Source organism: Phyllobates terribilis, unplaced genomic scaffold (assembly GCF_046119375.1).
Source record: "Phyllobates terribilis strain yellow unplaced genomic scaffold, ASM4611937v1 Scaffold_482__1_contigs__length_1377538, whole genome shotgun sequence".
Taxonomy (NCBI): domain Eukaryota; kingdom Metazoa; phylum Chordata; class Amphibia; order Anura; family Dendrobatidae; genus Phyllobates; species Phyllobates terribilis.
This window is the reverse complement of record NW_027363242.1, coordinates 569173-713351: the sequence shown is the minus strand read 5'-3', so window position 1 is coordinate 713351 and position 144179 is coordinate 569173. Positions and strand designations below refer to the sequence as shown.

The window sequence follows — 144179 nt, the reverse complement described above, 5'->3', positions numbered from 1 at the left end:
CACACTGTATACACCGTACGCAACACACACACACTGTATACGCCGTACACCCCACACACACACTGTATACGCCGTACACCCCACACACACTGTATACGCTGTACGCACCACACACACACTGTATACACCGTACGCAACACACACACACTGTATACGCCGTACACCCCACACACACACTGTATACGCCGTACACACCACACACACACTGTATACACCGTACGCAACACACACACACTTTATACGCCGTACACACCACACACACACACTGTATACGCCGTACACCCCACACACACTGTATACGCTGTACGCACCACACACACACAGTATACGCCGTACACCCCACACACACTGTATACGCCGTACGCACCACACACACTGTATACGCCGTACACCCCACACACTGTATACGCCGTACGCAACACACACACACTGTATACGCCGTACACACCACACACACACTGTATACGCCTTACACACCACACACTGTATGCGCCGTACACACACACACACACACACACACTGTATACGCCGTACACACACACACACTGTATACGCCGTACACACACACACACAATGTATACGCCGTACGCACCACACACACACTGTATACACCGTACACACCACACACACACTGTATATGCCGTACACCCCACACACACACTGTATATGCCGTACGCACCACACACACACTGTATACACCGTACACACACACACTGTATACGCCGTACACCCCACACACACACTGTATACTCCGTACACACCACGCACACACACACTGTATACGCCGTACACACCACACACACACTGTATACGCTGTACGCACCACACACACTGTATACGCCGTACGCACCACACACACGCTGTATACGCCGTACGCACCACACACACACGCTGTATACGCCATACACCCCACACACACTGTATACGCTGTATGCACCACACACACACTGTATACACCGTACACACCACACACACACTGTATACGCCGTACACACACATACACTGTATACGCCGTACACACACACACACACTGTATACACCGTACACACCACACACACTGTATACTCCGTACACACCACACACACACTGTATACGCCGTACGCACCACACACACACTGTATACGCCGTACACACCACACACACACTGTATACGCCGTACACACACACACACACACTGTATACGCCGTACACACACACACACACACTGTATACTCCGTACACACCACACACACACTGTATACGCCGTACACACCACACACACACTGTATACGCCGTACACACACACACACACTGTATACGTGTTAAATGGTTAATTATGGAAATTCATTTGGAATGTTAATTAATAATCGATAATCATTTTTCTGAGTTCTATGCCTCAGCCATCGTGTCTACTTGACATGCGCTATTTGTATGTGTATTTTTGGTTCACTACCATATGTAGAACAGGTGTGCCATACGACTGGCTATAAAAGCCCATGGTACAGAAAGGGGGGCTCTCTCTTGTTCTGCCCATCCCACAAGACACAGAAGAAGAATCTTCATGCTGAGAAGCAGATGACATGTAGGCCTGGACACGTGCTGGACAAAGACATGATTTACCAGCCAGGATCCAAGGAAAGATGGGTGAATCTCAACAATTAAGCTAATTATGGACAAATGGACAATTACTTTATAACTAATTATTATATGTACCTGCTGCAATCTGATTCTTTTTAATGGACAATCCAAGAATAAATAGATACATTTTTTTATAAGAATATCGTGATATTGATACTTTGAGAAGTCCTCAGTAGAAAAAATAATACAGAGAAGAGTATTATTTTACAATGGTGAGCCAGCCAATCCTGTTTTTTCGTTTTTTTAAATTAAGTAAGTGAATTTCTTCCCGTGAACAAGGGGGGAAGTCCTGACGAGCTGAACAGCTGTTGTTCACGTGTCAGTAAATTCACTAATTTGTCACGAGAAGCAGAAAGAATCTACAGACTGAGGACTATCGGGAAGCAGAGGTACTAACAAGGAACAGAATCAGACGAACTGAAGACAGGACGTGCTGATAAAGAAAAGCTAAGGAATCTTAAGGTAAGCAAAATATGGATATAATTTCTTCTTTTGCTAAACAAAGTAATATTAATTTTCAAATTAATGTAGGAAATGACATAGACGTTTTGTGGCTCAGTTTATACAAAGAATGTGAATTGCAGAATTTACAGTTAACTTCTAAATTGTTAAATAGAGAGAAACACAAATTGCGGAATATTCTACATCTTGTACAAGTATTTCATAATTTTGTACTTGAAAGTTCTAAGCAGGAAAATTGTGTAGAAACAGTGACAGATAGTGACAATGATTCTGACTGTAATGTGGAAAATGAACAAAAAGTAAGACACGTGTCTGTAACTGAAGGTGACCTTGGGTCTGACCAAGAGACGGACATACAGAAACCTGACATGGGAGGAGACATGACTGACATAAGAGAAACTGACATATTAGGTGATGTGGGAGAAGACGTGAGTGACGTAGGAGGAACGGACGTACAAGAGCCACTAAAAATATCAGAGAATTCAGGAATTACCCAGGCTCAACTGCAAATTAAAATGAGGAAAAATTTGCTGAAATTATACAAAATCATGCCAAAATATGATGTCAAAATCCATGCCTGTAGAAATTCAGAGACATTTGAGAGCTTCTCTGATAAGTTTGATTTATCCAATGAGGAGAGGAATCAATTATTTAAAATATGGATTCCTGTGACATTGTCCAGACGTTTACATTTAATGCCCTGTGAAAATGACTCTCCTAATGGATGGGAAAATGATTCGGACAGATTAAGATATTTGATTTATTGTGTCACAAAGGATTTTCCCAACATAGAAGATCTGCAGAAACTAAGGATTGGTAGGAAGGAATGTACATATACATTCATGTCCATGTTTGAACGGTTGTATAAAGCTCTTATCAAAAATGGAAAAGTACAACATATGATAACAATTTTTGTACAAAAATTCAAATTCCTAGATCCAGTATCTAGAGTTATAGCGTCACAAAAAGAATCCCTATTCAAATGTGCTCAGTTGCTGGATTCTGTTAGAAAACATGAGAATCGTGAAAAGGAAATAAATCAAGTTAATTTTATAAAACCAGGAAAGGTAAAATCTTATCAAAAGCCAATATCAAACTCTCCTAGACTAAGTCATCCCCATAGTGAACTCTATCAAATACGCAGGAGATTTCATATCTGTTATAAGCCATATCAGCCAGTGCAAAGATCCATCTCTTCACAGAATGAGTTAATTCTCAGTCAGAACTGTGACTCTCTAAAAAGGAAAATGGCCGAAACTGATGAACAGAGACAAGTGAGACGACCAGCTCACAGTGACATCATGGAATGTGGACAGAAGAATAGGCAGTTCTCTGAGGTTTTGAAGGATAGAAAAATGTCTTTCCTAAATAGGGCGTTCCTGGAGATATTTGAGAGAGACAGAAGATTTGGTTTAGGGAGTGGCTAAGGAAAAACTGTAATTATAATGTAGCATAGAAGTGTTACAATGTCTCAATATTTATTTATAATCTTATACAGTAAAATTGTAGTTACATAGTTTCTGGTAGTTCATGTATGTATATATATATATATATATATATATATACACTTGTCTAAGTAGAGATTGTGTATAATTGTATTTATATATATGTTTATAAAATATATATATTAATTAATAAATTAGAACTTCATATATAAATTTAAGTAACAATATTTTGAATTGCATTAGAACCAACCAATATATGTATAAGATATTTAAATAATTCTGTTTCTGTATGAATTTGATATTTAATTTTATTTTCTTATATTTCCTTAGAGGTTTCATTCCAAAGCAGGATTTGATCAAAGAACTCTAAAATGGATTTATTTCTTTATTCACACAGGAAGTGGAAAAAATTGCATGATTTATATGTGTTACATTTTAAAAAAATTAACAATATAACTAGTTGGACTATAATACATGTAATACTTATTAATTCTTTTGTGTTGCTAACATTTTCTGTGCATGAAGTGTTCGTGCTGATTGGGGTAGCTTTCCAGCATGACGTGTGACAGCTGCGGCCTTTGAACTTTGAGCTAATAGTATAGGATCCCATTCATTCTATTTCCAGCTGATGTAACTTAAGACCGGGCAGCCAGTGAAAAAAGAATCTATAACAAGAGTTTTTTTTTCAAGTATCTGAAATTTCAAATACTTACTCTCATATTATATAATATGTATTTGGGGAATATTCAAAGAATATTAAGATATTTAATTGATATGGAAATGCGCATTAATAAATTGGGATACAACAATTTTGGGTTAAATATATATATATCTAAAACTTCATATGTGGAATGTTTGAGTTGAACAGATCTGTGAATGTCAGAGTGAAGGTGACAGATGAGTAAATCAGCAGCTGCTAAGTGTGATTGATGTGACAGAGGCCTCGTACGTTTGTATGTTTGGAAAAAAAAAATGTTTCTTTATGTGAAGGTACAAAAATATATTTAATTCTGAGAAAAATTATAATACATAATTAGGTATTATCTACATAATATATATATATTTCTATATTTATTTCATAATTATTATTTCTTGATTTAACTAATAGTGGATAAGAGCAACCACATATCAAAATGGTTTACAAAGCAAATTTACATTTAGAATAATTTTCCACATGATAATATTCTTGAATAACTATGATATTATTTTTAATGGTTACCTAAATAGGTACACACCTCTCTTTAGACAAATCTATGCAACTCATCAATATGAAAGTTATGCAAAATATTTATAGAAGAATAACTATTTTTAATTTGGTTCTGATATATACATAAATTTTATAAAATAATATTTTTTGGTATTAAGGGGGAAAATGTGTTTTTGATCCTGATTACATAATCACTTTTGATCAATACTTATTTTTTACACATTTTAATAAAGAAGAAACAATAATAAGGTACAATGATATAATTAAGAAGGGTATTACATGCAAAGTTGCATAGTTTAATAATTTTTTGGTGATACAAGGTTATGACAAATATGAAATCATCCAGATAATGGAGATATAAGGGTATTTTTATGGAGAATATAATTACTCTGCATTTGTCATTAAAATTTAAAGGCCTTATTTTTATTTTTATTCTTATTTTTACTCTTAATTTTATTTTTCATTTTTAAAATTTTATTCTTACTTATTTTCTTATTTTTCCATTTTTCATTTTTAATTCTCAATTTTTGATTTTAATTCAGTTCAATATTTTAATTGAGAAAACACATTGATATTTAATGGGGTAATGTCAAGTACAAGAATATTGCTTCATTAAATATAATGATGATATGAATTAATATAAGAAAAATGTTTCAATTTTCTGAGTAAACACAACAATTCATTCATTCATTCATTCATTCATACATTCATATATTTATTCATTTTAGTTCAGGAGTATACATTCTTTGATATTATTGGTTTAATAAAGATATAAACACTTGTTGTTTCAAAACACACTGACACCTATGGGTTGGAAAAGGTAATTACACCTATGACATAAAAATGTTCTATCATATGGAGAACTTGATTAATAATGAATTATTATCTATTATTGTTTATTATTCCAAACATAATTTATTTTAATGTTTTGATAATAATTAGATGGATATTATTGATTGCTATGGTACGCTGTGATATTATAGGTTAGGAAAAACTGCCAGATTTGGTATCAGATTAGGGAATGAAGACTTCAATCAAGACATCGCAATTATGAATTCTATCTTAATAAAGACTTTTCATATTTATAAATCAAAGAGATTCTCAAAAGTTACAAGAAGAAGCAACTGATATCCGGACGTCTCAGAAGGTAACAGGTGTGAATGCTGAGTGATAATAGACTGTGTCAGATACATACAATACAATTCACACCACTGATCACCAGGACGGCAGAGGACGATGATCCTATATGTACTGGGTTGTGTTCAAGTTTCATCACGTTCCAGTGGTTTCTTATCACCTGCAACGCTTCAATGAAAGCTGGTGAGCAGGTAATACCTGGCATATGTGTCCTGTACATAAAGGACTGAGTACTGGTTATGGTGCTATATAAAGCAGGGAAGTGTCAAGTTAACCCTTGCTTTACTGACCAAAGATGTCACATCTGTTCCAAAAGTGACATGAGACCAGTGCAGATGACGCAGTGGATTCCAGAACTATCCAAAGACAACGTAAGTCCAGGTGACATCACACAGATATTAAAGCTACATTTCATCCATGGACTTTGTTTTTTATCAATTGACGCACATGATCTTTCTAATAAAGAGTACATTTTATGGACTGAACAATAATGAACACAATTATGGACTGTACGATATCTACACGCTGTCATTTATTTCAAAGGAGTTTTCATCTAAAGACTGTGTTAGAAAAGAACCAAGAAGAAGACGAGACGACGAGCCGATGACATCAGACGATGACGATTGAACCCGCGATTGCTTCAATTTAGATATAGGGAAGTATAATTATACATATTAAATGAATATTAGTCACGGCTTACCATAACATGAATTCACATCATTATATCTGATACTATTATTGATATTATTATTATTATTATTATGGAAATTTAATGATATTGCCAAGGAAGAAGGAAAGGAAAAAATGATTGATGAATGTATCTTCTTTTGAGAATTTTCAGTTTAAATCCTTTTATTCTCAAAAAAGGGGGAAATGTTAAATGGTTAATTATGGAAATTCATTTGGAATGTTAATTAATAATCGATAATCATTTTTCTTAAATTTGAGTTCTATACAAGGATTGTATCAGCCATCGTGTCTAGTTGACATGCGCTATTTGTGTGTGTATTTTTGGTTCACTACCATATGTAGAACAGGTGTCCATACGACTGGCTATAAAAGCCCATGGTACAGAAAGGGGGGGGCTCTCTCTTGTTCTGCCCATCCCACAAGACACAGAAGAAGAATCTTCATGCTGAGAAGCAGATGACATGTAGGCCTGGACACGTGCTGGACAAAGACATGATTTACCAGCCAGGATCCAAGGAAAGATGGGTGAATCTCAACAATTAAGCTAATTATGGACAAATGGACAATTACTTTATAACTAATTATTATATGTACCTGCTGCAATCTGATTCTTTTTAATGGACAATCCAAGAATAAATAGATACATTTTTTTATAAGAATATCGTGATATTGATACTTTGAGAAGTCCTCAGTAGAAAAAATAATACAGAGAAGAGTATTAATTTACAATACGCCGTACACCCCACACACACACTGTATACTCCGTACACCCCACACACACACTGTATACTCCGTACACCCCACACACACACTGTATACTCCGTACACCCCACACACACACTGTATACTCCGTACACACCACACACACACTGTATACTCCGTACACACCACACACACACTGTATACTCCGTACACACCACACACACACTGTATACGCCGTACACCCCACACACACACTGTATACTCCGTACACACCACACACACACTGTATACTCCGTACACACCACACACACACTGTATACTCCGTACACACCACACACACACTGTATACTCCGTACACCCCACACACACACTGTATACGCCGTACACCCCACACACACACTGTATACTCCGTACACCCCACACACACACTGTATACTCCGTACACACCACACACACACTGTATACGCCGTACGCACCACACACACACTGTATACGCCGTACACACCACACACACACTGTATACGCCGTACACACCACACACACACTGTATACGCCATACACACCACACACACACTGTATACGCTGTACACACACACACACACTGTATACGCCGTACACACCACACACACACTGTATACGCCATACACACCACACACACACTGTATACGCTGTACGCACCACACACACTGTATACGCCGTACACACCACACACACACTGTATACGCCGTACACACACACACACACTGTATACGCCGTACACACCACACACACACTGTATACGCCATACACACCACACACACACTGTATACGCTGTACGCACCACACACACTGTATACACCGTACACCCCACACACACACTGTATACGCCGTACACCCCCCACACACACTGTATACACCGTACACACCACACACACACTGTATACGCCGTACGCACCACACACACACTGTATACGCCGTACACACCACACACACACTGTATACGCCGTACACACCACACACACACTGTATACACCGTACACACCACACACACACACACGCTGTATACGCCGTACGCACCACACACACACTGTATACGCCGTACACACCACACACACACTGTATACACCGTACACACCACACACACACACACGCTGTATACGCCGTACGCACCACACACACACTGTATACGCCGTACACCCCACACACACACTGTATACGCCGTACACCCCACACACACACTGTATACACCGTACACACCACACACACACTGTATACGCCGTACACCCCACACACACACTGTATACTCCGTACACACCACACACACACACTGTATACGCCGTACACACCACACACACACTGTATACGCCGTACGCACCACACACACACTGTATACACCGTACACACCACACACACACTGTATACGCCGTACGCACCACACACACACTCTGTATAAGCCGTACTCACCACACACACACTGTATACGCCGTACACACCACACACACACTGTATACACCGTACACACCACACACACACTGTGTACGCCGTACGCAACACACACACACTGTATACGCCGTACACACCACACACACACTGTATACGCCGTACACACCACACACACACTGTATACGCTGTACGCACCACACACACACACTGTATACGCCGTACGCACCACACACACACTCTGTATAAGCCGTACTCACCACACACACACTGTATACGCCGTACACACCACACACACACTGTATACACCGTACACACCACACACACACTGTATACGCCGTACGCAACACACACACACTGTATACGCCGTACGCACCACACACACACTGTATACACCGTACACACCACACACACACTGTATACGCCGTACACACCACACACACACTGTATACGCCGTACACCCCACACACACACACTGTATACGCCGTACGCAACACACACACACTGTATACGCCGTACACCCCACACACACACTGTATACGCCGTACACCCCACACACACACTGTATACGCCGTACTCACCACACACACACTGTATACGCCGTACACACCACACACACACTGTATACGCCGTACACACCACACACACACACTGTATACGCCGTACGCACCACACACACACTGTATACGCCGTACACACCTCACACACACTGTATACGCCGTACACCCCACACACACACTGTATACTCCGTACACCCCACACACACACTGTATACGCCGTACACCCCACACACACACTGTATACTCCGTACACCCCACACACACACTGTATACGCCGTTCACACACACACACACACACTGTATACGCCGTACACACCACACACACTGTATACGCCGTACGCACCACACACACTGTATACGCCGTACACACCACACACACACTGTATACGCCGTTCACACACACACACACTGTATACACCGTACACACCACACACACACTGTATACGCCGTACACACCACACACACACTGTATACGCCGTTCACACACACACACACACTGTATACGCCGTACACACCACACACACACTGTATACGCCGTTCACACACACACACACACTGTATACGCCGTACACACCACACACACTGTATACGCCGTACGCACCACACACACTGTATACGCCGTACACACCACACACACACTGTATACGCCGTTCACACACACACACACTGTATACACCGTACACACCACACACACACTGTATACAGCGTACACACCACACACACACTGTATACGCCGTACACACCACACACACACTGTATACGCCGTACGCACCACACACACACTGTATACGCCGTACACACCACACACACACTGTATACGCCGTTCACACACACACTGTATACGCCGTACACACCACACACACACTGTATGCGCCGTACACACCACACACACACTGTATACGCCGTACACACCACACACACGCTGTATACACTGTACACACCACACACACACTGTATACGCCGTTCACACACACACACACACACTGTATACGCCGTACGCGCCACACACACTGTATACGCCGCACACACCACACACACACTGTATACGCCGTACACCCCCCCACACACACTGTATACGCCGTACACACATACACTGTATACACCGTACACACCACACACACACTGTATACACCGTACACCCCACACACACACTGTATACGCCGCACACACCACACACACACTGTATACGCCGTACACCCCACACACACACTGTATACGCCGTACACACCACACACACACTGTATACACCGTACACCCCACACACACACTGTATACGCCGCACACACCACACACACACTGTATACGCCGTACACACCACACACACACTGTATACACCGTACACCCCACACACACACTGTATACGCCGCACACACCACACACACACTGTATACACCGTACACACCACACATACACTGTATACACCGTACACCCCACACACACACTGTATACGCCGTACACACCACACACACACTGTATACACCGTACACCCCACACACACACTGTATACGCCGCACACACCACACACACACTGTATACACCGTACACACCACACACACACTGTATACACCGTACACCCCACACACACACTGTATACGCCGCACACACCACACACACACTGTATACGCCGTACACACCACACACACACTGTATACGCCGTACACCCCCCACACACACTGTATACGCCGTACACCCCACACACACACTGTATACGCCGCACACACCACACACACACTGTATACGCCGTACACCCCACACACACACTGTATACGCCGCACACACCACACACACACTGTATACACCGTACACCCCACACACACACTGTATACGCCGCACACACCACACACACACTGTATACGCCGTACACACCACACACACACACTGTATACGCCGTACACACCACACACACACTGTATACGCCGTACACACCACACACACACTGTATACGCCGTACACACCACACACACACTGTATACACCGTACACCCCACACACACACTGTATACGCCGCACACACCACACACACACTGTATACGCCGTACACCCCACACACACACTGTATACGCCGCACACACCACACACACACTGTATACGCCGTACACCCCACACACACACTGTATACTCCGTACACACCACACACACACACACTGTATACTCCGTACACACCACACACACACACGCTGTATACGCCGTACGCACCACACTCACACACAGACTGTATACGCCGTACACCCCACACACACACTGTATACGCCGTACACCCCCCACACACACTGTATACTCCGTACACACCACACACACACACACTGTATACTCCGTACGCATCACACACACACTTTATACTCCATACGCACCACACACACTGTATACGCCGTACACCCCACACACACACTGTATACTCCGTACGCAACCCACACACACTGTATATGCCGTACACACCACACACACACTGTATACGCCGTACGCAACACACACACACTGTATACGCCATACACACTACACACTCACTGTATACGCCGTACACCCCACACACACACTGTATACGCCGTACGCAACACACACACACTGTATACGCCATACACACTACACACACACTGTATACGCCGTACACCCCACACACACACTGTATACGCCGTACGCAACACACACACACTGTATACGCCATACACACTACACACACACTGTATACGCCGTACACCCCACACACACACTGTATACGCCGTACGCAACACACACACACTGTATACGCCGTACACCCCACACACACACTGTATACGCCGTACACACCACACACACACTGTATACGCCATACACACCACACACACACTGTATACGCCGTACACACACACACACTGTATACGCCGTACACACACACACACACTGTATACGCCGTACACACCACACACACACACTGTATACGCCGTACACACCACACACACACACTGTATACGCCGTACGCACCACACACACACTGTATACGCCGCACACACCACACACACACTGTATACGCCGTACACCCCCACACACACTGTATACACCGTACACACACACACTGTATACGCCGTACACCCCACACACACACTGTATACACCGTACACCCCACACACACACTGTATACGCCGTACACACCACACACACACTGTATACGCCGTACGCACCACACACTCTGTATACGCCGTACGCACCACACACACACTGTATACGCCGTACGCACCACACACGCTGTATACGCCGTACGCACCACACTCACACACACACTGTATACGCCGTACGCAACACACACACACTGTATACGCCGTACACACCACACACACACTGTATACGCCGTACACACACACACACTGTATACGCCGTACACACACACACACACACACTGTATACGCCGTACGCACCACACACACACTGTATACGCCGCACACACCACACACACACTGTATACGCCGTACACCCCCACACACACTGTATACGCCGTACACACCACACACACACTGTATACGCCGTACACCCCCCACACACACTGTATACGCTGTTCACACACACACACTGTATACACCGTACACACACACATTGTATACGCCGTACGCACCACACACACACTGTATACGCCGTACACACCACACACACACTGTACACGCCGTACACACAAACACACACTGTATACGCCGTACGCACCACACACACACTGAATACGCCGTACGCACCACACACGCACTGTATACGCCGCACACCCCACACACACACACACACTGTATACGCCGTACGCACCACACACGCACTGTATACGCCGTACACCCCACCCACTCACACTGTATACGCCGCACACCCCACACACACTGTATACGCCGCACACCCCACACACTGTATACGCCGTACACCCCCCCACACACACTGTATACGCCGTACACCCCACACACACTGTATACGCCGTACACACCACACACACACTGTATACGCCGTACACACACACTGTATACGCCGTACACACCACACACACACTGTATACGCCGTACGCACCACACACACTGTATACGCCGTACACCCCACACACACTGTATACGCCGTACACACCCCACACACACTGTATACGCTGTACACACCACACACAGACTGTATACGCCGTACACACCACACACACACTGTATACGCCGTACACCGCACACACACACTGTATACGCCATACACACCACACACACACTGTATACGCCGTACGCAACACACACACACTGTATACGCCGTTCACACACACACTGTATACGCCGTACACACCACACACACACTGTATACGCCGTACGCACCACACACACACTGTATACGCCGTACGCAACACACACACACTGTATACGCCGTACGCAACACACACACACTGTATACGCCGTACACACCACACACACACTGTATACGCCGTACGCAACACACACACACTGTATACGCCGTACGCAACACACACACACTGTATACGCCGTACACCCCACACACACACTGTATACGCCGTACGCAACACACACACACTGTATACGCCGTACACCCCACACACACACTGTATACGCCGTACGCAACACACACACACTGTATACGCCGTACACCCCACACACACACTGTATACGCCGTACGCAACACACACACACTGTATACGCCGTACACCCCACACACACACTGTATACGCCGTACGCAACACACACACACTGTATACGCCGTACACCCCACACACACACTGTATACGCCGTACGCAACACACACACACTGTATACGCCGTACACCCCACACACACACTGTATATGCCGTACACACCACACACACACTGTATACTCCGTACACACCACACACACACTGTATACACCGTACACACCACACACACACTGTATACACCGTACACCCCACACACACACTGTATTCGCCGTACACACCACACACACACTGTATACACCGTACACCCCACACACACACTGTATACGCCGTACACACCACACACACACTGTATACACCGTACACCCCCCACACACACTGTATTCGCCGTACTCACCACACACACTGTATACGCCGTACACACCACACACACACTGTATACACCGTACACACACACACACACTGTATACGCCGTACACCCCCCACACACACTCTATACACCGTACTCACCACACACACACTGTATACGCCGTACGCACCACACACACACACTGTATACGCCGTACGCACCACACACACACACTGTATACACCGTACACACCACACACACACTGTATACACCGTACACACCACACGCACACTGTATACTCCGTACACACCACACACACACACTGTATACACTGTACACACCACACACACACTGTATACGCCGTACTCAACACACACACACTGTATACGCCGTACGCACCACACACACACTGTATACGCCGTACGCACCACACACACACTGTATACGCCGTACACACCACACACACTGTATACACCGTACACACACACACACACTGTATACGCCGTACACCCCACACACACTGTATACGCCGTACACACCCCACACACACTGTATACGCTGTACACACCACACACAGACTGTATACGCCGTACACACCACACACAGACTGTATACGCCGTACACACCACACACACACTGTATACGCCGTACACACCACACACACACTGTATACGCCGTACGCAACACACACACACTGTATACGCCGTACGCAACACACACACACTGTATACGCCGTACACCCCACACACACACTGTATACGCCGTACGCAACACACACACACTGTATACGCCGTACACCCCACACACACACTGTATACGCCGTACACCCCACACACACACTGTATACGCCGTACGCAACACACACACACTGTATACGCCGTACACCCCACACACACACTGTATACGCCGTACACACCACACACACACTGTATACGCCGTACGCAACACACACACACTGTATACGCCGTACGCAACACACACACACTGTATACGCCGTACACCCCACACACACACTGTATACGCCGTACGCAACACACACACACTGTATACGCCGTACACCCCACACACACACTGTATACGCCGTACACCCCACACACACACTGTATACGCCGTACGCAACACACACACACTGTATACGCCGTACACCCCACACACACACTGTATACGCCGTACACCCCCCACACACACTGTATACGCCGTACACACCACACACTGTATACACCGTACACACCACACACACACTGTATACACCGTACACACCACACACACACTGTATTCACCGTACACCCCACACACACACTGTATACGCCGTACGCACCACACACACACACTGTATACACCGTACACACCACACACACACTGTATACACCGTACACACCACACGCACACTGTATACGCCGTACACACCACACACACACACTGTATACACTGTACACACCACACACACACTGTATACGCCGTACTCAACACACACACACTGTATACGCCGTACGCACCACACACACTGTATACACCGTACACACCACACAGTTTGACTGCGCACAGGGGAGAGAGAGAGACAGATCACACAGGGGGGAGGGAGAGAGACAGATCTCACGGGGGAGAGAGAGAAAGAGCACACAGGGGGAAGAGAGAGAGACAGCACACGGGGGGAGAGAGAGAGACAGATCTCACGGGGGAGAGAGAGAGACAGCGCACGGGGGGGAGAGAGAGAGAGAGCACACGGGGAGAGAAAGACAGAGCACACGGGGGAGAGAGAGAGACAGCACACGGGGGAGAGAGAGAGACAGATCACACGGGGGAGAGAGAGAGACAGCGCACGGGGGGGAGGGAGAGAGAGAGCACAGGGGGAAGAGAGACAGAGCACATGGGAAGAGAGACAGAGCACAGGGGGGAGAGAGACAGAGCACATGGGAAGAGAGAAAGCACAGGGGGGAGAGCGACAGCACAGGGGGGAGAGAGACAGCACAGGGGAGAGAGACAGAGCACAGGGGGGAGACAAACAGAGCACAGGGGGGAGAGAGACAGAGCACAGGGGGGAGAGAAAGACAGCACAGGGGGAAGAGAGACAGAGCACAGGGGGGAGAGAGACAGCACAGTGGGGAGAGAGACAGAGCATAGGGGGAGAGAGACAGCACATGGGGGAAAGAGACAACACGGGAGAGAGAGACAGAGCACAGGGGGAAGAGAGACAGCACAGGGGGGATAGAGACAGAGCACAGGGGGGAGAGAGAGAGACAGAGCTCAGAGGGGAGGGAGAGAGACAGAGCTCAGGGGAGAGAGAGAGACAGAGCACAGGGGGGAGAGAGACAGAGCACAGGGGGGAGAGAGAGAGACAGATCTCGGGGGAGAGAGACAGAGCACAGGGGGGAGAGAGAGACAGAGCACAGGGGGAAGAGGGACGGCACAGGGGGAAAAGAGAGAGACAGATCACACAGGGGGGAGGGAGAGAGACAGAGCACACGGGGGAGAGAGAGAGAGAGCACACGGGGGAGAGAGAGAAAGAGCACACAGGGGGAAGAGAGAGAGACAGCACACGGGGGAGAGAGACAGATCACACAGGGGGGAGAGAGAGAGAGCGCACGGGGGGAGAGAGAGAGCACACGGGGGAGAGAGACAGAGCACACAGGGGGGAGAGAGAGAGACAGCTCACGGGGGAGAGAGAGAGACAGATCACACAGGGGGGAGAGAGAGAGACAGCGCACAGGGGGGAGAGAGAGAGCACAGGGGGGAGAGAGCACAGGGGAGAGAGACAGAGCACAGGGGGGAGAGAGACAGAGCACAGGGGAAGAGAGACAGCACAGGGGAAGAGAGACAGCACAGGGGGGAGAGAGACAGCACAGGGGGGGAAGAGACAGCACTGGGGGGAGAGACAGCACAGGGGGGAGAAAAACAGAGCACAGGGGGAGAGAGACAGAGCACAGGGGGGAGAGAGACAGAGCACAGGGGGGAGAGAGACAGAGCACGGGGGGAGAGAGACAGAGCACAGGGGGGAGAGAGAGACAGAGCACAGGGGGGGAGAGATACAGCACTGGGGGGACAGAGACAGAGCACAGGGGGGAGAGAGACAGAGCACAGGGGGGAGAGAGACAGAGCACGGGGGAGGAGAGACAGAGCACAGGGGGGAGAGAGACAGAGCACAGGGGGGAGAGAGACAGAGCACAGGGGGGAGAGACAGCACAGGGGGAGAGAGACAGAGCACAGGGGGGAGAGAGACAGAGCACAGGGGGAGAGAGACAGCACAGGGGGGAGAGAGAGACATTGCGCAGGGGGAAGAGAGACAGAGCACAGGGGGTTGAGAGACAGCTCAGGGGGGAGAGAGAGACAGAGCACAGGGGGAAGAGAGACAGACCACAGGGGGAATAGAGACAGCACAGGGGGGAGAGAGAGACAGAGCACAAGCGGGAGAGAGAGAGCATAGGGGGGAGAGAGAGAGACAGAGGGGAGGGAGAGAGACAGAGCACAGGGGAGAGAGAGAGACAGATCACACAGGGGGGAGGGAGAGAGACAGCGCACGGGGGGAGAGAGAGAGCACACGGGGAGAGAGAGAAAGAGCACACAGGGGGAAGAGAGAGAGACAGCACACGGGGGGAGAGAGAGAGACAGATCACACAGGGGGGAGAGAGAGAGACAGCGCACAGGGGGGAGAGAGAGAGAGAGCACAGGGGGGAGAGAGAGACAGAGCACACAGGGGGGAGAGAGAAAGACAGCACACGGGGGAAGAGAGACAGCACAGGGGGGATAGAGACAGCACAGGGGGAAGAGAGACAGCACAGGGGGGAGAGAGAGACAGAGCACAGGGGGGAGAGAGAGACAGAGCACAGGTGGAAGAGAGACAGAGCACAGGGGGGAGAGAGAGACAGAGCACAGGGGGGAGAGAGAGACAGAGCACGGGGGGAGAGAGAGACAGAGCACAGGGGGGAGAGAGACAGAACATAGGGGGAGAGAGACAGCACATGGGGGAGAGAGACAACACAGGAGAGAGAGACAGAGCACAGGGGGAAGAGAGACAGCACAGGGGGGAGAGAGACACAGCACAGGGGGGAGAGAGAGGGACAGAGCTCAGAGGGGAGGGAGAGAGACAGAGCTCAGGGGAGAGAGAGAGACAGAGCACAGGGGAGGGAGAGAGACAGCACACGGGGAAGAGAGAGAGACAGATCACACAGGGGGGAGGGAGAGAGACAACACAGGGGGAAGAGAGAGAGACAGATCACACAGGGGGGAGAGAGAGAGACAGAGCACACGGGGGAGAGAGAGACAGAACACACAGGGGGGAGAGAGAGAGAGCGCACGGGGGGAGAGAGAGAGAGAGCACACGGGGGAGAGAGACAGAGCACACAGGGGGGAGAGAGAGAGACAGCACACGGGGGAGAGAGAGAGACAGATCACACAGGGGGGAGAGAGAGAGACAGCGCATGGGGGGGAGAGAGACAGACAGAGCACAGGGGGGAGAGAGAGAGCACAGGGGAGAGAGACAGAGCACAGGGGGAGAGAGACAGAGCACAGGGGGGAGAGAGAGACAGAGCACAGGGGGGATAGAGAGACAGAGCACAGGGGGGACAAAGACAGCACATGGGGGGGAGAGATACAGCACTGGGGGGACAGAGACAGAGCACAGGGGGGAGAGAGACAGAGCACGGGGGGAGAGAGACAGCACAGGGGGGAGAGAGACAGAGCACAGGGGGGAGAGACAGCACAGGCGGAGAGAGACAGAGCACGGGGGGGAGAGAGAGACATTGCACAGGGGGAAGAGAGACAGAGCACAGGGGGGAGAGAGACAGCAAAGGGGGGAGAGAGAGACATAGCACAAGGGAGAGAGAGACAGAGCACAGCGGGGAGAGAGAGAGACAGGGGAGGGAGAGAGACAGAGCACAGGGGAGAGAGAGAGACAGATCACACAGGGGGGAGGGAGAGAGACAGCGCACGGGGGGGAGAGAGAGAGCACACGGGGGGGAGAGAGAAAGAGCACACAGGGGGGAGAGAGAGAGACAGAGCACAGGGGGGGAGAGAGAGAGACAGATCACACAGGGGGGAGAGAGAGAGACAGCGCACGGGGGGAGAGAGAGAGAGAGCACACGGGGGAGAGACAGCACACGGGGGAGAGAGAGAGACTGATCACACGGGGGAGAGAGAGAGACAGCGCACAGGGGGCAGAGAGAGAGACAGAGCACAGGGGGGGAGAGAGAGAGCACAGGGGAAGAGAGACAGAGCACAGGGGGCAGAGAGACAGAGCAAATGGGAAGAGAGACAGAGCACAGGGGGGAGAGAGACAGAGCACATGGGAAGAGAGACAGCACAGGGGGAGAGAGACAGAGCACAGGGGGGAGACAAACATAGCACAGGGGGGGAGAGACAGAGCACAGGGGGGAGAGAGAGACAGAGCACTGGGGGGAGAGAGAGAGCACAGGGGGAGACAAACAGAGCACAGGGGGAGAGAGACAGAGCACAGGGGGGAGAGAGAGACAGAGCACAGGGAGGAGAGAGACAGAACACAGGGGAGAGAGAGACAGCAAAGGGGGGAGAGAGACAGCACAGGGGGGAGAGAGACAGCACAGGGGGGAGAGAGACAGAGCACAGGGGAGAGAGAGAGACAGAGCACAGGGGGGAGAGAGAGACAGAGCACAGGGGGGGGAGAGAGACAGAGCACAGAGGGGAGAGAGAGACAGAGCACAGGGGGGAGAGAGACAGCACAGGGGAGAGAGAGACAGCAAAGGGGGGAGAGAGACAGAGCACAGGGGGGAGAGAGACAGAGCACAGGGGAGAGAGAGAGACAGAGCACAGGGGGAGAGAGAGACAGAGCACAGGGGGGAGAGAGAGACAGAGCACAGGGGGAGAGAGACAGAGCACAGGGGGGAGAGAGACAGCACAGGGGAGAGAGAGACAGCAAAGGGGGGAGAGAGACAGAGCACAGGGGGGAGAGAGAGAGAGCATAAGGGGGAGAGAGAGAGCACGGAGGGAGAGAGACAGCACACAGGGGGGAGAGAGAGACAGCACAGGGGGGAGAGAGAGACAGCATGGAGGGAGAGAGACAGCGCACAGAGGGGAGCGAGAGACAGCACAGGGGGAAAGAGAGCACAGGGGGGAGACAGAGACAGAGTACAGGGGGAGAGAGAGACAGCACAGGGGAGAGAGACAGAGCATAGGGGGGACAGAGAGACAGCACAGGGGTAAGAGAGACAGAGTACAGGGGGGAGAGAGAGACAGAGCACAGGGGGGAGAGAGACAGAGCACAGGGGGAGAGAGAGACAGAGTACAGGGGGGAGAGAGAGACAGAGCAGAGGGGGAGAGAGACAGAGCACAGGGGGGAGAGAGAGAGACAGAGCACAGGGGGGAGAGAGACGGCACAGGGGGGAGAGAGACAGCACAGGGGAGAGAGAGACAGCATAGGGGGGAGAGAGAGAAACAGAGCACAGGGGGGAGAGAGACAGAGCACAGGGGGGAGAGAGAGAGACAGAGCACAGGGGGAAGAGAGACAGAGCACAGGGGGAAGAGAGACAGAGCACAGGGGGGAGAGAGAGACAGAGCACAGTGGGGGGAGAGACAGCACTGTGGGGAGAGAGACAGAGCATAGGGGGAGAGAGACAGCACATGGGGGAGAGAGACAACACAGGAGAGAGAGACAGAGCACAGGGGGGGGAGAGACAGAGCACAGGGGGAAGAGAGACAGAGCACAGGGGGGAGAGAGAGACAGAGCACAGGGGGGAGAGAGAGAGCACAGGGGTGGAGAGAGAGACAGAGCATGGGGGAGAGAGACTGAGCACAGGGGGGAGAGAGAGACAGAGCATGGGGGAGAGAGACTGAGCACAGGGGGAAGAGAGACAGAGCACAGGGGGGAGAGAGACAGAGCACGGGGGGGAGAGAGAGACAGAGCATGGGGGAGAGAGACTGAGCACAGGGGGAAGAGAGACAGAGCACAGGGGGAAGAGGGACGGCACAGGGGGGAGAGAGACAGAGCACAGGGGGGAGAGAGACAGCGCACAGGGGGGAGACAGCTCAAACAGGACAGCACATGAGGGGAGAACACAGCACAGGAAGGAGAGAGACAGCAGACAAGGGGGAGAACACATGGGGTAGACAGGTCAAAGAAGAGATCACATGATAGGAGAAGACAGCAGATAGGGGAAAGAGACAGAGCAAAAGGGAGAGAGTCAGAGCACAGGGGGGAGAGAGAAACAGAGCACACGGGGGAGAGAGACAGTACAGGGGGGAGAGAGACAGCACAGGGGGGAGAGAGAGACAGAGCGCAGGGGGGAGAGAGACAGAGCGCAAGGGGGAGAGAGACAGTACAGGGGGGAGAGAGAGCACAGGGGAGAGAGAGACAGAGCACAGGGGGAAGAGAGAGACAGAGCACAGGGGAGAGAGAGACAGAGCACAGGGGGGAGAGAGAGACAGAGCACAGGGGGGAGAGAGAGAGCACAGGGGGGAGAGACAGAGCACAGGGGGGAGAGAGACAGAGCACAGGGGAGAGAGAGACAGAGCACAGGGGGAGAGAGACAGTACAGGGGGGAGAGACAGCACAGGGGTGAGAGAGACAGAGCATAGGGGGGGGAGAGACAGCACAGGGGGGAGAGAGAGACAGCACAAGGGGGAGAGAGAGACAGAGCACAGGGGGAAGAGAGACAGAGCACAGGGGGAGAGAGACAGAGCACAGGGGGAGAGAGAGACAGCACAGGGGGGAGAGAGAGACAGCACGGAGGGAGTGAGACAGCGCACAGAGGGGAGGGAGAGACAGCACAGGGGGAAAGAGAGCACAGGGGGAAGAGAGAGACAGAGCACAGGGGGGAGAGAGAGACAGAGCACAGGGGGGAGAGAGAGACAGCACAGGGGGAGAGAGACAGAGCATAGGGGGGACAGGGAGAAAGCACAGGGGAAAGAGAGACAGAGTACAGTGGGGAGAGAGACAGAACACAGGGGTGAGAGAGAGAGACAGAGCACAGGGGGAGAAAGACAGTACAGGGGAGAGAGAGAGACAGAGCACAGGGGAGAGAGAGAGAGACAGAGCACAGGGGAGAGAGAGAGAGACAGAGCACAGGGGGGAGAGAGACAGAGCACAGGGGGGAGAGAGACGGCACGGGGGAGAGAGACAGCACAGGGGGGAGAGAGACAGCATAGGGGGGAGAGAGAGACAGAGCACAGGGGGGAGAGAGACAGAGCACAGGGGGGAGAGAGAGACAGAGCACAGGGGGAAGAGACAGCACAGGGGGAAGAGAGACAGAGCACAGGGGGGAGAGAGAGACAGCACAGTGGGGAGAGAGACAGCACAGTGGGGAGAGAGACAGAGCATAGGGGGAGAGAGACAGCACATGGGGGAGAGAGACAGAGCACAGGGCGAAGAGAGACAGAGCACAGGGGGGGGAGACAGAGCACAGGGGGAAGAGAGACAGAGCACAGGGGGAGAGAGAGACAGAGCACAGGGGGGAGAGACAGAGCACAGGGGGGAGAGAGACAGAGCACGGGGGAGAGAGACAGAGCACAGGGGGGAGAGAGACAGAGCACAGGGGGAAGAGAGACGGCACAGGGGGGAGAGAGACAGAGCACAGGGGGGAGAGAGACAGCGCACAGGGGGGAGAGAGACAGAGCACAGGGGGGGAAAGCGACAGCACAGGGGGGGAGAGAGACAGCACAGGGGGGAGAGAGACAGAGCACAGGGGGGAGAGAGAGACAGAGCACAGGGGGGAGAGAGAGACAGAGCACAGGGGGGAGAGAGACAGAGCACAGGGGGGAGAGACAGAGCACAGGTGGGAGAGAGACAGAGCACATGGGAAGAGAGACAGCACAGGGGGGGAGAGCGACAGCACAGGGGGGGAGAGAGACAGCACGGGGGGGAGAGAGACAGCACAGGGGGGAGAGACAGGGGGGGAGAGAGACAGAGCACAGGGGGGAGAAAAACAGAGCACAGGGGGAGAGAGACAGCACAGGGGGGAGAGAGACAGAGCACAGGGGGGAGAGAGAGACAGAGCACAGGGGGGAGAGAGACTGAGCACAGGGGGAAGAGAGACAGAGCACAGGGGGAAGAGGGACGGCACAGGGGAGAGAGAGACAGCACAGGGGGGAGAGAGCCAGAGCACAGGGGAGAGAGAGACAGCGCATAGCGGGGAGACAGCTCAAACAGGACAGCACATGAGGGGAGAACACAGCACAGGAAGGCGAGAGACAGCAGACAAGGGGGAGAACACATGGGGTAGACAGGTCAAAGAAGAGATCACATGATAGGAGAAGACAGCAGATAGGGGAAAGAGACAGAGCACAAGGGAGAGAGACAGAGCACAGGGGGGAGAGAGAGACAGAGCACACGGAGGAGAGAGAGACAGAGCACAGGGGGAAAGAGACAGAGCACAAGGGAGAGAGACAGAGCACAGGGGGGAGAGAGAGACAGAGCACACGGGGGAGAGAGACAGTACAGGGGGGAGAGAGACAGCACAGGGGGGGGAGAGAGACAGAGCGCAGGGGGGAGAGAGACAGAGCGCAGGGGGGAGAGAGACAGTACAGGGGAGAGAGAGACAGAGCACAGGGGGGAGAGAGAGACAGAGCACAGGGGGGAGAGAGACAGAGCGCAGGGGGGAGAGAGACAGTACAGGGGGGAGAGAGAGCACAGGGGAGAGAGAGACAGAGCACAGGGGGGAGAGAGAGACAGAGCACAGGGGGGAGAGAGAGACAGAGCACAGGGGGGAGAGAGACAGAGCAAAGGGGGGAGAGAGACAGCACAGTGGGGAGAGAGACAGCACAGGGGGAGAGAGACAGAGCACAGGGGAGAGAGAGACAGAGCACAGGGGGAGAGAGACAGTACAGGGGGGAGAGACAGCACAGGGGTGAGAGAGACAGAGCATAGGGGGGGGAGACACAGCACAGGGGGGAGAGAGAGACAGCACAAGGGGGAGAGAGAGACAGAGCACAGGGGGAAGAGAGACAGAGCACAGGGGGAGAGAGACAGAGCACAGGGGGGAGACAGAGACAGCACGGAGGGAGTGAGATTGCGCACAGAGGGGAGGGAGAGACAGCACAGGGGGAAAGAGAGCACATGGGGAAGAGAGAGACCGAGCACAGGGGGGAGAGAGAGACAGAGCACAGGGGGGAGAGAGAGACAGCACAGGGGGAGAGAGACAGAGCATAGGGGGGACAGAGAGAAAGCACAGGGGGAAGAGAGACAGAGTACAGGGGGGAGAGAAACAGAGCACAGGGGTGAGAGAGAGAGACAGAGCACAGGGGGGAGAAAGAGAGCACAGGGGGGAGAGAGACAGAGCACAGGGGGGAGAGAGACAGCACAGGGGGGAGACAGACAGCACAGGGGGGAGAGAGACAGCATAGGGGGGAGAGAGAGACAGAGCACAGGGGGGAGAGAGACAGAGCACAGGGGGGAGAGAGAGACAGAGCACAGGGGGAAGAGACAGAGCACAGGGGGAAGAGAGACAGACCACAGGGGGGAGAGAGAGACAGAGCACAGTGGGGGGAGAGACAGCACAGTGGGGAGAGAGACAGAGCATAGGAGGAGAGAGACAGCACATGGGGGAGAGAGACAACACGGGAGAGAGAGACAGAGCACAGGGCGAAGAGAGACAGAGCACAGGGGGGGAGACAGAGCACAGGGGGAAGAGAGACAGAGCACAGGGGGGAGAGACAGAGCACAGGGGGGGGAGAGACAGAGCACGGGGGAGAGAGACAGAGCACAGGGGGGAGAGAGACAGAGCACAGGGCGAAGAGAGACGGCACAGGGGGGAGAGAGACAGAGCACAGTGGGGAGAGAGACAGCGCACAGGGGGGAGAGAGACAGAGCACAGGGGGGGAAAGCGACAGCACAGGGGGGAGAGAGACAGCACAGGGGGGATAGACAGGGGGGAGAGAGACAGAGCACAGGGGGGAGAGAGAGACAGAGCACAGGGGGGAGAGAGACAGAGCACAGGGGGGAGAGAGAGACAGAGCACAGGGGGGAGAGAGACAGAGCACAGGGGGGAGAGACAGAGCACAGGGGGGAGAGAGACAGAGCACATGGGAAGAGAGACAGCACAGGGGGGGAGAGAGACAGCACAGGGGGGAGAGACGGGGGGAGAGAGACAGAGCACAGGGGGGAGAAAAACAGAGCACAGGGGGAGAGAGACAGAGCACAGGGGGGAGAGAGACAGAGCACAGGGGGGAGAGAGAGGCAGAGCACAGGGGGGAGAGAGACAGAGCACAGGGGGGACAGAGACAGCACAGGGGGGGAGAGATACAGCACTGGGGGGACAGAGACAGAGCACAGGGGGGAGAGAGACAGAGCACAGGGGGAGAGAGACAGCACAGGGGGGAGAGAGACAGAGCACAGGGGGGAGAGACAGCACAGGGGGAGAGAGACAGAGCACGGGGGGGAGAGAGAGACATTGCACAGGGGAAGAGAGACAGAGCACAGGGGGGAGAGAGACAGCAAAGGGAGGAGAGAGAGACAGAGCACAAGGGAGAGAGAGACAGAGCACAGCGGGGAGAGAGAGAGACAGGGGAGGGAGAGAGACAGAGCACAGGGGAGAGAGAGAGAAAGATCACACAGGGGGAGGGAGAGAGACAGCGCACGGGGGGGAGAGAGAGACAGAGCACAGGGGAGAGAGAGACAGCACAGGGGGGAGAGAGAGACAGCACGGAGGGAGTGAGACAGCGCACAGAGGGGAGGGAGAGATAGCACAGGGGGAAAGAGAGCACAGGGGGAAGAGAGAGACCGAGCACAGGGGGGAGAGAGAGACAGCACAGGGGGGAGAGAGAGACAGCACAGGGGGAGAGAGACAGAGCATAGGGGGGACAGGGAGAAAGCACAGGGGGAAGAGAGACAGAGTACAGTGGGGAGAGAGACAGAACACAGGGGTGAGAGAAAGAGACAGAGCACAGGAAGGAGAAAGACAGTACAGGGGAGAGAGAGAGACAGAGCACAGGGGAGAGAGAGAGAGACAGAGCACAGGGGAGAGAGAGAGAGACAGAGCACAGGGGGGAGAGAGACAGAGCACAGGGGGGAGAGAGACGGCACGGGGGAGAGAGACAGCACAGGGGGGAGAGAGACAGCATAGGGGGGAGAGAGAGACAGAGCACAGGGGGGAGAGAGACAGAGCACAGGGGGGAGAGAGAGACAGAGCACAGGGGGAAGAGACAGAGCACAGGGGGAAGAGAGACAGAGCACAGGGGGGAGAGAGAGACAGCACAGTGGGGAGAGAGACAGCACAGTGGGGAGAGAGACAGAGCATAGGGGGAGAGAGACAGCACATGGGGGAGAGAGACAACACGGGAGAGAGAGACAGAGCACAGGGCGAAGAGAGACAGAGCACAGGGGGGGGAGACAGAGCACAGGGGGAAGAGAGACAGAGCACAGGGGGAGAGAGAGACAGAGCACAGGGGGGAGAGACAGAGCACAGGGGGGAGAGAGACAGAGCACGGGGGAGAGAGACAGAGCACAGGGGGGAGAGAGACAGAGCACAGGGGGAAGAGAGACGGCACAGGGGGGAGAGAGACAGAGCACAGGGGGGAGAGAGACAGCGCACAGGGGGGAGAGAGACAGAGCACAGGGGGGGAAAGCGACAGCACAGGGGGGGAGAGAGACAGCACAGGGGGGAGAGAGACAGAGCACAGGGGGGAGAGAGAGACAGAGCACAGGGGGGAGAGAGAGACAGAGCACAGGGGGGAGAGAGACAGAGCACAGGGGGGAGAGACAGAGCACAGGTGGGAGAGAGACAGAGCACATGGGAAGAGAGACAGCACAGGGGGGGAGAGCGACAGCACAGGGGGGGAGAGAGACAGCACAGGGGGGAGAGAGAGACAGCACGGAGGGAGTGAGACAGCGCACAGAGGGGAGGGAGAGACAGCACAGGGGGAAAGAGAGCACAGGGGGAAGAGAGAGACCGAGCACAGGGGGGAGAGAGAGACAGAGCACAGGGGGGAGAGAGAGACAGCACAGGGGGAGAGAGACAGAGCATAGGGGGGACAGGGAGAAAGCACAGGGGGAAGAGAGACAGAGTACAGTGGGGAGAGAGACAGAACACAGGGGTGAGAGAGAGAGACAGAGCACAGGGGGGAGAAAGACAGTACAGGGGAGAGAGAGAGACAGAGCACAGGGGAGAGAGAGAGAGACAGAGCACAGGGGAGAGAGAGAGAGACAGAGCACAGGGGGGAGAGAGACAGAGCACAGGTGGGAGAGAGACGGCACGGGGGAGAGAGACAGCACAGGGGGGAGAGAGACAGCATAGGGGGGAGAGAGAGACAGAGCACAGGGGGGAGAGAGACAGAGCACAGGGGGGAGAGAGAGACAGAGCACAGGGGGAAGAGACAGAGCACAGGGGGAAGAGAGACAGAGCACAGGGGGGAGAGAGAGACAGCACAGTGGGGAGAGAGACAGCACAGTGGGGAGAGAGACAGAGCATAGGGGGAGAGAGACAGCACATGGGGGAGAGAGACAACACGGGAGAGAGAGACAGAGCACAGGGCGAAGAGAGACAGAGCACAGGGGGGGGAGACAGAGCACAGGGGGAAGAGAGACAGAGCACAGGGGGAGAGAGAGACAGAGCACAGGGGGGAGAGACAGAGCACAGGGGGGAGAGAGACAGAGCACGGGGGAGAGAGACAGAGCACAGGGGGGAGAGAGACAGAGCACAGGGGGAAGAGAGACGGCACAGGGGGGAGAGAGACAGAGCACAGGGGGGAGAGAGACAGCGCACAGGGGGGAGAGAGACAGAGCACAGGGGGGGAAAGCGACAGCACAGGGGGGGAGAGAGACAGCACAGGGGGGAGAGAGACAGAGCACAGGGGGGAGAGAGAGACAGAGCACAGGGGGGAGAGAGAGACAGAGCACAGGGGGGAGAGAGACAGAGCACAGGGGGGAGAGACAGAGCACAGGTGGGAGAGAGACAGAGCACATGGGAAGAGAGACAGCACAGGGGGGGAGAGCGACAGCACAGGGGGGGAGAGAGACAGCACAGGGGGGGAGAGAGACAGCACAGGGGGGAGAGACAGGGGGGGAGAGAGACAGAGCACAGGGGGGAGAAAAACAGAGCACAGGGGGAGAGAGACAGCACAGGGGGGAGAGAGACAGAGCACAGGGGGGAGAGAGAGACAGAGCACAGGGGGGATACAGAGACAGAGCACAGGGGGGATAGAGAGACAGCACAGGGGGGATAGAGAGACAGAGCACAGGGGGACAGAGACAGCACAGGGGGGGAGAGATACAGCACTGGGGGGACAGAGACAGAGCAAGGGGGGAGAGAGACAGCACAGGGGGGAGAGAGACAGAGCACAGGGGGAGAGAGACAGAGCATGGGGGGGAGAGAGAGACATTGCACAGGGGGAAGAGAGACAGAGCACAGGGGGGAGAGAGACAGCAAAGGGGGGAGAGAGAGACAGAGCACAAGGGAGATAGAGACAGAGCACAGCGGGGAGAGAGAGAGACAGGGGAGGGAGAGAGACAGAGCACAGGGGAGAGAGAGAGACAGATCACACAGGGGGGAGGGAGAGAGACAGCGCACGGGGGGGGGAGAGAGAGCACACGGGGGAGAGAGAGAAAGAGCACACAGGGGGAAGAGAGAGAGGCAGCACACGGGGGGAGAGAGAGAGACAGATCACACAGGGGGGAGAGAGAGAGACAGCGCACGGGTGGGAGAGAGAGAGAGAGCACACGGGGGAGAGAGAGAGACAGCACACGGGGAGAGAGAGAGACAGAGCACAGGGGGGAGAGAGACAGAGCACAGGGGGGAGAGAGACAGAGCACAGGGGGGAGAGAGACAGCACAGGGGAGAGAGAGACAGCAATGGGGGGAGAGAGACAGAGCACAGGGGGGAGAGAGAGACAGCACAGGGGGGAGAGAGAGACAGCACGGAGGGAGAGAGACAGCGCACAGAGGGGAGCGAGAGACAGCACAGGGGGAAAGAGAGCACAGGGGGGAGAGAGAGACAGAGTACAGGGGGGAGAGAGAGACAGCACAGGGGGAGAGACAGAGCATAGGGGGGACAGAGAGACAGCACAGGGGTAAGAGAGACAGAGTACAGGGGGGAGAGAGAGACAGAGCACAGGGGGGAGAGAGACAGAGCACAGGGGGAGAGAGAGACAGAGTACAGGGGGGAGAGAGAGACAGAGCACAGGGGGAGAGAGACAGAGCACAGGGGAGAGAGAGACAGAGCACAGGGGGGAGAGAGAGAGAGAGCACAGGGGGGAGAGGGACGGCACAGGGGGGAGAGAGACAGCACAGGGGAGAGAGAGACAGCATAGGGGGGAGAGAGAGAAACAGAGCACAGGGGGGAGAGAGACAGAGCACAGGGGAGAGAGAGAGAGAGACAGAGCACAGGGGGAAGAGAGACAGAGCACAGGGGGGAGAGAGAGACAGAGCACAGTGGGGGGAGAGACAGCACTGTGGGGAGAGAGACAGAGCATAGGGGGAGAGAGACAGCACATGGGGGAGAGAGACAACACGGGAGAGAGAGACAGAGCACAGGGGGGGGAGAGACAGAGCACAGGGGGAAGAGAGACAGAGCACAGGGGGGAGAGAGAGACAGAGCACAGGGGGGAGAGAGAGAGCACAGGGGTGGAGAGAGAGACAGAGCACAGGGGGGAGAGACAAAGCACAGGGGGGAGAGAGAGACAGAGCACGGGGGAGAGAGACTGAGCACAGGGGGAAGAGAGACAGAGCACAGGGGGAAGAGGGACGGCACAGGGGAGAGAGAGACAGCACAGGGGGGAGAGAGCCAGAGCACAGGGGAGAGAGAGACAGCGCATAGCGGGGAGACAGCTCAAACAGGACAGCACATGAGGGGAGAACACAGCACAGGAAGGCGAGAGACAGCAGACAAGGGGGAGAACACATGGGGTAGACAGGTCAAAGAAGAGATCACATGATAGGAGAAGACAGCAGATAGGGGAAAGAGACAGAGCACAAGGGAGAGAGACAGAGCACAGGGGGGAGAGAGAGACAGAGCACACGGGGGAGAGAGAGACAGAGCACAGGGGGAAAGAGACAGAGCACAAGGGAGAGAGACAGAGCACAGGGGGGAGAGAGAGACAGAGCACACGGGGGAGAGAGACAGTACAGGGGGGAGAGAGACAGCACAGGGGGGGGAGAGAGACAGAGCGCAGGGGGGAGAGAGACAGTACAGGGGAGAGAGAGACAGAGCACAGGGGGGAGAGAGAGACAGAGCACAGGGGGGAGAGAGAGACAGAGCGCAGGGGGGAGAGAGACAGTACAGGGGGGAGAGAGAGCACAGGGGAGAGAGAGACAGAGCACAGGGGGGAGAGAGAGACAGAGCACAGGGGGGAGAAAGAGACAGAGCACAGGGGGGAGAGAGACAGAGCAAAGGGGGGAGAGAGACAGCACAGTGGGGAGAGAGACAGCACAGGGGGGAGAGAGACAGAGCACAGGGGAGAGAGAGACAGAGCACAGGGGGAGAGAGACAGTACAGGGGGGAGAGACAGCACAGGGGTGAGAGAGACAGAGCATAGGGGGGGAGACACAGCACAGGGGGGAGAGAGAGACAGCACAAGGGGGAGAGAGAGACAGAGCACAGGGGGAAGAGAGACAGAGCACAGGGGGAGAGAGACAGAGCACAGGGGGGAGACAGAGACAGCACAGGGGGGAGAGAGAGATAGCACAGGGGGGAGAGAGAGACAGCACGGAGGGAGTGAGACAGCGCACAGAGGGGAGGGAGAGACAGCACAGGGGGAAAGAGAGCACATGGGGAAGAGAGAGACCGAGCACAGGGGGGAGAGAGAGACAGAGCACAGGGGGGAGAGAGAGACAGCACAGGGGGAGAGAGACAGAGCATAGGGGGGACAGAGAGAAAGCACAGGGGGAAGAGAGACAGAGTACAGGGGGGAGAGAGACAGAGCACAGGGGTGAGAGAGAGAGACAGAGCACAGGGGGGAGAAAGACAGAGCACAGGGGGGAGAGAGACAGAGCACAGGGGGGAGAGAGACAGCACAGGGGGGAGACAGACAGCACAGGGGGGAGAGAGACAGCATAGGGGGGAGAGAGAGACAGAGCACAGGGGGGAGAGAGACAGAGCACAGGGGGGAGAGAGAGACAGAGCACAGGGGGAAGAGACAGAGCACAGGGGGAAGAGAGACAGACCACAGGGGGGAGAGAGAGACAGAGCACAGTGGGGGGGAGAGACAGCACAGTGGGGAGAGAGACAGAGCATAGGAGGAGAGAGACAGCACATGGGGGAGAGAGACAACACGGGAGAGAGAGACAGAGCACAGGGCGAAGAGAGACAGAGCACAGGGGGGGGAGACAGAGCACAGGGGGAAGAGAGACAGAGCACAGGGGGGAGAGACAGAGCACAGGGGGGAGAGAGACAGAGCACGGGGGAGAGAGACAGAGCACAGGGGGGAGAGAGACAGAGCACAGGGCGAAGAGAGACGGCACAGGGGGGAGAGAGACAGAGCACAGTGGGGAGAGAGACAGCGCACAGGGGGGGAAAGCGACAGCACAGGGGGGGAGAGAGACAGCACAGGGGGGATAGACAGGGGGGAGAGAGACAGAGCACAGGGGGGAGAGAGAGACAGAGCACAGGGGGGAGAGAGACAGAGCACAGGGGGGAGAGAGAGACAGAGCACAGGGGGGAGAGAGACAGAGCACAGGGGGGAGAGACAGAGCACAGGGGGGAGAGAGACAGAGCACATGGGAAGAGAGACAGCACAGGGGGGGAGAGAGACAGCACAGGGGGGAGAGACGGGGGGAGAGAGACAGAGCACAGGGGGGAGAAAAACAGAGCACAGGGGGGAGAGAGACAGAGCACAGGGGGGAGAGAGAGGCAGAGCACAGGGGGGAGAGAGACAGAGCACAGGGGGGACAGAGACAGCACGGGGGGGAGAGATACAGCACTGGGGGGACAGAGACAGAGCACAGGGGGGAGAGAGACAGAGCACAGGGGGAGAGAGACAGCACAGGGGGGAGAGAGACAGAGCACAGGGGGGAGAGACAGCACAGGGGGAGAGAGACAGAGCACGGGGGGGAGAGAGAGACATTGCACAGGGGGAAGAGAGACAGAGCACAGGGGGGAGAGAGACAGCAAAGGGAGGAGAGAGAGACAGAGCACAAGGGAGAGAGAGACAGAGCACAGCGGGGAGAGAGAGAGACAGGGGAGGGAGAGAGACAGAGCACAGGGGAGAGAGAGAGAAAGATCACACAGGGGGAGGGAGAGAGACAGCGCACGGGGGGGAGAGAGAGAGCACACAGGGGAGAGAGAGAAAGAGCACACAGGGGGAAGAGAAAGAGACAGCACACGGGGGGAGAGAGAGAGACAGATCACACAGGGGGGAGAGAGAGAGACAGCGCACGGGGGGAGAGAGAGAGAGAGCACACGGGGGAGAGAGAGAGAGCACACAGGGGGGAGAGAGAGAGACAGCACACGGGGGAGAGAGAGAGACTGATCACACAGGGGAGAGAGAGACAGCGCACAGGGGGTAGAGAGAGAGACAGAGCACAGGGGGGAGAGAGAGAGCACAGGGGAAGAGAGACAGAGCACAGGGGGCAGAGAGACAGAGCACATGGGAAGAGAGACAGAGCACAGGGGGGAGAGAGACAGAGCACATGGGAAGAGAGACAGCACAGGGGGGGAGAGTGACAGCACAGGGGGGGAGAGACAGCACAGGGGGGATAGACAGGGGGGAGAGAGACAGAGCACAGGGGGGAGAGAGAGACAGAGCACAGGGGGGAGAGAGACAGAGCACAGGGGGGAGAGAGAGACAGAGCACAGGGGGGAGAGAGACAGAGCACAGGGGGGAGAGACAGAGCACAGGGGGGAGAGAGACAGAGCACATGGGAAGAGAGACAGCACAGGGGGGGAGAGAGACAGCACAGGGGGGAGAGACAGGGGGGGAGAGAGACAGAGCACAGGGGGGAGAAAAACAGAGCACAGGGGGAGAGAGACAGAGCACAGGGGGGAGAGAGACAGAGCACAGGGGGGAGAGAGAGGCAGAGCACAGGGGGGAGAGAGACAGAGCACAGGGGGGACAGAGACAGCACAGGGGGGGAGAGATACAGCACTGGGGGGACAGAGACAGAGCACAGGGGGGAGAGAGACAGAGCACAGGGGGAGAGAGACAGCACAGGGGGGAGAGAGACAGAGCACAGGGGGGAGAGACAGCACAGGGGGAGAGAGACAGAGCACGGGGGGGAGAGAGAGACATTGCACAGGAAGAAGAGAGACAGAGCACAGGGGGGAGAGAGACAGCAAAGGGGGGAGAGAGAGACAGAGCACAAGGGAGAGAGAGACAGAGCACAGCGGGGAGAGAGACAGAGCACAGGGGAGAGAGAGAGAAAGATCACACAGGGGGAGGGAGAGAGACAGCGCACGGGGGGGAGAGAGAGAGCACACAGGGGAGAGAGAGAAAGAGCACACAGGGGGAAGAGAAAGAGACAGCACACGGGGGGAGAGAGAGAGACAGATCACACAGGGGGGAGAGAGAGAGACAGCGCACGGGGGGGAGAGAGAGAGAGAGCACACGGGGGAGAGAGAGAGAGCACACAGGGGGGAGAGAGAGAGACAGCACACGGGGGAGAGAGAGAGACTGATCACACAGGGGAGAGAGAGACAGCGCACAGGGGGTAGAGAGAGAGACAGAGCACAGGGGGGAGAGAGAGAGCACAGGGGAAGAGAGACAGAGCACAGGGGGCAGAGAGACAGAGCACATGGGAAGAGAGACAGAGCACAGGGGGGAGAGAGACAGAGCACATGGGAAGAGAGACAGCACAGGGGGGGAGAGCGACAGCACAGGGGGGAGAGACAGGGGGGAGAGAGACAGAGCACAGGGGGGAGACAAACATAGCACAGGGGGAGAGAGACAGAGCACAGGGGGGAGACAAACAGAGCACAGGGGGGAGAGAGACAGAGCACAGGGGAGAGAGAGAGACAGAGCACAGGGGGGAGAGAGAGACAGAGCACAGGGGGGAGAGAGACAGAGCACAGGGGGGAGAGAGACAGCACAGGGGAGAGAGAGACAGCAAAGGGGGGAGAGAGACAGAGCACAGGGGGGAGAGAGAGAGAGCACGGAGGGAGAGAGACAGCGCACAGGGGGGAGAGAGAGACAGCACAGGGGGGAGAGAGAGACAGCACAGGGGGGGAGAGAGACAGCACAGGGGGGAGAGACAGGGGGGGAGAGAGACAGAGCACAGGGCGGAGAAAAACAGCACAGGGGGAGAGAGACAGAGCACAGGGGGGAGAGAGACAGAGCACAGGGGGGACAGAGACAGCACAGGGGGGGAGAGATACAGCACTGGGGGGACAGAGACAGAGCACAGGGGGGAGAGAGACAGAGCACAGGGGGAGAGAGACAGCACAGGGGGGAGAGAGACAGAGCACAGGGGGGAGAGACAGCACAGGGGGAGAGAGACAGAGCACGGGGGGGAGAGAGAGACATTGCACAGGGGGAAGAGAGACAGAGCACATGGGGGAGAGAGACAGCAAAGGGGGGAGAGAGAGACAGAGCACAAGGGAGAGAGAGACAGAGCACAGCGGGGAGAGAGATAGACAGGGGAGGGAGAGAGACAGAGCACAGGGGAGAGAGAGAGAGAAAGATCACACAGGGGGGAGGGAGAGAGACAGCGCACGGGGGGGAGAGAGAGAGCACACGGGGGAGAGAGAGAAAGAGCACACAGGGGGAAGAGAAAGAGACAGCACACGGGGGGAGAGAGAGAGACAGATCACACAGGGGGGAGAGAGAGAGACAGCGCACGGGGGGGAGAGAGAGAGAGAGAGCACACGGGGGAGAGAGAGAGAGCACACAGGGGGAGAGAGAGAGACAGCACACGGGGGAGAGAGAGAGACTGATCACACAGGGGAGAGAGAGACAGCGCACAGGGGGTAGAGAGAGAGACAGAGCACAGGGGGGAGAGAGAGCACAGGGGAAGAGAGACAGAGCACAGGGGGCAGAGAGACAGAGCACATGGGAAGAGAGACAGAGCACAGGGGGGAGAGAGACAGAGCATATGGGAAGAGAGACAGCACAGGGGGGGAGAGCGACAGCACAGGGGGGAGAGACAGGGGGGAGAGAGACAGAGCACAGGGGGGAGACAAACATAGCACAGGGGGAGAGAGACAGAGCACAGGGGGGAGACAAACAGAGCACAGGGGGGAGAGAGACAGAGCACAGGGGAGAGAGAGAGACAGAGCACAGGGGGGAGAGAGAGACAGAGCACAGGGGGGAGAGAGACAGAGCACAGGGGGGAGAGAGACAGCACAGGGGAGAGAGAGACAGCAAAGGGGGGAGAGAGACAGAGCACAGGGGGGAGAGAGAGAGCACGGAGGGAGAGAGACAGCGCACAGGGGGGAGAGAGAGACAGCACAGGGGGGAGAGAGAGACAGCACGGAGGGAGAGAGACAGCGCACAGAGGGGAGCGAGAGACAGCACAGGGGGAAAGAGAGCACAGGGGGGAGAGAGAGACAGAGTACAGGGGGGAGAGAGAGACAGCACAGGGGGAGAGAGACAGAGCATAGGGGGGACAGAGAGACAGCACACGGGTAAGAGAGACAGTACAGGGGGGAGAGAGAGACAGAGCACAGGGGGGAGAGAGACAGAGCACAGGGGGGAGAGAGAGACAGAGCACAGGGGGAGAGAGACAGAGCACAGGGGAGAGAGAGACAGAGCACAGGGGGGAGAGAGAGACAGAGCACAGGGGGAGAGAGACAGAGCACAGGGGAGAGAGAGACAGAGCACAGGGGGGAGAGAGAGAGACAGAGCACAGGGGGAGAGGGACGGCACAGGGGGGAGAGAGACAGCACAGGGGAGAGAGAGACAGCATAGGGGGGAGAGAGAGAAACAGAGCACAGGGGGGAGAGAGACAGAGCACAGGGGGGAGAGAGAGAGACAGAGCACAGGGGGAAGAGAGACAGAGCACAGGGGGGAGAGAGAGACAGAGCACAGTGGGGGGAGAGACAGCACTGTGGGGAGAGAGACAGAGCATAGGGGGAGAGAGACAGCACATGGGGGAGAGAGACAACACGGGAGAGAGAGACAGAGCACAGGGGGGGGAGAGACAGAGCACAGGGGGAAGAGAGACAGAGCACAGGGGGGAGAGTCAGAGCACAGGGGGGAGAGACAAAGCACAGGGGGGAGAGAGAGACAGAGCATGGGGGAGAGAGACTGAGCACAGGGGGAAGAGAGACAGAGCACAGGGGGAAGAGGGACGGCACAGGGGGGAGAGAGACAGAGCACAAGGGGGAGAGAGCCAGAGCACAGGGGAGAGAGAGACAGCGCACAGGGGGGAGACAGCTGAAACAGGACAGCACATGAGGGGAGAACACAGCACAGGAAGGAGAGAGACAGCAGACAAGGGGGAGAACACATGGGGTAGACAGGTCAAAGAAGAGATCACATGATAGGAGAAGACAGCAGATAGGGGAAAGAGACAGAGCACAGGGGGGAGAGAGAGACAGAGCACACGGGGGAGAGAGACAGTACAGGGGGGAGAGAGACAGCACAGGGGGGAGAGAGAGACAGAGTGCAGGGGGGAGAGAGACAGTACAGGGGGGAGAGAGAGCACAGGGGAGAGAGAGACAGAGCACAGGGGGGAGAGAGAGACAGAGCACAGGGGGGAGAGAGACAGAGCACAGGGGGGAGAGAGACAGCACAGGGGGGAGAGAGACAGAGCACAGGGGAGAGAGAGACAGAGCACAGGGGGAGAGAGACAGTACAGGGGGGAGAGACAGCACAGGGGTGAGAGAGACAGAGCATAGGGGGGGAGAGACACAGCACAGGGGGGAGAGAGAGACAGCACAAGGGGGAGAGAGAGACAGAGCACAGGGGGAAGAGAGACAGAGCACAGGGGGAGAGAGACAGAGCACAGGGGGGAGAGAGAGACAGCACAGGGGGGAGAGAGAGACAGCACAGGGGGGAGAGAGAGACAGCACGGAGGGAGTGAGACAGCGCACAGAGGGGAGGGAGAGACAGCACAGGGGGAAAGAGAGCACAGGGGGAAGAGAGAGACCGAGCACAGGGGGGAGAGAGAGACAGAGAACAGGGGTGAGAGAGAGACAGCACAGGGGGAGAGACAGAGCACAGGGGGAGAGAGACAGAGCACAGGGATGAGAGAGAGAGACAGAGCACAGGGGGGAGAAAGACAGTACAGGGGGGAGAGAGAGAGACAGAGCACAGGGGGGAGAGAGACAGAGCACAGGGGGGAGAGAGACGGCACAGGGGGGAGAGAGACAGCACAGGGGGGAGAGAGACAGCATAGGGGGGAGAGAGAAAGCACGGGGGGAGAGAGACAGAGCACAGGGGGGAGAGAGAGACAGAGCACAGGGGGAAGAGACAGAGCACAGGGGGAAGAGAGACAGAGCACAGGGGGGAGAGAGAGACAGAGCACAGTGGGGAGAGAGATAGCACAGTGGGGAGAGAGACAGAGCATAGGGGGAGAGAGACAGCACATGGGGGAGAGAGACAACACGGGAGAGAGAGACAGAGCACAGGGCGAAGAGAGACAGAGCACAGGGGGGGGAGACAGAGCACAGGGGGAAGAGAGACAGAGCACAGGGGGGAGAGAGAGACAGAGCACAGGGGGGAGAGAGAGAGAGCACAGGGGAGAGAGACAGCGCACAGGGGGGAGACAGCTCAAACAGGACAGCACATGAGTGGAGAACACAGCACAGGAGAGAGAGAGAGAGCACAGGGGGGAGAGACAGAGCACAGGGGGGAGAGAGACAGAGCACAGGGGGAAGAGAGACGGCACAGGGGGGAGAGAGACAGAGCACAGGGGGGAGAGAGACAGCGCACAGCGGGGAGACAGCTCAAACAGGACAGCACATGAGGGGAGAACACAGCATAGGAAGGAGATAGACAGCAGACAAGGGGGAGAGCACATGGGGTAGACAGGTCAAAGAAGAGATCACATGATAGGAGAAGACAGCAGATAGGGGAAAGAGACAGAGCACAAGGGAGAGAGACAGAGCACAGGGGGGAGAGAGAGACAGAGCACAGGGGGGAGAGAGAGAGAGAGCACACGGGGGAGAGAGACAGTACAGGGGGGAGAGAGACAGCACAGGGGGAGAGAGAGACAGAGCGCAGGGGGGAGAGAGAGAGCACAGGGGAGAGAGAGACAGAGCACAGGGGGGAGAGAGACATAGCACCACATGCACCATACGCATCACACACACACACACTGTATACGCCGTACGCACCACACACACACTGTATACGCCGTACTCACCACACACACACTGTATACGCCGTACTCAACACACACACTGTATACGCCGTACGCACCACACACACACTGTATACTCCTTACGCACCACACACACTGTATACTCCATATTCACCACACACACACTGTATACGCTGTACGCACCACACACACACGCTGTATACGCCGTACGCACCACATCCACACACTGTATACGCCGTACTCACCACACACACACTGTATAAGCCGTACGCACCACACACACTGTATACGCCGTACGCACCACACACACTGTATACGCCGTACGCACCACACACACACTGTATACACTGTACGCACCACACACACACACTGTATACGCCGTACACACCACACACACACTGTATACACCGTACACACCACACACACACTGTATGCGCCGTACACACCACACACACACTGTATACGCCGTACACCCCACACACACACTGTATACGCCGTACACACCACACACACACTGTATACGCCGTACGCACCACACACACACTGTATACGCCGTACGCAGCACACACACTGTATACGCCGTACGCACCACACACACACTGTATACGCCGTACACACCACACACACACTGTATACGCTGTACGCACCACACACACACTGTATACGCCGTACACCCCACACACACACTGTATACACCGTACGCACCACACACACACACTGTATACACCGTACACACCACACACACACTGTATACGCCGTATGCTCCACACACACTGTATACGCCGTACGCACCACACACACACTGTATACTCCATATGCACCACACACACACTGTATACGCCGTATGCTCCACACACACTGTATACGCCGTACGCACCACACACACACTGTATACTCCATACGCACCACACAAACTGTATACTCCATACGCACCACACACACTGTATACTCCATATTCACCACACACACACTGTATACTCCATACGCACCACACACACTGTATACTCCATACGCACCACACACACACTGTATACGCCGTACGCATTTTTTTTGCGCAGTACCACCAGCGGAACACCGTCGCAAACACGCTGCCGCCGGGATCAGCCGAATGATTCACTGACAGCCGCCATCTTTGTACAGGAGGAGCGCATGTGCAGTTTTAATGTGACCGCCGCTATCTGCCTGCACAAAGATGGCGGCGGTCTGATTTACTGCGCGGGGAGACAGCTCAAACGAGAGAACACATGAGGGAAGAAGATAGCACCGGGGGGGAGAGAGACATCACAGGAGTGGAAGAGAGAGACAGAGCACAGGGGAGAGAGAGAGACAGAGCACAGAGGGGAGGGAGAGAGACAGAGCACAGGGGGGAGAGACAGAGCACAGGGGGGAGAGAGACAGCACACGGGGAAGAGAGAGAGACAGATCACACGGGGGAGGGAGAGAGACAGCGCACAGGGGGGAGAGAGAGCACACGGGGGAGAGAGAGAAAGAGCACAGGGGAAGAGAGAGAGACAGACCACAGGGAGGAGAGAGAGCACAGGGGAAGAGAGACAGAGCACACAGGGGGGAGACAGAGAGAGCGCACGGGGGGAGAGAGAGAGCACACGGGGGAGAGAGACAGAGCACACAGGGGGGAGAGAGAGAGACAGCACACGGGGGAGAGAGAGAGACAGATCACACAGGGGGGAGAGAGAGAGACAGAGCACGGGGGGAGAGAGACAGACAGAGCACAGGGATGAGAGAGAGAGCACAGGGGAGAGAGACAGAGCACATGGGAAGAGAGACAGAGCACAGGGGGGAGAGAGACAGAGCACATGGGAAGAGAGACAGCACAGGGGGGGGAGAGCGACTGCACAGGGGGGAGAGAGACAGCACAGGGGGGAGAGAGACAGAGCACATGGGAACAGAGACAGCACAGGGGGGGAGAGCGACAGCACAGGGGGGGGGGAAACAGCACAGGGGGGAGAGACGGGGGAGAGAGACAGAGCACAGGGGGGACAAACAGCACAGGGGGAGAGAGACAGAGCACAGGGGGGAGAGAGACAGAGCACAGGGGGGAGAGAGACAGCACAGGGGGGAGAGACGGAGCACAGGGGGGAGAGAGAGACAGAGCACAGGGGGGAGAGAGACAGAGCACAGGGGGGAGAGAGAGACAGAGCACAGGGGGGAGAGAGACAGAGCACAGGGGGGAGAGAGACAGCGCACAGGGGGGAGACAGCTCAAACAGGACAGCACATGAGTGGAGAACACAGCACAGGAAGGGGAGACAGCAGAGAAGGGCGAGAGCACATGGGGTAGACAGGTCAAAGAAGAGATCACATGAGAGGAGAAGGCAGCAGATAGGGGAGAGAGACAGCACAGGGAGGAGAGAGAGATAGAGCACATGGGGGAGAGAGACAGTACAGGGGGGAGAGACAGCACAGGGGGGAGAGAGAGACAGAGCGCAGGGGGGAGAGAGACAGAGCACAGGGGGGAGAGAGAGACAGAGCACAGGGGGGAGAGAGACAGAGCACAGTGAGGAGAGAGACAGAGCACAGGGGGGAGAGACAGAGCACAGGGGGGAGACAACTCAAACGGGACAGCACATGAGGGGAGAACACAGCACAGGAAGGAGACAGCAGAGAAGGGGGATTGCACATGGGGTAGACAGGTCAAAGAGAGCACAGATGGGAAAAGTCAGCACATGGGGGAGAGAGAGAGTGGATAGGTGGGTGAGCACATGGGGGGAGAGGTTCTCAACGCTGCAAAGCCTGCCCCCATCGTGACATCACAGCCCCCCCAATGCGATAGCATTTGGCCTCAATCTAGTACTGTATATAGTGATCTACATGCAGCCTCATAGAGTATATAGGGAGTTGCGTGCGTCCTCACACTGTATCTAGGGATCTACATGCGGCCTCATACTGCATATAGGGAGCAATGTGCGGCCTCACACTGTATATAGGGAGCTATGTGCGGCCTCATACTGTATATAGATAGCTATGCGCGGCCTCACACTGTATATAGGGAGCTGTGTGCGGTCTCATACTGTATATAGGGAGCTGCGTGCAGCCTCATACTGTATATAGGGAGCTGTGTGCGGCCTCATACTGTACCTAGGGATCTACATGCGGCCTCATACTGCATCTAGGGATCTACGTGCGGCCTCATACTGCATCTAGGGATCTACGTGCTGCCTCATACTGTATCTAGGGTTCTACGTGCAGCCTCAAACTGTATCTAGGGATCTACATGCTTCCTCATACAGTATATAGGGAGTTGCATGCGTCCTCACACTGTATCTAGGGAGCTACGTGCGGCCTCATACTGCATCTAGGGATCTACGTGTAGCCTCATACTGTATATAGGGATCTATGTGTAGCCTCATACTGTATATAGGGAGCTACATGCGGCCTCATACAGTATATAGGGATCTGCATGCGGCCTCATATAGTATATAGGGAGTTGCGTGCGTCCTCACACTGTATCTAGGGAGCTACGTGCGGCCTCATCCTGTATCTAGGGATCTACATACAGCCTCATACTGTATATAGGGATCTATGTGTAGCCTCATATTGTGTATAGGGAGCTACGTGCGGCCTCATACAGTATATAGGGATCTACATGCGGCCTCATACAGTATATAGGGAGTTGCATGCGTCCTCACACTGTATCTAGGGAGCTACGTGCGGCCTCATACTGTTGTAAGGGGGAAGACTGGGGTATAAGTACTTTCAGAACAAGGGATCCGGAACTGCCGGGGCCATGCCTCTGGTTGCAGGGGGAAGACAGACTGAGAGCACAGGTGACTGGGGAGCTGGGGGCGTGTCCAGAGCTCAGGGGTCAGGTGACTGGGGAGCTGGGGGCGTGTCCAGGGGTCAGGTGACCGGGGAGCTGGGAGCATATCTAGGAGGAGGAAAAAAAAGGAGGTTTGTGCGGTAAAGCCGAGAGTTGACAGTTGGGGTCAAGCCCCACTAGAGGGAGAAGAGACGCTGGGTCCGTGGAGCCGAGCAAGTGAGGTGCAGTGTTGTGGACTAGGGGCTCAGTGGGTCAAACCAGAGACCGCCCGCCAGAAGACGGAGCATTGTTTAGGCAGGGAAGTCAGAAAAAAACAACACCGTCATCATCCGGTCAGCTTAGAGTCAGCTAAGTGTAAAACTGCCGATTACAACCGTATCAACTCGGCTACATCTAGCCAAACTGTGGATTGTTAGTTCTAGCATATTACCTGCTACTTCCCTTGTTGTCCCCATATTTCCCGTTACTCCTTGGGTGGAGATTGACCCTGTTACAATAAATCTCCCCTGTTTATTAACCCTGTACTTGCTGCTCTGTGTTTCTGTGTCGCTGCATCTAAAGTACCTGTGTTACATTTGGCGTAGTCGGCAGGATGCAGTCTTTAGACACAGACACTGCAGAGCAGTCCATCCTGGGAGCGCCTGGATCTAACTTGCCGCTGGGGGCCATGCTCAGCAATCTCCCAAAGTTCACCGGGGACAATATGATGCGTGGGACTGGATTGAGAGAGTTAGGAGTATGTTACGTATGCATCCGATGACCCCAGCTATGCAAGCTGAAATAGCCTTACTGGCCCTGGACGGCGAGGCCCGACAGTCCGTGATGTACCGCCCTCTCCATGACCGGGATACTGTAGAAAAAGTGGTGCGGATACTGGAGGAGATGCATGGGGATCCCACCAATGTAGTAGAGCTGAGGATACGGCTGTATCACCAAGTGCAGCAGGAGGTGGAGACTGTGACGCAATATGTTAATGCATTACAGAGGGTGGATGCCTATATCACTAGAAAAGACGACATGGGGAATTTGTGAATGGGCCCCCTGACGTGATCTTAAGGGACCAATTTGTGGCAGGCCTCAGGGATGTGCAGCTGAAGCAGGCTTTGCGGGAGTGCCTGCGCGCTAACCCACGTATGACTTTTCTAGAAGTGGGGGCAGAGGCACGTGTGAGAGAGCAGGAGATGGGAGTGACGGTCCTGGCAGGGATGGTCCGGAGTAACGAGGTACCCACCCCGCCGGCAGCTGAACCGGAATGGGCTCGAGAGATGCGAAAGCAGATGCAGGAGATGCGGGGTGAATGGTCCAGTCTCAAGAACCCCCCCGCACCGATACCCGGATCGATTGCCCCAGTTAGGGAAAGAATTGAATTCAGGCCCCCCCCCTGCAGGAGAGTTCCGTAGAGGAGTGAGGCAGCCCTACACAGACAGAGACATAACCTGCTGGAAGTGCGGAGGCGCAGGACATTACACCAGGGGCTGTGCAAGCCGAGGGCGGCCCCTGTCGCGGCAGCCGTTAAACGAACAGGCTCCATGTTTGGGGGACACAGCCCGGAGCCTACGGAAGGGGAAAGAAAAAGAGGAAGTCCCAAGGACCTAGTTTCCACCAGTCCGACTGTCTGGGTCGAAATAAGCGGTCGGGCTGTTCACTGCCTGATTGATACGGGATCCCAGGTGACTACGATGACAGAAGCCTACATTCAACAGCGATTTCCAGAGATAGCGCGGCCTGAATGGGGACCAGTAATTAGACTCAGGAGTCACGGCAGCTAATCAATTACCCATCCCGGTCGCATTGGTGGTATGAATGAAGATACGAGTGTGTGGAAAAGATGTGGGAAAAAAAGGGGTCGTCTTGGTCGCAGGGGGAACCGGAAGTGGACCCCCAGTGACTCTCGGAATGAATGTGCTGAAAGAGATTGGGCAAATCCTGATTAGTGAGCCAAAGGAGATTCCTCTAGACCGATGGGACCCACGAACCTCCCAAAGGAGGGTTTTTCAACAATGAATCCGAGCCACCCAGGCTCAGGAAACGTCGAGTGAAGGGAAGGTACTGGGGAAAATAATAGTACCAGCAGCTACGGCGCTCACCTTACCGCCAGGACAAACTGTACTCACATTACCCGCACAGGTTTGCACACCTCTTGAGGGGGTCGAAGTTCAGATAGAACCAACATCAATGGACAAAGTACCCCCCGGACTCCTGGTGGCTCGGACACTGGCCACTGTCCAGGGTGGCAATGTTATAGTGCAGTGCGTTAATCTGGACAAAGGTGATCTCTGGCCAGATTCTGGGAATGCCAGAGAAGTTGGTGCGACCTGATATGGTACAGCTGTCCGCTGTATGAGGAGATCCCTGGACTCTGGCGGTCACCGTGCCACCGGAATCCCACCGTGCTAGTGCGAAGGGGGGACAAAGAATCCTAGAACAAATGCGGGCTGAATTGACGGGACTTTCACCTCAACAGGTGCAATAGGTTGAGGAGGTACTGGAGCGGTACCAGGAAGTCTTTGCTCGCCATGAGGATGATTTTGGTTGCACCGAATCCATTACCCACGAGATTCCCACGGGGAGCGCTGCCCCAGTGCGGGAGAGATACCGGCAGATACCTCCTCAGATGTATAAAGAGGTTAAGGAGATGCTATCCCATATGTTACAGAATGGTGTGATACGGGAGATTGTCCTGGTCAGGAAGAAAGATGGGACCCTGCAGTTCTGTGTGGACTATAGACAACTGAATGCCTGTACAGTATGAGACTCTTACCCACTACCCCGAATCGAAGAGTCCCTGTCGGCCTTAGGGAAGGCAAGATACTTCTCCTCCTTGGATCTGGCCAGGGGGTATTGGCAAGTGCCCGTGGCCGAACATGACCATGCGAAGATGGCATTCATATTACCCATGGGACTGTTCGAGTTCAATCGGATGCCCTTCGGCCTGACTAACGCCCCCGGGACGTTCCAGCGTCTGATGGAGAGGTGCCTGGGCGATTTGAACTTCGAGGCGACACTGATTTATCTTGACGACATAATTGTCTATGCTGCCACCTTCGAGGAGCACCTCCAGCGACTGGAGCAAGTACTGAGTCGCATACAGAGTCATGGCCTAAAGGTGAAGCCCCAGAAGTGCCACCTGTTCCACAAACAGATCAAATATCTTGGTCATACTGTGTCCGGTGAAGGAGTCAAGCCCACCAGGGAAAAGGTGGTCGCCGTACAGGAGTGGCCTACCCCGAAGACAGTGAAGGACTTTCGGGCCTTCCTGGGACTTGCCAGGTACTACCGAAGATTCATGAAGAACTTCACCCGCATAGCCAACCCATTGCTCGAGCTACTTAAGGGAGTGTCGGTGGGCTCCAAGAATCAGGCGATTCGGTGGGGAAGCAGCCAGGAAGAGGCCTTCAGTGCCCTAAAAATGACTCTGACCAAGGCCACAATACTAGCCTATGCGGATTTCTCCAAACCATTCATACTCCACACTGATGGGAGCCTACATGGTCTGGGAGCCATGTTATCCCAATTACAGGAGGAGAAGAGCGCGTGATTGCGTACGCCAGTCGCTCCCTTCACGACTCTGAGAGGAACTCAGATAATTATAGCTCTATCAAATTAGAGTTGCTGCCTCTGGTTTGGGCAATGACCGAAAAGTTTGCAGAGTATTTGTCCAGGTCCAAAGTACTGGTGAGAACAGATAACAACCCGCTGGCTCACTTAAAGAATGCGAAATTGGGGGCCCTGGAGCAGCGTTGGGTGGCCCGCATGGCCAGGTACCGGTATAAGATCGCCTACCGGTCTAAGGCAGAGAATACTCATGCCGACGCCCTCTCCAGAGTGACATTTGAGCGGCCTGATCATGACCGCGATGAAGATTTGGAGGCGGATGAGGTCCCTAGCTTCCGAAGTTTCATGGGACCACTGGTCACGGCGCAGGGACAGATCGGAGAGACGTCGGAAGAACAAGTGCTAGGGCAGCCAAGAGATGACTGGGTCCAACTTCAACAGACTGACAAAGAAGTGGCCCAATTACGTCAATAGGTGGCTTTGAGACAGGTCCCCAGTCGAAAGGAGAGGAGTACCCTGTCCCCGGGGGCCCTGAAAATGCTGTGACAATGGGAGAGACTTTGTTTGCGAGACGGGCTGCTGTACCGACGGGTACAGCTACTGCGAGAGTTCGGGATCACTTGGCAAATGGTGATCCCAGAGAAGTTGGTCAGAGTAGTGGCTAAGGAGGCTCATTAACGAGGGGCTCACTTTGGACCAGAGAAAACATTTCAGTGGTTGCAGAGGCTGGTGTATCACCCCCGACTGCGAGCAATAATAGAAGACACTTTTCGAAGATGTCGAAGCTGTGAGCTGGTTAAGCCCCAGAGCAGCGGGTCCCTATACAAACCATTGTGACTTCTGCCCCCTTGGAGGTGCTGATGATCGCCTATTTGACTGTTGGACCGGCGCATCTCGGGTATGAACATTGCCTGGTGATGACAGACCACTTCACAAAGTTTGCGGTGGTGACCCCGACCAGTGACCAGACCGTTGAATCAGCTGCACAGGCCATCTGCCGAGACTTCATTCAGGTGTATGACTGCCCAAAGAGGATCCATTCCCATCCAGACGCCTGCTTCCAGGGCCGGGTGATGGAAGAGCTGCACCGGTTGTACAGGATTGAGAAGTCACGGACTACTCCTTACCACCCTCAAGGAAATGGGGCCTGTGAACGCTTTAATCGGCCACTGATCCAAATGCTCCGCACGTTGGAGGAAGATCGGAAGGTACGATGGCCTGAGTTTGTGGCTGAGTTGGTGTGGGTCTACAACAACCAAGTGAATAGTACGACGGGGTTCACTCCTTATACCTTACTGTTCGGGCGAAAGGGGCGAGAGATTACCGAGTTAGAGCTGGACCCCGAGGAGGACTACCCACGGACGGGGATGGGAACACCGGCATCGACTGCAGACCCTCCGACGTTTGGTACAACAAAAGTTTAGGGAGCTCAAACATCAGTATGCTGCAGCCCTGTCTGTCTAAAGATGACGAAGATGAAGGATCACCTGCTTCTACACTGTGTTCCAAATTATTATGCAAATAATATTTTCTCAGATTTTCCCAAATTACCTATATGAATTGCAGTCATTGTAATTTTCCAGTCAAATAACTATTAGAGTACAATTGAAAGGTTTTTGTACAAACTGCCTATAACAGTATATTTTTAAAAAAATAAAAAACTCAAACTGCACTCAAAATGCATGTTCCAAATTATTATGCACAGCAGAGTTTTTAACCTTTTCATTTTAATAAAGAACAAAAAAATGGTCATTTTTGAAATTATAAGCATTAGCAGGTTATTACAAACTGAAATCAAACAGTTTTCAACTCAAAACTTTATTCTAGGTGATGTTACATTTGCACATAGGACCCCTTGTTGGAAAGGAGCTTCTGAACCCTCTCGTCCATTGAATTTGTCAGGTTTTGGATGGTTTCTGCTTTAATTGTTTTGCATGAGGACAGAATACCCTCCCAGAGCAGTTGCTTAGAGGTGAACTGCCTCCCGCCATCATAGACACTCCTTTTGATGATGCTCCAGAGGTTCTCAATTGGGTTGAGGTCAGGGGAGCATAGCTGCCACACCATAAGTTTGTCCCCTTTTATGCCCATAGCAGCCAGAGATGCAGATGTGTTATGTGCAGCATAAGACGGGGCATTATCATGCATGAAATGATCTCAATGGTCCAGATGGATGGAGTGGAGGATGGGTGGTTGATGGACACCCCATGCAAACACGGCTACGGCGCTAACAAGGAGGAGGTGGAGTAATGTTTTGGGCTGGAATCAAGGGGAGAGAGATTGTCGGCCCTTTTAGGATCCCTGAAGGGGTAAAGATGAACTCCATAATGTATGTTGAGTTTCTCAAACAGCACTTCCTTCCATGGTTCAAGAACAAGAACCGTGCATTCCGCAGCGAGATCATTTTCATGCATGATAATGCCCCGTCTCATGCCGCACATAACACATCTGCATCTCTGGCTGCTATGGGCATAAAAGGGGACAAACTTATGGTGTGGCAGCCATGCTCCCCTGACCTCAACCCCATTGATAACCTCTGGAGCATCATCAAAAGGAGTGTCTATGATGGCGGGAGGCAGTTCACATCTAAGCAACAGCTCTGGGAGAGTATTCTGTCCTCATGCAAAACAATTAAAGCAGAAACCATCCAAAACCTGACAAATTCAATGGACGAGAGAGTTCAGAAGCTCCTTTCGAACAAGGGGTCCTATGTGCAAATGTAACATCACCTAGAATAAAGTTTTGAGTTGAAAACTGTTTGATTTCAGTTTGTAATAACCTGCTAATGCTTATAATTTCAAAAATGACCATTGTTTTGTTCTTTATTAAAATGAAAAGGTTGAAAATTCTGCTGTGCATAATAATTTGGAACATGCATTTTGAGTGCAGTTTGAGTTTTTTATTTTTTAAAAAATATACTGTTATCATAGGCAGTTTGTACAAAAACCTTTCAATTGTACTCTAATAGTTATTTGACTGGAAAATTACAATGACTGCAATTCATATAGGTAATTTGGGAAAATCTGAGAAAATATTATTTGCATAATAATTTGGAACACAGTGTAAAGAGGGTCCTGTCACAGTTGCCTCAAGCCACGATGTGGATGAAGAAGAATTGCTGATTCTACCTCCGAGCCCCAGCACTCGATTACCTGCAGTCCCCAGTGCAGGCGGCGAGGGAACACCATAGGTTGAAGCCACCGGGCAGGTGGAGATTGGGAATCCAAGTGTCCCTGCACCCCCGATCTGTCAAACTGAGTTACGCCGTGTAACATCCCTGGCGGCGTGCTTGCATAGTTCACCACCTCCCACTATGCAAGACCGCAATTTTACCTGTCTGTCCAGTATGCTATTCCTGCTCCAGTTCATGCTGTGTGCAAGTCCCTTGACTGACTGCTTAGGGCGGCGGCCCGGTTACTTCCTGATTCTTATAGCTGCTGTGGGCGCACCCCTAATGCGTCTCCAGCCTATTGCTGTGATTCACTGGATATTTAAACCCCCTCCACCCAGTAGGAGGTGCCTGAGCAACACCTTCACTCAGTTTGTCTTTGCAACTGTATTGCCAGGTCCTGTCCTGTTACCTGTGACTTCTAGTCTGTTTCCGCCTCTCTGGGGGCTGCATTCCCAGACCTGTTACCTGTGACTTCTAGTCTGTTCCCGCCTCTCTGGGGGCTGCATTCCCAGACCTGTTACCTGTGACTTCTAGTCTGTTTCCGCCTCTGGGGGCTGTATACCCAGGCCTGTTCTTGTATCTCCTTGCAGTAGCAGTTCCTGTCTGAACTGTATCCTAGCCTGTTACCTCTTTGTCTCTATGTCCGTACCTTCCCTTTTCCTGCAGTATCTGAACCTGCACCTAACTCCAACTTGTTGTCTCTGTACTTCTGTTTGTGAGTTTTGTGTCCACTCGCTACTTCATAGTAAGTACCTTGTGTGTATCTGGTTCTGTTTGTCCCTTTTCCCTTACTCCGTATCTTCCTGTATTTTCCAGTCTGTTCCATGTGAACAGAGCCGTGTCCTCTCTGCCTTGTCCACCGCACTTGCGGTTTCGCTCCGCTCTGTCTTGCCCACCTCTCCGGCGGTTTCTCTCTGCTCTGACTTGCCCACCGCTCCGGCGGTTTCTCTCTGCTCTGACTTGCCCACCGCTCCGGCGGCTTCTCTCTGCTCTGACTTACCCACCGCTCCGGTGGCTTCTCCCTGCTCTGACTTACCCACAGCTCCGGCGGCTTCTCTCTGCTCTGACTTGGCCTCCGCTCCGGCGGTTCCCCTCTGCTCTGCCTAGCCCACCGCTCCGGCGGTTCCTCTCTGCTCTGCCTTGTTCACCGCACCTGCGGTTTAGTTCTGCTCTGCTTGCTTACCGCTCCGGCGGTTCCCCTCTGCTCTGCCTAGCCCACCGCTCCGGCGGTTCCTCTCTGCTCTGCCTTGTTCACCGCACCTGCGGTTTAGTTCTGCTCTGCCGGCTCACCGCTCCGGCGGTTCCCCTCTGCTCTGCCTAGCCCACCGCTCCGGCGGTTCCTCTCTGCTCTGCCTAGCCTACATCTCCGGCGGTTCCTCTCTGCTCAGCCCTGTTCTCCGCACCTGCGGTTCCGCTCTGCTCTGCCTTGTCCTCCGCTCCAGCGGGTTCGCTTTACTCTGCTTGTCTACCGCATCTGCGGCTCTGTACCTGTCTCCCAGTCTGTACTGGACCCTATCCAGCCTGCGCTCCAACCTGCTAGTACCTCCCGGTCTGCACTCCAGCCGTGCTTGCCAGTTTCTCCCTGTCTGCATACCAGCCGTGCTTGCCAGTGCCCACATGTCTGCATACCAGCCATACTTGCCAATACCCACCTGCCTGTATGCCAGTCTACCTGCCTGTTCCTGCATTCCCCGGTGTGGGTCAACAACTGTGACCGGGGTCTGACCTGCAGTCGCACCTGGTCCCTCTGCTCGGTTCCTCCTTGGTTCACGGAGTCGTTAGCCGCCGTTCGACCTTGGTCGGATTGGGTAGATACTTAGTTACGCCCCTCCAGGCACTCCTTGGTTCATGGTACAGTGGGATCACTAATCACGCTCACGCCAGTCAGTCCAGGCGCGATCGTAACAGTTTGCTCAGGCCATGGTTCCCGTTGAGCCCCACAGCCTTTCGCTCTCAGAGACATTTTGAATCCTTGTCTGGCGAATACGTGCACCAAGAAAAAAAAAATTCTCAAGCTATGGCCCAGGCGATTTATGCACCAGCCCAAATGGATTTATCAGTACTCATTCCTGCGGATCCTCCACGGTACTATGGGGATCCCAAAAGAAGCCGTGCATTTGTGGAGCAATGCATGCTGCATTTCAAGTTCTATGCTCACTATTTTCCTAACGATCGGGTTAAAGTGGCATTTATGATGTCCTACCTAGCGGGTGATGCCTTGAAATGGATCACCCCCCTATGGGAAGCATGGGATCCTATCATCTTTGACCTGCAGGCCTTCCTGGTGGCCTTTCTAATGGTCTTCGATGACCCTAAACCTGAAACCTCTGCTAAAGCTTCCCTTCCCAATATCCCGGAGCAGCCCCGATGGGTAATGTGTGTAGGTAGCCTACCAGTCCTCCAGCCCGAAGAGACTGCTGCCCACCCAGAATCCACACAGGATGACTATGCTCCACAGAATACTTCTCTTCCCAACCTCAAGAGACAGTCCAGACGTGCAAGGCGTAGAGGTAAACCGTCACGCCAGGTTCTGTCCGCCCAAAGACCCCTGTTCCCCAACCTGTAGAGGCAGCTTTCCGCACTGAATCTATGAAGGATGACTATGTTTGTCAGGCAAAGCAGAAGCCAGAACTCAGTCACAAAATCGGTTTGCAGCCCCGCTGCAGTGGTCTGGGACCCCCTGACGGTCTTTGTCCAGCGAAGGTTGGAGTATCCCAAGACATTAGGCCTGTAGGAGAGGCTGCCCTTGGCGTTAGTGTTTCCTCTCCACAGATGACCATGACTGTCTCCGTGGCAAGTGAAGGCCTCGGATTAACTGGAAGTTTCGGGCTTAAAGCCTTGAAGAGTCGGTGTCTGATTCCCGTCCGACAACTCCAGAAGCCGGTTTGGGCATTGTCAGCAGAAGGACGAGCCCTACTCAGAAACAGTCAAAATATGTCTGTACAAATTAAGCTCCAGATTGAAGCATTACACATGAAGAAATTCACATTCCAGGTGCTGACTGGCTTACCCACAGGTTGTCCAGAGCCGAGAGATCAAGTGCCCGCTCAGGTCTGGAGATCCTGCATGTGGTATCCTGGGGGACTGCTAAGGTACAAGGGGTGTCCAGTCCCCATATCTTCAGGACAGTCAGCAGTTTCTTCTTCATCTTCACCAGATCTGCTAGTCTCTGTCTCGCTGTGTGCTAAAGTCTCCGAAGGAAGAGAAGCGGAGGCAAATTCCCCACACAGTCTCGACGATTGTACCAATGATCTGGCTTCAGGTACCGTCCCGCCTTACAGACATGTCATCTCTGAAACCAGTTTGAAGATGGTCCTAAAGCAAGGACTCTCCGTCTCTAATAAATCTGGTCTTACGTCCATCAAGGCGGTGTTTACCCCTGAGTCTCTGCACCCCTCCAACCAGGCGGAGGACCTCCAGTTGTCTCCTGAATCCTCCGTGGTTCTACCTGATAACAAAGGGAGAGAGACTTTCCTACACCCTGTACCTGGTACTTTGCCCTCCTCATCCTGTAAGCCTGGCAAAGCGTACTTCGAAGCAGTGATTACCCCCGGGTCTCTGAACCCCTCCAACCAGGTGGAGGACCTCCAGTTGTCTCCTGAATCCACCAGGGTGCTACCTGATAACAAACGGAGAGAGACTTTCCTGTATGCTGTTCCTGGTACTTCTCCCACTTCATCTGTTGCTGAGGATGGCTTGATAGGAGGAAGCATCCTAGTCACAAAGATGATGAGATCAGTTTAGTTTCCTCTAATGTACAGAAGAGGTAATCCTCTTGAAGAGAAGGATTGGCCTCCAAATTCTCTGGAGAAGACCCTTGCAGGCTTGAAGAAGAGGGGGCGTAAGGGGGGGGGGTACTGTAACATCCCTGGCGGTGTGCTTGCATAGTGCACCACCTCCCACAATGCAAGACCGCAATCTTACCTGGCTGTCCAGTCTGCAATTACTGCTCCGGTTCATGCTGTGTGCATGTCCCTTGACTGACTGCTTAGGGCGGCGGCCCGGTTACTTCCTGATTCTTATAGCTGCTGTGGGCGCACCCCTAATGCATCTCCAGCCTATTGCTGTGAGTCACTGAATATTTAAACCCCCTCCACCCAGTAGGAGGTGCCTGAGCAATACCTTCACTCAGTTTGTCTTTGCAACTGTATTGCCAGGTCCTGTCCTCTTACCTCTGACTTCTAGTCTGTTTCCGCCTCTCTGGGGGCTGCATTCCCAGACCTGTTACCTGTGACTTCTAGTCTGTTCCCGCCTCTCTGGGGGCTGCATTCCCAGACCTGTTACCTGTGACTTCTAGTCTGTTTCCGACTCTGGGGGTTGTATAACCAGGCCTGCTCTTGTATCTCCTTGCAGTAGCAGTTCCTGTCTGAACTGCATCCTAGCCTGTTATCTGTTTGTCTCTATGTCCGTACCTTCCCTTTTCCTGCAGTATCTGAACCTGCACCTAACTCCAACTTGTTGTCTCTGTACTTCTGTTTGTGAGTTTTGTGTCCACTCGCTACTGCATAGTAAGTACCTTGTGTGTATCTGGTTCTGCTTGTCCCTTTTCCCTTCCTCCGTATCTTCCTGTATTTTCTAGTCTGTTCCATGTAAACAGAGCCCTGTCCTCTCTGCCTTGTCCACCGCACTTGCGGTTTCGCTCCACTCTGTCTTGCCCACCGCTCCGGCGGGTTCTCTCTGCTCTGACTTGCCCACCGCTCCGGCGGGTTCTCTCTGCTCTGACTTGCCCACCACTCCGGCGGGTTCTCTCTGCTCTGACTTGCCCACCGCTCCGGCGGCTTCTCTCTGCGCTGACTTACCCACCGCTCCGGCGGCTTCTCTCTGCTCTGACTTACCCACTGCTCCGGCGGCTTCTCTCTGTTCTGACTTGGCCACCGCTCCAGCGGTTCCTCTCTGCTCTGCCTTGTTCACTGCACCTGCGGTTTAGTTCTGCTCTGCTGGCTCACCGCTCCGGCGGTTCCCCTCTGCTCTGCCTAGCCCACCGCTCCGGCGGTTCCTCTCTGCTCTGCCTAGCCTACCGCTCTGGCGGTTCCTCTCTGCTCAGCCCTGTTCTCCGCACCTGCGGTTCCGCTCTGCTCTGCCTTGTCCTCCGCTCCAGCGGGTTCGCTTTACTCTGCTTGTCTACCGCATCTGCGGCTCTGTACCTGTCTCCCAGTCTGTACTGGACCCTATTCAGCCTGCGCTCCAACCTGCTAGTACCTCCCGGTCTGCACTCCAGCCGTGCTTGCCAGTATCTCCCTGTCTGCATACCAGCCATGCTTGCCAGTGCCCACATGTCTGCATACCAGCCGTACTTCCCAGTACCCACCTGTCTGCATACCAGCCGTACTTGCCAATACCCACCTGCCTGTATGCCAGTCTACCTGCCTGTTCCTGCATTCCCCGGTGTGGGTCAACAACTGTGACCGGGGTCTGACTTGGAGTCGCACCTGGTCCCTCTGCTTGGTTCCTCCTTGGTTCACGGAGTCGTTAGCCGCCGAGCGACCTTGGTCGGATCGGGTAGATACTTAGTTACGCCCCTCCAGGCACTCCTCGGTTCATGGTACAGTGGGATCACTAATCACGCTCACGCCAGTAAGTCCGGGCGCGAGCGTAACACGCCGATCAGAACGGACAACAGCAGGAGTGCCTCCTCACCGTTACGAACAAGATCAGTTTATATGGCAAGGTATGGTGCAGGAAGTCCAAGAATGTGAACGTTTGGTGAAGGAACCCTTGCCCGTGGAATGGCGAGTTAAAGGAGAGAGGGAGTGTAAGGGGGAAGACCGGGATGTAAGTACTTTCAGAACAAGTGATCTGGAACTGCCGGGGCCGTGCCTCTGGTTGCAGGGGGAAGACAGACTGCGAGCACAGGAGTCAGGTGACCGGGAAGCTGGGGGCATGTCCAGAGCTCAGGGGTCAGGTGACCGGGGAGCTGGGGTCGCATCTAGGAAGAGAGAAAAAAATGGAGGTTTGCGCTGGAAAGCAGAGAGTTGATAGTTGGAGTCAAGCCCCACTAGAGGGAGAAGAGACGCAGGGTCCGTGGAGCCGAGCAAGTGAGATGCAGTGTTATGGACTAGGGGCTCAACAGGTCAAACCAGAGACCGTTCGCTGCCGCCAGAAGACGGAGCATTGTTTAGGCGGGGAAACCAGAAGAAAACAACACCGGCATCAGCCGGCAACTGCCTTGTGGGGAACAAGAGTCAGCTAAATGTAAAACTGCCGATTACAACCGTGTCGACTCTGCTACATTTAGCCAAACTGTGGATTGTCGGTTATAGTCTGCTACCTGCTACTCCCCTTGTTGTCCCCATATTTCCCCTGTTACAATAAATCCCCCCTGTTTATTAACCCTGTACTGGCTGCTCTGTGTTTCTGTGTCACTGCATCTAAAGTACCTGTGTTACACTGTATCTAGGGATCTACGTGCGGCTGCGTACTGTATATAGGGAGCTGCATGCGGCATCATACTGTATATAGGGATCTGTGTGCGGCCTCATACTGTATATAGGGAGCTGCGTGCGGCCTCATACTGCATATAGGGAGCTGCGTGCGGCCTCATACTGTATATAGGGAGCTGCGTGCAGTCTCATACTGTATATAGGGAGCTGCGTGCGGTCTCATACTGTATATAAGGAACTGCGTGCGGTCTCATACTGTATATAGGGAACTAAGTGCGGCCTCATACTGTATATAGGGAGCTGCGTGCGGCCTCATACTGTATGTAGGGAGTTGCGTGCGGCCTCATACTGTATGTAGGGAGCTGCGTGTGGCCTCATACTGTATGTAGGGAGCTGCGTGTGGCCTCATACTGTATGTAGGGAGCTGTGTGCGGCCTCATACTGTATGTAGGGAGCTGCGTGCGGCCTTATACTGTATGTAGGGAGCTGCGTGCGGCCTCACACTGTATATAGGGAGCTGCGTGCGGTCTCAAATTGTATACAGGGAGCTACGTGCGGCCTCATACTGTATATAGGGATCTACGTGCAGCCTCACACTGTAATTAGGGAGCTACGTGCGGCCTCACACTGTATATAGGGAGCTGCGTGCAGTCTCATACTGTATACAGGGCTCTGCGTGCGGCCTCACACTGTATATAGGGATCTATGTGCAGCCTCACACTGTATATAGGGAGCTGCGTGCAGTCTCATACTGTATACAGGGAGCTACGTGCGGCCTCACACTGTATATATGGATCTACGTGCAGCCTCACACTGTAATTAGGGAGCTGCGTGCGGCCTCACACTGTATATAGGGAGCTGCGTGCAGTCTCATACTGTATACAGGGCTCTGCGTGCGGCCTCACACTGTATATAGGGATCTATGTGCAGCCTCACACTGTATATAGGGAGCTGCGTGCGGTCTCACACTGTATATAGGGATCTACTTGCGGCCTCATACTGTATATAGGGATCTACTTGCGGCCTCATACTGTATATAGGGATCTACGTGCGGCCTCATACAGTATATAGGGATCTACTTGCGGCCTCATACTGTATATAGGGATCTACGTGCGGCCTCACACTGTATATAGGGATCTACGTGCGGCCTCATACAGTATATAGGGATCTACTTGCGGCCTCATACTGTATATAGGGATCTACGTGCGGCCTCACACTGTATATAGGGATCTTCGTGCGGCCTCATACAGTATATAGGGATCTACGTGCGGCCTCATACTGTATATAGGGATCTACGTGCGGCCTCACACTGTATATAGGGATCTACGTGCAGCCTCACACTGTATATAGGGAGCTGCGTGCGGTCTCACACTGTATATAGGGAGCTGCGTGCGGCCTCATACTGTATAAATTTACCAGTAGCTGCTGCATTTCCCACCCTCGGCTTATACTCGAGTCAATACGTTTTCCCAGTTTTTTGTGGTAACATTAGGCGCCTCGGCTTATATTCGGGTCTTCTTACTCTATATACGGTATATTTGTAAATGTGTAAAGTTCACTTCTGAATGTTTTCTCCAGTGGATCCCGGAGTGGATCATGCATTGTGGTTGTACATATACCCCTTCCCTTTCTCTTTCCCGTCCCTCGGTTAAATTTGAAGCACATTTGTCTTTTTTTCAACCTTATAAACAGTGTAACTATTCGTAAAGAGCGCGTTTCACACCCTTTTTCCTAGAAAGTGAATAAAATTTGAAAAGATAAAAATACATCAGCATCTCACTAAATTAGAATATCATCAAAAAATTAATTTATTTCAGTTCTTCAATACAAAAAGTGAATCTCATATATTATATAGAGTCATTACACGCAGAGGGATCTATTATATAGAGTCATTACACACAGAGGGATCTATTATATAGAGTCATTACACACAGAGGGATCTATTATATAGAGTCATTACAGACAGAGGGATCTATTATATAGAGTCATTACACACAGAGTGATCTATTATATAGAGTCATTACACACAGAGGGATCTATTATATAGAGTCATTACACGCAGAGGGATCTATTATATAGAGTCATTACACACAGAGGGATCTATTATATAGAGTCATTACACACAGAGGGATCTATTATATAGAGTCATTACACACAGAGGGATCTATTATATAGAGTCATTACACACACAGTGATCTATTATATAAAGTCATTACACACAGAGGGATCTATTATATAGAGTCATTACACACAGAGTGATCTATTTCAAGTGTTTATTTCTGTTAATGTTGATGATTATGGCTTACAGCCAATGAAAACACAGAAGTCATTATCTCAGTAAATTAGAATAACTAACAAAAAAACACCTGCAAAGGCTTCCTAAGTGTTTAGAAGGTCCCTTGGTCTGTTTCAGTAGGCTCCACAATCATGGGGAAGACTGCTGACTTGACAGATGTCCAGAAGGCAGTCATTGACACACTCCACAAGGTCCCAGAGTCTGGAGGAAGAGTGGAGAGGCCACAATCCAAGCTGCTGGAGGTCTAGTGTGAAGTTTCCACAATCAGTGATGGTTTGGGGGGCCATGTCATCGGCTGGTGTAGGTCCACTGTGTGTTATCAAGACCAAAGTCAGCGCTGCCGTCTACCAGGACATTTTACAGCTCTTCATGCTTTCCTCTGCCGACAAGCTTTATGGAGATGGAAATGTCATTCTCCAGCAGGACTTGGCCCCTGTCCACACTGCCAAAAGTACCAATACCTGGTTTACACACAACAGTATCACTGTGCTTGATTGGCAGCAAACTCGCCTGACCTTAACCCCATAGAGAATCTATTATAAAGAATCTATGGGGTATTGTCAAGAGGAAGATGAGAGACCCCAGACCCCACAATACAGATGAGCTGAAGGCGGCTATCAAAGCCACCTGGGCTTCCATAACCCCTCAGCAGCCACAGGCTGATCCCTCCATGCCACGCCGCATTGATGCAGTAATTGATGCACAAGGAGCCGCGACCAAGTATTGAGGCATTTACTGAACAGACATTTCAGTAGGACAACATTTCAGATTTTAAAAACATTTTTCAAGCTGTTGTTATAAAGTATTCTAATTTACTGAGATAATGACTTCTGTGTTTTCATTGGCTGTAAGCCATAATCATCAACATTAACAGAAATAAACACGTGAAATAGATCCCTCTGTGTGTAATGACTCAATATAATAGATCCCTCTGTGTGTAATGACTCTAAATAATAGATCCCTCTGTGTGTAGTGACTCTATATAATAGATCCCTCTGTGTGTAATGACTCTATATAATAGATCCCTCTGTGTGTAATGACTCTAAATAATAGATCCCTCTGTGTGTAATGACTCTATAATAGATCCCTCTGCGTGTAATGACTCTATATAATAGATCCCTCTGTGTGTAATGACTCTATATAATAGATCCCTCTGTGTGTAATGACTCTATATAATAGATCCGTCTGTGTGTAATGACTCTATATAATAGATCACTCTGTGTGTAATTACTCTATATAATAGATCCCTCTGTGTGTAATGACTCTATATAATAGATCCCTCTGTGTGTAATGACTGTATATAATAGATCCGTCTGTGTGTAATGACTCTATATAATAGATCCCTCTGCGTGTAATGACTCTATATAATAGATCACTCTGTGTGTAATGACTATATATAATAGATCCCTCTGTGTGTAATGACTCTATATAATAGATCCCTCTGTGTGTAATGACTCTATATAATAGATCACGCTGTGTGTGATGACTCTATATAATAGATCCCTCTGTGTGTAATGACTCTATATAATAGATCCCTCTGTGTGTAATGACTCTATATAATAGATCCCTCTGTGTGTAATGACTCTATATAATAGATCACTCTGTGTGTAATGACTCTATATAATAGATCCCTCTGTGTGTAATGACTCTATATAATAGATAGCTCTGTGTGTAATGACTCTATATAATAGATCACTCTGTGTGTGATGACTCTATATAATAGATCCCTCTGTGTGTAATGACTATATATAATAGATCCCTCTGTGTGTAATGACTCTATAATAGATCCCTGTGTGTAATGACTCTATATAATAGATCACTCTGTGTGTAATGACTGTATATAATAGATCCCTCTGTGTGTAATGACTCTATATAATAGATCACTCTGTGTGTAATGACTCTATATAATAGATCCCTCTGTGTGTAATGACTCTATATAATAGATCACTCTGTGTGTAATGACTCTATATAATAGATCCTTCTGTGTGTAATGACTCTATATAATAGATCCCTCTGTGTGTAATGACTCTATATAATAGATCCCTCTGTGTGTAATGACTCTATATAATAGATCCCTCTGTGTGTAATGACTCTATATAATAGATCACTCTGTGTGTAATGACTCTATATAATAGATCACTCTGTATGTAATGACTCTATATAATAGATCCCTCTGTGTGTAATGACTCTATATAATAGATCCCTCTGTGTGTAATGACTCTATATAATAGATCCCTCTGTGTGTAATGACTCTATATAATAGATCCCTCTGTGTGCAATGACTCTATATCATAGATCCCTCTATGTGTAATGACTCTATATAATAGATCGCTCTGTGTGTAATGACTCTATATAATAGATCCCTCTGTGTGTAATGACTCTATATAATAGATCCCTCTGTGTGTAATGACTCTATATAATAGATCGCTCTGTGTGTAATGACTCTATATAATAGATCACTCTGTGTGTAATGACTCTATATAATAGATCACTCTGTGTGTAATGACTCTATATAATAGATCGCTCTGTGTGTAATGACTATATAGAATAGATCCCTCTGCGTGTAATGACTCTATATAATAGATCCCTCTGCGTGTAATGACTCTATATAATAGATCCCTCTGCGTGTAATGACTCTATATAATAGATCCCTCTGTGTGTAATGACTCTATATAATAGATCCCTCTGTGTGTAATGACTATATAATAGATCACTCTGTGTGTAATGACTCTATATAATAGATCCCTCTGTGTGTAATGACTCTATATAATAGATCCCTCTGTGTGTAATGACTCTATATAATAGATCCCTCTGTGTGTAATGACTCTATATAATAGATCCCTCTGTGTGTAATGACTCTATATAATAGATCACTCTGTGTGTAATGACTCTATATAATATATGAGTGTCACTTTTTGCATTGATGAACTGAAGTAAATTTACTTTTTGATGATATTCTAATTTAGTGAGATTCACCTGTATATGGAAATGTAATGGGGAAAAATTAAGTGTTTTTTTTTTTTTTGTCCCTTTGCCTTCTCCCCAAAAAATGCAGAGATCAGAAAATGGTGTGGACCTGAGAAAGGTGATGATACATGGTAACTATGTAACCTCATCTCACACCAGAATACAACACTATCAGCCAAAAATATAAAGTGACGGCTCTTGGAAGGCGATGAGGGAAATCAGGAGCCGGGAGGAGTCGGCTGTATACTGTCTGCACAGCGCGGCGCAGGTGACATCTCATATACTCGGTGTTTGCAGACATCTCAGATTTCAGAAAAAAGATGGCGGCGTTAGCGGCTCATCTGCGGGACGGAGCTCAGCGGCGTTGCAGCCGGGAGATGAGCGCCGCGAGGCGCTCATCTCCCGGCTGGTAACAGCAGAAGGAACCCGACCGCCGGACCCATCTGCGGGACGGAGATGCAGCCGGGAGATGAGCGGCGTGAGGCGCTCATCTCCCGGCCAGTAACAGCGGAAGGACTGCCGGCTCGCTGACCTCCATGCGGAAGGGAGGACCGGGGAGCGGTGTTGCGGGTCGGGATACTTCTGCTGGAGCGCCCGCTCATGTCCCGGGTTCTCGTAGCAGAAGTAGCCGCACAGGCAGCGCCGCTCCCAGGTCCTCACCAAGACGATTCGATGATTGGTAGCGGTCTTCGGACCCGACCAATCACTGATCTTAGCGCAAAAGTTAAATACTGCTGTGCTGATTGGTCGCGGACGCTGCCCGCGACCAATCACCGATTTGGGCGCCAAATTTATATATCGGCCGCGACCAATCAGCACAGCGGTGTTTAAATCTGGAGCCAAGATCGGTGATTGGTTGCGGACGATATTTAAATTTGGCGCCCAAATCGGTGATTGGTCGCGGGCAGCATCCGCGACCAATCAGCACAGTAGTGGTTAACTTTAGCCGCAAGATCAGTGATTGGTCGCGGGCCAAGACCGCGACAAATCACCGATTTGTTCGGCACATTTAAATAGCGGCCGCGACCAATTGGATGTCAGCGCCGCTCCCCGGTCCTCCCTTCACACCCTTCCCGCATGGATGTCAGCGGCGCTGCCTGTGCGGATACTTCCGCTGCGAGAACCCGGGACATGAGCGGACGCTCGCAGCAGAAGTATCCCGACCCGCAGCGCCGCTCCCCGGTCCTCCCTTCACACCCTAGCCGCTGATGTCCCCACAGTATCCGCATGGTGTTACAAAGATCCGGACATTTGTGTTAAAAATCGCTGATTGGTCGCAGGTGGTGCCCGCGACCAATCACTGATTTGGGCTCCAAATTTAAATATCGGCCGCAACCAATCACCGATCTTGGCTCCACATTTAAACACCGCTGTACTGATTGGTCGCGGCCGCTATTTAAATGTGGCGCCCAAATCGGTGATTGGTCGCGGGTAGCGGCCGCGACCAATCAGCAGAGCGGTGTTTAACTTTAGCGCCAAGATCACTGATTGGTCGCGTGCGGAGAGCGCGACCAATCAGCTAATCGTATTGGTGAGGAGCGGGGAGCGGAATCGTATTAGTGAGGACCGGGGAGCGCCGCTGCCTGTGCGGCTACTTCCGCTGCGAGAACCCGGGACATGAGCGACTGCTCGCAGCAGAAGTATCCCGACCCGCAGCGCCGCTCCCCGGTCCTCCCTTCACACCCTAGCCGCTGATGTCCCCACAGTATCCGCATGGTGTTACAAAGATCCGGACATTTGTGTTAAAAATCGCTGATTGGTCGCGGGCACTGCCCGCGACCAATCACCGATTTGGGTGCCAAATTTAAATATCGGCCGCGACCAATCAGCACAGCGGTGTTTAAATCTGGATCCAAGATCGGTGATTGGTCGTGGCTGATATTTAAATTTGGCGCCCAAATTGGTGATTGGTCGCGGGCAGCGCCAGCGACCAATCAGCGATTTTTAACACAAATGTCCGGACCTTTGTAACACCATGCGGATACTGTGGGGACATCAGCGGCTAGGGTGTGAAGGGAGGACCGGGGAGCAGCGCTGCCTGTGCGGATACTTCTGCTGCGAGAACCAGGGACATGAGCGGGCGCTCGCAGCAGAGGTATCCCGACCTGCAGCGCCGCTAACCGGTCCTCCCTTCACACCCTAGCCGCTGATGTCCCCACAGTATCCGCATGGTGTTACAAAGGTCCGGACATTTGTGTTAAAAATCGCTGATTGGTCGCTGGCGCTACCCGCGACCAATCACCGATTTGGGCGCCAAATTTAAATATCGGCCGCGACCAATCACCGATCTTGGCTCCACATTTAAACACCGCTGTACTGATTGGTCGCGGACGCTATTTAAATGTGGCGCCAAAATCGGTGATTGGTCGCGCCCAGGGTCGGCGACCAATCAGCACAGCGGTGTTTAAATGTGGAGGCAAGATCGGTGATTGGTCGCGGCCGATATTTAAATTTGGCGCCCAAATCGGTGATTGGTCGCGGGCAGCGCCAGCGACCAATCAGCGATTTTTAACACAAATGTCCGGACCTTTGTAACACCATGCGGATACTGTGAGGAGATCAGCGGCCAGGGTGTGAAGGGAAGACCGGGGAGCGGCGCTGCAGGTCGGGATACTTCTGCTGCGAGCAGTCGCTCATGTCCCGGGTTCTCGCAGCGGAAGTAGCCACACAGGCAGCGCCGCTCCCCGGTCCTCACTAATACGATTCCGCTCCCCGCTCCTCACCAATACGATTCGCTGATTGGTCGCGCTCTCCGCACGCGACCAATCAGTGATCTTGGCGCTAAAGTTAAACACCGCTCTGCTGATTGGTCGCGGCCGCTGCCCGCGACCAATCACCGATTTGGGCGCCACATTTAAATAGCGGCCGCGACCAATCACCGATCTTGCCGCCACATTTAAACACTGCCGTGCTAATTGGTCGCGGATGCCAGCCGCGACCAATCAGCGAGCTTGGCGCCAAATTTAAACAATGCTCTGCTGATTGGTCGCGGAGGCCAGACGCGTCCAATCAGCAGTATTGGCGCCAAATTTCAACAACGCTCTGCTGATTGGTCGCGGCCGGCGACCAATCAGCGATTTTGGCGCCAAATTTAAACCCCGCTTTGCATCGCTCTGCTGATTGGTCGCGGTCGCCGGCCGTGACCAATCAGCAGTAATGTCGCCACATTTAAACACCTCTTTGCTGATTGGTCGCGGTCGCGACTAATCAGCGATTTTGGTGCCAAATTTAAACACGCTCTCCATTCCTCACTAACACGGTTTGCTGATTGGTCGCGGCCGCCGCCCGCGACCAATCAGCGATTTTGGCGCCAAATTTAAACACCGCTCTGCTGATTGGTCGAGGCCGGCAACCGCGACCAATCAGCAGAGCGATGCACAGCGGGGTTTAAATTTGGCCCGAAAGTCGCTGATTAGTCGCATCTGACGGCCGCGACCAATCAGCAGAGCGTTGTTTAAATTTTGCGCCAAAATCGCTGATTGGTCGCGGCCGGCGGCCCCTACCAATCAGCGATTTTGGTGCCAAATTTAAACCTCGCTCTGTATCGCTCTGCTGATTGGTCGCGGTCGGCGGCCGCGACCAATCAGCAGTATTGGCGCCAAATTTAAACACCGCTTTGCTGATTGGTCGCGACTAATCAGCGATTTTGGTGCCAAATTTAAACACGTTCTCCACTCCTCACTAACACGGTTCGCAGATTGGTCGCGGCCGCCGCCCGCGACCAATCGCCGATATTGCCGCCAAATTTAAACACCGCTTTGCTGATTGGTCGCGGTTGCCGAACGCGACCAATCAGCGATTTGGGCGCCAAATTTAAACGCCGCTCTGCTAATTGCGCCCCGTCGGCTGCATACCCGATGCGTTCGAATCGGGCCACCATCTAGTCTATATATATAATCGTCTTATCCCGTCTGTCTGTCCAGGAAATCCCGCGTCGCTCATTGGTCCGGTGGCGGCCAATCAGCGACGCGGGATTTCAGAAAAAAGATGGCGGCCGTTAGCGACTCATCTGCCGGACGGAGGTCAGCAGCGATGCAGCGGGGAGATGAGCGGCGCTAGCAGCAGAACTACCCCGACCGGCGCCGCAGACCTCCATGCGGCTAACATCGGAAGATCAGCCGCGACCAATCAGCGAGATTGGCGCCAAATTTAAACAACGTTCTGCTCATTGCGCCCGGTCGGCCACATACATATTCTAGAATACCCGATGCGTTCGAATCGGACCACCATCTAGTTTATTATAATGTTTTTTTTTTACACTTTATGCAGATCTGATCCTGCCGCTGACTACATGCAGATTGTCCTCCGGCACTGCTGTATACACACAGACTCACGCCCGTATATACCCTGCTCTCAGGTCACATGACCCCGCACAATGCACAGCAGCGGACCATGTGGCTGCACCTTTCAGCTGAATGACTGCCCTGACCAATCACAGCCGGCTGCTCATCACTCCTGCCTTTTCATTGGAGGATTAGGAGGCGTGTGGATAAATCTGCATTCAGGAGTGTTAACCCCTTCAGTGCAGCAGGTTAGTGACACAGACACATGACACCAGGAGGTGAGGAATCTGCAGGAAGGGAATATACAGGACATTTAGCCTGAGTGTTACATCTCCAGGTTATAGGGGGCATTTGTCTGCTGGGTCCCCTCCTATCACTGCGGATCCGTCCTTCCTCCTCCAGGAGCCGGGGGGATTCTACCAGCTGATCTTGGAGAAGCGGCGTCCTGTCCTGGAGAAGCGGGTAGGTGGGAAGTGAGCGGCGCAGCCATACAGGCGTGTGTTCACACTGACGTAGCGGATCTCATCAATCATCACATTATACATAATAATAATAATAATAATAATTATACATCCCGTAACCTGAGAAAGATCAGATCAAGCGGAAAATGGGACAAGTGGAATTGTTATAAAGAACTATTTGGTTTTGTGGATCCCGTCACTTATTAATGCCAGCGTGTTACATAGGACTGCAGGTGACATCTACTACATTATCTGTACTCAGAGAGTTATCACTGTGTTATCTGTGGTGTTACATAGGACTGCAGGTGACATCTACTACATTATCTGTACTCAGAGAGTTATCACTGTGTTATCTGTGGTGTTACATAGGACTGCAAGTGACATCTACTCCATTATCTGTACTCAGAGAGTTATCACTGTGCTATCTGTGGTGTTACATAGGACTGCTGGTGACCTCTACTGCCTTCTTTGTACTCCGTTATCTATGTTGTTACATGGGACTGCAGGCGGTTGTCCTGTGTGTCCTCTCTGCATATTCACAGTCGGGGTGACCGGCAGTGGTTGGCGGCCATTGCTTTATGTTATCAGCCGGCGTCTCGCACTTGACGCCTCGTTGGACTGGAGATGATAACAAGTTGTTGGAAATCATAAACTTCTGCTGCCAAAAAAGATTCTATCGCTCGGTGTAAACGGATGATGTGAGTGATGGAGAATGAAGGGACTGGTGTCCAGGGAATGGGGCGGTGGGCCCTGCGGTCTGGGGGGCAACAATCCCCTCTGGTCTTGTGTCAGGGTATTTAGACAGAGAGAACAATGTTAATTATTTAAAGGGGTATTCACAAGTTTGAAAGTTATCCCCTATTCATGGTATAGGACGGTGTCCCCCCATCTCCGGTCCTCCGGAGCCACCGACGGGTCATGTTTTTTGAGGATTTCCTTAGTATTGATAATTCCGTCACTTGTTCAATTCTAAAGAAATCCTGACGGACATGTTACTGGCTCTTGAAGAAAGGAGTTGCAGAAGATCTTAACGATCCCTGGGGCTCTTATTTTGGTGACCCCCTAATCAATGCCCAGAACGGGGGCTCTGGAGATCCCTGTGTGAATGGATTTGGTGGTAGATCTTGCGCTCCACCGCTCTCTTCACTATTGATGGGGGCTCCGGAGAGACGCAGGTTTTAGTGAAGGGTTTTTAGATAAAGCCGGGAGTTGAACCTGCGGGAGTCAGCGGCGTATACGTCCTTTCTTCAGATTGCACGTTGCTGTTGAATATACTTTTAGCTTTCGCTTGGCAAAATTCTATACATTCTAGTGGTCAAATTTCTGTTGCGGACACTAGCGACTCCGCAAGAGAATTTCACTTGCTGCGATCCTGAAAGACGTGCGGCATGTCAGTGTCCATGGGTGATTCGCTGCCTCTGATGCACGCATAGTGGACATGGGATTTCTAGAGATCACATCCACTATGCGGGTTTGACGCTGTATAAACATGCAGCGTCAAACCTGCAGCGTCTACTGACTGTGGCCACGTACCCAAACTCACCCACAGCATGTCGATTTCGGTAGCGGACACGCTAGTCTCCGCTGCAGATTTCGACTGATTGTAGTGTCATTATATGCGGTGGATTCACATGTACCGACAACAAAAGTGCGGCATTAGAACACTGCGTTTTGGACGCAGCAAAAATAAGCTGCATTCAAAGCGCTCATTGTTGCTGTTCGTGGGAACGTAGCGGCTAACGAAACAGCTGTGAGCTGCTATTAATGGCTGGCGTACATGTTTGCCTAATGGCACCTTCCTAGCTCACAGCTGCCCCAGAAATTACATGAATGGAAATGCTAATGAGATTGGGTGAATGGGATAAGATGACAACTAGCTCTTTTGTTTGGTGATGACAAGGTGTCAATCAGACCCTTTCATCACCAAACCTAATTAAAGTAAAGTAAAGCGTTAAATAAACACACAGACACAGAGTAAACACTTTATTTGAAATACAACACACACATTATTTAATCATTTAAATTAACTAATATACTCACCCCAGTTTTGAGGGTAATCCAAAAAGCAATGTCCCACCAAATAACTTTATTTAGCTCCAAAGAACATTCATTGATCTACAAAAAAGCGTCAAAATCGCCCGGTTTTTCAGCAGCGTTTTTCCTGCCAAGGAGATGCAGAAACGCTGTGAAAATTTCTGCTTCAAATCCTGAACGTGCGCACATAGTTTAAGAGGTGCACACCTCTTCATGAATCTGGTGCATTTGACAAGTGACGTGCGCACAAATCTTCCTACATACTCTTGCAGCGTAAGGAACGCCGCTTGTCATGAATTTGATGAGCGAAAGTCGCCATACCGCTGGTCTGGCCCAGCAAAAATGGTATGAAAATGACGAAAAAGTTGCAAAATTTTAACACAACTTGATGTTGCTCTAAAATTTTGCGACTTTTCAAAGCTTTTTACACCAAAATTATGGCGTAAAAGCTTTAATGAATCAGGGCCCATGTGTTTTTGTTGAGTTTTTGGAGCAGAAACAGGAAGAGCTTTTGGAAAACGCCTAGTGTAAAAAAAACATAAAATGCATATCATGTTACTTCTTTGATGCAGATTCTGAAGATTCTCCAAACTAAGTGGTGTGAAATCAAAAGGCTGCAAAAAAATAAATAAAAAAACTCTTCAAGACCACTTTAAAACTCTCCTAAAAATATAAAAAATAAGATTATTTAATGCAGCAGTTTCTGTTTGGGAAAAACTAATGGCGAATGATTCATGAAGACTGGCCTTGTGCACGTCACTTAATAAATTTGGCAAAGTTTACAACTTTCAAAAGCAGTTTTTTTTGCATCAGTTTTCTGGCATAAAAGCTTTTGATGACATAGGGTTGATCGACACCGGTCCAGACAGTCGGACCCCACTAATCTGATATTGCTAATATTGTGATCTTGGAAAACCTCTAAATAATCACACGTTTCGGTGTCCTCTCCAGGGATGATCTTCTCAGGGCTGTAGATGTTCCCAGACAGTTTTTTTTTCATTTGGACTTTAAAAGTCATTGTCTTCATTGAACCATGAAACTTTTTTTTTTCTTTTCAAATCCCAAGAACTGAAATAAGTGGATTAATGATTATCTCTGAGGAATGGGCCAAAGATTTCTGCTGTCAGCTGTTTCAAGCTCCGGTTCAGACTTTGCCTTGTCGCATCGCCTTTCCCTCGTCCCCAATCTACTGATGGACCTTTCCATTCTGTTGTCTCAGTGAACATGTCCAATCTACAGACATCATTTTATAGAGCAGAGGGATATATCGTTTTAGGGGAAAAGATTAATCCATTTCTTTCAGAGGTTAGGAGTCCAGTGGACGGTCCTATCATTGAGTGACTCCACTCATTGGACTCATATGGCAACTTTTGATTTGATCATGCTTAGTTTTGGATCAGATTCTGTAATAATTCACTGAACGGGAATCCTTTTTTTTTCTCTTTCCACATGGTGTTTTTTTTTTTTTTTTAAAACCTCTTCAGGAAAAAGAAAACACTTAAAAAAAAACTTCCTCTTATGAACCTCAAAGTGGATTCCCATAGAAATTAATAGGAAAAGTTTGCAAAGAGTTTTTGAAGCCCATATTCTTTAACACATGTGCATTGTAGTGTATAGCAAAACTCACAATATCGTGTGAAGAGCAGCCACAGCCCAATATATTATCTATCTTCTAAGGACATGTGGCCAATAGCCATGGACATATTAGATGGACATTCCATCATGGAGTCAAAAGAACAGAAGAGGGACACCATAACAAGTATGTTATAGCAACGCCCAAAGAAAAGGAACCGCACTGGAAATTATCCACTTTCCGCACTGGAAATTTTATTGACATCATCAGAATTTCATGACATGGCAATGTTTCAACAGAGTCCTTCTTCAGGCGCTACTGGAATCAGAATATGGACAGCAAGAAGCAGGCTTGCAATATCTAGGCTTGCAACAACATTTCTAAGTTATATTAATTGAGAAAACTATTATTGTTTTTTATCTAGGGTTGTGAGCTGCCCAATATATAATGGCCGAACGTCAGAAGTTCCAGTTTGCCATAGACCGTGGTGGCACCTTCACTGACGTCTTTGCACGATGCCCTGGAGGAAAGGTTCGTGTCATGAAATTATTATCTGAGGATCCAGCAAATTACAAGGATGCTCCCACCGAAGGAATCAGGCGGATCCTAGAAGATGTAAGAGTCCAAGACAATGGTTTTCACGGAGATGGAGCATTGATCTATATTGCATAATTTAATTTCTGGTTTTGTTTTTTCTTCATCTCCAGGAGACTAGGTGTATGTACCCCCGGGACCAACCTCTGGACACACAGCAGATAGAATGGATACGGATGGGGACAACAGTGGCGACCAATGCTCTTCTGGAAAGGAAAGGAGAGAGGATCGCGCTGCTGATTACAAAAGGCTTCAGAGATTTGCTACATATTGGAAACCAAGCCCGGCCTAAAATCTTTGACCTGGTGAGTCTCCATATTCACCATGCACCATATTCAGGCCTATAGCCGTAGGGGTTGCAGAGGTAACAATCGAATCTTGGCCCTGGTACCAATAAAAGTCCTTCTGTCCTGCATTATGTGACACTTGTATTATAGTTGGCATATGGTAGATGTGGCTCCTGTTATAATTTTGCATTTTTAAACCATGTTTTTCTTCTAAGGAAATCCGGATGCCTGAGGTTCTGTATGAAGAAGTAATTGAGGTGGAGGAAAGAGTCGTTTTGCGTCAGGGAGGCTGCCAGCTTCCTAAACACCTTTCTCTGAAGACCTTCATAGGTTAGATCAGATGATGTCAGACGTCTGGCAGATATCACACATAACAACTGTTGGGTGTTTGGTGGTCGCTTCAACAATCATTGAACCATTGTGATAGATGTTGGTATTTTCCTGTATTCAGGGTCCACTGGTGACACTCTAGAAGTCTGGGAGCCAATTAACTTGGAGAAGCTGAGGATCCTGCTACAAGGTGTCTTGTCCAGGGGGATTCGCAGTCTGGCGGTGGTCCTGATGCATTCTTACGCGTGAGTGGGGGAGTCACTTTTTGGGATATTGTCCTTAGCAATTTTTATTCTTTGTCCTTATATATCATGAATTGCACCTGAAGGGAACCAATGGAAACAGGATACCCAGGCAAAGTAAATGATGTTCTTGTTTGTCTTCACTCTCTCCTCTATAGTACTTCACTTTCTACTAACACCTAGTAAGGAACTCTTCATTTCTCCCTCCATCCTCCCCACTCGTCTCACCTCCTCCTCAGAACTATTCCTCAATATTCACTCCTCTGTTTCCAAACACAGACAGCCACTTCATGCCCTCTCCTGATCCCACCTGCTAACACTTTCCCTGCTCCTTCTGAATGCCTGCGATATCTCTCCAAATCCTGGTCCTCTTCACCACATCCCCATAGTCCTTTCCACCTCCAATCCACGATCTGTCACAAACTCTCGCAACCCTTTTAACCTTATTCCCATCCGCCCAGCCCCCGCCTCCCCAGCCCCACTAAAGACAGCTCTATGGAACGCTCGCTCCGTGTGCAACAAACTTTCCTACATCCATGTTCTTTTCATTACTAACAAACTCTCCTTCCTTGGCATCACCGAAACCTGGCTCACCCCCTCTGACAGGGCCTCCCCAGCTGCACTTTCGTATGGTGGATTCCACCTTTTTCACACCCCTCGCTCCAATGGCAAGCATGGTGGAGGAGTAGGTCTTCTCCTGTCAGGCAACTGCTCCTTCACCCATATCCCACTGCCACCCTCCAATACTCTCCCCTCTTTTGAAGTGCATTGTGTGCCCATCTACTCTCCCTCCAACCTCCAACTGGCCGTCGTTTACCGCCACCCCCCCTCCCCCCCGGACTAACCACCACCTTCTTTGACCACTTCACCACCTGGCTGCTTCATTTCCTTTCCGCTGACATTCCCACTATCATCATGGGTGACTTCAACATCCCCATTCACACTTCCCACTCATCTGTCTCCAAGCTTCTATCCCTCACTTCTTCCTTCTGCCTTGCTCAATGGACTTCTGCCGCCACTCACAAAGATGGCCACACACTGGACCTCATCTTCACCCGCCTCTGTTCCCTATCTAACCTCTCTAGCTCACCTCTCCCTCTTTCTGACCACAACCTACTCACATTCTCTACCCTCTCCTCTCCAGGTGCTCAAGCCCTACTCCACAAACTTGCACATCCTCGCAGAAATCTGAAACACCTTGACCTACACTCACTCTCTGAATCTCTTCTCCCTCTCACAGGCATAAGTTCATTACACGATGCAAATGCTGCTACCACTATATAAAACACCACAACAGCTGCAGCTCTCAATTTGGTCGCCCCCTCACGCATACCACATTTCGCCCACTCAACCGGCAACCCTCACACACCAACCTGACTAAAGAAAAGCAATGGGCCGCCAGGGTTGCTGAGCGGACATGGAAAAGGTTCCACTCCAACGAGCATTTAATTGCATTCAAACAGTCCCTCACTACCTTCAAGTCCACCCTCACTGCAGCAAAACAAACATACTTCTCATATCATCCCTGTCTCACAACCCTAAACAGCTATTTAAAACTTTCATTTCTCTCCTCCATCCCCCAGCGCCTCCTCCCTCTCCTCTCAGCTGAAGACTTTGCCACATTCTTCAAGCAGAAGATTGATAACATCAGACAAAGCTTTTGCCTAAAGTCCCCACAGCCCCTCCTCACACCTACTCAATCCTCCTCCAAAACCAGCTCCTCCACCATTAAGGAAGATCAACTCTCCTCTTTACTCTCCAAATCACACCTCACCACCTGCAAACTTGACCCAACCCCGTCCCACCTCATCCCTAACCTTACCACTATCCTCATCCTAACCCATACCCTAACCCACCTTTTCAACTTGTCATTAACAACTGGTGTCTTCCCCTCATGCTTCACGGTGGCTCAGTGGATAGCAGTGCAGCCTTGCGGCGCTGTGGTCCTGGGTTCATATCCCACCAAGGACAACATCTCCAAGGAGTTTGTATGTTCTCCCCATGTTCTCGTGGGTTTCCTCCGGGTTCTCCGGTTTCCTCCCACATTCCAAAGATAGGGAATTTAGATTGTGAGCCCAGATGGGGACAGTGCCCATAATGTCTGTAAAGCGTTGTGGAATTAATGGCACTATATAAGTGAGTAAATAAATAAATAAATAAATGCTTCAAACATGCCTCGATGACACCCATCCTCAAAAAGCCATCCCTTGACCATGTCTAGCTATCGCCATATATCATTCTCCCCTATATCTCAAAACTACTGGAATAACATGTCCATTCTGAACTGTCCTCCCACCTCTCCTCCTGCTCTCTCTTTGACCGCCTCAAATCTGGCTTCCGACCGCACCACTCCACTGAAACTGCCCCAACGACCTCCTAACCGTTAAATCCAAGCAACCCTACTCTGTCCTCCTCCTAGACCTGTCATCTGCCTTTGACACAGTCGACCATTCCCTCTTACTACAGACTCTCTCATCTCTTGGCATCAAAGACTTAGCCCTATCTTGGATCTCTTCGGCCTGGGACAGCTCATAGAGTCTCATGGCTTTCAGTATCACCTCTATGCTGATGACACACAGATCTACCTCTCTGGACCCGATATCTCCTCCCTACTAACCAAAATCCCACAATGTCTGTCCGCTATTTCATTCTTCTTCTCTGACAGATTTCTAAAACTTAACATGGATAAAACTGAATTCATCATCTTTCCACCGTCTCACTCAAGCCCCCCAACTGACATATCCATCAAAGTCAATGGCTGCCCACTCTCCCCAGTCTCGGAAGCCCACTGCCTCGGGGTAACCCTGGACTCTAACCTCTCCTTTAAACAAAATATCCAAGCCCTTTCCACTTCCTGCTGACTCCTGCTCAAAAATATCTCCCGGATCCGCACATTCCTCAACCACGAATCTGCAAAAACAATAGTGCACGCCCTCATCATCTCCCGCCTCGACTACTGCAACCTCTTGCTTTGTGGCCTCCCTACTATCACTCTAGCACCTCTCCAATCCATCCTAAACTCTGCTGCCCGACTAATCAACCTGTCCCCCCGCTATTCCCCGGCCTCTCCTCTCTCTTAATCCCTTCTCTGGCTCCCCATTGCTTAGAGACTCCAGTTCAAAACCCTAACCATGACATACAAAGCCATCCACAACCTGTCTCCTCCATATATCTGTGACTTAGTCTCCCGGTACATACCCGCACACAACCTCCGATCCTCACAAGATCTCCTGCTCTACTCCCCTCTTATCTCCTCTTCCCACAATCGCATACAAGATTTCTCCTGTGCTTCCCCCCAACTCTGCAACTCTCTACCCCAACACATCACACTCTCGTTGACGGTGGAAACCTTCAAAAGGAACCTGAAGACCCACCTCTTCCGACAAGCCTACAACCTGCAGTAACCACCGCTCTACCATACCGCTGCACCACCAGCTCTACCCTCACCTACTGTATCCTCACCCATCCCCTGTAGATTGTGAGCCCTCGCGGGCAGGGTCCTCGCTCCTCCTGTACCAGTCGTCGACTTGTATTGTTCATATGAATTGTAATTGTTTGTTCTATGTACATCCCTTTCACATGTAAAGCTCCATGGAATAAATGGCGCTATAATAATAAATAATAATTCTGGAGTTGTCACTTTGTTGCCCACAGGTGGTCTTCTCATGAGCATCAGATCGGGGAGCTGGCTTGTTCATTGGGTTTCACCCATGTGTCTCTTTCCTCGGAGGTAATGCCGATGATTCGAATGGTGCCCAGGGGCTTCACAGCTTGTGCTGACGCCTATTTGACCCCGTGCATACAGAGGTATCTGGACGGGTTTCGCAGCGGCTTTCAGAACCATCTCAAGGTGAGACTTACAATATCTGTTATTCGCAGCCTCTTTGGCAATGATGCTGAATTCACATGATCTGTTACTTTTTTTGCAGGATCTCCAAGTTCTCTTCATGCGCTCAGATGGAGGACTGACTCCAATGCACAGCTTCAATGGGTCACGTGCCATCCTTTCTGGACCAGCAGGGGGAGTAGTAGGTTACGCTATCACCACCTATCAGCCCGAAAATCCTCAGCCAGTTATTGGCTTTGATATGGGAGGTGAGATAGAAGATCACTGGGGAATTAAAACCGTCCGTTCACCTCCGAGCACGATTATCCACATTCCACATAATCTGCAGAAGATGTCAATGTTAGCAGCTGTCTGTATACAAGCTTGCTGGCTGTTCCAATAATAACCAGCAGAATAGTGAGTGCAGCTCTGGGGTATAATACAGAATGTAACTCAGGATCAGTAATGTAATGTATGTACTCAGTGATTGCACCAGTAGAATAGTGAGTGCAGCTCTGGAGTGTAATATGGGATTTAAGTCAGGATCAGTAATGTAATGTATGTACACAGTGACTGCACCAGCAGAATAGTGAGTGCAGCTCCGGGGTATAATACAGGATGTAACTCAGGATCAGTAATGTAATGTATGTACACAGTGACTGCACCAGCAGAATAGTGAGTGCAGCTCTGGAGTATAATAAAGGATGTAACTCAGGATCAGTAATGTAATGTATGTACACAGTGACTGCACCAGCAGAATAGTGAGTGCAGCTCTGGAGTATAATACAGGATGTAACTCAGGATCAGACAGGATCAGTAATGTAATGTATGTACACAGTGACTGCACCAGCAGAATAGTGAGTGCAGCTCTGGAGTATAATACAGGGTGTTACTCAGGATCAGTAATGCAATGTATGTACACAGTGACTGCAACAGCAGAATAGTGAGTGCAGCTCTGGAGTACAATACAGGAGGTAACTCAGGATCGGTAATGTAATGTATGTACACAGTGACTCCACCAGCAGAATAGTGAGTGCAGCTCTGGAGTACAATACAGGAGGTAACTCAGGATCGGTAATGTAATGTATGTACACAGTGACTCCACCAGCAGAATAGTGAGTGCAGCTGTGGAGTATAATACAGGATGTAACTCAGGATCAATAATGTAATGTATGTAAACAGTGACTGCACCAGCAGAATAGTGAGTGCAGCTCTGGAGTATAATACAGGATGTAACTCAGGATCAGTAATGTAATGTATGTACACAGTGACGGCACCAGCAGAATAGTGAGTGCAGCTCTGGGGTATTATACAGGATGTAACTCAGGATCAGTAATGTAATGTATGTACACAGTGACGGCACCAGCAGAATAGTGAGTGCAGCTCTGGAGTATAATACAAGATGCAGCTCAAGATCAGTAATGTAATGTATGTACACAGTGACTGCACCAGCAGAATAGTGAGTGCAGCTCTGGAGTATAATACAGAATGTAACTCAGGATCAGTACAGGATCAGTAATGTAATGTATGTACACAGTGACGGCACCAGCAGAATAGTGAGTGCAGCTCTGGGGTATTATACAGGATGTAACTCAGGATCAGTAATGTAATGTATGTACACAGTGACGGCACCAGCAGAATAGTGAGTGCAGCTCTGGAGTATAATACAAGATGCAGCTCAAGATCAGTAATGTAATGTATGTACACAGTGACTGCACCAGCAGAATAGTGAGTGCAGCTCTGGAGTATAATACAGGATGTAACTCAGGATCAGTACAGGATCAGTAATGTAATGTATGTACACAGTGACTGCACCAGCAGAATAGTGAGTGCAGCTCTGGAGTATAATACAGGATGTAACTCAGGATCAGTAATGTAATGTATGTGCATAGTGACTGCACCAGCAGAATAGTGAGTGCAGCTCTGGAGTATAATACAGGATGTAACTCAGTATCAGTAATGTAATGTATATATACAGTGACTGCACCAGCAGAATAGTGAGTGCAGCTCTGGAGTATAATACAGGAGGTAAGTCAGGATCAGTACAGGATCAGTAATGTAATGTATGTACACAGTGACTGCACCAGCAGAATAGTGAGTGCAGCTCTGGAGTATAATACAGGATGTAACTCAGGATCAGTAATGTAATGTATGTAGACAGTGACTGCACCAGCAGAATAGTGAGTGCAGCTCTGGAGTATAATACAGGATGTAACTCAGGATCAGTAATGTAATGTATGTAGACAGTGACTGCACCAGCAGAATAGTGAATGCAGCTCTTCCAAGCAATTTCCAATATCTCTACTTTACATCAGCACAATTTTTGAAACATAATTTTTTTGTTAGGAAGTTAGAAGGGTTTAATGTTGACCAGCGATTTCTCATTTTTACAACACAATTTACAAAACCATTTTTTTAGGGACCACATAACATTTAAAGTGAGTTTGAGGGGTTTCTATGACTATTCTAAAAACTGCACCCCTCAAGATGCTCAAAACCACATTCAAGAAGTTTATTAACCCTTCAGGTGCTTCACAGGAACTGAAGCAATGTGGAAGGAAAAAATGAATATTTAACTTTTTTTTTCACAAAAATTTAACTTTAGACCCAAATATTTTATTTTCACAAGGGTAAGAGGAGAAAATAGACCCCAAAATTTGTTGGATTATTTTTCTTTGGCATGCTGACACCCCATATGTGGGAGAAAACTACTGTTTTGACGCACGGCAGGGCTCGGAAGGGAAGGAATACAATTTGACTTAAGGAATGCAAAATTGGCTGAAATCATTAGCAGATGCCATGTCGCGTTTGGAGAGCCCCTGATGTGCCTAAGCAGTGGAAACTCCCCACAAGTGACACCATTTTGGAAACTAGACCCCCTCAAGGAATTTATCTAGATGTGTGATGAGCACTTTTAACCCACAGGTGCTTCACAGAATTTTACGTTGATCTGTGAAAATGAAAAAAAATATATATTTTTCCCACAAAAATGTTGTTTTATCCCCAATTTGTTTCATTTTCACAAGGATAGCAGGAGAAAATGGACCCCAAAATTCGTTGTGCAATTTTTCCTGTGTATGCCGATACCCCATATGTGGTCAAAAACTACTTTTGAGGCACAGTGCAAAGCTCAGAAGGGAATAAGTGCCATATTGGAGTTCATATTTTGCTGGACTGGTTTGACGGTGCCATGTCACATTGACAGAGCCCATAAGGTGCTATAACAGCAGAACCCCCCCATAAGTGACCCCATTTTGCAAACTACACCTCTCAATGAATTTATCTAGGGGTGCAGTGATCATATTGACAACCCAGGTGGGTCACAGACCATTGGCCAGTGAAGAAAGAATAATTATATTTTTACTGCCAAAATTTTGTTCTAGCCCCAGATTTTACATTTTCACACTGGGAAATGGGTAAAAATGTCACCAAAAATTTGTCCCACAATTTCTGCAGAATGTAGAAATACCCCATATGTGACAGTAGAGTACTGCTTAGCCACACGGCGAAACTCGGGAGGGACGGGTCGCTATTTGACTCCTGGAGAGCGGATTTTCCTAGAATAGTTTGCAAACTCCATATACAGAGACCCTAAATGCTAGAAGAGCAGAATCCCCCCTCAAGTGAACCCCATTTTGGAAACTATTCTCCTCTTGGAACTTATCTACAGGTGTAGTGATGATTTGACTCCATAGGTGTTTTCCATAATCGAGCAGTAGTGGATGTTGCTGAGTGAAAATTGCAAACTGTCGTTGTAGTGACCAGTACGTTGTGCCCAGCTTGTGCTTCTGGAGACACTCACCCGTAAATTAGGTGGGCTGTCATCGCTACAGAAATGCCAAACATTTTACTTTAAATGTGGTTTAGACACGCTGGGGCTCAGAAGGGGGGGGGGCATTTGGTTTTTTGAGTGGAGAATTTGCTGAATGTCTTTTGGAGGGCGAGGAGCCATAGTGCTTTTCCAGAGCCTTTATGCTAACAGTAACATGGAATCCCCATATACTTCCGATAACAGATGACGGACCTGAGTTGGGACTTTTTTTGTGAATGGAGTTGAAGCTTTTATTGGGAACATTTTACATAACATTTTGGATCACATTTATCCTGTGCTCTACCCTGAGCTCTTATATCGGGGTTTCCATTTAAATCTCTGAATGACGTGATTCAGATGAAACCCCCGAGGGATCCATTCACTATAATGAGGCAGTACAGTTACTCTGGACTCCATCTGGCCTCTGTTTAGTGGTGTTCTTCTTTTTAGAAGTGCATAAAACTCTGGCGGACCGCGCTTTTATGCACGTCTAAGAAGACGGACACCTCCGGATCACAGGTCGGACCCCGTCCACAGTGCCTTCATCTGCCACATTATAGGAAGTCTTCTGCCGGGAGTTCCGTCTGAATAACGTATTTCAGAGATTTACATGGAAACCCCGGTGTAAGCGCTCAGCGTAGAGCACAGGATAAATGTGAGCCGAGCCTTACTGCGATATTGGGGAGGCAGAAAGAAAAAAGCAACAGCAGGTAAAGAATTGGATTTATTTTTTACGCCATTCCTAATGCTGTATATTTTTTTACGCCATTCCTTCCTCTGCCTGCCTTATAAATGCTGCAATTCATATCAGTTGCAGCAGTTAAGGGGTTAAACTGCAGGTGTCAGCTGTCATATCAGTTGAATACCCAGCTGTGATGGCCCACCACAGCTCCTGTGTGCGGCTGATCACCATGACGTATATATCTCGTTGATCAGGAAGTATTTCCCAACCATGACGTATATATGATAGCAGCCCAGGCTATAAGTGCGGAGATTTCTGCACGTGCTCCTTATACTCAAGACTCAATAAATCGAGAGATTGTTAAAGCTTAGTTTCCACTCTTCCTTATCTTCCTGATCCGTGACGTCTCCATCCTGTGAGATCCATCTTTCCACCACTTTCCTTCTTGGAGTTGCAATGTTGAGGGTTGTATTAAATGCTGAGATACCAATGAATGCTGATCAGCACCGCTCCTTTCTCTATACCAGGGACCTCCACAGACGTCAGCCGCTATGCCGGAGAGTATGAACATGTGTTTGAGGCCACCACAGCTGGAATCAGCATTCAGGCCCCGCAGCTGGATGTGAACACCGTGGCTGCTGGCGGGGGCTCCATGCTTTTCTTTAGGTGGGTGTATAAAGTCATTACAAGACCGCAGTGACTTTCGTCCTTACCTGAAGGGCTTTGTTCACACTGGGCGTTCATCTAATCACAGAAGGACATTTGCCAAGTGTTAAGATAATGCTAATAATGAACTGCGATCTGTTTTTTTCAGATCGGGATTATTTGTTGTTGGGCCGGAGTCTGCGGGAGCCCACCCTGGACCCACGTGCTACAGGAAGGGTAATGGGCTGTAAGATGGGGGATTCCAGTCATATATGTAAGGAAAGCTTAACGGGACTTTCTATGAATAGAAAACCAAGGCTGCTTTCTTTGAGAAACAGCGCCACATCTATTCACAGGTTGTGCCTGATATTGCAACTTTCTAGTCGACTTTCTATTTCTACCTTTTTTTTTTCTAAGTCTCTGCTTGCTGTTAGTGACTGGAATCCTTCCCAGTATATATTCCAAGGCTGAATGTCCTGATTATGTCTTTTACGGGACATTTTTCTAATCCATTAGTTAACGAACCCATCCTTCTGTAGGGGGACCCCTGACGGTAACAGACGCCAACCTCTGTCTAGGCCGTCTCCTACCTGATTACTTTCCCCGGATCTTCGGTCCATCTGAGGACCAGCCTCTCTCAAAGGAAGACACAACACAAAAGTTTAAGGAACTCACCTTGGAAATCAACCAATTCCAACATGGCCGACCAGGGGGCGGAGCTTCACTTAGCATTGAGGAAGTGGCCATGGGTTTCATCCGAGTCGCCAACGAAGCCATGTGTCGCCCAATCCGATCACTCACTCAGGTGCGGACCGATGGGGAACATTCGCGAGAGTGAACCTCTAATCTCAGCGATCACTGACTTTTAACCCCTTAGATGCTGCATCAGTTGCAACCATGGTTAGACAAAGAAATTGTGGTACCTCTGTCAGCCCATTGCCCATCCACCCCTCTTCATAGGACATTTATAGGGTATTGGTAAATTTACAGCACACTGTGATACACAGGCATTGCAGCGTATTGTACAAGCCCCCTAAAGGGAGTCTAGAAAAATGTGAATAGTTAAAAAAACTGAAAGAATATATTAAACAAATTTATTGAATACATAAAAGCATAAGGCTATGTTCACATCACACTTTAAACTCCGTCTAGGATTCTGTCTTTAGTCCCTGAAAAAGCAGAATCAGGCGAAACTGCAGACAAAGTCTCTTTGTGCTCTGCCTGACGTCATTCTCCATAGTGTCTGCACTTTTGTTCCCATCTCAAAAAGGCGGTCATCCACACTTCAAAAAAAGGTGGAAATTGCAGAGAGAGGTCAGTGGGGGCGCAGAGTGACCCCGTCTGCTTCATTAAAGTCAATGTCTGCGTCACCATTTTTATTCACATCCAGCTTTTCAGGCATCAGACACAAGCCCCAGAGGAGGCTCTGACCGGGGTTAAAAACGTGATGTGAACATGGCCTAGAAGTTCAAACCCACCCCATCACTATTCTGTGGAAAAAAATAGAAATGGTTTTGGTTTCGCCATGTGAATAAAAGCTGGAAAAACCCCATAAAAAAAACAAACAATCACTAGAATTGTCTTTTTTGGTCTCTTCTAAAAATGTAAAAAACAATCAAAAAGTCATTTGTAACAATGAAGCTGATGACTCCTGCCACAAAAAACAAGAAAAAACAAAACAAAAAAATATATATACCGGTAGATATAATAATATTTTAAAGAGTAATGTATGAAGACGTATGTACATTTTATTGGTGTTGTGATCCTACCGACCTGCAGAATAAAAGTTACCAGATTACTTTTACCGCGCAGCGAATGCCGTAAAAATGCAACAATGGCGGAATTGCGTTTTGTTTTTTCACCATTCCAATCCATAAAGGATTTTTTTTATTATTATTATTTGACATAACAAATGACATGGTTGCATATAATACTACTGCTCATCCCTCAAAAAAACCCACAAGCCCTCATGTGAGATTAGCAGAAAGATAAAAAAAAAAAAAAATGAGAAGAAGTTACTGGGAAATTGGTGAATAATATTTAGCGTTACTTTTGGAATCCTCTGTGTCTACAGGCCAAGGGTCACGACACGTCTCGTCACGTGCTGGCGTGTTTTGGAGGGGCCGGGGGGCAGCACGCTTGTGCCATCGCTCGATCTCTCGGCATGAAGACCGTGTTTATCCATAAGTGAGCGGCTCGTATTGCTCAGTTCTTGCTCGAGGAGCCATAAGTTGGTTTATTTACCCCGGACTTTTTGTATCGGTTGTTTCCAGATACGGTGGCGTCCTGTCGGCGTTCGGCATGGCGCTGGCCGATGTGGTGCATGAGGCTCAGGAGCCGTGTTCTGTGCTGTACAGTAAAGAATCCTTTCCGCTTCTGGAGGAGAGAATCGCAGCCTTGGAGGCGCAGTGCATAGAAGCCCTTCAGCAGCAAGGATTTCACCGGTAATCGATTGACGCCGTAGATATTAGTCCGCGGTACAGAAGTATTATTTGTACAATTTACCATATTTCTCAGTTTTTACGATGCACCCAAGTTAACCCCCAAATATAAAGTTTTCAGACCTTGCTGCATTTCTAGTGCAGTCAGCATGTTGCAGGGGCTCATCTTCTGATATCTCCTGCGTTAGCGGACCCTCTAGTATTGGTGGTGGGATACTACACACCATTCCCCCCTGTTACATTCCATGTCCCCTAATTCATGTTTTTTTTGCCATTCATTGGAGTAGCTAATATCCCCATGTTGGTGGTGTAGTTCACTTTAGTTGTTAGTGCCCACTTTCAGAGGAGGTAATGTCACCATCCATGGTGGTCTCGGTTAATTTAAAGGTTATCTGCATCCCTGGTGGTCTAGAACAGAAGAGGCGTTAATGTCACCATCCCTCAGGTCTCCGCTAGTAAGGAGGTCAGTGCTTACATCCCTGGTGGTCTAGAACAGCAGACAAATTTAATCTCTTCATCCCTCGTGATCTAGAGAAGGTGAAAATATTTCCCCTGTGATCTAGGCCATCCTTGTGGTCTGAGTTATTGGAGATGTTAGTACCTGTTTCTCTGGTAGTCTAGAACAGTTTTAGAATCAAAACTTACCCTTAGGCCATAGGCTAGGAAATAACTTACTGATAATCATGGGATGGACCCCTGGAATCCTCAGTGATCCTGAGATCGGGGCTCTGGAACCTCCTGGGCTCTGCGTCAGGAAGGGATTGGTCCATCCATTCTCTATGGGACTGCTCGTGCATGTGCACCTCCAATCCCTTCCTGACAGAGCTGCAGATCCATATTCTCAGGGTTACAGAGCTTCCATCTCAGGATCACCGAGGGGTCCCAGCAGTCGGACCCCCAAGAATCAGCAATTAATCCACCATTTATGGTGGAAAGGAGACAACTTGATTTCTTGTGAATAATCTTTAGCGTCATCATCCCTTGTTCTACGTCTGCTTCCCGTGTGACCGCTTTTCATCTGATCTGATTTTGGCCGTGCTCCTTCCACTTATAAAGGAAATTAATAAAGCGGTGACATTTTAGGCTGTTCGCTCTGTGGAGTTTTTGTATCAGAACTAACACGCTGCATTATTATCCGGACCCCAGAAATCGCTCTTAGGCCACGGCCCCACTATCAGTATTTGGTCAGTATTCGGTCAGTATTTTTTCTCAGGAGTGGGAGCCAAAACCAGGTGAGGAACAATCAGAGAAAAGGTATAATGGAAACAAGTCACCAATTCTGCATTTATCACCCACTCCTGAGAAAAAATACTGACCGAATACTGATCATGGGGCCGTGACCTCACACAGTGTTTATATTATCTCATACAGGTCACAAATTGACACTGAGCCCTTCCTCCATCTCCGGTACGAGCGGACTGACTGTGCGCTAATGTGTTCTGCAAGAGGATACCCTGGGACCCCCGACTCCTACCGGGTGGGGGATTTCAAGGAGGCCTTCACTGCCAGGTACAATCCGGAAACTCCTTTTAGGTCTGGATCCTAAATATAAGGGCGACCGCTCAGTTGTGTCCCTTTAATGCCAGATACCACCCTGAAAGTCCTTCACTTACCGCCTACTTATCCTCAGTAATATAATGTCCTCCAGTCACATCCAGAGCTGCATTCATAACCTGCTTGGACCACAACGACCCTGCGCTGAACATTTCTACTTGTATCCACATGACACCATAATTCAGATGCATTGCAACAAATTAACAAAAACTCAACTCTCCTACCGTTACGTGTCAGCAGTTCTTCTGCAGAGTTATGTGTCTCCCCAATCTTCACACCACCCCTGTGCAATCTAAACCTTCTGTCATGTAATAGCCCCGCTAGTTGTGTTCCCTTTTCCAATGTGTAAAAGTTATGAAGAAGAGGGTGAGAAATAACACGTAAATATAAATTCAAGAGCTGTATACAAAAAACGCTGGGACATTTTTATGCGTTATTTTAGATGCATTGGAGGAAAAGAAAAAACTTAACATGGAATCCTAGAATGTTCGAGTTGGAGGAACCTCCTGGGTCCTCATGTCCAACCCCTGCTCAATGCAGGAGTCACTAAACCATCTCGGACCGACATCTGTCTGATTGAAGACGTCCATTGAAGGAGAACTCTCCACCTCTCGTGGCCGCCTGTTCCACTCATTGATCACCTCACTGTCAAAGTTTTTTCTACTATCTAATCGGTATCTTCTCCCATTCAGTTTCATCCCATTGCTTCTAGTCTTTCCTTGTGCAAATGAGAATAAGGATGATCCCTCTACAATGTGACAGCCCTTCAGATATTTGTAGACAGCTATTAAGTCTCCTCTCAGTCTTCTCTTTTGCAGCTAAACATTCCCAGATCCAGTAACCGTTCCTCATAGGACATGGTCTGCAGACCGGTCACCATTCTGGTCGCTCTTCTCTGAACTTGCTCCAGGTCTTCGATGTCTTTTTTTTAAATGTGGTGCCCAAAACTGGACACAGTTTTCCAGATGAGGTCTGACCAAAGAGGAGTAAAGTCCGATAATGACTTCACGTGATCTAGACTGTATCCTTCTGTTAATACATCCCAGAATTATGTTTCCCTTTTTTACTGCTGCATCACACTGTTGACTCATGTTCAGTCTATGATCTATTAGTATACCTAAGTCTTTTTCACACCTGCTGTTGCTTAGCTCTATTCCTCCCATTCTGTATATGCTTTTTTCATTTTTATTGCCCAGATGTCGGACTTTGCATTTCTCCCTGTTAAAAACCATTCTGTTAGTTGCTGCTCACAGTTCCACTTTGTTTAGATCTTTTTGAATCTTCTCTCTTCTCTAGTATTAGCTATCCCTCCTAGCTTTCTTGCAAAAAAGATGTTGCAAAAGTCTACACCCCCTTTAACATATCACCTATTCTAGTAAATGTAAGGATGAAAAAGGCGAGTCAACCAAAAGATTGGGAGTAAAATATTTTCTTAAGATAATTCCAAAAAGTTCCCCGTCAGTCATATTTTTGATTTGTTAATATAATGTGACCCTCGACAGGTACATGAAGGAGTTTGGATTCACCATCCCCTCCCGGAATATTGTAGTGGACGACATCCGTGTGCGAGGAACGGGCAGCACTGGCGTCCGCTGCGAGACTCGTATCGTGCCCAGTGGTCGGCCGGCACGTGTGGAGACTGTGAGTGAGTCCTGCAGTTTACCAAGTGATAGAAACACAAATGATTATGTATGTGCTCCCCCCCACTCAATGTATGTGTCCCTCCATTAAAGATATTAGACTACCCCCTCAATGTACGTGCCCCCTTCCACTTGGTGTATACTCCCAGTCTTCTCAAATTATGCTCCCGACAATGTATGCTCCCAGTCTTCTCAAATTATGCTCCCGACAATGTATGTTCCCAGTCTTCTCAACGTATGCGCGACCTCTCCTCCATTCATGAGTCCTCTTTCCTCGGTGTCTGCACCCTCTCCCCTCAATGTTTGTGCCCTTTTTCCTCAATATACGCGCCCTCTCCCCTCAATTCCAAAAAACACAAAGAATTAGAGGCTAAGTAGAAGTGCGTGGTTGCTTGGTACTCTGCTTATCCACCATACACATTTCAGACACTAGATTGCCACGTGCGTCACCTATCCGCTAGGTACGCGCCCGTCACCTATCCGCTAGGTACGTGCCGCACGCATCACCTATCCGCTAGGTACGCTCCTCACCTATCAGCTAGGTATGCCCCACACGCATGAAATATACCGAATAATCACATTCACGTCTATGCAATGCAATCACAGGACCCGTTTCCCACTCAACCACTGAATAAATGTGCACGCACCACCCAACACAGATGCAATCCACACATTTTACACTCGCATGCCAAATTAACAGCTGCCCACACTCCTCCTACCTATTGAAAAAATATTGTACCCTCCACTCCTCTTCTGAATAATTATAACACTTACAGCACTTGTCTGCTGGCCACAATTCACATTCAAGCGCCACTCACACAGAAGACAACCCACCACATCCACGCTAGACATCTGCCGCACACAACTCGCCCAATGGACACACATCCCACAAACCAATGATGTCGGTGAGATTAGTGCAGTTGACTGCTCTGTTCTTAAAATCTGACAACACTTTAGTTCTACTTTTTTAATCTGTAACCTGTTCGCAGGTCACTAAATGCTATTTTGAAGAAGGATACATGGACACCAGTGTGTATCTTCTGGAGGATCTATCCTGTGACCACACAATTGATGGACCGGCCATTATTATAGATAAGAACAGGTGCGGACATCACATAATACAGAGATGATCAATTCAATGTATGGAATCTATTGTGCCGATCTCTGGCAAGTGTAATCCGTCTCTAGCAGCAGAAGCACTGAACCAAATTACAGGAAGTGAGGGCGGGTCTTTGCCTCTTTACAGGAAGTGAGGGCGGGTCTTTGCCTCTTTACAGGAAGTGAGGGCGGGTCTTTGCCTCTTTACAGGAAGTGAGGGTGTGTCTTTGCCTCTTTACAGGAAGTGAGGGCGGGTCTTTGCCTCTTTACAGGAATTGAGGGCGGGTCTTTTTCTTTCCACTGGTCCAACCACATGTAGGCACAAGAAAAACATATCAGAAAGGGTAACAAAAATATCACACCATAGTGAAGACAAGTGGGTGTCTCCCATTTGTGCCTGTTGGTAAGTGTAATGCCTTTCTAGCAACAGAAATCCTCTTATCAGTTGACAGGATGTGGGGCAGGTTCTTGTCTCTCTACAGGATGTAACTCTTAAGAACCACACCCAGTTGGCTAAAAAGACTACTTTTAAATACTGTAAAAAGGGGGGCATGTCTCAGAAATGGGGGTGCAGGAACAGAATATAAGCAATGCCAGATTCAGGAGAACTGCAGCATTTACACCAGATAAGAAAGATGACATGTAGGGCACATTCATAAGTCTATATAAATCTGTCTGAGATCGGACCGCAATGCACGGACTGGCTGGCGGGTCTCCTAACTCGAGCATGACAGCTTTCTAGAAATATATGAACCTGTCACTCTCGGGTCAGGAGACCCGCCAGCCAGTATGTGCATTGTGGTACTGATTCGGTCGACAGGGGTAGGGGTACGCGGATACCGGGATGGATGGGTTACTTCTGTGGGGATCACGGTTGGTCGGTTCACGGTCCCGTGCCCTGGACCGTCAGTAAAGGGATGGGGGTGAGGATGATGGGAGTATTGTGTCCTGACGCCTCCTGTGGTAACTGGTAAAGTCGGTTACCAGCGCTGTGTATGGTTGCTGAGGTGATCGTCATACGGCTTGTACGAACGCTATAGGCAGTAATGTCAAAGTAGGCACACACACATTAAGTCTTTGTTTCAGTACCTTTCTTTTTCTGATGTCCGGTAACAGGTACAGTTCAGGAGGGTAACCAGGTTTTCGGTGCAGGTAGTGATATTCACCCTGGAGATTTGTGAGGCCTCCTCTAACAATGTGTGCGTTGTTTGGGGTCAGTCCTGCCTTAAGCTGAACCTGCCACCTTTTACTTTCTTTGGGGTCCTTCTCCACAACTGACAATGAGGACCTTTCCTTGGGGCTACCAATTCTCTTTCTGGGCCCCTGGTCCTATACTTGGTCAAGTTTGGCGACTCTTTCCCCTTCTTCTTCAAGGGGAGTAGATCCTCCTGATCTCTCCGGGTTTTCTATGCTATTCCTGAATTAATAGCAATCTCGGACTCCGGTGTCCAGGTGAGCTAAAGGGATAATAGTTTTATCTCTTTCTTTCTCCTTCTAGCCTCCGTCCCTCTCTCTAGGGCGCTTCACAACACAGACCTGTTTCCTAGTTCAGGGCTTCACTGGTCCTCAGCCAACAGCTCTCTGTCTCTCTCCTCCTTCATCCCTCACATGACTAACTGCCGCTTTGCTGTCTCCCTGGAAACTGACTCCTCCCCTCAGACCTGGGGTGGAAGGTGTTGTGTGTGCCCAAGTGTACATCTCTCCGTGCACCTATGGATCCTGTGGTAATCCCCCGCAGGGGTGCCACATTCCCCCCTAGTTAACTTCACTCCACCGGGACTGAAACAATTTTTTATTTTTTTTTTAACAAAGATAACATTAACATTTATATTTGTAATTTGGACAGAGTCTCCAAAATAAAATTTACAATATCCAGGGAAAATGGGAAAAACTGATAACCAGTCCATACAACGCTAGTCGATCTGCTGCAGGCTGTTAAAGGGAAAGTGTTTTTGCCACCACCAGTCCTGTGGCTTCGGTCCATTCTTAAAAAATTTTCAAAAAGTTTCAGACGTCCAAACAGGTAAAGTCTCTTTAGGCTTAAAGATTCAAATAGACTTAATAATTCACAATACACAACAAAACATTTACTACTTGTGCCTCGGCGCAAGGGTCCTAGGTACTGCAGGGGCCTCTCCCGGTCATAAGCACTGTAGGCCCTTTGGCCATGGGGTCACCTATTGGCCAAGATTTTGCTCTCCCTAGACCGCTTCTTACTTCAACTCTACTCACCCCTTTTTTTATGTTGTGTACCTGGTGTAACCTGTTTTGGTCTACTCGTCACCCTTCTATATACTGACTTTAACCACATATTTACATTTTTGTACCTACACTGTGTTCAAATTATTATGCAAATAATATTTTCTCAGATTTTCCCAAATTACCTATATGAATTGCAGTCATTGTAATTTTCCAGTCAAATAACTATTAGAGTACAATTGAAAGGTTTTTGTACAAACTGCCTATGATAACAGGATATTTTTTAAAAAATAAAAAACTCAAACTGCACTCAAAATGCATGTTCCAAATTATTATGCACAGCAGAGTTTTCAACCTTTTCATTTTAATAAAGACCCAAAAAATGGTCATTTTTGAAATTATAAGCATTAGCATGTTATTACAAACTGAAATCAAACAGTTTTCAACTCAAAACTTTATTCTAGGTGATGTTACATTTGCACATAGGACCCCTTGTTCGAACGGAGCTTTTGAACTCTCTCGTCCATTGAATTTGTCAGGTTTTGGATGGTTTCTGCTTTAATTGTTTTGCATGAGGACAGAATACCCTCCCAGAGCTGTTGCTTAGATGTGAACTGCCTCCCGCCATCATAGACACTCCTTTTGATAATGCTCCAGAGGTTCTCAATGGGGTTGAGGTCAGGGGAGCATGGGTGCCACACCATAAGTTTGTCCCCTTTTATGCCCACAGCAGCCAGAGATGCAGATGTGTTATGTGCAGCATGAGACGGGGCATTATCATGCATGAAATGATCTCGATGGTCCAGATGGATGGAGTGGAGGATGGCTGGTTGATGGACACCCCATGCAAACACGGCTACGGCGCTAACAAGGAGGAGGTGGAGTAATGTTTTGGGCTGGAATCATGGGGAGAGAGATTGTCGGCCATTTTAGGATCCCTGAAGGGGTAAAGATGAACTCCATAATGTATGTTGAGTTTCTCAAACAGCACTTCCTTCCATGGTTCAAGAAGAAGAACCGTGCATTCCGCAGCAAGATCATTTTCATGCATGATAATGCCCCGTCTCATGCTGCACATAACACATCTGCATCTCTGGCTGCTATGGGCATAAAAGGGGACAAACTTATGGTGTGGCATCCATGCTCCCCTGACCTCAACCCCATTGAGAACCTCTTGAGCATCATCAAAAGGAGTGTCTATGATGGCGGGAGGCAGTTCACATCTAAGCAACAGCTCTGGGAGGGTATTCTGTTTCATGCAAAACAATTGAAGCAGAAACCATCCAAAACCTGACAAATTCAATGGACGAGAGAGTTCAGAAGCTCCTTTCGAACAAGCGGTCCTATGTGCAAATGTAACATCACCTAGAATAAAGTTTTGAGTTGAAAACTGTTTGATTTCAGTTTGTAATAACCTGCTAATGCTTATAATTTCAAAAATGACCAATTTTTTGTTCTTTATTAAAATGAAAAGGTTGAAAACTCTGCTTTGCATAATAATTTGGAACATGCATTTTGAGTGCAGTTTGAGTTTTTAATTTTTTTAAAAATATCCTGTTATCATAGGCAGTTTGTACAAAAACCTTTCAATTGTACTCTAATAGTTATTTGACTGGAAAATTACAATGACTGCAATTCATATAGGTAATTTGGGAAAATCTGAGAAAATATTATTTGCATAATAATTTGGAACACAGTGTATTTACTTTTCCCACTTGTTATGGTTTACTCCCTGTATCTGAGTGGTGGGTGTCCAAAATTAATATGTGATGACCTCCGTAAAACTGGTATCCCACTGGTGCGTAAGCCTGGTGGGGAGCGAACACTACTTACTGACTCATGTGTTGGTCTACGTAGCACAAGTATGCCGGAGTGTCTTCCCACTTCCCTAGTGGGAATGGCAGGTACACCGATTGCAGGATTCCCTAGCTCGGATGCAGCAGGTGGTTCTTCTGCTCTTGATCCTTCTACTGGTTGTGGGAATGTCAACATGGGAATTAAATATGCTCCTTCTATTTGGGGCCAATCTGCGGGTAACTCTCCTAAGATTGTCTTAATTGTCCTTGGCGTCTCTTCTTCTGGTATGGGACAAGGGATATATTCTTTTTGTTGTAAGGGTTGAGGACACTTCTTTAAGTGATCTCGGGACACTGTTGCTGTTGTTTTTCAGTTATCCTTGCTGATTAGACAGGTTTTCTGCTTGTCAAAATTGGATGGTAATACAGTGTATGGTTCTTCTTCCCATTGATTATCTAACTTATGAAGTCTCTTTTTCCTTTTCAAAACCAATTCTCCGGGGGTTAACGGGATTCCTTGTGCGTTTTTATTGAAATTGGTTTCTTGTCTTTCTCTGGATTTTGCTAGACTTTTCTCAACACACTCCTGTATTTTCTTGTATTGTTCTGTTCTTCTAGTATCCCAATCTGCACTTGAGGGGTCTTCCTCAGGAACTACAATGCCCATTTCAAAGTCCACTGGCAATTTTCCTAGTCTCGTTCTCATCAAGTATGCCGGGGTACAATTAGTTGAGCTTACTGGGATGTTGTTATAGATGTCAATCAGATCTGCTAATTTCTCTGGCCATCTGTTTCTGTCTTCCAAGGGTAGAGACTTCAGCAATGCTATTACCACGTGATTCATTTTTTCGCACATTTCGTTAGTTTGGGCATGGTAAGGCGTGGTACAAATTTTCTTGCATCCATACAAGCTACAGAACTCTTGAAATATTTCCGCTTCAAATGCAGGACCCTGATCTGTCAATACCTGTTCTGGATATCCATGTGGCCTGCAGAAATAAGCTTGAAAGGTTCTTGCTGCTGTCTGAGCTGTCAAATCCTTCACAGGCGCTACCACTAGGAATCTGGAATAGTGGTCCACCATTGTAAGAGCATAAGTATAGCCTGATCTACAGGGTGTGAGTTTGACATGATCCAAGGCTTCTAGTTCCAAGGGCTGTTTGGTTATGATAGGCTGGAGTGGTGCTTTCTGGTTGTTACGATCTCCTCTTCTTAATGAGCATGGGCCACAATTTTTACACCATTTTTCTATGGAAGACCTCATGCCAATCCAATAAAACCTCTCACGTAACAGTATTTCCAGTTTTCTCCATCCAAAGTGTCCTGCTCCATTATGGTACGCTTCCAATACCATTTGGACGTCTCTCTTTGGAACCACAACTTGCCATACCATTTCATGTGTCCTTGGATTGATATACCGTCTGCACAATTGGTTTTTATAGATAAACTAGATGGTGGCCCGATTCTAATGCATCGGGTATTCTAGAATAGGTATGCGGCCGACCGGGCGCAGTCAGCAGAGCTGTGTTTAAATTTTGCGCCAAAATCGCTGATTGGTCAAGGCCGGCAACCGTGACCAATCGGCAATGCTGTGTTAAAATTTGGCGCCGGCGGCCGCGACTAATCAGCAGAGCGGGATTTAAATTTGGCGCCAATAATGCTGATTGGTCGCGGCTAGTGAACGTGACCAATGAGCAGAGCGGTATTTAAATTTGGCGCCAATTATGGTGATTGGTCACAGCCGGGACCAATTAGCACAGCGGTGTTTAAATTTGGCACTAATAATGCTGATTGGTCGCGGTTACCGGTCTCGAATAATCAGCAGAGCGTTGATTAAATTTGGTGCCAATCTCGCTGATTGGTCGCGGATGGCGGCCGCGACCAATCAGCAGAGCGGTGTTTGAATTTTGCCCCAAAATCGCTGATTGGTCGGGGGCGGCGGCCGCGACCAATCAGCAAGCCGTGTTAGTGAGGACTGGAGAGCGTGTTTAAATTTGGCACCAAAATCGTTGATTAGTCGCGACCGCTACCAATCAGCAAAGAGGTGTTTAAATGTAGCGACAATACTGCTGATTGGTCGCGGCCGGTGACCGCGACCAATCAGCAGAAAGATGCAGAGCGGGGTTTAAATTTGGCGCCAAAATCGCTGATTAATCGCGACCAATCAGCAGAGCGTTGTTTAAATTGGGCGGCAAAATCGATGATTGGTCGCGGCCGGCAGCCTCAACCAATCAGCAGAGCGTTGTTTAAATTTGCCGCCAATTTCGCTGATTGGTCGCGGCTGGTGGGCGCGACCAATCAGCAGAGCGGTGTTTAAATTTTGCGCCAATACTGCTGATTGATCTCGGCCAGCGACCGCGATCGATCAGCAGAGCGGTATTTAAATTTAGCGCCAAAATCGCTGATTGGTCGCAGCTGGAGTCCGCGACCAATCAGCAGAGCGTTGTTTAATGTTGGCGCCAATCTCGCGAATTGGTCGCGGATGGTGTCCGCGACCAATCAGCAGAGCGTTTAAATTTTGCGCCAAGCTCGCTGATTGGTCGCGGCTGGCGTCCACGACCAATTAGCACAGCAGTGTTTAAATGTGGCGCCCAAATCGGTGATTGGTCACGGGCAGCGGTGTTTAACTTTAGCGCCAAGATCACTGATTGGTCGCGCTCTCCGCACGCGACCAATCCGCGAATCGTATTGGTGAGGAGCAGGGAGCGGAATTGTATTAGTGAGGACCGGGGAGCGCCGCTGCCTGTGCGGGTACTTCCGCTGCGAGAACCCGGGACATGAGCGGGCGCTCGGAGCAGAAGTATCCCGACCCGCAGCGCCGCTCCCCGGTCCTCCCTTCACACCCTAGCCGCTGATGTCCCCGAGGTATCCGCATGGTGTTACAAAGGTCCGGACATATGTGTTAAAAATCGGTGATTGGTCGCTGGCGCTGCCCGCGACCAATCACCGATTTGGGCGCCAAATTTAAATATCGGCCGCGACCAATCAGCACAGCGGTGTTTAAATGTGGAGCCAAGATCGGTGATTGGTCGCGGGCCAAGACAGCGACCAATCACCGAATTGTGCGGCAGATTTAAATAGCGGCCGCGACCAATTGGATGTCATTTGTGTAAAAAAATCGCTGATTGGTCGCTGGCGCAGCCCGCGACCAATCACCGATTTGGGCGCCAAATTTAAATATCGGCCGCGACCAATCACTGATCTTGGCTCCACATTTAAACACCGCTGTGCTGATTGGTCGCCGACGCTGTGCGCGACCAATCACCGATTTTGGCGGCACATTTAAATAGCGTCCGCGACCAATCAGTACAGCGGTGTTTATATGTGGAGCCAAGATCGGTGATTGGTCGCGGCCGATATTTAAATTTGGCGCCCAAATCGGTGATTGGTCACGGCCAGCGCCAGCGACCAATCAGCGATTTTTAACACAAATGTCCCGGACCTTTGTAACACCATGCGGATACTGTGGGGACATCAGCGGCTAGGTTGTGAAGGGAGGACCGGGGAGCGGCGCTGCGAGTCCGGATACTTCTGCTACGAGCACCCGCTCATGTCCCGGGTTCTTGCAGCGGAAGTATCCGCACAGGCAGCGGCGCTGACATCCAATTGGTCGCGGTCGCTATTTAAAAGTGCCGCACAAATCGGTGATTGGTCGCTGTCTTGGCCCGCGACCAATGACTGATCTTGGCGCCAAAGTTAAACACTATTGTGCTGATTGGTCGCGGACGCTGACCGCGACCAATCACCGATTTGGGCGCCAAATTTAAATATCGGCCGCGACCAATCACCGATCTTGGCTCCACATTTAAACACCGCTGTGGTGATTGGTCGCGGCCGATATTTAAATGTGGCGCCCAAATCGGTGATTGGTCGCGGGCAGCGTCAGCGACCAATCAGCACAGCGGTGTTTAAGTTTTGCGCTAAGATCAGTGATTGGTCGGGTCCGAAGACCGCGACCAATCATCGAATCGTCTTGGTGAGGACCGGGGAGCGGCGCTGCCTGTGCGGCTACTTCCACTGCAAGAACCCGGGACATAGCGGGCGCTCGCAGCAGAAGTATCCCGACCCGCAGCTCCGCTCCCCGGTCCTCCCTTCCTCACGGAGGTCAGCGGCGCCGGCGGTCCTTCCGCTGCTACCGGCCGGGAGATGAGCGCCTTGCGCCGGTCATCTCCCGGCTGCATCTCCGTACCACAGATGGGTCCGGCGGTCGGGATACTTCTGCAGGTACCGGCCGGGAAATGAGCGCCTCGCGCCGGTCATCTCCCGGCTGCATCGCCGCTGAGCTCCGTCCCGCAGATGAGCCGCTAACGGCCGCCATCTTTTTTCAGAAATCCCGTGGCGCTGATTGGCCGCTGGCGGACCAATGAGCGACGCGGGATTTCCTGGACAGACAGACAGACAGACAGACAGACGGACGGGATAAGACGATTATATATATAGATAACCTACTTCTTTGTATCCACAGGTATTGGGCTTCTGGGGGAGCATTCTTCTCAATTTTGGAATCCGGTTGGGTTACCAGCCTCTTCACTAGGCTCACTGCCGGATCGCTGTCTTGGGTTTCTTTCCATCCATAATGAGGCAGCGGGTTTAGTGCAAAATCCTGACGGTTCTGGTAGATATGGGTTTCTGTCATTTTCCATTTTCTACTTTTATGGAAAGCTGGAAGTTCTATTTCCTCCAAGTCATCTGTTTCTTCTTCAAGCCCTTGCATCCATTTAGTTTCATCCCAAGACTAGAAGCAATGGGATGAAACTAAATGGGAGGAGACACAGATTAGATATTAGAAAAAACTTTTTGACAGTTAGGGTGATTAATGAGTGGAACAGGCTGCCACGAGAGGTGGTGAGTTCCCCTTCAATGGACGTCTTCAAACAGAGGCTGGACAGACATCTGTCTGAGATGATCTAGTGAATCCTGCTTTGAGCAGGGGGTTGGACCAGATGACCCAGGAGGTCCCTTCCAACTCTACCATTCTATGATTCTATGATTCTATGAAATGTGCTTGAGGGTTTCTGGAGAGGGCATCAGCATTTGCATTTCCACGGCCTGTTCGGTACTTGATGGTAAAGTCGTAGTTCGATAGCCGGGCCATCCATCGGTGCTCCAATGCACCAAGTTTTGCAGTATCCAAGTGTGTTATCGGATTGTTGTCCGTAAAGATGGTAAATTTTGAAGCTGCTAAGTAATGCTTGAACCTCTCCGTGACTGCCCAGACCAAGGCCAGGAACTCCAACTTAAAGGAACTGTAATTTTCCGGGTTCCTCTCGGTAGGTCGAAGTCTTCTACTGGCATAGGCAATTACTCTTTCCTTGCCTTCTTGTATTTGGGACAGTACTGCTCCCAGGCCTACATTACTTGCATCTGTGTAGAGGGCAAATGGTAGGTTATAATCTGGGTACGCCAAGATTTCCTCACCGTTTAGGGCCTGTTTCTTTTGTTGGAAGGAGTCTTCTTGTTTCTTTCCCCATTCCAACGGCGGCTCTGAAGACCTTCTCTTCTTAGCTTGGCCTACCAGAAGATTTTGTAGGGGCGCTGCCATCTTCGTGTAGCCCTTAATAAATCTTCTGTAATACCCAACCAAACCTAAGAACTGACGTACCTCTCTGACGGTGGTCGGCCTCTGCCAGTCCTGGATAGCTGTCACTTTTTCCGGATCTGGTGCTACGCCATCCTCGCTGACCACATGCCCTAGGTATTGGACTTTTGGTTTCAGCAGGTAACATTTAGATGGTTTGAGCTTCATTCCATACTTTGTTAGAGCTGTAAATACCTCCACCAGGTGTTCCAGATGTTCTTCATAGGTTTTGGAATACACAATGACGTCATCCAGGTATAAAAGTACTGTCTCAAAATTCCGGTGTCCCAGGCAGCACTCCATGAGTCTCTGAAACGTCCCCGGTGCATTGCATAACCCAAATAGCATGCTATGGAATTCGTATAGGCCCATTGGTGTTGTGAATGCTGTTTTCTCCCGGTCTTCTTCTGCAACGGAGACCTGCCAATACCCACTAGTGAGATCTAATGTGGAGAAATACTTAGCAGTCTTTAATGCAGCAAGAGACTCCTCTATCCGGGGTAATCTTATTGACCTCCCTGTAATCCACACACATCCTCATAGTGCCATCCTTCTTTCTGACTAAGACTAAGGGGGCCGCCCAGGGACTACAGCTATCTCTTATAACCCCGGCCTCCTTCATGTCCTGCAGCATCTCTTTAGCACACTGGTAGTGGTTTGGTGGGATGGGTCTATGTCTCACTTTAATCGGGGGATGATCTCCTGTGGGTATGTTATGGCGTACCCCTTTTATCCTCCCAAAATCTAATGGATGCTTACTGAATACTTGGCTAAACTCTTGTACTACCCAGGAAACTCCTTGCTTCTGGTGGTCGGGAGTGGCATCAGTTCCTATGTGCAACTGCTGACACCACTCCTCCAGCTGTCCCTTGGGGTTGTTGTCCTCCGCCTGACTTGACGGGGGCAAGGGCTCTAGTGTCTGTATGTTGTTATTACTGACAGTGTACAGTTTTGCTACAGTAGCATACCGGGGTAGTTTCACTTCTTCCTCTCCACAATTCAACACACGGATTGGTACTCTTCCCCTGCGTACATCCACCACCCCTCTAGCTGCCAGCAGTGTAGGTCAATGCTCTGAATATACCGGTTCTACAATTGCCTGGTATTCCTTTCTTCTGATGCCCATAGCTGCTCGACACCATATCATCATTTCACTGTTTGGTGGTAATACAATTGGAAACGGGTCTGTTACCCGCGCACTGCCAATCTCCCCCCCAAACAGATTTACCTGTTGCTTGTGAATTAAGGCACGGCTTTCTCTTTGAAGGACTCTCCTCCCCCCAATGCCAGCAGTCTCTGTAATCTGTTGGAGTAAAAACAGCACTTCTTCAAGGCAGTTTTCAATCACATTAGTACCAAGCACCATGTAAGGACATTTGTTATTGGGGTCATCTTCTACCACACATAACCCTTGGCCTCTCAACTCCACCCTCCCCAGCTTTATTGTCACCTCTCTAAACCCCATCTGATTCAGTGGTTGACCATTAGCTGCTATAATGACAAGACTAGAGTCTGGGGGGCTAAGATCAGCATCAGACTAAAATTGCTTGTAAAGGATATGTGGGATGGTGGTGACTTGTGACCCAGTGTCCAATAGGGCCGATGTGGGGATTCCTTCTAGCGTAATGTTGAGGTACGGGCGGCCTCCCACATACCGACTACGCCAGTCATATGGGCCCTGCCATTTTATTCCTGGGGATTGGCTCGCGGACCCAGGAATCTCAGGTTTAAACGACATCCTCTTGCAAAGTGGCCCGGTTTGTTGCAACTAAGGCAAACAGGTTGTCCTGAAGAATCCGTGTGGTCGGTGGCTCTGCGTCGGAATGGTGCGTTGATCCCCTCCATGGGCAACATGACTCTGCGTTGGAATGGTGCATTGGTCCCCTGCACAGGCGACATGAGCTTTCTCCTCATCCATGGAACATCCTCAGGGGATTCAGCTAACTGGATTTTGCTTGGTGGTTGTGCCTCCGGTCTGGCTTCCAAGAGTTTTAGCACGTAGTCCATGTTTTTGGTTAGTTGTAACACCTGATTACGTAGGTCATCAGCAGATTCGGGTGCGACAGCTTGTCCTACCACTTCTACAGAGTTTTTAGGGGTAGGCTCTAAGTTGATGTGAGAGGTATTAACCTGCCAGGATGGGATTGCAGGTTTTGCAGGTAATGGGTCTCGTAGTACAGTTATAGCACTGTCCTTTAAGGTATTAACATCCACATCTGGATGATCTAGGACCCACATGTGCACCTGCTGACGGTGAAAGTCTGAGCTCAACCCATTCATAAACTGTTCTGCAAGCAATTTATCTTCGTCTTACACACTTGCTGGATCTACCTGTTTTATGGACCGGAGTGCCGCTTGTAAACGTAGGGCAAAGTCTCTGATGGTATCTTGTGGTCTCTGCGTGCATTGGTAGAATAGCATCCTTAGTTCAGACTGTGTGCGCTTTTCAAAAGCAGCTTTGAGCTTATCAAACACATTTTCTATAGAGTCTCCATCAGCATCACTCCAAGTCTCAGCTTCTAGCTCCGCTGCACCTATTAATTGTCCCTGCACAACGGAGGCTCGCTGCTTTCCTGTCATTGCATACATGTCCAGCACCGCACACATTTTACGTTTGAAAGCTGCTAAGGTACCGGGTTTACCTTCATACGTCGGTAACCATTTGGCCCCCGGTACATACGGCAAGGCAATTGGCATTATCGGGGCCATCGCTCCAGATGCTGCGGCTCCTTCACCAGCTGAGGAACCGACTGCTGTTGTGTCTTGGGCATCCCCTCCCTCAAGGTCTCGGACATCATCTGTTTCACTCATGACGGTGCCCCCCTAGTTAACCGTTGCCAACCGCTACGATTAACTCCTTCAGTAACCGGTGACTCAAAAAAAAACGGCGGGGCTATCCTCGCGCTCCTTTAGCCGCGCCCCCGCGACTCTCTCCGTTCTGTGACGCAGTTTAATTTCTCTATGACGCAGTAATGACGGCCCGTTTTACAGTACACAAACTTTCAATAAAGTTCAATTTAAGCACACAGTACTCAGTTCTACCGGGCCCAGTATCCTGTTCGTGACGCCAAATTGATTCGGTCGACAGGGGTAGGGGTACTCGGATACCGGGATGGATGGGTTACTTCTGTGGGGATCACGGTTGGTTGGTTCCCGGTCCCGTGCCCTGGACTGTCAGTAAAGGGATGGGGGTCAGGATGATGGGAGTATTGTGTCCTGACGCCTCCTGTGGTAACTGGTAATATCGGTTACCAGCGCTGTGTATGGTTGCTGAGGTGATCGGCATACGGCTTGTACGAACGTTATAGGCAGTAATGTCAAAATAGGCACACACACATATTAAGTCTTTGTTACAGTACCTTTCTTTTTCTGATGTCCGGTAACAGGTACAGTTCAGGAGGGTAACCAGGTTTTCGGTGCTGGTAGAGATATTCACTCTGGAGATTTGTGAGGCCTCCTCTAACAATGTGTGCATTGTTTGGGATCAGTCCTGCCTTAAGCTGAACGTGCCACCTTGACTTTCTTTGGGGTCCTTCTCCACAACTGACAATGAGGACCTTTCCTTGGGGCTACCAATTCTCTTTCTGGGCCCCTGGTCCTATACTTGGTCAAGTTTGGCGACTCTTTCCCCTTCTTCTTCAAGGGGAGTAGATCCTCCTGATCTCTCCGGGTTTTCTATGCTATTCCTGAATTAATAGCAATCTCGGACTCCGGCGTCCGGGTGAGCTAAAGGGATAATAGTTTTATCTCTTTCTTTCTCCTTCTAGCCTCCGTCCCTCTCTCTAGGGCGCTTCACAACTCAGACCTGTTTCCTAGTTCAGGGCTTCACTGGTCCTCAGCCAACAGCTGTCTGGGTCTCTCCTCCTTCATCCCTCACAAGACTAACTGCCGCTTTTTCTGTCTCCCTGGAAACTGACTCCTCCCCTCAGACCTGGGGTGGAAGGTGGTGTGTGTGCCCAAGTGTACATCTCTCCGTGCACCTATGGATCCTGTGGTAATCCCCCGCAGGGGTGCCACAGTACCATCTCGGACCGATTTTATACGAACTTCTGAAGGCACCCTTATGGTAAATGACAGGTTCTCTTTGGGTCAGAAAGTAATTGGACAATGGCAGGAGCAAGTCTTGGTAGAGAGTGAGGGGAAGGTAGTTACAACACCTGTAGTGCTAGTAGAATTCTGTTTAAGGAAGAACTGCCCTCTGAAAAATAGTGGATGCCAATTTATATAGAAATGAGACAACTCCTGGACATATTAAACTGGTATGTGGACTAAAAGCAGGTTTAAATTGTGGTGGGAGATGAGCACAGAAGGACCACGGTTTTATGTAGGGGTAGTCTGAAAGAGAGAGTACAAGCAGGTTATAGTTATATCAGTAGCTGAACATTACGTAAGTCACGCTCGGCTATTAAAATGAACAAATAGTGTTGGTGAACTTCTAAGTGACAAGATAGAATCAAAAATTCACTGCTACAAACTCAACATGTAGAGGAAGGAGCAGAAGGAATTTGTAGAATAAGGAAAAGAAGACAGAATCGGAGGAGCGAGGTGAAGCACCTCACAAGGCTGGGTGGGGGCAAAACAGAGTAAGTGGGGAATGAGAACATTTAGGGTCCGGAGAGCGTGAGACAATTTACCACATCTGAAGAGTATCCAGGATCGAGAGGCTCCGATCTATTATGTTTAGTTCTTCCGAGTTTTTATTAAAGTTAACCTGGGAGAGTAGAGGGAGACTTGGGTCACTCATATCTAAGATTATCTGGTGGCTGCTTGGTTGGGTCTAAGGCCACGGCCCCACCATCAGTATTTGGTCAGTATTCGGTCAGTATTTTTTCTCAGGATTGGGAGCTAAAACCAGGTGAGGAACAATCAGAGAAAAGGTATAATAGAAACAAGTCACCAATTCTCCATTTATCACCCACTCCTGAGAAAAAATACTGACCAAATACTGATAGTGGGGCCCTGGCCTTAAGATGCCTCTTTAATCGAGACGTGGAACCTGGGATTAGGGAGAGGAGGGAAACGACAGGTTTGTTAGACGAGGTGGAAGAGGTCATGAAACTGTATAAGGAGAATGTGGCTTCCCGTGAAGGCTTGATTTTGAAGCAACTCTGTAGAGGCATGAGCCAGTGTCAGAGGAGCTCCTCCAGCGGGTATCGGGGACTGACCAGTCATCAGTAATAACTGGACAGTGATTTGTACTTCTAACTCAAAATGGAGCCTTTTGAGAACGGTATGCCACTGTTGATCACTTGGCCACAATTACTACCCCCAACGACCATCTTGACATATTTGTGTATCACTGAGCCTGAAGGCAAAGCAAATGACGTACTAAGGGGAGTCTATGACTGGAAGCTCGAGGCTCCAGTTCTGGTATTCAGGTACATTTACGAATAAAATCCAGCCTATGACTATGACTTTGAGCAGGGGGTTGGACCAGATGACCCAGGAGGTCCCTTCCAACTCTACCATTCTATGATTCTATGATTCTATGAACGCTAAACCTTTGAATCTGGAGTATCTTGCTGGATTTAACATACATTTGTATCTTTAGCACTGTATTGGTGGAGCCCGACTGCACGGCCTCAATTACAGAGTATGGTGACATCCGGATCTCTGTGGGGAGCGGAAAACATAAAACAATTGGACCGGAGCTCGACACCATCCAGTTGTCCATCTTTTCCCACCGCTTTATGAGCATCGCCGGTCAGACTCTTACATTGTCTTGATTATGAGACATATGTCCATTCTGTTACTAATCAGACATCCCCTCTTTCTGCGTAGAACAAATGGGTCGTATCCTTCAAAGAACGGCCATCTCCACCAACATCAAGGAACGCTTGGACTTTTCTTGTGCTCTCTTTGGCCCTGATGGAGGTTTGGTGTCCAATGCCCCCCATATCCCAGTGCATTTAGGGGCGATGCAGGAAACTGTCCAATTTCAGGTGAGGCTTCTTTGCATCCATTCCCCAACTCCTCAAGACGCCAGTCTTGTTCTAGTGCGCACTGGAGTAAGATGTGCCATATTCAAGAGGCGTGTTTCTCTAAGCGAATTTGGCCCCTCTTCCACCTGCCGTGCTCCACCAGAAGGATTGCAGTTCTGGCAGGGACTTCAGTACTGAATTTGTTTTCAGCCGTTCTCGGCTATGTTTCTCCCACCCCTCTTCCACCTGCCGTGCTCCACCAGAAGGATTGCAGTCCGGGCAGGGACTTCAGTATTGAATTTGTTTTCAGCCATGCTCGGCTATGTTTCTCCCACTGGGCGATGCCCACTTTAAAAGAAAGAAATGAGCGAAGCCGGCCAGAGCTGCCGTAAAAAATCAAAAGTCACAACATTTTTTCAAGATTTCAAACAGTTTTGCACCTAAAATCTAAACTGATGAACTAAGGCTTCTTTTTTTTTTTTTTTGGGAGGCAAAAAGTAAAACCTAGACAAAAAAGCCTCCAAATTAGTATTTGTCGTTTTTGTAACAGAATTAAACCTTGTACATCATGTGGGAAAACAAGAAAAGGAAACCTTAATTGATAAAAAGTATCTAAAATACAACTCACCCCAGAAAAAAACACAAACTGCTCCGTGGATAAGAAAATAAAAAACATGTAGGACTCGCGGATTGAGCTGTTTCCTTCTCTGTTCCATCTAGTCCTGGTCCGCACTGAGTTTTTCCATCTGTCGGACAATTCAGTTTTTTTGGGGGGGGATTTGCCTAAATGAGTTTTACATTTGTTGTTTGGTTTTAGATTAAAAACTTGCAAGATGATCTGAAAATAGGCGACGTGATTCTGAGCAATCACCCGTGTGCCGGGGGCAGTCACCTGCCGGATCTGACAGTGATCACACCAGTAAGTGCCCACCAAACCCCGGCCTGATGTTGTAGTCAGAGTATCATTTTGTGTTTTTTCTATGGTTATTTTTTTTATTGCTGATTTCCATTTTATATGCACAGCGCCTTATGTAAGACTGTGGCCGTGTCTGGTACTGCGGCTTATAACAGGGGGCGATTCCAACATTTATATTTGTAAAAATCTATATATTTTTTTAACTTGTATTGCCCCTTTAAGGTACAAAGATGGGGGCAAATAGGCTGCAGCCATTGCACGCAACACATTCATGTCGCGTGGAGAGTGGGGGAAACAATTGGTTTCCCCGGGATCGCGTCACTTAATGCCGCTGTAAAAGATTAAAGGGACTAAACAGCAGTGATTGAACCTAGCTCCGATCTCTGCTGCTAGAGGCTGATGCCGGCAGTATCACACAGCCGGCATCTGCCATTTTTATAGTGAGTTCAGCTGCTGCGACCTGAAAAATGACGGAAAAAAAAAAGTGGTACTGTCCTAATAATGACGTGATAGGGGTTGTCCGGTGAGGACTCGCTGATCCTGGGGGTCCGACTTCTGGGATACACACTGATATGCAAAATGGCTCCGCACTGCGCATGCTCAACTGCTTCTCTATTCCTTCCCCGCACTCGGCTGTTTTCCTGCAGCCCCATAGAGAATAAATGGAGCGGCAGTCGGGCATCTTACCTGACGCTCAAATTTGTAATGGGGTTAAAAATTCCCCATTCTGACGATTGATGACTGGAACCTGAACCGGACCGATCGGTAAATTATCCTATGGATGGATAATGTCTTTTATTCATCAGGCAACCCCCCTTTATACTTTACAGTGAACAGCGTACATACGAAGCTACCAAAAAATAAATATATGGATTTGTCCTCCCCCCTCCTCATAAAGATTTTTTTTCTTGTTTTTCAGTGTATGGTAGGGTACTACATCTCCTCCTGCAGAAAAAAACCCTACATAGCTGAAAAATACATTTTACAAAAATACAGCTGTGGAAGTCAGAAAAGGAAAACCAAATTGAAAAGAAAAAATAGGGAAATGCATTTAGGAATATGAACAGTATTGTGCAAAAGTTTTAGGCAGGTGTGGAAAGAAAAATGCTGTAAAGCATAAATCCACAGAAGATCTGGAGTAAGTTCTCCAAGATGTTTGGAGCAACCGCCTGCTGAGTTCCACTATAACTGGTGTAGAAGTGACAAGAAGAAGTGATGGATGTGACGGGCGGCCACCAGCCACTGATGACGGGCGGCCACCAGCCACTGATGACGGGCGGCCACCAGCCACTGATGACGGGCGGCCACGAGCCACTGATGACGGGCGGCCACGAGCCACTGATGACGGGCAGCCACCAGCCACTGATGACGGCCGGCCACCAGCCACTGATGACGGCCGGCCACCAGCCACTGATGACGGCCGGCCACCAGCCACTGATGACGGCCGGCCACCAGCCACTGATGACGGCCGGCCACCAGCCACTGATGACGGCCGGCCACCAGCCACTGATGACGGCCGGCCACCAGCCACTGATGACGGCCGGCCACCAGCCACTGATGACGGCCGGCCACCAGCCACTGATGACGGCCGGCCACCAGCCACTGATGACGGCCGGCCACCAGCCACTGATGACGGCCGGCCACCAGCCACTGATGACGGCCGGCCACCAGCCACTGATGACGGCCGGCCACCAGCCACTGATGACGGCCGGCCACTGTTGACGGGCGGCCACGAGCCACTGATGACGGGCGGCCACGAGCCACTGATGACGGGCGGCCACGAGCCACTGATGACGGGCGGCCACGAGCCACTGATGACGGGCGTCCACCAGCCACTGATGACGGGCGTCCACCAGCCACTGATGACGGGCGTCCACCAGCCACTGATGACGGGCGTCCACCAGCCACTGATGACGGGCGGCCACCAGCCACTGATGACGGGCGGCCACCAGCCACTGATGACGGGCGGCCACCAGCCACTGATTAGATTTGCATTTTTCTTTTCTTCATTTACTTTGCATTTGTAAATTGATTGAAAGCTTCTTTGCAGCATTTCTCCTCATACCTGCATAAAACTTTTTGCCAGTACTGTACATGAGCTCAGGAAAGCACTAAGACATCTTCCCACAATCACAGAATGCTGATGCCTGCTATTACATTGTCAGTGACAGTTTCCATTGTCTTCACACTATATTTTGCAGGTTTTCCGGGTAGAAGCCCCACGCCCAGTCTTCTTTGTGGCGTCCCGCGGGCACCATGCTGACATTGGAGGCATCACTCCCGGCTCCATGCCACCCCATTCCAAGTCCTTGAAGGAAGAAGGAGCTGTTTTTACTTCCTTCAAACTCGTGAAGGAAGGAACATTCCAAGAAGAAGGTGAGCGGACATGACACACCTGAGGGGAATGGGTAAAGGCCGCAAAATTGGGCAAGGCAGCAATGCTTATGAATCAGAGACCATCCAGTAGCTGCTGTATTTCACCCCCACTGCTGACATATGATGAGAAAGCGTCAGAATATGACCTTTTCACATGTGGCGTTAGCAGTTTTGCATTGTACAGAACATTGATATTTGACGACAGCAGCTGGAAGAATTTTCCTTTTACATACAATTTTGAAGCTACGTCTTGGCCTCTTTTATATCTAAGATGTAATGAATGGTAGAGGTACGTAGGTTACTATTTAAAATCACCAACAATCATGTAAACAGACACACCTAATAGGATAGCTGTGAAGACCCGGGGTCTTCCGTGGGCGTAACACTACTCAGACAATGCAGCGTGAGGGTCAAACAGCGTGGCAATACTTTATTGAACCACAAAGTGGACAATAAACACATAGAACAGTCCCAACAAACACCCAAGATGGTACAACATTACAGTCTCACCCTTCCGTTCCGCCCAACTGGGATAGAGCAACTGCAAATTTGGAACTTCCAGGACCAACTACCTCAACCAGTGGCCCCCTGCTTCTGGCGAGCCCCCAAAGAGAGAGGGTAGCGGCAAGCTTAAGAAGCTAGCAGTCCATCGAGGTACAAGGCCAGGAGACCCGAGGGTCCCATCCTGGCCTCTCCGAGAGTTTCCATGGGGCCAGATGACCGACTGGTCCCAATCTGGCTTCGCCGAATGTCTCCATGGGTTCCAGGCAACCAGAGGGTCCCAACTGGCAACCCCAAACATATCCATGGGACCAGGTGACTTCATCGTCCCAACCTGGTCTGCCCAAACGTATCCATGGGCTCTTTGATGGTCAACGGAGCAGAGCCGTATCTTTCCAGTCAGGGCCATATACCCTTAGACCGGAATAATGTAGAATCCAAATCTGTGTTTCTTTGGTTAAAGCCATGCTTCCAAGCTGATGGTCTCAGAGAGTCTGATCTTTGATTCTCCTTGAAAAGTCTCTTTCCAATTTCTGTTTCAAGTCTGACTTCTACAGAAGCATGTGTCCCTTAAAATAGTTACAATTGTCTGTTCAATTACACATTCACAGGTAAGGAGTTAGGGAGGGCATTACTCACAGGGCTCAGGTATCATTGTTAGAGCTAATCTATTTACATAATTGGTATAGTAGGGGGCTCGTGTAAATAAATATCTAGCTAACTCATTATAATATGTCATTAGCATATTAACAAACATCATTGTTTCCAAACAAAGAGAAGTCAACATTCTGTTTTATACACATAATAGTGTGTCCTTCTTGACCAGCCACAGAAATACACATACATTTACAAGTCAACATGAACACAGTAATGTATTTCTCTTGGCTTAACAAATCTATTTGTCCAGCTGATTAAGATTATAAGCTGTATCGTCACAATAGTTATTACACTTCAACACAGCAAAATGTTTTTGCTTGTTTTTTTTAAAATATATACCTCTGAGAAAATCTTCAGTGCTACCTCTCCGAAGAACTGAACTAGCAGGGAATGCTGAGATAATTCAGCTCAAGCGGTCTAGAGTATTAAAAAGGCTGTAACTCAGGATCAGTACAGGATCAGTAATGTAATGTATGTACACAGTGACTACACCAGCAGAATAGTGAGTGCAGCTCTGGAGTATAATACAGGATGTAACTCAGGATCAGTAATGTAATGTATGTACACAGTGACTGCACCAGCAGAATAGTGAATGCAGCTCTGATCAGCTGTTGCTCACTGTGGTGATTGTGGGTGTGGTGGCTGCAGATCCTGCTGTTTTCTCCAGAGCTCTGAGAAACAACACCTCTCCACCTGGGGATCTGATCTCTCTCCTACCCAGGGGGGGGAGTTGGTTTCCTGGGATGAGTGATGGAGCCAAGTCCCAGGCTTCTGCTTCCTGAACCAGGCCGGCGGGGGGCAGGAGAAACCAGCAACCAGCCTGCACATCGGAGGACTCAGGGGTGAGACGCTCCACCAGGTGTCGCAGCAATGTGGCTCCTACTCCTCCCCCCTCCCCCCCGGGACTGTGGAGACTCCTAGAAGCCGCAAGGCTTCCAGCATGGAGGGTAAGCCTGACAGCGTGCATGATGGCGCTCCTTCCGGAGGAAAGCTGAGTGCTCACGGAGGTGAGGCCGACCTCACTGAGGAATGTTGGGCGATTCAAAGTCCCTGGGAGTCTGTGTCCACCTATGCCTCCCGGTTCATGAGTCGCCTCCGTGAGTATGAAGATGCGAGTAAGCTCGTCAGGAGGCTCCGGGAGGAGCTTGCGCTGCACAAGCGCCAAAGCTGCAGGGACCTCCAAACAGAGGAAGGCTAAACTCCAGGTGGAGGTAAAGAGGCTCACCAGTGAGATTCATGTGCTGGAACAAATGAGAGCTACCATCAGAGAGCAGAGTGGTCTGTTTAAGGAAAAACTGATAAAAGAAGACCGATTCAGAGAAATGGCTGATAACAGAGAGCAAAGGCAGATGGGGCTCAGCCTGAGAGCCAGGTGGATGATGAGTGATGATGACCAGCAGAAAGCCCCACCTGGCAGCCTGCAAAGTCACCCGCAGGCCACGTGCAGCGAGCTCCCGGCAGGACAGGCAACAATGGCATCCGGTCGCAGTTCTGCCGGCTCTGGGGAGGACAGTGACAGCAGCGGCCAGTGAGGGGCGCTAATGGCGGAAATAAAGCTCCTGGAGTCCCCAGTGTGCCTCCAAAACTTCTATCTTAGTGACGATCTACCAGAAGAGGCACCTGGGGACAACAAAAAGGCTAAGAAGACCAAGCCAAAGCTGCAGGAAGCGGTAAGCTATGTCTATGCCCCCCTCCCTGTACCCCCTGAGTCGGCGGTAGGCTCAGCTCGCTGTATAAGCCCCGTTGCCCAAGCCCAGCCCGGGTTCTGCTGTGGATCCGGTGCAAAGGCGCGGGGAAATTACAGAGCGTGGTAGTGAGGCGCAGAGCTCCATCTCTGCTTGTAGTAGCGGGGGCGCAGCAGGAGGTGCATCAGCCGAGAGGCTGGACAGTGAGGGCGGCCCGGCGGCGGGCGTTCGGTCTAGCCACGATGCTGTGGTGCGCTCCTCAGTGGGAGGGGGGAGCAGCCCGTTGTCGGGGGCAGCTCCGGTAGCCTCGGCGCCTCTGAATGCTGTTGCCGCTGATCACTTAGTTGAGAAGTGGTAGCAGTGTGAGGGGGCTGCTGAGGCTGAGAGTTCCAGTCCTCCCACGAAAGTGCTATTTTGTGTTGGCATCGCTGGTCCGGAGGATCCTGATGCTAGAGATCAGCGGCGCCTCACAGCAGCTAAAGATCAGCGGCGCATTATACCTAATGTCAAACAGAAATTACCGACTGATGTGGAGGGCACACATAAGACCAGGGGTGAGGTCGCCTTCAATTCTATGGAGGTGACTGAGCCCCTTGTGCCTGATGATGCTGAGGTCAAAATGTTATCCACCATTGTTACTGGTCCAGCAGGAATGAATATGGTGGTGGGTGTGAATGAGGCCAATTCATTGTCTAGTGGTGTGGTTGCTGGTTTGGTGGAGGGTGAGATGGAGGTAGGTAATGGTGATGCTGTTGGGGCTGATGTAGTCACTGGTCCGGTTGCCCCCCCTCGGTGGTGGCAACGCCTGTCCAGAGTTATGCCAGTGTCACCTCCGGGGCAAATAGGGCCTCCTACTCCTCGTCTCTGGGATTTGGGGACGGCATGTTGCAACGGCGCCTTCTGGAGGCTCTAAAGAAGGGGGAGAGATCACTAATGGTAGAGGGTCGAGAGGTTGATCTATCCTTCTGGATAGAGAGGCATGGCCTCGGTGCCTTCCGAGAGCAAAAAGGGGGGGATACAGTGTGGTCCCTCCCAACAGCCGGGCCAGGGAGTGTGCATAGGAATGTGGTCCGTCTTCGGTGGAGGAGCAGTGATGCATGTCTTCCAAGGTCTAAAGTTGTGGAGCTACTGCTGAGGATGGGCTTCAACGCGATTTGATATCTACGCCTTGATACATCCCTATTCCACGCCTGAGTTTGATGTCAGCTTTGTTCGGCTGGAGGGGCTTGAGCTCTTCTGGACGAATTATGAGTTGGCAAAAAATGAGCCCAGCTGGCGAGACTTTGCCGTTCAGGCAGTGTCTCGCCAAAAAGAAATCAAGAAAGTGACCGTGATGACTCGTAACGAGTCACTTTCTTGTTATGACATCATGACGTGGCTTGGTCGGTATGGAGAGGTGGTGGAGATGCCAAAGAAAAACCGCGACGAGTTTGGTATCTGGTCAGGGGCCCGGACGTTTATGGTAAAACTTAAGCGTTCAGGTGGTACGGTTGCCCACATTCCATCATCTGCCTTCCTGGGTAGGGATCGTATCCTGGTCTTCTACCAGGGGCAACCGAAGCTCTGTCACAGGTGCGGTGACCCCACACACTTCAGTGCAAACTGCACTGTACAGAAATGTGCGTTGTGTGGGGGTGTCAGCCATCTTGCTGCCTCTTGTGTGGAGATTAGGTGCCACCTGAGTGGTGAGTTAGGTCACCCATTCAGCTGTTGTCATCGCTCCTTCGCTAATGCAGTCGAGACCCCGGTGGGAGAAAGCCGTGAGGCCGATTCTGCTGGGGAGGGGACTAGCAGGGGTGGGGGAGCTGATGAGCCAGGGAAGAAAAGCTATAAAAAGACGCCTGCCCAGCTGAGGCGTCTAGACAAGCGCAGACAGGAGAGGGAGCGGGGCGAGCCCCGGGCTACTGGGGCGGCCCCTGTCCTGGATGCCAGTGTTGCTGCTGAAGCCCCGAGGGATGATGAGTTGGATGAGGAGGCCAGGAGGATCCTCAAGGATGAAACCACCTCTGCCTCAGAATCCTCCCATTATGAAAGTATGGATGAGGATAATAAGCAGTGGCTACAGGACAAGCGTAAGCTCGGCACCAAAAAGAAGAGAAAGAAGTGAGATAAAACATCTTCTCCCGCTCTGACCAAGGTACCTAAGGAAGGTAAAACTGACTGCCCTCTAGTTTGTCTTTCTAACCGGTTCCAAGCCCTTGATAACATCTCTTCCTCTGAGGAGGAGGCTGAGGGTGAGGTTCCGGCTTCGGCAGAGCTTACAGGGGGCGCCGAGTCTCCTGGGGATGCAAGGTCCATGGGGGGAGGGACTGGTCTGGAGATGAGGACGAAAAAAGAAGGGAAAATGTGGGAATGGACACATCTGTATCGTTAAAGAGGGGGAAGGATTCCTCGTCTGAGGCAGAGGATAAGGGCAGTGGGAAGAAGAAAGCCATCTAACTCAATCACCAATGATGGCGGTACCCACTCCGTTGACACTGGTGTCTATTAATGTCGCCAGTATTAAGTCAAATATGGCTAGATTTGCGGCCTTTGATTTTCTCAGCCGGGTTGAAGCTGACATTTTCTTTTTGCAAGAGACCAGGCTGCCAAATATGGCAGAGGTGTTTATCGCTAAGAGGGAGTGGAGACTCTGGCCCTCCTATTTGTCTCTTGCGGCTGAGCCGTATAGCGGAGTGGCGGTCCTTTTTACTGCAGCGGTAGAATGCCGACGGGTTATTGAGTTAGAAATGGGGAGGTGCCTGATATTAGATGTCCTCATGAAGGGACAAGAGCTCTGGCTCATTAACTATGGTCCCCAATCTAAGAGGGACCGGAAGTGTCTCTTTATAAGGATCAAGCCCTACCTTTTTACTAGTCGGCAGGTCGTCTTTGGAGGGGACTTTAACACTGTCACGAGGCCCCGGGATAGAGGAGGTTCCAGAGACAAGCTGACTTATGATAGTGTCGCCCTTAATAGTATAGCTAGTGAGATTCGCCTGGTGGATGTCCACATCCGGCACACCCCAGGCCACCAGGGGTTCACCTATCGTAGAGGTAACTGTAGGTCCAGGATAGGCAGGTTTTATTTAAAGGAGGAAGCCGTCTCTTCAGTATCTGTTGTTCAGGTGGAGTTCTCCGATCACAGTTTGATTTTGTTTTGCCTGAATGTTAGAGACCCCCCCCGGATGGGAAGAGGCTTTTGGAGGCTCAATTCTTCCCTCTTGGAAGAAGCGGAGATAAGACAGTCCTTTGAGGATTTTCTTCAGAGCCAGGTACCCTTACTGGATCTTTGTAGTAGTAAGTCAGAATGGTGGGAGATGTTCAAGAAAAGGGTTGCGAGATTCTTCCGCCAGATCTCGAGCCTCAGGAGCCTGGACTGGTATCGCCTGTATCAGGGCCTGAGGAGGAAACTCGAGCATCTTGTCTCAACTGGATGTAGCCGCGAGGAGATCTCCAGAGTGAAATCTTTGCTAATGAAGTGTCAGTATGATAGCATCTTTGGTTTTTGAGAGGGATTATTGGAAGTACCGCTCGCCTGACCATTACAGAAACTGCAAGATGTCAGTGAATAGTAAAGTTGTTTCAGGACTGGTTGACACTGCGGGGTCCCTGAAAAGATCCAGATCAGGGATCCTGGACGTCGTCAGATCCTTCTACTCGCACCTCTTGGGGAAGAGGGATCTGGATTGGGATGAGATGTCGGCTTTTCTGGCTAAAGCTGTCCCCGAACCAGGGGTAGACCCCTCTCTTGGCGTTTTGACAGAGATGATCAGAGAAGAGGAAGTTAATTTGGCGATTGAAGGGCTTGCCCTAAAGAAATATCCCGGTCCAGATGGCTTAACATCTGAATTCTATAAGACCTTTAAGTACGCCTTGGTTCCCCTCTTGACTGAGGTATTCAATGAGTGTCTTTCCTTGGGCACTCTGCCAAAATCAATGAGTAGGTCTGTCCTGATCATCTTGTCAAAGGGTAAGGACTAATCTTGCACTGAGAATTGACATACCATAGCGCTTCTCAATGCAGACAGGAAGGTTTTGGCAAAGGTGCTGTTTAATCGGCAGGTAAAATTTGCGCCCCGACTCCTTTCGGGAGCCCAGCATTGCTCTGTTACGGGCCTCCGTACAATTAGTGCTGTACTCTGTGTCCGAGAGGCGATGGAGAAGGGTAGGGCTGGCCACTGGAAGGGGTACATCCTGTCACTGGACCAGGCAAAAGCATTTCATTGGGTTTATCATGAGTACCTCTGGTCTGTCCTTCTGAGGTATGGCCTGCCGGGGGGTTTGTTGATTGGCTTAAGACCTTGTATGCTGGGGCAGAGAGTTTCCCGCTTGTGAACGGTTGGATTGGCCGCTCTTTTGAGGTTGGATGTGGTGTTTGCCAGGGTTGTCCTTTGAGCCCGCTGCTGTACGTGTTTGCGATTGACCCACTTCTTAGAAGGGTGGAGCATGGACCGTTGGCTGGGATCGTGATGGACCGGGCAGCATCGGAAGCCACTCTGAGAGTGGTGGCGTATGCCGATGACGTCACCGTTTTTGTTTTCTCTGATGGGGAGGCAGAATGGCTGATGTCAGAGGTAAATCGCTACTCGGAGGCATCCAGGTCTAAGATCAACCGGGATAAGTGTGAGAGTCTCTGGCTGGGAGGAGGAGATCCTGGTTTTGATCTCCCGGACACCCTTCCAGGACCCAAAGTCTCTGCAAAAGTTCTTGGCATCGAATTTGGCCAGGGGGATTACCCCAAACAAAATTGGGACAGCAGGCTAGAGATAGACACCCAGAAGGTGAACCAATGGAAGGGTTGGTCTTTGACCCTAAGGGAAAGGATAAACCTGATCAAAACTTACCTGCTCCCTTTGCTGATCTATCTGGGCAGTGTGTGCATCTTGCCGGAGCCTCTCTGGACTCGGGTCTACAGTTTGTTCTTCCAGCTGTTATGGGGGAATAGACTGAACCTGGTCAAGAGGGAGGTTACTTACCATACGAGGAGACTAAGAGGGTTGGGTATGGTCAACCCTGTGGTATTCCTTGTGAATACCTTCATTAAGATCAATATTGCAAACCTATGGAAAGAGAGGGCTCCTCCGTGGGTATTCTCCTGTAGGGGATGGTTTCAGTCTTTCTGCCAGGAATGGCAGACAGGAGGGCAAGTGAAGGATTTACGCACACCGCATGGACATCTCCCGGCTTAAACTACCCTGGTTCTGAAGGTAATTCGCCGGTGGGGTCTGGGAATGTGGGAGGTCAGGACTCTGCAGAGGAAGCTCCTTGACAAAAGGGTTCTGTTGACCCATTTTCAGAGGCCTCTAGCACTCGAGATCGAGATCTTACGGTGGGTCTGCATCTTTTGAATTCTATCAGGATCCCCTCGAAGTTCTGGGACTTGGCTTGGCACTGCTTTCATGGGAAACTGTGTGTGAGGGACAATCTGAAGTGTAGGAGCTCTGAGGACAGGAACTGTCCTCGGGAGCATTGTGGTACCATGCTGGAAAGCATGGACCACTTCCTGCTTCATTGTTCCTTTAACACAGAGTTGTACACCAGGGTGGGCGCCTCCATTGGCTGGCCCAGGCTGGCCGGTCTCTCTTATGCGGAATGGGCCTATGGAGCATTCGGAGACCTGGGTGGTCGGGACCGCTGCACCTTATTTCTAGTTAGTGCAGTGGTTAGGTATCACACGTGGAACGCACGGTGCTTAGTATCGACGCAAAGGAAAATCCTCCCAGTGGACAATGTGTTTAGGACCATACTCGGTGACCTGGTGAAGTTGCGTTCTCTGGAGTATGAGAGAATGGTTACACGAAGGGCCGCTCTCCTCTGGAGAGGCTTTTCTTTTAGTGTGCCCTAGTCTGGTCATCTCCTCTCCTGATGGTGGGCTGCTGCTGACACCATAGATTTTTGTTTTGTTTTGATCAGTAGCCAGTGATGTAGGGCTGCAGGCGCCAAACTTGGGCTTTGTCAGTTGTGGTTATTGTATTGTTTGTTATTGTATTGTTTGTTTCTGTATATATTGTATAGGATATGGATTTGGGTGTAGGTGATAGGTTGGGTTGTTGAAAAAAGGGGGGAGGTGGGCTCATCTTGTGGGACACTTTATTATTTGGGTGAAAAACTGGCACTGCCTGATCTGACCTATGGACGTTGGACATGGACTGAGGCATGAGACGCAGGACCAGCTCTCAGGTCAGTGACGGGGTTGGGAATGGTGGGCTTGAGTGTGGGGTGCTTAGTTTAGTCTTGTATATATTTGTATAGTTAGTATTTATTTTATATTATTTTAAAAATATATATAAAAAAATAATAATTTAAAAAAAAAAATGTATATATTAGTTTGTATATATTTTTGTCAGCTATTGTTTATTTTACTTATTATATTGTTATTATTTTGCTTGATAATCGGACCAGATGTCACAGTGTAAGTTGTTATTAATCTGTATATATGTATAATATGTGTGTGAGGAGAGAGGGAGCGGCGGGACCAGTTCATTACATTGTTTATTTTGTGGTTGTTAATTTTGTTATGTTTCTGTTATTATTATTGTTATGTTTTTCATTTTTATAATAAAAGATCTACAGGATGTAACTCAGGATCAGTAATGTAATGTATGTACACAGTGACTGCACCAGCAGAATAGTGAGTAGTGTTGAGCCTCCCCCGTAGTGTTAGAGTTCGGTTCGGTTCGTCGAACACCCGTGTGTTCGCCGAACTGTTCGTCGAACACCTTCGAACACCGTTAAAACCAATGGCAGGCAAACAAAAACACATAGAAACACATAGAAAACACCTTCAAAGGTGTCCAAAAGCTGACAAACTGCTCAGAAGACACAACTAACACATGGAAAAGTGACAAGTACATATAGTCATGCGAAAAGAAAAGAGGTGGAGGAGTAAAAGGAGGGGGAGACACAGATATAGGCATGTCATGCCCTTCTAAAATCCAAAAAGTGAGAAGCCGAGACGGCCAGTCCGTTCCTGCCCGTGCCACCTCTGTGTCGCCGGGTTTGTGCCAGAGCCGCGGTGGACCCTGACGGCCAGCCCCCCTATCCCAATACTGGTGCCTGTCCGCCGGTGGGTCGAGGCCCCCCACGGTGGGGGGGAGTAACATCTGCAGAAGAAAGACCATCTTCCAGCCAAACTAAGATGTCGACTTCTTTTCGTGAACAATGTGATACGATCCCATTCTTACGGACACGCCCATCGCTACAAATTCTAAATGAGGCACAAAAACAGCAGGTGCTTCAACGGATATCAAGTGCTCCTTCAAGTGGGCTCTCCATCACCTCAATTTCAACATCACAAATACTCCAGTCCTCAGAGGTGTCACCCCAATCGCACTTGCTTCCTCACAGCTCCCAAGTCTCCAGCTGCCCGTCTGAGTATGGGGTAGCACAGATGGTTGAGTCTGCACAGCTGTTTACTCATACTATAGCCTGGGAAACGGAGGTCTGCTCCAGAGCTTCTGTTAATCCAGATGAGGAAATGATCTGATCTGATGCCCAGAATCTTTATAAGTCGGATCCAGGACCAGATGAAGAAGGTTCTGAGCATAATGTAGACCCTTGTTCCCAAACTGTAACTCCTGTTGGTGGAGACAATGATGAAGACGATGATGAGACTCAAATACCTGATTGGAGCGACAACTTGACTTTTCGGTCAGGGCAGGAAGAGGTTGGCTCTGAGGACGACGGGTGTGATAACACACAGGGTGATGATGACGAGGTTGGAGATCCCACTTACTGTCAACCCACAGTCAGCCAGTCGATGAGGTCAGCAGAGGAGGTGGAGGAGGATGTGACTAGCCCTGGGGATGGGGATGACTCGGTACCCGGGCATTTGCCTGGCCTTGGGGATGTCGCGGTGGTCGGCTCCCTGGCCCGTACCCTGGGGTCTCTCTTTAAAAGGGTGGATAATTGTTAATTTTATAAGAGTTCATGACGCCACCTGTGGTATCTGGTGACAAGCACCAGCGCTGCAGCAGTCCACTGAGGCCGGTCATAAGGCAGCTCGATGGTATAGATCCCCACAGGTGGACCTAGGTCTCAGGGCAGCGTATGCAGGGGGAATGCAGGACAGGCGAGACCCAGCTGGGTCAGAGCAAGAACGGGAACGGACACTGTAGTCACTTCAGTACCTTTTACTGGTGGAAATTCAGGCACATCCCGGAGCACTGTAGGGTGAAGGGTGCATATCAGGATCCTCCCCAATGAGCGGGTGTAGGGTCTCCTGTTTCTTGCCTCTGCGTAGTAAGTTTCTGACCTGCCTGGAGCTAGGCCTAACTTTGTCTCTGTCCTGCGCTGGCTGACCTTGTGGTAGGGCCTTCTCTTGGAGTTCACGCTACCAGTATGCGGGGCCTAAGCGTTTCCTGGCTCTGTTACATATCAGCACCTTAGCGATCCTGGGACTTGTAGTTCTCCAGGGATTCCGGTTATGCCTTACTGGGTCATAGAGATACTGGTAAGCTCGGATCCTGTGTCCGGTAAATGCTTCGGGGTGAGCTGGTTAAGCTCCTCTGCCCCTTATGTACTAACTCGCCACTCGCCTTCGGCCTACTCGGGCCCTCACTAGGCTATACACACTAACGGCAGCTTGCCGCGCTTCACTGATCTTACGGCACCGGCACACCTTAAGCTCTATCTGGGCTCCCTGAATCTTACAAGCAGGAGCCTCGTGCTCCACTGCTGAACTATTAACTGCGTTCTCTAGACTAGACTGAGCTCCACTGCAGACTGACCTCTCTTAGGCTTCTCTACTGCAGGAACTCTTCAGAGGAACTGAACTGCCTAGCTCCACCTTCCCTATTTATATCCCTAACGGGCTCCCTCTGCTGGTCTGAGGTGGAAGGTGGAGATGTGTGAATGTTTATGGGGGCCTCTTGTGGAGGATTCCATCAATGCACTCCTCTAGGATCTGTGATACCAAGCGCAGCGGGGCATCACAGATGCTATTGACGACGAGGTTAGGTTGCGCCTTCCTGAACAGAGACGGAGTACTGGAAGCACGTCAACAACTGCATCCTCAACCACAACTCTGCCTCTGACCACAAGTCGTAGTGGCTCTTCAGGTCACATGGGCTCTAAGCCTTGCATAGCCTGGGCATTTATTCAAATCGATAAGGATGACCCAACTCGTGTTATCTGTAATATTTGTCGGCAAAAGCTAAGTAGAGGCCAAAAAATCCATAGTTTGAGTACTTCATGCATGTACCGGCACATGGATATGAAGCATAAGTTGCAGTGGGAAGCTCACTGTGCTACAATGCGGCCTAGCCGGCTGGGCCAACCACCGTCTGCCCCATCTTGTGCATCCGCAGCCTCTTCATCCTCTGTGACTGGGGGGACAGCAGTCACACATGTTTTTGGACGCAGACCTGCCACCTCTTTACCCGCAACAGCCAGTGTGATTGGCAGGTCGTCAGTTCATTGGGAAGTGGAAACACCTGCTAGTGTTGAGCGCTCTCCGACATCGAGAGCACCACCTTTGGATCAAGGCAACCTAACATGTCCGCCTGCATCTTCCTCACAGACCGGCACTTTGCCGGGGACACCCTACTCAACACAGTCTAAGCACAACAGCCAGCCCTCGGTCCCTCAGATGTGGAAAAGTAAAAGACCATTTCCTCCTAGCCATGAGAAAGCTAAGAGGTTGACTTTCACCATCTGCAAGCTGTTGGCTACAGAAATGCTGCCTTTCCACCTGGAGGACACAGAGGATTTTCAAGACCTTATGTCCGTCACAGTGCCCCAGTACCAGATGCCCAGTCGGCACTACTTCTCAAAGAAAGGTGTGCCTGCGCTCCACTAGCATGTCGCACACAACATCACCGCTTCTTTGAGAAACTCTGTGTGTGACAGGGTGCACTTCACCACAGACACTTGGACGAGAAGGCATGGACAGGGGCGTTACATGTCGCTGACTGGGCACTGGGTAACTATGGTGACAGCAGGACAAGGGGCTGCTGTCCAAGTCTTACCGTCCCCACGAGTTGTGCGTCAATCCTCTTTATCTCGAAGTTCCTCCACTGCTTCTGCCTCCTCAACCTCCTCTCGGTCCTCCACCTGCACCCAAAGCCTGTCTGGTAATGCCACCTGCTTTCTAACTGCGCAGAAGGAATCCTGCACACCTCTTTACTATGCTGGCAGCAGGGCTCAACGGCATCAGTGTTTACTTTGAAATGTCTGGGAAATGTGAGTCACACAGCTGAGGAGTTGTGGTCAGCTCTGGAGACCCAGTTTCATGAAAGGTTGTCTCCACTGGACCTGCAACCAGGGAAGGCCATGTGCGACAATGCTGCAAACCTGGGTGCGGCCCTTCACCGGGGCAATGTCACACACGTGCCTTGTATGGCTCACGTGTTGAACCTGGTTGTCCAGCAATTTTTAGCCCACTATCCCGGACTAGATGGCCTTCTGCAGAGGGCACGGTCGCTGTGTGCTCACTTCCGCCGTTCTCATCCCGCAGTTCAACGACTTACATCTCTACAGAAGTCGTTGGGCCTGCCAGTTCACCGGCTGAAATGCGATGTGCCGACACGGTGGAATTCAACTCTGCACATGTTGCAGCGACTGTGGCAGCACCGACAAGCCTTGGTGCAATACGTTCTGACGTATAGCCTGGGCCAACGAGATCCAGAGGTGGGGCAAATCACGCTGCAGGAGTGGTCTCAGATCAGGGACCTATGAAGTTGACGCGCCCCCTGGGCCATGGGGTACCCGGAGCCGGGCCGGTAGACGCTGGGGGTTGTAGTCACTGTGGCGGTGACCCAGTCCGTGACCCAGGGCGGTCAACCCAAGGGTAATTTGTATATATGGATTTTATAATGTCTGACTACGCCACCTGTGGAGTGCGGCCAAAGGGGCCGTCGCTGCGGAACAGTCCTCTGAAGCTGGTGGTTTTGCAGCAACGGTATTATTACTCACCACAGGAAGAGTGTAGCTTCAGGGCAGTGTGGGTGGATGATGGTGGTTGTAGTGCAGGGAGTCAGTAATGAACACAGAGTCCGTGTGATGCCGTCTCAAGATATTACTCAGTTGTTGTAGTCCAGATTACAGGTACCAGAGCAATCTCCCCCGTCGTGCTGTGCATACTCAGTGAGGGGCTCAGTCCACGCCCAGATAGCTCCGGAGTACTTAGCAGGACCCCCTTCTGTGTGTCCTTTCTCTGGCCTTCTCCCTGCACCTCACACCCAGTGACACTTCTATCCGGTATCCTCGGGCCTTGGCGGGTGACGTGTGTTCCATCCCCTGGGTCCTATGTGGCTACCTTCTTAGTGAGACTGGTGTGGACTTTGGCCTGCAGTACATGAAATGCAGCAGCCTCCGGTTTCTAGTTGAGCCTTGCTGTTTCTCCGCTAGTTGAGGGACCGGTTCCCCTTATCTGGCCTGACCCCTCTACCTCCTGGTAGCAGCGGGAGTACGGGTGGCCTTCTGCACGGCCCGTAGCCGTAGGGTCCCTTCGGTTCCTGGAGCCTTCCAGCTCCCACTCCTCTCTTCTCTCTTTCAGTCCTGGGCCTCCCAGGCTAGGCCCGCCTCCGGAGCAGAGCTCATGCCTAGTCTCTGCTCCTGTCACTTTTCCTCCTCTGTCTGGCCTGCTCTTTCTAAGATGGCTTCCTATTTATACTCTCCTTGTCATGTGCTCCCCTAAGCTGCTCCCCTAAGCACCCACTACATGGGACCCTCAAACCAGCTAGGGACCTGGAACTGTGCTCTCCCTTAGGAGCAATCTCGCCCTACCCCCACTGCGGGTATGTGTTGGATGCAGGAGTCAGGGTCCCGAGCCATACGCCTTCCTTACCTGAGGGTGAGATACCACACCTCTGGGTGAGATGCAGTAACTCTGTGGCGACTGAACCCTCAGGGGCGCCACACACCCTTCTGCACAGTTTTGAAATGGCGACGAAGATGTTTAGTGCTGACGACGATGCCATTATCAGCATGACTATTCCGGTCATTTACATGCTGGAGCACACATTAAACAGAATTCAGAGTCAGGTGGTGGGACAAGAGGAGGTGGAGGAAGTAGAGGAGGAGTCGTATGCGGAAGGGATAACATCTCCAAGGTCCAGACGGTTGGCAGCACCAAGGCGGCAGGCATGGGAGGGTGGGGGAGAGGGATTAACCAGGGCGCATGGTAGCAGCCAAACTGTTGAGGAAGGTGCAGGAGCCGAGGAAGAAGTGGAGGACGAACTGGCGATGGGCATGGAAGACTCATCAGATGAGGGAGACCTTGATCACATTTCTGTTGTGCGAGGTTGGAGGGAGAGGGCAGAGGAAGGAAGCATGATTCTTACCTCGCTACCAACACAACAAGGACTTGGTACTTCTGGATGCGCAAGACACATGAGTGCCTTCTTGCTGCACTACCTGCAACATGACCCCCGGATTGTCAGAATTCGAAGTAATCCCGACTACTGGGTTGCCACACTCTTAGATCCCCGGTACAAAAGTATATTTGTCGAAATATTTCCTGCCATAAAAAGGTATTGACGAATGCAGGAGTATCTGCAGACGCTGTTGCAGAATCTTACATGTGCTTTTCCACAAAACACCAGTGGTGCACGTAGTGAATCTCACAGTTCTAACTTGCCAACGGTGGGACTGTCGAGTCTTCATCACTCAAACAGTAACAGTAACACAGTATCTGCTGGTAACAGCAATTTTGTGGAATCGTTTCACCACTTTTTTAGACCATCCTTTGCAAGGCCACAGGAGACAAGAAGTCTGACACATAGTCAATGCCTAGAGAGGATGGTACAGGAGAATCTCCAAGTGAACATCGAAGCCATGACTGTGTCACTGGACCCTTGCTCATTTTGGTATTCCAATCTGGAATAATCGCCGGAGCTCGCCACTCACGCCTTGGAGATCTTGTCATGCCATGCAGCCAGCGTTCTCTCTGAACGTGTGTTCAGCGCTGCTGGTGGTGTGCTGACAGATAAGCGCACGCGGCTCTCCACTGAGAATGTAGACAGACTCACGTTCATAAAGATGAACAAATCATGGATTCGCAAGGACATTTCTACCCCTGTGTCATCCTTGGGAGACTAAAAGCTTGGGGATTTGGTAAAATCACCTCACCAACCGTTTTAAGCAACAGTGGGGCAATTGATGCCACTTAACCCTAGAACGCATGACCATAAAAATCTACACTTTCACATACCTGGGGCCCTTTAGGCCCGTGTGCAAATAACATGGAATAACTCAAACTCAAATGACAAACAACTATATACATGAAGAATACCTAGAGTTTCAAAATTCTAACTAAAGTAATCTTGCAGAAAATAGAAAACAATTAACTGGGCGGGCCTGCAAGGCCACAGGTATGCATTCTAGGGTTAAGTGGTGTCTGTGCCACAATTTTGGGAGTCCCCTTGCTGTGTCTTACGTGACGTTGGCATTGTCAATTCCAGGTGGGTTGGGTCGCACCCCCCCCCCTTTTAACTGTAAGAAATTACATACACTATGGCTTTGGGTAACACAGATGGTTGAGTCTGAAGAGCTGTTTACTCAGAGGTCTGCTCCAAATCTTCAGTGTCTGCTAGTCAGCGTAGAATTTTTAACTGCATCTATCCTAGGCAATACTTTGGGCGTAGTAGCCCAGCTGCGAAGCCAGCTGCACCGCCTGTGTATCTAATAAGAATTTTTAAATGAATCTAGCCTAGGCAGACTGTGGGGACCCCCAACCAAACCCAGACGCTCAGCCCCCCTACCGCCCCCCTTTCATGGACAATACAATAATGTAACTCTTACAACTGGATGGGTGAGGATCGGTCACAGCTTTATTAACTCTTTATACTCATTCCATTAGAAAGGCATTTTATTTCTAAAATAATTCAGCTTGTTGCAGCATGCCCTGGGTCCCCACTCCGGCAAGTTGGCCAACAAGTGTAACTCTCCAACATGTCCTTTCTATTTCCAGGCCACGGAGGATCCAGCGTACTCGTATGCAGGACTCTGACCCCCACCCATCACTCTTAACGCTTGTTCCACTCCGTCCTGGAGTCCTGACAGGACTGGAATATGTCCAGTCCAATATCTATTAAGTGAACACCGTCGGGCCGTATGAGGCCTGCTTTATCTCCTTCCAGTTGTCTGTGTCGTATCACTACACCGCCTCTGTCTCTTCTAAATTTTGCCATCCGAATATTTATTACCCGCCTTGTCCATTCGATGGCCGTGATGTCTCGCGCACCTTGCCATACCGCTATCGGCACAATCTCTGACCATACTATAGCTAATTTTGTGAAAAATTCTCTGAAGCGCTCAGTGTCTAGTTTCATTATTGCCATTAGTTATGCGCTCTTGTGATGACCTAGGTTGTTTCCCCTGGCCTGTATAACTATGACGACCGGACCTCTTGCCTCTCTCCCTATCTTGATTACCTCCATTAGTACCTGTGGCCATAGCAGGCCTCTAATACCTCTCCAGTTGAAATATGTGTTATGAAACTCTAATTTCCTCCCGCCTGGGCGGACTTTCGCCCTTTTTTGTGCCCAATAGATATACGAGTGGCCTATCACTCACACTGTTGGCTTAGCGTCACCTGTAAAAGAAACAAACCACGTTAGGATAACAAGTCCGGTCTTATGTATCTCGCCAAACACGTGGATCGCCATCTCCCTATCCTCTGAACTTCCATTTCTGACAGTCCTGCTCTTGCTGCTTCCGTGGCCGCACCTATGCGGAATCAGTGTGTCCCGTAATCTTTGGGGTGGTTCCCTGCCGATGTTATGCATTTATTAAATATAGCTTGGAACAGGTATCTTGATAATGGCGTTCCATCAATGTGTGATAAGAAGAAATTACTTTGTGATCTGATGGTTAGATATGTTTTTACTATTGTTACCCGACTCAGTGTACCGTTTGTGGGTTGTAGAAGTACCCAAGTACCCCTGCCCGCTGGAACCGTTTTCGATTGGTGTATGCGTAGACGTATTGCATTATTGGCTATGACTACGTCCTGGTGTAATAAGCCTCCACTGGTGGTAATTTTGGATTGAGGGACTAATTCGCTTATACATAGCGCCCCGAAGAAGGCGATCACAAATGCAGTAGACATTAGTGTTGCTTCAAATTGTAAGTGTCATGTTAATGGTGTTAGGGATATGATGTGAGAAATCAGTTTTAGTGACACGGGACGGGACATCTACATTCCTGACTTGGCTGACCCCTTTTCCACCCTTTTATGGATTGTCTGATGATGAATCTTTGTCACATCTCCCCAATTCAGTAGTTGGAAGTGAAATGCTACTCCGGTCAGACACCGCTGCTCTGACGCTCCTGATGTGCCCCTCATCATTAGCTGGTGGAGAAATTCTATGGTGACTTGTGATCTGGCTTGTTCACATTGGTCAACCCGTCTGCCTGCTACTAGTCGTGTCCACTCTTCCCATGCCTTACCGTATGCTTGCCACGTTGACGGGGCAACTGACGCTCTGATTAATGGCATCAACTATTCGCCACTAGATCCCATAGGGAGGGTGGGCAACTGTTGCCCGATGGGTGGGCGTTGTGGAAGAGCTCTGTGAAAATCTGCCAATTGAATTGTTATAAAGCGTTAGCAGCAGCTTTATACCCCTCAGCATAGTGGCTAGCGCGGACCCATACATTGTGTTTTAGGCACAGGAATGCTAGTCTGGGTAGTAGGCCTAGCACTGGGAGAGACGATGATGCCATCTTATTAATGCAGTGCGCTAGGCTGGTGTTTTGTGTTATGAAGCGTATATTTTTGTTAGCCAGGCGTGCGCCCCATATTTCTATTGCTACCACTATTGGGAAAAATTATTTTCAGGGCTAGATGCAGCTAAAAATTATTATTAATTTCAAAGCTGGTGGAGCTTGGTATAGATGGCCTAATACAATGAGTCCCACACACTGCTAGAAGCCCAAATATTTTTTCAGAGCTAGATGAAGAAAAAAATTATATTCAGTTTGCAACCTGATGGAGGTCAGTATAGATGGACTAATAGAACAAGTCCCACACACTGCTAGAAGCCCAAATATTTTTTCAGAGCTAGATGCAGAAAAAAATGATATTCAATTTGCAACCTGATGGAGGTCAGTATAGATGGACTAATAGACCAAGTCCCACACACTGCTAGAAGGCCAAATATTTTTTCAGAGCTAGATGCAGATAAAAATTATTTTTAATTTGCAACCTGATGGAGATCAGTATAGATGGACTAATAGAGAAAGTCCCACACACAGCTAGAAGCCCAAATATTTTTTCAGAGCTAGATGCAGAAAAAAATGATATTCAATATGCAACCTGATGGAGGTCAGTATAGATGGACTAATAGAATGATGCTATGCCCAAAAGATTTTACTTCACTAGGTGCAGTAAAAAAATTGGTATTCTATACACAGGTGGTATATCTTGCAACACAGATAGGCTACTCCACTGACTAACACACTCTGCAATAGGCCAAAAAGGATTAGCTTTGCTAGATTCAGCCAAATGCTGTGAAAAAAACTTGCACAGCACTGGCACAGACCTGCCTGGCAAAAACTGATAGGAACTGATGTAACCTAGTCCTGAAAAGGACTGCAATTACAATTAGTCTTTACTCCCACAATCTATCTATTTAAGAGCACAGACCTCCCTGATAAAAGTCGTAGGAAATGCTGTAACCTAGTCCTTAAAAGGACTGCAATCACAACTATTCCCTACTCCCAAGCTATCTGTAGATTTGTGCGAAAATTGGCTTGAAATTAACAAGGTATAGCGCACACAGCAACAGCGGTGCCGTCTAACACGCAGCTGCAGCAGTGAGAAAATGGTGGCGACGGGGAAAATGGCTTGGTCTTATAGGGCAAGGACATGTGACATACACTGCCAATGACACATGTCCTTGCTTGTGTGAAAAAAAGCACTTCGCTCCGTGTGTGCGCTGCTGATAGGCTGACAGATTGCACCTCCCCACTGTAAATGCGGGAAAGAGAAAAAAAAATGGAGATCTTCATTGTTCCTGCAGAGATCCATCCCCTGCCCCTCCCCCCACCCCGCTGTACACTCAAACTGCGTATTAACATTAATTTTCATCATTACTGAGAAAAAATCCAGTTATGATTTTGGTGCACGAACAGTTATCGAACATAACCTCGAACAGCCGAATTTTTCTCAAATCGTTCGTGTTCGCCGAACGGCTCGAACACCGCCCAAAACAGCTCGAATTTGAGATTGGCGAACAGTTCGAGTAGAACAACGCTCATCTCTAATAGTGAGTGCAGCTCTGGAGTATAATACAGGAGGTAACTCAGGATCAGTAATGTAATGTATGTACACAGTGACTGCACCAGCAGAATAGTGAGTGCAGCTCTGGAGCATAATACAGGATGTAACTCAGGATCAGTAATGTAATGTATGTACACAGTGACTGCACCAGCAAAATAGTGAGTGCAGCTCTGGAGTATAATACAGGATATAACTCAGGATCAGTACAGTATAAGTAATATAATGTATGTACACCGTGCCGTGACTTTTTAAGTCTAATGTTATTTGAAGAATGTTTTTCATTGGTGAATGTTTGCTTTAATTACAAGATTGTTGGTTAGTTTTTGGGATTTTCTGGCCCTATTACTCCATGGTATATTAGTCCCATTAAAATATTTCTTTTTTCTTACATCTGTGTGTCCTGACAGCTGTCACAGAGGCTCTGATGGCTCCAGGACTAATACCTGGCAGCAGTGGAACCCGTAATCTTCATGATAATTTATCTGACCTGAGAGCACAGGTAGCAGCCAATCAGAAGGGCATCCAGTTGGTAAATGAGCTAATTGACATCTACGGTCTGGAAGTGGTGCAGGCATACATGGCACACATTCAGGTTAGTACCAAAGCCCTGAGCATTGGACACTGCCAATCACTGATTATATATCTGACCTATTGCTAAAGGTGTTCTCCAAGAATGTAATAAAATGACCCCCGTCACTCAATGCAAACGACAGCCCAACCTGGTCACGTATCAAGGAGGGCTACAGCGTGAAGAAACACAGCTCCCGAGACCTATGTCTGAACTGACAGAGGAGCTGTATGTAAGTGCACATACCGGTGAGGTGACAGGAAAATAAATAAATCTTCTCAGCTGACTGAGTACCGAGGACTACAGCTGGAGAAAAAAATCCTGTGTGTTCAGTCAGCCAAGAAGATGATTTATTTAGTCTCCTGTCAGTCCTTCTTGAGAAGCTCTGTGGTATGTGCGCTTACAATACAGCTCCTCTGTCAGTTGAGACACAGGTCTCGGGAACTGTTTCTTTAGACTGCAGGTCGGGCCGTCGTTTGAAGTGACGGGGGGCCATTTTATTACATTCTAGGAGAACCCCTTTAAAGTGTAACTATTGTTTCAGGAGACCTTGCAGCAGAATAACTGTGTCTCTCTCTAGCTCCTCACCTGTCCCCTCTCCATATAATCTTATGTGCATCAACTCCCGTCACCCCTCTTAGTGATGAGAAAATCTGTTTTCACCAAATACAAATTTTACCCCTGTATTGAGTGAAAAATCAGCCCAGGAGGAAAAAGGAGCAGATTTCTGAGAGGTTTTACAAAGTTACATATTTTCATTTGCATTAATGATTTATGGAAAAAAATATATAATGATGGATCAATAATAAAAGTGTTTTAACACTAAGCATCTGCTCTGCTCACTAAATTATTAGGTAACACAATTCTGGAGCTATCATTTTAAATTTTGTACATATGGGCAGTATTATAAATATATCACTAGTATAATACTGCCCCTGTGTACAAGAATATAACTACTATAATACTGCCCCCTATATACAAGAATATAACTACTATAATACTGCTCCTATGTACAAGAATATAACTACTATAATACTGCCCCTATGTACAAGAATATAACTACTATAATACTGCCCACTATGTACAAGAATATAACTACTATAATACTGCTCCCCTATGTACAAGAATATAACTACTATAATACTTCTCCTATGTACAAGAATATAACTACTATAATACTGCCCCCTATGTACAAGAATATAACTACTATAATTCTGCCTCTATGTACAATAATATAACTACTATAATACTGCCTCTATGTACAATAATATAACTACTATAATACTGCTTCCTATGTACAATAATATAACTACTATAATACTGCTCCTATGTACAAGAATATAACTACTATAATACTGCCCCCTATATACAAGAATATAACTACTATAATACTGCTCCCTATGTACAAGAATATAACTACTATAATACTGCCCCTATGTACAAGAATATAACTACTATAATACTGCTCCTATGTACAAGAATATAACTACTATAATACTGCTCCTATGTACAAGAATATAACTACTATAATACTGCCCCCTATGTACAAGAATATAACTACTATAATACTGTCCATATGTACAAGAATATAACTACTATAATACTGCTCCTATGTACAAGAATATAACCGCTATAATACTGCTCCTATATACAGGAATATAACTACTATAATACTCCTCCTATGTAGAAGAATATAACTACTATAATACTGCCCCTACATACAAGAATATAACTACTATAATACTGCTCCTATGTACAAGAATATAACTACTATAATACTGCTCCTATGTACAAGAATATAACTACTATAATACTGCCCCCTATGTACAAGAATATAACTACTATAATACTGCTCCTATGTACAAGAATATAACTACTATAATACTGCCCCCTATGTACAAGAATATAACTACTATAATACTGTCCATATGTACAAGAATATAACCACTATAATACTGCTCCTATGTACAAGAATATAACTACTATAATACTGCTCCTATGTACAAGAATATAACTACTATAATACTGCTTCTATGTACAAGAATATAACTACTATAATACTGCTCCCTATGTACAGGAATATAACTACTATAATATTGCTCCCTATGTACAAGAATATAACTACTATAATACTGCCCCTATGTACAAGAATATAACTACTAGAATACTGCTCCCTATGTACAAGAATATAAATACTATAATACTGCTCCCTATGAACAAGAATATAAATACTATAATACTGCCCCTATGTACAAGAATATAACTACTATAATACTGCCCCCTATGTACAAGAATATAACTACTATAATACTGCCCCTATATACAAGAATATAACTACTATAATACTGCCCCTATATACAAGAATATAACTACTATAATACTGCCCCCTATATACAAGAATATAACTACTATAATACTGCTCCCTATGTACAAGAATATAACTGCTATAATACTGCCCCTATATACAAGAATATAACTACTATAATACTGCCCCCCTAAGTACAAGAATATAACTACTATAATACTGCCCCTATGTACAAGAATATAACTACTATAATACTGCTCCTATATACAGGAATATAACTACTATAATACTGCCCCCTATATACAAGAATATAACTACTATAATACTGCTCCTATGTGCAAGAATATAACTACTATAATACTGCCCCCTATGTACAAGAATATAACTACTATAATACTGCTCCCTAAGTACAAGAATATAACTACTATAATACTGCTCCCTATGTACAAGAATATAACTACTATAATACTGCTCCCCTATGTACAAGAATATAACTACTATAATACTGCCTCTATGTACAATAATATAACTACTATAATACTGCCTCTATGTACAATAATATAACTACTATAATACTGCTTCCTATGTACAATAATATAACTACTATAATACTGCTCCTATGTACAAGAATATAACTACTATAATACTGCCCCCTATATACAAGAATATAACTACTATAATACTGCTCCCTATGTACAAGAATAGAACTACTATAATACTGCTCCTATGTACAAGAATATAACTACTATAATACTGCTCCTATGTACAAGAATATAACTACTATAATACTGCTCCCTATGTACAAGAATATAACTACTATAATACTGCTCCTTATGTACAAGAATATAACTACTATAATACTGCCCCTATGTACAAGAATATAACTACTATAATACTGCTCCCTATGTACAAGAATATACCTACTATAATACTGCCCCTATGTACAAGAATATAACTACTATAATACTGCCCCCTATATACAAGAATATAACTACTATAATACTGCCCCCTATATACAAGAATATAACTACTATAATACTGCTCCCTATGTACAAGAATATAACTGCTATAATACTGCCCCCTATATACAAGAATATAACTGCTATAATACTGCCCCCTATATACAAGAATATAACTACTATAATACTGCCCCCCTAAGTACAAGAATATAACTACTATAATACTGCCCCTATGTACAAGAATATAACTACTATAATACTGCTCCTATATACAGGAATATAACTACTATAATACTGCCCCCTATATACAAGAATATAACTACTATAATACTGCTCCTATGTGCAAGAATATAACTACTATAATACTGCCCCCTATGTACAGGAATATAACTACTATAATACTGCTCCTATGTACAAGAATATAACTACTATAATACTGCCCCCTATGTACAAGAATATAACTACTATAATACTGCTCCTATGTACAACAATATAACTACTATAATACTGCTCCCTATGTACAAGAATATAACTACTATAATACTGCTCCTTATGTACAAGAATATAACTACTATAATACTGCCCCTATGTACAAGAATATAACTACTATAATACTGCCCCCTATGTACAAGAATATAACTACTATAATACTGCTCCTATGTACAAGAATATAACTACTATAATACTGCTCCTATGTACAAGAATATAACTACTATAATACTGCTCCTATGTACAAGAATATAACCGCTATAATACTGCTCCTATATACAGGAATATAACTACTATAATACTCCTCCTATGTAGAAGAATATAACTACTATAATACTGCCCCTACATACAAGAATATAACTACTATAATACTGCTCCTATGTACAATAATATATTCCTGTACATAGGAGCAGTAGTATAGTAGTTATATTCTTGTACATAGGGGGCAGTATTATAGTAGTTATATTCTTCTACATAGGGGCAGCATTATAGTAGTTATATTCTTGTACATAGGGGCAGCATTATAGTAGTTATATTCTTGTACATAGGAGCAGTATTATAGTAGTTATATTCCTGTCCATAGGAGCAGTATTATAGTAGTTATATTCTTGTACATAGGAGCAGTATTATAGTAGTTATATTCCTGTCCATAGGAGCAGTATTATAGTAGTTATATTCTTGTACATAGGAGCAGTATTATAGTAGGTATATTCCTGTCCATAGGAGCAGTATTATAGTAGTTATATTCTTGTACATAGGAGCAGTATTATAGTAGTTATATTCTTGTACATAGAGAGCAGTATTATAGTAGTTATATTCCTGTCCATAGGAGCGGTATTATAGTGGTTATATTCTTGTACATAGGAGCAGTATTATAATAGTTATATTCCTGTACATAGGAGCAGCATTATAGTAGTTATATTCCTGTCCATAGGAGCAGTATTTTAGCAGGTATATTCTTGTACATAGGGAGCAGTATTATAGTAGTTATATTCTTGTACATAGGAGCAGTATTATACTAGTTATATTCTTGTACATAGGAGCAGTATTATAGTAGTTATATTCTTGTACATAGGAGCAGTATTATAGTAGTTATATTCTTGTACATAGTGGGCAGTATTATAGTAGTTATATTCTTGTACATAGGGGGCAGTATTATAGTAGTTATATTCTTGTACATAGGAGCAGTATTATAGTAGTTATATTCTTGTACATAGGGGCAGTATTATAGTAGTTATATTCTTGTACATAGGGGCAGTATTATAGTAGTTATATTCCTGTACATAGGGGCAGTATTATAGTAGTTATATTCTTGTACATAGGGGCAGTATTATAGTAGTTATATTCTTGTACATAGGGGCAGTATTATAGTAGTTATATTCCTGTACATAGGAGCAGTATTATAGTAGTTATATTCTTGTACATAGGGGCAGTATTATAGTAGTTATATTCTTGTACATAGGGGCAGTATTATAGTAGTTATATTCCTGTACATAGGGGCAGTATTATATTAGTTATATCTACTATTCTTGTATTATGCTTTCTTTTATTGCTCATTCTCGCTCTTTATGGTACTATCAGTATTTGTATGATTTTTGGGGAGCTGTGATGGCTTTTCTATTATATAGGGTAACGCAGAGGTGGCAGTGAGGGGCATGCTGAGGGAGTTTGCTCATCGGTGGGAGCAGCAGTCCGGAGCCCTAGAGGTGGAGTCTGTAGATTACATGGATGACGGGTCTCCTATCAAGCTGAAGGTGACGATTAACAAAGAGGAGGTAAAACAACAAGTCTCGCACTATAATGGACGGTAATTGCTGTAGTTTGTCAGTGTCAGGATTTGGTATAAATAACTGGTAATAGTGATGTCGTGTAGTGATGCGGGGGCACAGATTGTGTCTTTCCTGGGCTTTATGATACATTTATACTAGAGAAGGACACATTTATTTGTATGGGACTGAACTGTACTTGAATTTTGCAAAAATCTGCATTCTGGAGAATATGGATTTTTGGTAATCCTCTTGGCGCGAATTCAGTGAAATGGCAGCCAGCTGCGGCCGCCATCTTACTGCACAGTAGAGGGCCAACAAAACGTTAAAAAGAGAGAAACCTCTTCGGCTGCAGCCGCGGCTCCCTGTCCTCTGTCCACCGTGAGCAGGTCCTGGTGTTCACCGCTCGCAGCCTAGATCAACGACTGGCCGGAGTTGCGATGGAGGAGCGGACAGAAGCATGGAGTGGTTGTAGAGGTGAGCGGTGACGTCAGTATGAGAGTTATTTTTTTTTAGTTTTCACATTTAGTCTGCCCTGGGGTCTAGAAATAAATGCACCAAAACATAAATTTTGCCTGATCCGCTCATCTCTAATTTACATACAACTTTGATTATATTTCTTAAGCACAATATGAGGACATTTCACCCAACAATTTAAGGATCAATCATGTATTTTTTTTACATATTTTTGGAGCTGGTGATTTTTGTGTTTCCGACTCTTTACAAATAACTTTTCCACTACTTTACCTTATGTCCAAGTATTTTGGTCGGCATGGCTCCGTGTTCAGATTAATATTGTGTAATTCCTTTATACGTCTCTTGGGTGCAGATTGTTGTGGTTTTTTTTCTGTTTTTTTTTTTAATTAAAAACAGAAATTTTCTGCGTTATTCTGATACATTTTCTCCACTTGTCGTAGGGAAGCGCGGTCTTTGATTTCACTGACTCCGGATATGAAGTCTTTGGGAACTGTAATGCCCCTCGAGCCATCACCCTCTCCGCCCTCATCTACTGTCTACGCTGCATGGTCGGCCAAGATATTCCCCTAAACCAGGTCAGCAGAGGAATCTCTCCACATGTATCACATGAGAGAAGTTAATGGATTATATGGACACGGCTGCTTTCCCCAGAAGCACTCACAGTCCATGGGTTGTCGGGTGATTCATGCTGCCTAAATCACAGGCATGATGACTCGGACCCGGCAGCTTGGCTGCAGCTTGGAACGTTTTTCCCTGAATATTTCCAGCGTTTCAGAGGAAATATACAGTAGTTAGAGGTTTCGGTTAGGGTCATCTCCAGGTTTGGTTCCCAGCTCCACTCCAGGTGATTGAGAGGTTTTTCCCAATGCAAGAGACCTGTCAATCACCTAGAGCGGTGCTGGGAGAAGCCGCCGGAGACAGCGGTGGACCAGTCTGATTTCTGGTTATGGTCCCCGCCTGGGTCTTCTAACTATATTTTCTCTGAAATGCTGGAGAATTTCGGAGAACATTATACCTGACTGCAATCGTGCAGCCGGGATCTGGTTCATGCTGTGCGTAGTTTTGGCAACATGAATCGTGCGAATGAAATAATGTATAAGACACAAACATAAAAGTCTCTATTAGAACCATCTTTATGCCTTTTTTTTTCCTTGAGTAAAGATAGGAAGGCTCAGATTCATTATTGTTTTTATTTTTGGAATTCTTCTAGGGTTGCCTGGTGCCCATTCGAGTCATTATCCCAAAAGGATCGATTCTGGACCCCTCTCCGGACGCTGCCGTTGTGGGGGGCAACGTGCTGACGTCACAGAGGATTGTTGATGTCATCTTTAAGGCCTTTCAAGTGTGTGCGGCTTCACAGGTGAGATGGGTTAGTGCAAACACAAATCATGGGTCAGGGCTCATTCACACGATTATGCCGCGCGCGCAGACCCTGTACTATGGGGCAAGGACTCATAACCCATTACGGACACTTTTCCGCATTTTGTTTCTTCCTTTTTTTTCCCCCCCAAGTGCCACCACTTTTCTTTATTTTTCCGTTGACCAAGTTGTATGGGGGCCCGTAGTTTTCGGGACTAGTTGTAAAGTGAATAGTGTGAATCAGAACTACAATATAATGGGCTGAAAAAAATCCAAGTGGGATGACACCATTAAAAAAACACAACTCCACAATTGGTTTTTTTTGGGTTTCATTTTAACAGTGTTTGTTACATTGTAAGAATGACCTGGAATCCTGATTCTCCAGGTCCATATGATTATGGAGATACTAAATTTGTAACGTTTTATTTTACTGAACTTTACGGGAAAAAAAATGGTCTTGTGTCGCCATTTTCTGAGACCTGTAACTTTTTTATATCTTATTGTGAGCCGAGCTGTGGTTTTTACCATTCTACAGTACATACAACTTTTTATTGCATTTTTGGGTGGGATGTGATATGGTGAGGGGGTGAATATAATTGGAAATTTTTCCAAAATATTTTCACCACTCTGCTGAAATCCCCCATGATGTATGAAGAAGCAGCAGCACGTCACCATAATGGAGTCCTTTTCTTCAGGGCTGTATGAACAACATCACATTTGGTAACCAGAACATCGGATACTATGAGACGGTGGCCGGCGGTGCCGGGGCCGGTCCACACTGGGACGGCAGAAGCGGAATTCATAGTCACATGACCAATACGCGAATTACAGACCCGGAGATTCTGGAGAAACGGTACAAGGAATAGCTCCTGAGCCTTTTCCCATACGTGCGGACCCAATGTGGATGTATTTTTTAATATGTGCCCAGGGGTTAAAGATGAAGTAAATATTTTTTTATTATTGTTTTTTAGCCATAACTTTGTAATTTATCTGATCTAGCTGTAGGGCGCTTGCATTTTGAGCGTTGTATTTCTCAAAGACGCCATTTTGAGGTAATAACATCTAATTATTTACTCTCAAAGGTAAAAGTAAAAAGCAAGAGTGAAATTTTTTTTAATGTTCATTGTGTGGGGAAAATAGTTTCACTGTATTCCTACACACTTGTACGCAGTTAAAGTTTTGTTTTATTTGACCCTTTTTAGTAATCTTGTGTAATAAACCTGCAATTTTTGGGTAGTAGATAAATCCCGAAAGCCAGAACAAAAAAAACAAATTTATTAGGGCAAATTGTTTTTTTTAATGATACTGTTGAAATTTTTCATTGGTAAAATATGGGGGCAACTTTTTTTTTGGGGTGGCAGGGGGAAAAAAGTATTCATTTCTGCCAATGTGGGGGAGGGGTATATTTATTCTCAAGTTATTGATTTTTTTTTTGATTTTTTTATTTCCTTGGAAGAGGATTTCCTTCTATAATGCTTTGCAGCACATAACATTCAAGGAAGAAATCCACTTGGATTAATATCTAATGAACATTCTAGTATATTCTCCTGCATGCGATTAGTAATAATCTAGCAGGGATCGGGCTCAGACATCGGCTCTAGATGTTTCCTGCAGTTTGTTCCTCTGCCCCTCTCTTAGGTATCCGGTGGTCCTGAAGCGTTTCCAGTTACGTCTGGACTCTGGTGGTCGGGGAAAGTTCTGTGGTGGTGACGGCGTCATTCGGGAGCTGCTGTTCAGAGAACGCGTCATCTTGTCGGTTCTCACAGAGCGAAGGGTGTTCCGACCCTACGGCATCCAAGGTGGCACGATAGATGGTCCTCATGATACAGTCTAATGTCACACTACCTAAACGCAGAGCTGTGGAGTCAATACATACACGGCAGACAGCTATCAATCCACTGGAGCGAGATGTGGTGAAGCCGGCCGGGGACGTCATCGGACCAGTCATATCTCTTCCTGTGGGCCCTGGACGGCTTTCAAACTTCACTCCTCAACACTGAAATCCTAACACCAAGAAGGAAAAGTCACAGAATTATAAAAATCATTGGATCAATAGACATGTTAATTATATGCAAAGCATGAAAAAAATGGGAAAAAAAATGTCAAAACATTTCAAATTATTCAGTATCTGGTATGTTTCTGTGCGGATATTACCTTTGACCGGATAACCGTTTTATTAACCTCAGTGATATAAGAGTTGGTGTGCTCAGTGCGTGTATAAGTCTGCAGTCACTTTGCGCGACTGCAGACTTATGAATCCACCCAGTGCAGACACTGTGCGCTGCGGGATTTGCCGGTTTCAGACTCTGTAACAGAGGGTGTGTATACGTTATACATACCTCCGGCCAGTGGGCGCAGCCTCGCTCTCCATAGACTTGTATTGAGCGAGGCCGCGCCTTTTAGTCGGACACACCTACTGGCCGTCCAAGTCACTAGACGGCGCGTGGCCTCACTCCATACACCTGTATGGAGCGATGCGGTGCCGGCTGCCCGGGTATATGTATAACATATACACACTCTCAGTTACCGAGTCTGACACCGGCGGATCCCCGCAGCTCACATCAATCCCCCCCAGCGCAGGTGCTAAGTCTCACAGAGTGACTGCAGACTTATCACTTTTGACCAGACAACTCCTTTAATGCTCGTCTGAAGAATGTTTTGATGCTGAATGCACTTGGGCAAATCACCAAGATCCACTGCTGGCAGCTCCTGTGTAATTACCAACCTTTGACATCTCCAATGTGCTCGTTGGGAGACAAGTCCAGAGACACGAGGGGCCATGGTAGCACGCTTATTCCTAGTGGGACTCGTCGCTGCAGAGGCGAGGACTCCATTGCCATATTGATCTGCACCACGATGGCCTTTGAGCAGAGTCACTTGAGATCTATGGATGCCTGTAGATGGCCATCTGGCTTGTAGCTCAGTGCCTTGCCAATGCCTTCTGATGGTTTGTGTAGAGACTGTTTGATGCCTGCCCTCGGGTATGTGACATCTACTTTCACTTGCAGTACAAAATGGATCACTACACGTCTTACTTCAAAACTGACAAGACCGTATGGGCAATGCCATGAGGAGCTTTCACGAGGGAATATCACACCGATCATAAACCCGGGATTACGGTGTGGGGTAGCCGGACTCTTCTAGTCTTCCTTCGGAGTACATTAACAGCTCAGCTTTACATTGATGTGGTCATGTAACCAGTGGTGCAGCCTTTTCTTTAACGAGTCCCATGAGCTGTTTTTTTAAACATGACACCAGACCACATTTTACTGTGAACCGCCTGCGTGCCCTAAACGTTATACCGCTGCAGCATCTCCAGACTTCTCTCCCATCAAGCACATCTGGACGTCATTGGTCAGTAAATACGCAAGAGCTGCCAGCAGCAGATCTTGATGATTTGCTCAGAACATTCGTCAGACGACCATTAATAATCTTAGTGATAGTAACTGAAGCTGGAAGTGTCGGTATTTCTGCACGTGGCTCGTACTCCATACTGAATAACTCAAGATGTTTTGAAAATTGTGTTTCCATTTTTTTCTTGATTTGCAGATCAGTGACATCCATCGATCCTGTGATCTCAAAAATTACATGACTTTTCCTTCTTGGTGTTGCAGCGTCAATGTTGAGGAGTGTATATTTTCTCTGTAACGCCATCGCTAAAGAAATACCTGGAGGCAAATTTGCGCAGCCAGACTCTGATTCGCGCCATCTGTGGTTCAGACAGCGTTAGTCTAGGTCAGTGTCACAGGATATGCCATTAATGGCTGTCACTAAAGAACCCGACAGGTGCTGGTTTCATCTCTGGTACCCTCAACTTTTGGGGAAAAAAATTATTTGCTCAACACCATTACAGATTACTAGCTGACTCAGTATCGGCAAATAAGAGGTCATTGGACCTGTGTTTTGTAAGGCGTGGGTTCTTGTGGACGTGTCACAAATATATCAGATGGCAATTTATTTTAACAACGTATAAATCACTTTAATTCCAGGTGGATCTCCTGGTGCTCCTGGGCTCAACTTCTTGCATCGAAGTGAAGGGAAAAACATCAACTTGGGTGGGAAAACTTCCATTTCATTAGAACCTGGGGTGAGAGAATGAAGGATTAATCTTCACTTGACTTTACACATTAATATTGCGCCAAATGTATGCGCTTCTCCCAGCCTCCTTGGTTCTCTTTTCTGCTTGGTTATCTTGTACAGGGATAAAGTTATTGCAGATGTTAGAGAGGCCTGGTACCTAAAGGCAAGACCAGCTCCATGTTTAGGTGGACCCCCTTTGCTTTCTATCATTTTCTCTTCTTCCAAGACCTATAATTTTTTTTTATTTTTAGGTCCGTAGTGTTGTATGACTGCCTGTGGCCCTAAGTTACCATGTAGTAAATACCATCTGTCATTTCCTTTTTGGGGTCCTTTCTGATGTCTACATGTGAGACACAGAAGTCTCCAGCATCTTCCCTATTGTGGGATGCTGATAACTTGGTTATCACAATCATGTTGCGGGGGTATGATGGGTGACAGAACAGGCACCATTTCCAACCTCTTAAATGCTGCTGTCCCAACTGATGACATCTAAAGGTTGCGCGGGCCGTGTTGCAGATCTTCCAGAGTCACCTTTTGGTCTTGGCGCTTTACATTGCCATAATTAGAGATTAGAAATGAAACCCTTCATGTCATGTATCAGCTTTGGGGTCTGTACTTGGCATAACAGGAACACCAGCAAATCTACCAGATGCTTTTCTTCGACATCACAACCCCAGGAACATTGGTCTGTTATGGTTGAAAAATAAAACGTACAATCTGTTTTTTTTTCACCCAGGACATATTCACTCTTCATACCCCAGGAGGGGGAGGGTATGGCGACAACAAGGCTGGTGATAATACACAGAAGCCTATAAAGAGTCAAAGTCGCAGCTTTGCAGAGCGAGGAAGTGTCTACGATTACCGCGTGGCTCAGGAGACTGTGTGAATCACTCCAGAAGCCTGAGACGACGAGATACACGACTGGGCGATAGGAGGCAGATGTAGCACTTTTGAGACACGATCTACTATCACTGTCGTATCAGATTATATGATAGAATTTTATTAATAAAAAATAAATAACGCTTTTGCAGAAATTACTCATTTAGATTTTTTTTTCTTTTTTAATAATAACTTTTATAGAAAACGTAGATCTTGGTTAACAGGTAAACGATGCCGGCAAAGACCAACATGAAATAACATGCAGTGTCCGTCTGTCCATTCTAGACGTCTTGATGCCGGAGGTGACAAGCACAAGCATCCAATATCTTTCAGACACATTTATAATTTCAAAAATGAAATCGTATTATGTGAAAAAATGTCAGTCGTGTACCAGTGGTGTTCTTCAGGACACGGCGGAGTGACCGACAAAGAAACCCGACTCTTACACAGTTTGTTTTCAAGAAAAACGTATTTTAACCAGACAATGGCAAATGTATGCAGAATGTTATGAATGTTTTCTAAACGTCTGGAACCCCTGTGCTATACAGCGTGGCACTCAAGTGATCGGGATTTCCTCTTTTCTCTAGACGTTTGCCTCTTGGTGTGCCTGTCTAAATCAGCCCGCTACTACTGGCTTGCACGCATACAGTTAATCCATTTCTCAGGGTGTAACGTAGAGAGTAGTCTGCAGTACAGCACCAGAGTTTACAAACGTAACGTCTCCCTCTCTCTTCCCATAATGACTTCAGTGAATTTGGAGGAATAGTCCATTCTCAATTGCATAGAAAATACCCAAAAAAATTACTATGACGGCGGTTTAGCCTTGAGTGAAGTCTATCACAGTTAAATACCTGTCCAATAATACAATACTCCGCAAAAACTTTCTCCTGAAACAGAATGAAGTTCAAGTTTTGGTCCGGAGTCCGTTTTGTGCCATGTCGGCACCTGAGTGTGATTTGTGTTTTTGGCTATTAACCCCTTTACCCCCCAGGGTGGTTTGCATGTTAATGACCAGGCCAATTTTTACAATTCTGACCACTGTCACTTTATGATGTAATTACTCTGGAACGCTTCAACGGATCCCCCTGATTCTGAGATTGTTTTTTTGTGACATATTGTACTTCATGATAGTGGTAAAATTTCTTAGATATCACTTTCATTTATTTGTTAAAAAAATGGAAATTTGGCGAAAATTTTCAAAATTTTGCAATTTTCAAAATTTGAATTTTCATGCCCTTTAAATCAGAGAGATGTCACACAAAATAGTTAATAAATAACATTTCCCACATGTCTACTTTACATCAGCACAATTTTGGAACCAATTTTTTATTTTTTTTTTGTTAGGGAGCTATAAGGGTTAAAAGTTGACCAGCAATTTCTTATTTTTCCAACAAAATTTACAAAACCATTTTTTTTTTTAGGGACCACATCACATTTGAAGTGACTTTGAGGGGTCTTTATGACAGAAAATACCAAAAAGTGACACCATTCTAAAAACGGCACCCCTCAAGGTGCTCAAAACCACATTCAAGAACTTTATTAACCCTTCAGGTGCTTCACAGGAATTTTTGGAATATGGAAGAATAAAATGAACATTTAACTTTTTTCACAAAAATGTTACTTTAGACCCAATTTTTTTTATTTTCACAGGGGTAACAGGAAAAAAATGGACCACAAAATTTGTTGTGCAATTTCCCCTGAGCACGCAGATACCCCATATGTGGGGGAAAACCACTGTTTTGGCGCACTGCAGGGTTCAGAAGGGAAGGAGCGCCATTAGACTTTATGATTGTAAAATTTGCTTGAATAATTAGTGGACGCCATGTTGCGTTTGGAGAGCCCCTGATGTGCCTAAACAGTGGAAACCCCCCACAAGTGACACCATTTTGGAAACTAGACCCCTCAGGGAACTTATCTAGATGTGTGGTGAGGACCCTGAACCCCCAAGTGTTTTACCAAAGTTTATAACATGGAGCCGTGAAAATAAAAAATTTGGGGCTAAAACATAATTTTTGTGGAAAAGGTTTGATTTTTTTTATTTTCACAAGGGTAAGAGGAGAAAATGGACCCCAAAAACTTTTGTGCAATTTCTCCTGAGTACGCCAATACCCCATATGTGGGGAAAATACAGTGTTTGGGCGCACGGCAGAGTTCAGAAGGGAAGGAGCACTGTGTGACTTTTTGAACGCAAAATTGGCTGGAATAGAGAGCGGACGGCATGTCGTGTTTGGAGAGCCCCTGATGTGCCTAAATAGTGGAAACCCCCATAAGTGACACCATTTTGGAAACTACACCCCTCAAGGATTTTATCAAAGGGTATAGTGAACATTTTGAACCCAGAGGTAGGACACAGAATTTGATAACATTAAGTCATCATATTGAATAAGTTGTCATTAGTCTTGAGCGCAAGTGCTCGCTACTTGAGTTTGCATCGAGTACTCAGGTATGCACCATGTATCACTGGTGCTCAAGTGAAATGCTCGAGTCCCCGCCCCGCATGTTTCACGGTTATTAGACACCCAAAAAAAAACATGCGGGGATCGCTCGCGCATGGCAGGCAATCCCCAAGAGGTTTTTTTGGCCGCGAAGCATATGGGGCGGAGACTCGAGCGTGTCACTCGAGCACCCTCGATACTCAGTGCATACCCAAGCACCCGATGCAAACTCAAGTAGCGAGCACTTGCGCTCAACACTGGTCGCCATATCTTAATTTTTTTATTTTTGTTTCACTTTTGTAAAAAATCCTAACACAACCCTAACCCTAACCCTAGCCCTAGCACAACCCTAGCCCTAGCACAACCCTAACCCGAGAATTTATTTTTTACGCCATTCCTCGTGCGGTATAAGTGATTAGACGACTATTCTTCGGGTCGGTGCGATTACAGTGATACCAGAATCATATTGAGTTTTTATGATTGACAGCTGTCACACACAAAAAGACAAATTTTTTTTGTAAAATCTAGTTTTTGCATCGCCATATTTTGAGAGCTATAAATTTTTCCATATTTTGACCGACAGAGTCATGTGACGGCTTGTTTTTTGCGGGATGAGTTGACGTTTTTATTGGTACCATTTTCAGGCATGTGACATTTTTTGATTGCTTTCTATTCCGATTTTTGGGAGGAAGAGAAAAAAAATTCCTGAATTGTTGTTTTTGGTTTAATTTCTTTATGCTGTTCCACGTGTGGTGAAATTTATAAGGTAGCTTTATTTTGGGGTCAGTACGTTTACAGCGGTACCACATTTATATAGTTTTTCTATGTTTTGGCGCTTTTACACAATAAAAGCTATTTTATAGAAAAAAATATTTTTTTTGCATCGTTTTATTCTGAGAGCTATAACTTTTTTATTTTTCAGCTGATGGAGCAGTATGGCAGCTTGTTTTTTATAGGACAAGATGATGTTTTCAGCGGTACCATTTTTATTTAGATTCGTCTTTTTGATCGCGTTTTATTCCATTTTTTGTTTGGCAGTATGATGATAAAGCATTGTTTTTTGCTTTGTTTTTTTTTTTTTTACCGTGTTCACTAAAGGGGTTAACTAGTGGGACAGTTTAATAGGTCAGGTCGTTCCGGACGCGGCTATACCAAATATGTGTACTTTTATTGTTTTTTTGGGGGGTGGTTTTCATAATAATATTTATCGATCGGTACATTATATTTTTATTTTGGTGGATTTTTTTTAAGTATTTTTACAATTTTTTTTTTTCACTTTGACATTTTTTTTACTTTTATTCTTTGTCCCACGATGGGACTTTCACTTTTTTTATTCTGATCACCTGTATAGCATAGGGATGGAGCACCATTCCTCTGCTATACAGGCTGTCAGTGCTGCAGATGCGGAAGATATTTTGGTCATGCGCAGTGCATGACCAAAGTATCTTCTGCATCTGCAGCACTGACAGCCTGTATAGCGAAGGAATAGTGCTCCACCCCTATGCTATACAGGCGATCAGAATAAAAAAAGTCTGGTGACCCGGATGTTGTCATGACGACATCGGGTCGTCATGGCAACATCTGGGAAGCCGCGGCAGACAGCGCTGGAGGCCGGCAGGAGAGGTCAGTATCCTGATCACCTCCCCTTGCCACCACAGTGCTGCGATCGACTTCGATCGCAGCATTGCAGGGGTTAATGTGCCAGGAGCGGTGTGGGACCGCGATCGCAAAGACGTACTAATATGTATCAGGCTCTTAATACGTATCTGCGCCCTGGGCTTTAAAGAGGTTAAACAAACAGACAACGTAGCAGCAGATCCATAAGTTCTGGATGCTTAAAATAGAAATAAACGTATCTTGCATCAGTCAATTTGCCTAACTACAGGCTATGCCTCATCCTTAGATATTTTGGCGCCAAAATGTTATGTGATGCATGCACAGTTACTCACTGCCCTTCCACTGCCCCTCCAACCGGTGAGCAGTACCAATGATGCTTGTGGCTTGAGTCCTCAGTGGCGTCCTTCACCTCTCACTGTGGGTCCAGGCCTTTAAAGTCTTAACCGCGTTCCTGACAGTAATCTCCTGCAATCTGGAGAGGTTCTGGTCACGGGCAAGTTCAACTCCAATCTGCCACTTCTCTGCTGTCTGTGGGATTCTCCCAGACACAGGTGCTGCTGGATCCCTTTCCAGCACGTCTTTCACTGTTTAGGCCATCTCTAGACTGAACACAAGATGGCTACATTTCCTCTTCCTGTGTCCCATGAGTCAGACTGTAACCCCTCCTCTGACAATTCTATATGCATTACACAGTCTTTCAACAATACTTAAGGAACAGCAACATCTTGTGGCCAGATAACATCATTGGAAAGAAGCAAAATCTATTTACAAGTACAGTGTTACACTGGTAGGAATACAAGTATACACCACTATACCGGATGGATTGACACGCATCTCACAAAAGCTCATCTTACATGAACAAGATAGAGGAAAGAAAAGGACAAGACTGTAAAGAAATAAAAGCGATGAGAGAACAAAGATGTGAGATGCAGAAACTTATAAAGATGAATTATGAAAAGGTCACCCTTCCTGTCAACCACGTAAGAAGGCCGTAGAAGATTTAGGCAATGACCAGGGATATCATGTGTTGACGTCTTTTGTTCTATGGTCGTTGGGTGCTGTAATCTTCTGCATGGACACTACATTTAACGCTTCAACCCATAAAAGCCTATTAAGAGATGATGAGGATTTCCAGATTCTGAGGATAATTTGAAGCAGTGCAAGAATAAATTGTCTCAGTAGCCCACGTTTGATTACAGGGATGGGGCTGGGGAGCTGAGACAACAAAGCCATCTCCAGTCATATGGAGATTAGTATGACACAACGTGATGTACAGTGGGTACGGAAAGTATTCAGACCCCTTTAAATTTTTCACTGTTTCACTGCAGCCATTTGGTAAATTCTAAAAAAGATCATTTTTTTTTCTCATTAACGTACACTTTGCCCCCCCATCTTGACTGAAAAAAGCAGAAATGTAGAAATTTTTGTAAATTTATTAAAAAAGAAAAACTGAAATATCACATGGTCATAAGTATTCAGACCCTTTGCTCAGTATTGAGTAGAAGCCCCTTTTGATCTAGTACAGCTATGAGACTTCTTGGGAATGATGCAACAAGTTTTTCACACCTGGATTTGGGGATCCTCTGCCATTCTTCCTTGCAGATCCTCTCCAGTTCCGTCAGGTTGGATGGTGAACGTTGGTGGACAGCCATTTTCAGGTCTCTCCAGAGATGCTCAATTGGGTTTAGGTCAGGGCTCTGGCTGGGCCAGTCAAGAATGGTCACAGAGTTGTTCTGAAGCCAATTCTTTGCTATTTTAGCTGTGTGCTTAGAGTCATTGTCTTGTTGGAAGGAGAACCTTCGGCCAAATCTGAGGTCCAGAGCACTCTGGAAGAGGTTTTCATCCAGGATATCTCTGTACTTGGCTGCATTCATGTTTCCTTCAATTGCAACCAATCGTCCTGACCCTGCAGCTGAAAAACACCCCCATAGCATGATGCTGCCACCACCATGTTTCACTGTTGGGATTGTATTGGGCAGGCGATGAGCAGGGCTGAATACTTTACTTCACTATACAGTGGGTACGGAATCTCCTTCCACAGTAATAAAACCGGAGGAAAACTCCACTAGACGTGGAGATGTGCTTCAGCTACAGGCTCAATGTTACAAGTTAGAGGCTGAGGAAAATATTATGTACTTTTGCAGGGTCCTACTACACTATTGGAAAAGGATCTGAGCAATGAGTTCCTGCAATCTATGGGAGACTGATAACACAGGTCTGAAAGGGTAAAAATTGTTTGAAAAGTGAGTGGTGGTTGCCATCTACTTTCGATCGCTGAACTCTGTGAAATAAACTGTATGTGATGGAATTTTGACATTTTTACTAACGCTGACTCCATAGGCTTTTTCTTGCACCATACTTTGACCACTTTGTGTGACCTTTGCTGGATGATTTTTGTCATTGGATTGTTTAGAAATTAATGGATTGATGAACGGCGATTGGCTGCTGTGGGCAAAAAAAG

General features: G+C 48.8%; 1 protein-coding gene across 2 annotated transcripts; it reads left to right on the top strand.

The window, feature by feature from the left end:
• The first annotated feature begins 64946 nt into the window (after positions 1 to 64946).
• On the top strand, positions 64947 to 137824 carry LOC141229491 (5-oxoprolinase-like). 2 transcript variants are annotated; one of them, XM_073667479.1, is made up of 27 exons: positions 64947 to 65190; positions 69221 to 69411; positions 69504 to 69695; positions 69893 to 70007; positions 70129 to 70252; positions 73904 to 74099; positions 74179 to 74344; positions 79096 to 79234; positions 79383 to 79450; positions 79753 to 80018; positions 81288 to 81400; positions 81487 to 81657; positions 83026 to 83163; positions 84711 to 84849; positions 85838 to 85950; positions 101071 to 101222; positions 101301 to 101461; positions 102258 to 102359; positions 104558 to 104732; positions 125192 to 125376; positions 130734 to 130880; positions 131789 to 131923; positions 132559 to 132708; positions 133403 to 133560; positions 134346 to 134506; positions 136697 to 136794; positions 137524 to 137824. In XM_073667479.1, the coding sequence occupies exons 2-27, from the start codon at positions 69244 to 69246 to the stop codon at positions 137671 to 137673; spliced, it is 3882 nt and encodes a 1293-aa protein (XP_073523580.1). In that variant the 5' UTR covers positions 64947 to 65190; positions 69221 to 69243; the 3' UTR covers positions 137674 to 137824. The 2 variants fall into 2 exon arrangements, with proteins under 2 accessions (XP_073523580.1, XP_073523582.1); XM_073667481.1 differs by lacking the exon at positions 136697 to 136794.
• The last annotated feature ends 6355 nt before the right edge of the window (positions 137825 to 144179 follow it).

Coding starts and splice junctions, on each gene's coding strand:
- LOC141229491 (XM_073667479.1), top strand. CDS start 69,244: ATGGCCGAACGTCAGAAGTTCCAGTTTGCCATAGACCGTGGTGGCACC. Junction 80,019..81,287: donor CAATCCGATCACTCACTCAG/GTGCGGACCGAT, acceptor CTGTGTCTACAG/GCCAAGGGTCACGACACGTC. Junction 84,850..85,837: donor GGCCGGCACGTGTGGAGACT/GTGAGTGAGTCC, acceptor ACCTGTTCGCAG/GTCACTAAATGCTATTTTGA.